At 40.7% G+C, this 105,276-nt stretch overlaps 1 protein-coding gene across 1 annotated transcript; it reads right to left on the bottom strand.

Annotated features, from left to right (window-relative positions):
- Window positions 1-367: 367 nt before the first annotated feature.
- On the bottom strand, window positions 368-63,904 carry C7H10orf90 (chromosome 7 C10orf90 homolog). Its single transcript, XM_032191793.1, has 9 exons — window positions 63,713-63,904; window positions 33,323-33,411; window positions 30,082-31,159; window positions 16,049-16,336; window positions 13,917-14,110; window positions 12,804-13,005; window positions 3,032-3,095; window positions 2,106-2,205; window positions 368-1,263 (listed from the first exon to the last, which is right to left on the bottom strand). Exons 1-9 carry the CDS (start codon window positions 63,876-63,878, stop codon window positions 1,225-1,227), a joined length of 2,220 nt encoding a protein of 739 aa, XP_032047684.1. The 5' UTR covers window positions 63,879-63,904; the 3' UTR covers window positions 368-1,224.
- Between the last annotated feature and the right edge of the window lie 41,372 nt (window positions 63,905-105,276).

The following is a 105,276-nucleotide window of genomic DNA, read 5'->3' on the forward strand; positions in this document are numbered from 1 at the left end:
AGAGAGCATGAGATACAAGCAGGCTCCTGGTGTCCAGCACAAGTCACGCAGCTGGAGGCTATCTAAGTGGCCAGTGCTCTGCTCACCAACATAACTCTTCCAAAACAGTTAACCTTACATCTCAGGATGGATTAGAAAAATAAAACATAGATATCAAAGGCTAAACTCCAGCCTCATTCAAACACATTCAATTGAGTGTTCATGCAACAGAGGTTAACGCTTGCAATGATTTTTATGGGCAATATTTTTTACCATAGTATTTGTGGCAGACAAAGGCATGACTTCTCAAGCAGTTTCAATAATTGTGTTATATTTAACAGTACCAAATAAAAACACAGCAGTTGGATAAATATTATATTCGTGTTTTATTCCATAAATAAATTCCATTGGTTTGTAAGCTGGTTGTTTTTACTTCCAAAATGTACAAATAACAATTTAAATATTTTTGGAGGAAACATTGCAGATGGTTTTAGTTCTGCAGTTTTGATGCAAACATACTTCTTGGCACTGCTTCTTAATATGCCATTTCTATAAATACTTAATGCTCACAGAAGTGGAGTAAAATACATATTACAATGAAAAACATGAAAAACAGTTAAAACCAAATTTTTAAATATCGTCTTTAAACAGGTAAACTTGCTATGCAGATTCACTACATAAACAGGAATAGAGTTCTTCAGAGAGATGAAATATTGGTCCCTTTTGGTATGTTAAGTATTAATGTGAAACTGCTGCTGCTATGATTATGTGGTAATGCTATTTCAGCTAGTTTCTAAACATAACAAATAATGATATTCATTTTTCTTTAGTTTGAGGATTTAACTCACAGGAAATCAATTAATAGAATACTTCAGAGAAATAAGTTTCCCAGGTCTTATAAACCCAGTTCTATTGCTACACAGATGTATACTTTTAAAAAGATTAAGATAAACAATACCACTGTAATTCAGTATTTGCATTAAAAATTCTTAAAATTATTTCCTCTGGGTAAACTGACCATAAGTTGATGCTCTCAAACAACTGAGCTCCCTTTTAGACCATATTTTGCTTGCTTGAAAGTTGCCTTAAAATTTCAATTGAAATACAAATGATCTTTCTTTTTATAAAGAGCCAAAGATAAGAAAAATACCTCCAGGTAATTAAGATAACAGTAACTTTTATGGCTTATCTAGCAGTCAAAGGCATTTGAGATCCAATTAGGATGATCGGCAAGAGAATCCTTTGTCACTCAGTGTTTCTTTGAAGGAGCTGGTCCAGTAATTGCTAGGAAAAAAAAAAAACAATTCAAAACAACCTTAAGATAGTGTTAAACTACATGACGTGGAAACAGCTGTAGAAACCTGAGCAATGCTGTGAGGTGGCACAAGCCTCCTTAGATCTCAAATCTTTAACAAAAAAGAAAAGGAAAAAAAAAAAAAAAAAAAAAAGCACTGAAAGCTTTTCCAGCTTGGACAGGAACAGTGTGATTAGATGGAGGAGTAGAGCATTTAAGGAAAAATTGAAAAATTGTTACATGTAGATGACACGGAGGAGGATTACCTGGCAGTTCATCAGATCTCCATGTAGATTAACTGCACTAAGGCAGATTTCTGCCAGGACAAATTACTAATTTTTAAAATATAAAGTATTGGGTGCTTATTCTGACATGAGGTTCATCTGTCAATTCCAAGGCCAAGGAAGTGCCCAATCCCAAGGACAAGATTTGAATAACATCCTTTGCTCTCAGAGTTTGCACATGATAGCAGAAGCTCCCCAGGGCGCTATGTCCATGGGCCTGTGTGAATACAGGTATCTGCCTCTCCTACCAGTACCCGCTACAGGGCTAGAGAGAAGAAAACTAGAAAACTTCTTTGCTAGAGAGAAGAAAACAAACTAATCACTGCAAAACCACAGGGCCTGGTGTCTGAGCATCCTACATCTCACTGTTCCTTCTCTGCTTCATAGGGGTGCTGAGGGCCCAGGAGGATAATAGCGAAGAGAAGTGCACAAATACTGATAATAAAGCCACAAATAGATTTAATTACAGACCAGTGGTCAAACACTCATATTTTAAAGCAGCAAGAAGGATTACAGAGCTGCGCTTTGCATTCACAATAAATCATTACCTTTTTGAAGATCTCCACACGCAATCTATTACTCTGGATGATTATCCGCTTCTGTTTTTCTTCTTGTTTCTTTTTTACTTCGGGTAAATTGTCATAAATCCTGGAATGAATTTGGAAAGTTAACTTCACGTCATCCCTGGGACTTGCAAATGACTTATTCTTCTATTGGAAATGTATGCCACCAATGCAATACTTGGCATTAATGGGCATCTCTGAGTATTTGAATTAGATCCATGGCACAAGAATTATAAATTATTAATAATAATGTTATTAAAAACATCTGAATTCTTGAAAAACAGTGCTGATTTTGAGCTAAGGAGTAAAGAAAGATGGGATCAGGTTATCTCAATGCAGCAGCATAATTCTGGGGAAGCTTCTAATGAGCTCAGTGCAAGTGGTTTTGATTTCAAAACAGAATTTGGCCTGTACACTTTTTTTTTCTTTTTTTTCTTTTTTTTTTTTTTCATTTATGTCACAAAATTAATACTGAGCAATTATTTTCAGGCATTCCTCTGAAATCTAAGAAAACCATCCATAGAAGACTGTAATCTGTTGATATTTTTTCACCGTCACTAGGAACTCTTTTACCAAAAAAAAAAAAAAAAAGACATTATTTGTCCTTTTCAAATATTACAGGAGTTGCCCTCAGAAAGGTGACTTCTGGTCTGATCTTTTCCCATCGAAAACCATGACAAAATTCCCACTGGATCAAAAAGGAAGGAGAATCTTCCTTCTTTCAGGGATGTGGCTTGCAGGGTATGGGCATTCTGTGTTGTCTGAAACTCCGAGAAAGACTCTGCTTAAAGGGCAGGCTTGGCCCAAATAGATCAAATTGATGCAAACAAAGCAAAACTTTAGCATTGTGCAAAAGCACGGCAAGAAGTGTGACAGACCAGCCCCAATGTGTGAAGGTGATGTGGAAGTACCTTTTGGATCTCATGTGCATCTCTTTCTCTGGAATGAATCTTTCCTTTGGTTTGAAGAGGTTATCTAGCAGAGGGAAAATAAAGTTAATATTAGATGAATCTGTGTTTACTGAAATTTCAAGCTTCTCTTTCCACTTAGTCATGCTATGGTATTCCTGATTAAACTTTCGATGACTTGAGGTCAGATCTGCATAAGTCAATAGAAAGGCTTTTAACAACTTCATCTGGAGCTCAGTTGGGTCCCAAAGCTGCCATCCAGCAAGGGAAAGACATTTATTTTAAATGTATCCGACTCGTCATTGCCACACGCAGCTGTGTAGGCCTCTGCTCAGCCCAGCGCCGGCTGCCAGCAGGGCTGCAGCAGGTGAGGCCCATGCTGCAGGCCATGTCCCCAGTCGCCGTGTGTCAGGATCCTGGCTTGGCACCATCCTTTCCACTTCGATTTATACCTATTTTACAGGGCTGCGAGTAATTATGCTGCATGCTAGGGGGAGGAAAATTGTATTACTCTTTGCTGATCGACTATGAGGATATCTGAGATAATTTCAGTCAACGTTTCCCTTGATACAGGGAAATAATTACTGATCTTCATAGTCAGTGGGTCCCAGGAATAGGTAATTTTAACACCTTGCTTGCTAAAATGGTCTCCGAAAAGTTTTTGCATGTCATTTGCACAGGGTGGGCAGCCAGGAGGCACGGAGGACAGGGTGCAGTGCCCTGAGTAGTCACATTAAGCTGGAAGTCAGAGGAATTTGCAAGTGCTTTTGCAGAACATATGTATAAGATAAATGTGTGCAAACTTTTAAGCACTTCCATTTGCCAAGGAAGTTTAGAAGACATAATATATATCACAGCAGGCACCGCGTCAGCCTCTTTCTGCCATCTCACTGAAGAGACAAAATAGAATAATCAAGACAAGGAAACAAATACAGTGAATAATTTGTTCCAGAACTGCCCAGTTCAGACGCTGGGCCAGAGCAAACCCAACTGCTACTACCCAAAAAAGCCCCCTTCCCAACAGGTTTGTGGGGCACGCTGTTGAAGACACCAAATGTTTCAGGGATATTTATGGGAGTTGTCGTAGCAACCTAACAGCCTCCAGCAGCATACGGGGCTACACCCAGAGGCAAAACCGTGCTCAGATTACCGCCTTGCTCGGGAAAATGCTGTTTGTCCTTGAAGCTGCTGTATCTCCATGTAAAAATAAAAGGGAGCTATGCAGCAGTTTCTATTCTAACCTGGTACTGCTTTCAAAATGCAAATTGTGAAAGGAGAGGAGGCCGTGAAGCTTCCTCTGCCCTAGGAATAACTTTTCTCCACTCAGGGCTTATCTAGGCTTAATAATTAGTATTACATCTTCAGTAGACACAAGCAACATACTCGATTTACTGGAAAAATATAATTTGACTTTTTTAATTAGTGTTTTAATGTTCATTTACATGCTCATTAATTTAAAAGGAATAAACACTTGGGTGCTATAGCTACCCAAATAATCCTAGTGCTTCATGAAGCAGATTGCCTCTGTGACCCTGCAGAAGGATTAGGGACCAACAACACCATCTTGCTGGGACCAGTGCAGCTCCCAGCACAGCCCCTTGCTGCTCACGGTTGCAAACCTCATTTGACTACTCAGGCTTGCAGGACACATCCCTTCCCCAAGGAATGTCCTCTAACCTGGACCATGGCACAGGACCACAGCCTGAAATCATATCAAGCCATCACCATGGGTTCTCTGCAGCACTGAAACAAAAATAGGAGATGCTTGGGCAGTCCCTGGTGTGACCAACATTTCCTTGGCTGTTCCTATGTCTTTGGGTGCAGCAGAAACCTGCACAGCCCACACCACATTAACGACACGTTAAATCTTCCAGATCTTTATGCAGAGCCACTGGAACCTGTGAGAATAATTCTCTCTGGATGACACAGAAATCATCTTGAACGGTATCAGGCTCATCACTGCCCATGATTCTACCTGGAATCTATATGTTTCTGTGCCAGAGGCTTTGAAGGAGGAATCAAAAAGAGATTCTTGGGAAAATCCTCCAAGAAAAATAATAAATCTGTCTTGGCTATAAATATACCCTTCGTGAAGCAGTACAAGGTCAAAAGGGTAACACTTATATAGGTAAACACTCATGTAGTATCTCTCAGCTTGCTCTCAGGTCACTATGTCTGAGAAAAAAATCATGTATAAGTATCAAACAAATAATGTTCTTGGGGAATTTTGGGATGAGAATTCTAAAATTAACTGAAATATAAATAAAAAATGTTTTAAATTAGAAAATTAACCAATGTTTAAACATGCATATGATTTTTATGTTCAGAACTGAACATAGGATTGAACAAAACATATTTCTAAGAGGAGGAGCAGCACGTACTCAGTGCTATAAAAACTTGCCAATCACACCATGAAGACCTGAATTAACATTCATCTTACCAAACTAAGACCCGGGTTGGGCATAAAATGGACAGTTCCCCAAGTTGATAGCCTCCTAAATTGCATTTTATCAAAGTTCCTTATCGGATCTCATAGTCTTGTAATGGTTTTGGTACAATCAAGAAGGATAAAAGAGAAGGGATTTCAAAACAGACATTTGGTATTTCCAGTGATGCACCACAGTAAAAAAAATAATTAAAAAAAAAAAAAAGTATAGACAGGCATGAAGAACTTCCTTGGTGCTTTATTCAAACCCTGTCAAACCAGCAAGCTTCCAGTATTTATACCAATTCTGTGTGCAGCAATGGTCTGTGAGATCTCCATGGCAGGGGAAAGAAGCTACTTCAGCAAGTTGTAAATGAAGGTAAATGGGTCATCACTGCAATGTATTTTAACTCATGCTAAACTGCACCTCAGACAGGATGAGCAACTTTCCTGCCTGGAAGTTATTAAGCGTTTAGACAAAGAACAGATAATAGGGTGTGTGGGAACTGTCCCCTGACTTCCTGTTTACCACTAACTCACTGAAACACTTAAATTGAAATAATAAAATAAAATAAAATAAAATAAAATAAAATAAAATAAAATAAAATAAAATAAAATAAAATATCAAAGGCTAAACTCTGCCCATCAGAATACATATACATTTTCCACTAGTATGAATGTGAATTCTCAAACTGTTAGGAGCTAAAATATACCTTTGAGGGTGTGTTGTCAGTTCCTGAAAGGCTAAGCACTGATAATAGTGATTCTTTAATTGCACTGCTTTTTCACTGAACTAAAAAAATAGTTCACCAAATGCCCATTCACCCAGAGAAGCTCTAAGATATATGTTTTTTTTTTTTTTTTTTTTTTTTTTTTTTTTTTTAACACCGCTTCCAAAATAAACAGTCCCCTAAAAAAATAAACCATGAATCTAAGATAAATGTCAAGGTGGCATTCAGCTTAGCATGCCCGTAGCACTTGACTGGGAATTCATCCAGAGAAACCAAAAAGTGCCTACACCCCAGGGTACTGCCCAAAGTTTTACACATTTCATGTCAATGACTTCATGAAATGCATTACATCAACTGCAGTCAACAGATGACGTTTTGGTGTTATTTATTAAAAGAATGCAGTAACCCACTAGATAAAAGTGTGAAGGCAAGACTGCCTGGAATTTCTGCTCATCTCCAAGAAATGCTGAAGGTCTACAGAGGTCCTTCTACCAAGAGGACCCAAAGGCAGGTGGTTCATGGGCTGTTCAGGTGTGGCCTACTCTGTGGCTATTGAGACTTCTGATCCTCCCTAGTATTTCAGTCTTAGCAAAGGAAAATGTCAGTAGTGTCTATAAAAACATTAAAAACTACAGGTTTATGGAAATACTTTAATGATAAATTCATTTTGGGCATGATATGGGAGACCAGTCCCCTCTATCCAAATGACATTTGAATATTCTTGGACTTCATCCAGAAAAAAAATAAATAAATACTATCTAACCTGCCCTTCCCAATTCATTCCTGTTTGACTACAGCACATAGTATTGAAAAGCCTATAATTTCCATTAAAAAAAAAAAAAAGGCATTAATAAAGAAGGTATGACAGATTTGGCAAACTGATCAAAAGGTTTGTTCCATCTTTAGTAAAACTTGCACCATCCTCTCAGTCCTGTTTTCTTTAGTTTCAGCTTATAATCATGGATGAAATCAGACCTCTTACTCCTTGATTAAAAAGTCCGTCATCGAAAATTCAGTTTTCAATTTGGCTACTTCAAGACCCTAATGAAATTATCCCCCAGCAATTTGACTGAACTTTGTGAGTCACCCTCTATAATGCGCAGTGTTTCAACACTGTAATTGTTTGCACAGAAAACTTCATATTTGAAGATTTTCCAATTTATCTCCACCTTCCTTGGTACCACCTTGGGACACGGACCCCTTGTGTTGAGGGGCCTCTCTCAGATGCTCACCCCATTGTAAAGAGCTCCAGAAACCCAGAAAGTTGGGCTTTTACATGCCCAAAAAGCTTTCTGCAATGCTGGCTGGATTTTCTCCGCTTGATATTAATTGGCAATGTACTCTAGCACACTTTCACAGGCTTTTGACTTCAGTCTTGCTTATTTATAATTGTCCTTCTTGCTCACCTCCCTGGGCTCTCCTATACATTTCCTATTTCTCTCCTGTTACTATTGCATTGCACAGATGCTGACTTTCTCCCCCCACTCATAAGGATGAGGACGTGGAAGGGACGTGCAGGTCAGCCCATTCACAACACCCACCTCCTCCCCTGCCACCACAGCAAGTCCCCACAGGACCTTGTCCCCTGGTGCCAGTGCCCTGCAAGGTGCCGCCCACGTCTAGCCGACTCACAGGCACCGCTGTAATCAAGGTGATGGATAATAATATCATAAAAATAGGTCATCCCTCTTCCTAATTCAATTACCTGACTGCAGCTTAATCTTTATTCAGAACTGTCAGCCTTAACTAAGTGGCCAGGCGCCAACAGGATCAGTAGCGCTACCGCTAGCTATGAATATTGACAGGGAAAAGAAACCTGAGCAATGGCACAACTAAAGTCATATATGAGCAGAGATGGGCAGGAGGCTTCAAACATCCCATCAGCCACCAATGGCATCTGAAGAGCACAAGGATGCACATCTACTGCTGCAGGAGCTGCTGGCTGCACTCTTAGTGCAAATTCTCTGATTGTTGTCTTCTCCTCTCCCCAATGAATCTGCAGTCCCAGTAACAACCTCCAACAGGCACCTTGAAAACACAAACAAAACCAGCAATCCCTTGCCCTCCAGGCTTTTGAAGTTACAATAAGGCTTTTTGGAATGGTTTAGAAGCATGGCTGAGGAGGTATAAACTTGTTTCCAAAATATTGCTAAAGATACGGGGTTTGGAGTATTATTGGATACAAACCCAGAGGAACAGCAGGCACATCGGTAGGAGCTGAATGGCGACTTTCCACTTCCAGTGCCATTTCCAACGAACCACCACCCTCCCAAAGGAGAGCAAAATGGAAGGTATGAAAAAACCATATGTGCCTGAGAAATGTTTTAAACCTCTGAAAGTGCTTGTGTACACTAAGATCAGAAGGCTGTTCATTATGCAGATTTAAAGGCCTATAAACAGCTGGTAGTCCTGTCACTGAAGTAATTACATTACGGTTTTCGAGATTTAAATCCAGTTATTTGAACATTGTTTCTATTCAGTTCGTCACAGTGGGATCTCTAATTTGTTCGACATAGTCAACAGCCGAGTAGTCTATCTTGGACTAATTAGCACTCTCAAAATGTAGCACTACACATTATCCAGCACAAAGGCTAGTGTGAGAGTCTCATGTTCTTTGCCTTCAAAGCACTCTCGTGACGATAAAATCTTCTACAGGATAAACATTTTTATTTTTCCAAGATTACTTTTAGCCTTTCATAAAATCCTACTCATGAATTACAATTAAAAATCATAAACAACTTGGGTTTTTTTTTGAGGATGAGAAGGTAAACGGAAGCTGCACAGATGTTGGTATTTATATGGAAATGATGTTGAGTGCCAGCTATTTCTTTCATCTTCAAGAAACTGTAAAGTTGTAACAACACTGTCAAAACATTGGAAAAATGTGTTATCTGATATTTTCATCTTATCAATAAAGATATTTTAGCCTGATAGAACAATTTTAGGCAGAGGAAAATTTCTGAAGGTCATGGTCTTTCTTCTGGGTGACACTGAAATAATGCAAGTCAGGAGAGAAGCACATGTAACAAGCTTATTTTGGAGAGATTACATGAAATAGCGACAAATTTATGGAGTGCAGAAGGGAAACATCTCGGGCTGCAGAACCCCCCTCATTTATGCCTGAGTAGGAGCTGGCTGCCATCTGATGGGGCAGTCCCACCTTGACTTCTCTCCGCATGGACACAGACGTGCACATGGGGAACTGGGCCAGGACATGTCCTCTGGAGGCGGAAAAGGAAGGGGATAGCTAGCATTACTGCCAGTGTTTGTGGTGTGTGTGCTCTGCAAGCATCCCGGGGTTCGCACAGACACGCTCCTCCTGCCCAACCACAAACGCACTTATAATCCATCCTTGGGGTCGCTGTGTCGGGGTCAGTGGAAATTACCTTCCCCAGCCAACCTGCCCTTATGAAAATCACTGGAAAATGCATGAGGGTGTGCTGGCAATGAGCCCTATGAACTTCGAAGCCATAAAGACCTCTCCACACATCCCAAAGACAAAAAAAAAAAAAAAAAAAAAAAAAAAAGAGCAAAGCGGAAGCTATCAGGCTGAAGAGAAGCAACCACAAGATCACACCCTGAGGCCTAGGGATGCCATCAATACGATGCTGTATGCCTAAGCAAGTTTCCAGGTACTCGTTTTACTTTCCTGGGTTCTTAATTTCAAATGTGGTTTCAGTGCATGTTGCTGTGAAAGAGCAGACTGCTTCTGAGACCAAGAAAGCTGCAGGAGGGCTGGGTTTGGCAGAGGTTTTTCAGACTAGCAAGGAGGAGAAGCATCAGCACCAGAGGCTGTGGAGATGTGGCAGAGCCACTGTCCTGCATGCTCAGAAGTGTTTGGTGCCCAGTGCCCTTGACTTCTAAGGACTGTTGATGTCTAATAGCTGGTTTGGCCTTCATGACTGCAATAGCACAACACTGGACAGCAGCCACCAGGCCCGTCCCCTGCTTGGCTTTGGTGTCACAGCTGCTCCTGGACCACCACTGACCTACAACTGGGTGTAGCCAGAGAGGGTGGTGGCATTTAGGACTTTGTCTTTGGACCTGAAGGCACAACTTGATGTAGGATGGTATTTTTCCTTTTCTGGGCACTTTGTGATCTACATAAATCCCAGGCACTCAGCCACTTCAAGAGCTGGCTAAGAAACAGTGCAATAGTCAGGGGTGAACCTTGCCATGTTGCCTTTGCTCAGCCAGTTTGGCTGGCAGGCAGCTTTTGGTGTTGTTGGCACAGGGATGAGGTAGACATGCAGCCTGGGAGCCTGCTTTGGGAAGGGCATGGTCTCATTAGACCCATAAAAACAAGAAGCTGGTGCCAAGGGAGGTGGTGCTGCTCCCCTCCCTCTCCATCTCCCGTCCGCCCTCCCAGTCAAAGTGCTGCTTCATGAGCTGGATCTGGCTTTTTTTTTTTTTTTTTTAAATGAGACACAAAGCCCTTCCTTACTTGAAAAGCACATTTTATGTGCAAAAATGGCTTTTCCAGAGAATATAGAATAATGATGACAATAAATGACAACTTCCCTTCCTTCCCACCTGAGGAGCAGGCAGAAGGGAAGGAGCAGGCTGTGAACATGGTGGGACAGAGGTTGTCACCAGCAGAGCCACCAGCAGGACACAGGCATCCAACACCCCGGCAAGCATGCAGGGGAAACCCTTGTCTCTTCTAAAAGAGGTGCAGCCAAAAAAAATTTAAGAACATCTGTACTAAACAAAGATCCCGTGCTCTGGGACTCATTAATGATACTAATCCTTCTGCACAATAGCATCCACGAGGAGAAGTCCTAAAATACCAATTGTCAGGACTCAGAGCAAATTAAATATGCTCAGTACACTCCTACACACAGCCTTCTGAACTGCAGCCCACACAGTTGTGCTTTATCAGAGATCTAGGATTTACAACATTAATTACAGTTATTCTTCAACAACAGACATGTGACACTTCTGTCTTTATAAAAATATTAAGATTTTACAAATAGGAAATTACATGCGGCTACATGAACGCAGATGAGTTATGGAAACTAAAGATTCTCTTTAGACAAATTTATCTTTAATGACCAACTACTAAGAGAGGGAAATAGTAATTTACTTGAATGAATAATGAATATGTTTCAATATTATGCTTTTATTGCTCATTAAACAAGCATAAAAATTAATCATCATTTAAGGAGAACGAGGTTTAACCTTTCAACTTTTTGTTTCACAGAGTGTTTGCAGAGCAGTCTGGGGGGATTTTTAAGATGACCAAACAAAGAAGGAGATATCTGCCACTTCTTCAGAGACAAATGACAAACTCCTCCAGCCTGGAGTCCTCGCTGGGGCTGGGGCAGAGCCCCCACACCACACTGCAGCTGGGCAGCGTGGCCCTGAGCCATCTGAACCCAAACAAATTACCTTGGATAACTGAAGTGGGGAATAAATTTTATTGACTCATTAACACGCACTTCATGTTTTGTGCTTTGTTTATATGTGCTTATTTAGCTTGTACTGGAAATCCCATTACGTATATAAGTTAGACGCCACCATACCAGAGCAAACAGCATAGATTTAGTGATAGCAAATAATATTCCCCAATGCTAAGCATGCCAAGAAAAATAATTTTGAGGGGGAATGCGCAGAGCTGATGTAGTTGTTTTAAAAACTACAAACTAGTACACTAATTAGAGCTTCATCACCTTCTCATTGAAAGACTTGGTGAGTGTTACTGACCTCTGTGAGTCATTAGCCTTCCATCCTAAAGTCCATGGTCTAAAAGACCATCTCTGGTCTTTTAGATCATTTGGGTGTATTTTTGCTTGCTTAGGCTTTGTCAGAAGAAGAGTTGAGGACAGACTTAATCATAACATGGCTATTTAATGTTTTTAATTGTTTTATTTTTCAGCAGAATAATGTGGCTTCTGAGACACCGTTTAAAACCAAAAAGTTAAGAGGAATGCCAACCAATCAAATAAATCTTTTTTTTTTTTTTTTCTTTCGTCAACTGAATTAAGTAAAAGCCAGATGGCAATTAAAAAAAAAATAAAAATGGGTGATTTGTTTAACATCCTGTGCCTAGATAATATTTACAGAGATGCTATTGGGAGGGAGCTGCTGGATATTGAGGCTGTTTACCACAAGGGCAATAAAACAACCTAATCATTCAAATTAGGAAATCACAGAGTTTAGATGTGCTGATTTAGCAGCCATGCACACAGCTGCTGGGCAGACAAGACAAACTCACCTGCCGAGAAGAGCAGACTGGGTCTCCTACACCCAAACCCCACCTGTCCCCCTACCTGGGACTTCTCACCCCAGATCAGTCCTTCTGTGAGCTGTGGCAGGTAAAAAATGCCAATAATTGCTAATGTCTCTATAACGAGCAGCAACCTGCATCGTGCTGAATGTGACAATGACAAAACACCCCCAAGGAAGGATGCCATGGAGCACCCCATGTCCACTTATCCTGTCTCTGTGTTTCAGAGGATTTATTCTCTGAGCACCAGGACGTATGTTGGCACACCAGCAGGGTGAAACAGGAGCAGCAGGTCTCATGTTTTTTCACAGCATTAATACAGAAATACTATACACATGGCAAGGTTTCAAAAACAAGTAGAGAACCATTACTGGTCACAATTCAACTTACCGCTGAGCGGGTGAGGGATGGTGTATTGCTTTTTTTTGCTTGAGGCAGATGTTGAGGAAAGTTTGCGAACAAGAAGCGCTCCTTGGTTGCTTACAGGAGCATCATTCTGCTGGGCTTTCCTCTGCTGGACCATATGTTCCAGCTTCTTCAGCCTTTCTTGCGAACGGGAAATGAACTGAGGCTTGTGAATTTCTAGCGCTTCCTAAATGAAACAGAGAAAACACTTAACTTTAGAAAAAGGAAGGAAAAAAACAAAATGGTATTCATCTAAGTGGGTTCAGTAAGAGATTCCCCATGAAAATCATTGCTGGTCTGAATAAAGTTCATAAACTTCCAATCTGCTTTTGCTCTCTTTCACTGTTAGAAAGCTGCCTTAGCGTGTATATTTCCACATCAGACAAAGAATATTTATAGGAAAAAAAAAAATAAGAAGACATATCCAAAATGTTTTGAATTACACATTTTATAAGTTACCCGTATTCAAGTTCTTGACATTTTGCCTATTTCTTTGTCTCACCCCATCTCCAAAGCAGCTTGTCACTGACCGTTCACAAACTTTCCTGTTTACTTTGATTATCACGCAGATCCATTCATGGATGATCCAGAAAGAAAATGCTTTCCAGTCAAAGGCTGCTTCAGCATTTAGGAATGTTTCAGGGCAGAGGACAGGAGCAGAGGTTGCTCTTACATATGCACTGGACCAGAAGGAGGAAAACACTGGATCTGCTGATGTGGCTTTGTACCAACCTGGATCACAGCCATGCCCACGGCAGCTGCTGATGGCACTGGATGTCATGCAAAATTGGGAAAGTGCCCGTTTCAGGGTATGATTTCACAAGCACCTTTGGGACCCTTGTAAGCCCCCAATTTTTACAATTTTTATCATGGTTCTCCACGGAATAGCAGCTGGGACTTGCCCAACCAGGCAACCCAGCAAGTCTCGGCAAGTAATGAAAGCAAACAAACATCACCAGAAAGGAGAAAAATCAAGGACATGCCAACTTCTGCCCCCAGCCAGTTCCCAGCAGCAACACCATCCATGAGAAAATAAATAAATAAATAAAAATTCACTCCCCACATTAAGCCCACCCATAAAAACAATGAGTATTTTACCTTCAGTGTCAGTGGGGTGGGCAGTCTTCTGTCGGGCTCGGGGCTAACATCTGGCTGGGCGAGCGCGCTGCGGCTCTGGCGAGCGGCATCCAGGCGGCAAGGTGCAGACAGAGCTTCCCAGCTGGCTCCAGCCCGCTCCTCCTCCTCCTCATGCTCCTCCGCTTTGCCACTTGAACCACAAGATTCGTAATCACCTTCAAGAGATTTAAAAGTTCATTAAGAGTGCATGGTTAATTTTTTATTGGGTTCTCCACCTCATTAGACAGTGAGGGCAATTTCTGAAATAAGAATGCCAAGGTATTATTAATAGGCCTCATTAAGCAGAATAGATCAAATCTAATCATAGGTGCTACTCACTGCCCTGTGACACCCAGAGTATCTTTCACATTAAGCCAGGCACCGCATCGAGGCGTAATTACCCTGCTCTGATGCTTAGCTCCGTTTGATGGTAGTCACTTCCCAAAATCTTCGCTAATACGGTTACATTATGGAAAGCAGAGGCTATCACACTGCAGCTCACAGTTTATTTCAATTTATTGCATGTATCGCAGGAAATAACATAATGTTATAGATCTTAATCACGTATCATTTCTCTTTGACCACACGGAGGCTTTCATAAACCCTTCTCTTGTTTATTTCTTTGCTGATAATATGGTTTGCTTTCTGTCATTTCTATGTGTTCATTAGCCAGTTGAATGACTCCATGAAAAAACTAATAAACTAGGGCTTAATATACATTGTAGCACATTATTATGAAACCTGTCAATTCACAAAGTCCTGCATTAAGGAAAAAATAGTTGATTTTCTACTCTTAGGACTATGCTTTAATGCTCTCTTACTGATATTTCCTTCAAAAGTTAGGACCAAAAGATGGGATGTACTCAAAAATCAGACAGTTGACAAGATTCTCATTTAGAGAACAAAATTAAATGTAATCCAGAATAACAAATTAACTTCAGAAAAGGTCCATATGCAGTATTTTGAAAAGTCAAATTGGAATACTTCTTCCTTGCCAAATAATTTGATTTCTAGAACTAAATATCTGGGAATAAAGCCCATTACTGTTTTATTTCAATTTTTGGTTACAATAAACTTAAAATATTTTCCTCGCTATGACATATTGTACATATTATATTGTACTTTAAAAAAAAAATGTTAAAATGATCTGTTTTGGGTACATCTGCCTTATAAAAGCCTGAACTGTATTTCCTCCCTAATACTGCTCTTGTTAATATAATATTTTTTGGAAAAAAAAAAGAAAACTGAAACCTGTGAACATGAAATTAAAATTTTTAATAAGTAAAGATTTCAGAGGTGTCAATTAACTTTATCTTTAATAAATCTCCATGGATGCTTCACTTTCTTAAAACAAAGTCACATTAGGGTAGTGAAGTGGCATGATTTAACTTCCTGCACTGAGAGCAGAACATCGGTTTCACTTGCTTAAGTTGGTGTTATATTCTCTACCTTTATAGTCAATAATGAAAATGTTTTCCCTACCTGCTTACAAGAAAGAAATCTGTAAGAAAAAGGGATATATGACCATTGCAGCATTGTTAAGGTATAGTTAGAGTAAATTTCTTACAAATATATTGATACTAAAGCCAAATTCATCTACAGTATGATTCGGTTGTCTTCTGCAAAACTCTCTTATGCATGAGTTCTGCTACTCATCTCCATTTTAGCTATTTGTACAAATGTGGGAAATAAGACATACATATAGCTGTTGAATTAGAAGAAAATATTGGTTAAGTAGTGAAAGCTTGCTGATAAAAAAAGATTGCAGAGGTAAATGGTATCTAAACAAGGTTGTAAAAATAACCTTGGTTACGGTGTTTCTTGCTCAGACTGGGAGTGTTTGACTCTGCAGTTTTAATGTTTTTTCAAGATTTTCTTGAACCTACCTACAAAGTAAACCTATCTTTCTCATTTTCATTTTGTTTTCTATTAACCATAGCAATGTATACAGTTTGATTAGTTGATGGGATCTCTCACTAGATGACTCATACTCAGCACTTAAAGCTGGACAAAAATGGACTGAATTTCCATTATTTCACTTTTTTCTTTGAGACTGATCTCATCTTATTATTGAAACCATATTCCTAACAAGCACAGCAGGATTTGTACCTTACTTTTTAGGAGCTGGTTTTGCCTGTGAACATTTTCTTCCAAGAGGACTCTTGATGAAGTTTTTGTGTTGCACATACTTTTGGAGACAGACATTCTTGGTTTCAGGATGCCCTGTGCTTGGATCTCTTTGGGTATGGAGGTGTCCTTAGAGGGATCTTTGCTTTTCAATGAGCCACCAGCAGCAGTGGTTGTCCTTCTGGATGGTGTATCCAGAAGAGAGGCAGAAGCTGTTGTGCCTCTGATCGTGGTGGCGCACTGCTTCCTCTGGCTTCCAGACGACATTTGTGTTCCTGTGAAAAACAGGGGAAAAAAAAAAATCTATAGCATGAGAACTCTATTATTGTTTTCAGCCCTCTGTTCCTCATCATTTTGATTTCCAGCAAAACTGGAAACTGCTTTTAGCCATATATTTTAAAAGTTGTAACTGATACAAATATTATCATGACTGCCATGCAGCTGTACTGCAACAAAATGTTACTGATAGAAATAATCAGAGTATACTCTTCATAAAAATAAGCTTTCATTCTAAATAATGTATGTCCAATAGACAGTGTGGAAGGAGTCAAGAAAACCCTAATGCAAATGTATGCCATGTGGTTTTCCCTCGCCTCTTATTCACTTAAGAGAAAATTTTCAGATTGGTTAAACCTGGTCAAAATTATAATTATGGATCCAGTCATGGCTGTGATGAAAGCTAAGGTCCATGTGGGTTTGGGGTCAGGGTTTTAAGGTCTCCATAGTGGGATGCCTGCCTCAGAAGCATCACTCATCTCCAACATGTTAAGGTCCATGTTCTACCTCTCTACAAAGCCATGGCAGAAACCAGCAGCAAAAAGGTCCAATTTGTACAAGATTCACTTTCCCCTAAAATTGTTTTCACGTGAAGGCTGTTGCACAGCACCTGCAACTGCAGGACCTTGCCATGTCAAAAGCAACGGAGCGCTCTGCTACACAAACCTTGAAAAACAATTCAAACAGACCATCACTACAGCCTGCAAAACCCTAGTAAATGGAAAGTGTGGGTACATGAGCACATAGAAGTGACCATCTTAGGTAAAGTTCAGAAAGAAGAGGAAGTAATTACAAAGATATCAGGAAAGGGAATTTAAAAACTTGGGAACAGCATGGAAAGGGCATCAGGATCAGCCAGGGGGAGGAAAGACAGAAAGAGCAGATGGGAACTATTTTAGGTCCCTATAAACCACTCCCAGAGGTTCCTAAAAGGCAGACACCCACACAGCCACGAACACAGCATGACTCTGCTCTTGTTTTTTAATACTGTGCAAAAATTACTAATGGCTGTCCTAGTCACAGGCTGGCTGAAGATCTGAAGATTTACGTAGGTGGAAATGACTGATAGCTGTTAAAAGTTTGGTGAACTGAGGCAACTGGGAGAACTTGGAAGTGCAAGGTAAAACAAACAAACAAACAAAAACCCAACACAGGTGGTTTCAGTCCTAACCATAAAGACAAACACACCAGGCAGTGATTGTCCCATTTTTTACGTGGACATAAGACATTTTACAGAGTACTGGCATTTCATGACACTTTAAAAAGTGGCCACATAATTCCTCTCTCCTCTGACTCATTCCCAACAGCTGCCCCTCTCTAAACATTTCTTCCCTGTGTCTCAGATGAGGACAGAAGGAAGATTGCTGCTATCTTTGCCCTCTGATCCAACTGAAAAGAAGGGATGGAGTGGCACATTATGTTAAACCCTTCTTTATAGTCATTAGGTAAAATTAAATCCTGCAGTGAGGTGTGGGGTATTTTCAAGTCACTTTCCCAATACTTAATCTACTCCTAATTAGATGGGAAAAACGCTGCCACAAAAGGATGGTTTCCTACACACCTTAATGATCTGAATAACTCATGCTTTGTACTGATCTTCCTGTATTTTGGGGAAAATCAAAAACACTAAGGTACAGTTTCTAGCCTCTTCCTTAACAAGCAGAGCAGATTTTTTTTAACATAATTTCACATTTCTTTCTGTAAACTGAACTGTCAGTACAGGGAGGAGCCAGCTCCCCAGGGGAGTCTCTGGTGAGGAATCCCAGAAGGTCAGCATGGACAGAAAAAAGAACTTTTTTTCTAATTAAATTCATTGAGATGAACCACATCCTAAGAAATATCACATCCATACAGAAAATCTGGTCAAAGCAAGGCAGTGCACACAAAGCTCACATATTCTAATCTAGCAATCCAAGCTCTCCCACTTCTCTCTGGTATAACCAATTTTTCTCCTTGCTTTTCACACATTGCAAATATTTGCCTTCTCTTTTGTCAAACCCCATCTCTCTCCTCTCAGAGGAAAACAGTTTTGATGCAAATACTGTCAACAAACCAGGCAGACACAGTTTTGTACAGCCCCTCAGCTGGAGCTCATGCACATGCAGTGCTCTGCTCCCACAGTCCCTGACCGATCCTGTACCTGCGGTTACAAACTGTGTTTCTGCAAGTGTTTCATGACATACAGAGGGAAAAGACATTGAGACCGATTAATGGTGTCATGGGCATCAAAGAGTGTTTGTGGCAAGAGGTAGAAACAGGCAGCACAGTAGGAGAAGATGAAGAAAGCAGCAGGTAGCATTAAGTAACTGCAGAGCAGCAGAGAAGGAAGTCTTTTCACAAAAGCAGCCAAGACACTAGAATTAGGGGGGGTGGGAGGAAGGAGGGCAGCTCAGCCACAGAAAGAACTTGAATGGAAAACAGATTATCTCTTTAAATCATCTTTTAAATTAAAATAGTTTATTGGCCAGCAGAAAGCAGAGAGGAGACAAAAAGAAAGTGGGAAGCAGAAGAGTTCCTGCTCCTCCAAAGCAGCATCGCAGTAGGAGATCATTTGCCTTCATATCTAGAAATGGTCTGCACAGCAAATGCGTGTGTTGTGAAGCCAAACAGCTTCTTCACCAGACTGTCTTACTGCTCAGCAACCACCGCTGTGTTCCCAGTACCGGCTATTTGCTACTGCTAGGCATCGGTATCCAAAACTATCATCAGGGGGATGAGAACAGGCTGAAAGATGGCAAAAAAAATATTTGGGACCAGAGGTGTTAGAGGAGTCATCTCCTGGCCACCACTCCTCTGTAACATCTGAAAACATGGGTCAAAAAAACATTAAACAAATAAAATGGGCAAAAGAAAGAAGTGGTACCTGGAGCACTCATCCTCCATTTACCCCTAACTACCAGACCAGCTACTTGTGAATATTGGCTGCTGAGTGTAAGTACAGTAACCTTCAGAAACAGAGAAATTAAGCCCCAGGAACTTTCTAGTATATAGCTGAAGTGGAGACAGCCTTCCCTTCCACACTGCACCCTTTCTCCGCTAAAGGAAATGCCACCAGTGGCATTCTGCCCACAAGGTCTGGGGATTCCCTGCAAAGACATATCATTAGGACAGAAACAAAATACAGGTGTGAATGGAAACAGGAATGTGATCTGAAATTACAAAAAAACTAATGGCTGTTTCTTAGTATTTTATTGTAACACAAGGTTGTCTAAGAGTAATAAAAAAATAATAATAAATAAATCTTAAGAAATTCTGCTATAAGAACACTGCACCATTTCTGCATGAATATTGTCTACCTTAGACCTTATATTAGTATTATAACTAAATCTTAGTCATTAGATCAATTATTAGATACACAATAGGGTTTTCTGTTGTTGGTGGTGGTGTTTTTTGTTTTTTTTTGTAATTAATTAAGGTAATAAGAAAAGGTGCACCTTGTTCTTGTCTGACATTGAAGGCAACCAGAATAATAACAGAACCAACTTGGTAAAATCTTTCCTCTAACTCCCTCTTGAATTAACCTTTCAATTCAAAAGATACACCCAGGTGCAGTCAATCCCCAGGAAAACACAGCAAAGCAACACAGACATGGGCTCCGAAGACCAACTCTCTCATCCTCAAAGCAGCTGTCAATTACCTTAACTAACAAATGCAGATGCAAATGATATTCAGGGGAAGAAAAAAAGAAAAAGCAAAGGTACTGAAAGGTAAGATCACAGAATTTCACTCTGTACATTCAGGATCCATTTTTAATATGCCGTGTGGGGAATTAGGGCTGTTACTCTCATTAAGACTATCTGGAATCATATATCTAAATCCCCACGCAGCAAACTGGAAATATATATACCCCTCTGAGTATAGCTAGAATTGCAACTGGATGACTAGTAATATATATGTTTTTTCTATTATCCGAGCTGAAGAAAGACTTTAAAACTAATGAACAAAGACATGCAAGTGCAATGCCGTGGGAGATACAACAGAACAAAACTCGAAGAAAGGGAAAGCAGAATGACGCTGTCAGTAAAATTCAGTGAATAGGTATCCGAGTTGTAAAAGCTCAGCTGCCTATAGGAGAAAAAGTTAAGGAACAAAATCATAATTGAATCTGGAGAGAAGTCATTTTTGCCTCTGTGCGAGAACCAAAAAGACAACAGTTCAGTTCTTAAAGAATGACTTGAAAATCATGTGATGTTGGAGGAGTTAAAAATATTCTGTAAAACCAAGACTAGATTTTCAAATTTATTTATTTATTTATTTATTTTTGTCAAAGAATCCTTGATCTCTGAGTAAAATGACCATATTGTTTTACTGTAAAGTATCTTTTTACATTTTCCTCTCCTCCCTTCAGGGGGTTTTGCTAACAGGAAGTGACCTTGTATTAGAGCAGGTTAAGCTTGCCTTTCCTTGAAACATTGTCAATTCAGGCAATCATACACTTTTCCATTGTTACTACATTTTTTTTTCCTTTTTTTCACTTTACATCAGGATAAAGCAGCTTTTCATACTTTCGTATAACTCTCTTCCTTGTATTTCACTGTGGATTTCTGACAATTCACGACAAAATGCTTCTTTGAAATGGCCAAAGCTCATCTTAGCAGATGCACAGCACCACAAATCCTCCACGACCACCAAGTAAGCCTGACAAGACATGGCTGGGGAAGGAGACACACAGTGATGATTCCCTGTGTGTCTTTAATGACATCAAGCATCACCACTATAGGTAGGCTCTACATTATACATGATACACCAACTACTTTTTTTTTCTTTTTTTTTTTTTCTATTAGTAAAACTCCCATGCCCTGGGCTGCTGAGCTCTCCCAGACCTCTGTAATGGAAGCTGACAATGCCAATACCTCAAGCAGACAGGGTCAGCGATTAATATACCTTAAATGTAAGAAACTTCTACCGTTTTGGAGATTTAGACCCAGGCCTGCATAGGCGTAGGTTGTATGAGCAGTGATGCAAAATCCAAACCAAGACTGCAGCCTACTGATGACAAAGACTGATGACTCAATTCCTATCATGCACCAAGCATTACCATTGCTAAGCCATACGGTCTTATAAGTAAACAGACTGCATCATCTCAACAGGCTGGTAACACAGAAAAATGGAAACACTGAGAGCAGTGACAATATTATTAGTTATTTCAGGGTTTGTCAAGGCATGGAAGATAGGAAGGATAATTTATCGTTCAGATCACAGCTGAGGAAAGGACATTGCTTTTAATCAGTCAACAAGCTACAGTCAGCAAGGAATGCTACAAAATTCAGACATTTTTACTAAAATTTCTGCTGATCAGCAGCGAGACCTATGCCCCAAACTGCTTTTTGATGTTTGTCAAATGGCTTGTTTGTAAGAGGCAGTGTCAGGACTGTTCAGCATTAACATCCATGGAAACTATCCATGTTGCAAAAAAAATCCTGACAAAAATGTAGCCCTGCCTGTGCTCCCTAATCAAAATGTAATACTTAACAAGGTCTACTTTCCAATAGAGAGCTGAGGCTGGATCCTGAAAAACAGGGTTTGGCCACGTCCTCAGCTCCAGTTCTGGAGCTGTCATGACCGAAAGGCAAAACAACTTTGCAAGCTTAACCAAAGAGAATCAGCCACGCTGCTACTCCCTGTGAAGATGTCATTGTACCTGTGTTAATGCTTCTTCAAACAACCCTGCCCAGCAAGGATAAGGCTTCATTATCTCAGCTATATCAGTAACACCTCAAGCTAAAAGGCTAGATTAAAAAATTATCACAAAAAAAAAAAAAAAAAAAAAAAAAAAAACTTTTTTTTTTTCCTTTCCTATTTATTTGCTTTGGATTTTAAAATGATGTTGACAGCTGTGGACACATTTCTAAGAAGGAATATGTTGTCTTTTTTGTAAAAGCTAATATTTCATTATAGAAAGTTGCAATCATTTAAAAGGGAAAGCTTATCAAGTGTACCTAAGGGCTATTAAGCTTCAAACCTATAATCAGTCCAAAGTAGGAAGAGCTTCTTGATGTCAAAAAGCAGCTTGTTTACAGAAGGCTTTTGGCAAAATTAGAGTGGAGTCCAACCCTTGGCTTCAGAGCAAACAATCTCATAATGCGCTTAATCAACGGCACCTAGCAATAAGTCTCTTTGTGGTGACTTCCAATTTATTTTCTCAAAACACTTTGCAAATAATTCACTGATCTTCTCTCTCGGTGTTAAATAAGCAGACGCCACTTTAAATATGGAGCTAATACCTAGCGATGTGGTGTTTAGGACAGGATGTGATGCACTGATTCCTACGGCGCATGGAGAGGCTTGGTGGAACAAGAGCGTAATTTGTAATGACTACAGCAGCCAAAAGGAAACGCTCCTGCCTGGCACCTGCAGGAGATCATCTTACACTCTGACTCATGAGCGTGTGCGATTGCTGCAGAATATTTCAGTGGTCAGGAAATAATCCACCCACATTATTTGATTCGACTGCCTGCACCAGTGCATTACCAATATCCAGCTAGTCAAGAATCGCATTTGTATATTTTGTTAGCATTTTTCCCCTTTGATTCCTATGTGCTGGGACAGCATAAAAGGAAAAATATTCCCTTTTCATTAAACTTTTCGTAGAATCATAGAATATCCTGAGATGGAAGGGACCCACAACAATCACTGAGTCCAGCTCCTGAAACCTTTTATAACTTGGAAGTTGGTCAAGCACCTGATAATTATTTTCTCACTGATGCAAGTTGATCTTAGATTTTAGAGTCATACCTTTAATCATCATTTTTCTTGTCATGCATTTTGGCCATGCTACACCAAAGCCGTGTCTTTAACAAGCCAAGGACTTCCTGGTCCTTAGACAGAGAGGATCTCTGTTCATATTATTAACAATCAGATGAATGGCTATTGAAAAAACTTCAAAACTCACTGCTGTACTTATGAGACATTCTCTGTAACACCTGCATAACAAAATCTCAGAGTTGGATGTCCATGCTTGCATTTTAAGGATGTCATCTTAGAAGCTATCGCGTGCTGTTCTAGTGATTCAAGAAGTAATCTGATGCAGTGTGACTTTTTAAAAAAATATCATTCTGATTTAAAACACTTAAGTGGTGATTTGCAGAGTGAGAAATGCATTGACCACTTGGTATTCTCATCATGTCTAAGACACCTAGTTGTTCAGCTCTTTCTGATAATTTACCACAGCCAGACTGAGCCAAGTATTCATTTTGCAGACTGCAGAAGAGTTGCTCCTACATTAAACCAAGAATGAAGAAGGGGAAAATTAGGCCCTTTACTCTAGTGGCATAACGCAGTCACTGAATACACATAGCCCTTCTCTTTCTTTTAATCATTATTTTATTTATTTTAGTATCTACTGCTTTCCTGAGTGTTGACAAGTGACTTGCCCCCTCCAGATCCTTTCACTTCAAATTGTTTTTGCCAACTCTGGCAGGCCAACATAGAAATGGTTTCTTCTCACCTACTCTGAACAAGATGGAGAACAACAGAAAAATGAAATCTTTAACTTTCACATACCAAAACCAGGAGGGCTTAACTTTACTTTGGGTCTTCAGCAGACAATATGATTGTCTTGGGGAAAATAATGCTAACTCAGCAGGTTTGTTTCTGGAAATTCTGTCCATGATATCATTACAGACATATAATAACCAACCCCAAAGTTCCATGGCTGCTTGTTGCCTGAAACTGCAGAGAAATCGTTAAAGAAATTGCCACATAGAAAACTATGAGTTCACTAATCACAGCCAGGGGCACTGTGACATCTAATGAACCACCACTGAAGCACCAGTCCTGTCACTGGAAGCCAGTATCCATACAACGGGACACAAGGCCACATCATTCTTATGAGTCCCTGAGTTTTTTCTCTTTAAATAAGTAGAGTAAGAAGAAATGCCCCACAACACTGTTCTCTAGTTTTTCCTGTTAGACCCAATGAGCCTCCTCACCCCTTCCTTTGTCAAACCAAAGGATGGGCAACTGGCAGTCAGTGTTTGAAACGAGGACCAAAGCTCAAAGGTTCACTCTGTAGAAGTGAAAAGGCCCTCCTGAGAATAGGAGACATCATTCTAAATAGGGATTAAAAAGCTCCAAGATAAGGAGGCACCACTGCTATTGCCCATCACACAGGTTGGGGTCTGTGTTGAAGGGTGGGAGCATCTTCTAGAGTCACTCATAACTGAGGGCTGCAATTCCTCACTGAGTTTTCAACATCTATAAGGACGAGTCTTCAGCTTCTCAGCGTCTGATACAGTACACGAAGGTCACATTGCAGCGTGACAAAGATCCAATGACACAAAACGTCTAGACTAAAGAAAATTGACAACCTCCTCAATTTTAAATTTATACCAGATGAAGTGAAACATCAAAGGAGACCCTTCTAATAGGCTTTTTGGCATGTGGTGCTTTGTTCTTAACAAGTCAGCACCAGCTGCTATGTCCATAATGCCAAGTCAGTAATGTCCCTGGCCAGATTCTCGGCTGATGTAAATCAGCGTAGCTCCTCTGAAAGCAGATATTTCTATTGGTAGACATCAGCCAAAGATCTGACTCCTCATGTTTAGCAGGTGCATGCTAAAGTAAAATCTTCTGTGACATATTTCACATTTCTCCTGTCTTCGCCATCACTACTGCTCTACACATTCTCGGGCTGGAGAGTTAATTAGCATCAGCTGTAGGTACTCAAGTTTCTGTACAATAAATTCCATACTGTAAGGAACAACTTTCCTCTAATTATATCTTGTTTATATATAATACATATTTATGTGTACATATATACAGATGGGAATGCACTAACCTTGTATTCTAGGCTATTATGTGGTGACTTCCCATAAGCAGAAAGTCAGGTGAGAACATCAGGTAGGCCACATTCATTCATTGCAACGTTTCAACTGCTATTTAATAGTTGAAAGTAAACACTACTAATACTCTTGATTTTTAAGATTTCGTACTGATTTCCATTAGTATATATTAGTTCAAAGGTGACCTCCAAATATTTGCCTGATATACAAACGTCTCAAATACCAGAAGCTTTCAATATATTTTTAAAACTAAAACATTCTGTTTTGCAGATAGCAGCATATTGAAATCCCACAGCACCTCCTGTTTTGATTTTACTCCAATATAAGTATCAATACATATATATGTAACTATGAACACTATATTAAAAAAAAAAATACACTCTTGAAACAAATTAATATTTAGTTATTTCCTCCTTAGCAAACATCCTGCTAGATTCAGCACTTGTTATGAAACTCTTCTTTAAGAGGAAACAGAAATCTATAACCATCTGGGTTGTCCAACACCCCAAAATGCCAGATCCCAGTTTTCCCTATAAGCTGTCTTCTATTGCTTTAATTAAGTAAATTATTCTTTCAAGTTACCTAATATTCTCTTTGGGAAAAGAATATAAGCAACTACACTACTAGCTCACCCTTCTGTCTCATTCACTGATTTAAATGTACTTTCCGCCTCCTGAGTGCTGCCGGCTACCACTATTTTCCATTCCTGAATTCTGCAGGAGAAGGGGTGCTGGTAGGGCAGCCCCCCCGAGACTCCCCCATGCCCAGCACATGCTGCCGCCCCCACCCACAGTCACAACCGTCCCCATTGCATCACATTCAGCTCCAAACGCTGACTCATGAGCACATCATAATCCTCATGCCCCACTTTCAGCTATCTTACGAGCAAGGTGAGCGCTGCATCCTCCATGCTCTCCAGAGCTGAGCATACGCTGTGACAGCCCGTGCAGCACCCACCACCTCAACTGGATTTAAATTTCTCTCCATCACAGCTATTTTTCCTTAATAACACTACCTGGCAGTTCTGGGCACATCAACAAAAGAAAAACACAGGTGTAGACATTATAAGAGCTGAAGTGCTAGCAGAAATAACCTATAATAAAACTTTGTTTATAACAAAGCTGAGGTTTGTGAAGGTGCTCAGGCATCAAGACATTTATGATGATCTAAGCTTAAACAGATAAATTCAGATGTTGGCTATGTAAGATTTATAAAAGTGATGATTTTGTCTAATCAAGAGGTTAAAACGAATGTAAACGTGCCCTTTTTCCTTCTCCTTGCTCCTTTTTAATAATTCAGCATAGCATCAAGTAGGTAATATATCATAAAAGATGGATGTAAAGCCAGATATTCTTGTGGAATATATTCTTCATGAAGGGTAGGTGAGAAATTAAGTTTAAAAATGCTCCCGTCTTCAACAGAAACAAGACTAATCTCTTCATTTTTAACTTACCTTGTATTTATGAGACATTAGCTACAGACAGTAAAGGAAATTGCTGCATTGACTTAAAAGCAGCGTTAGCAAGTTCTGACAGCTTGTTAGAAGTAGTGATTGAAGGCCAGCTGATCCACATCGACTGCCTGTGACAAGGTCCTCACAGAGCCTGGCCCATGCTTATGTTGGCTGTATCTCTCTGAGTTGGTTCCTGTGGTTCTCAGTGGGGACATTTCTCATTAGAGGTCAGATGTGCCCCTTATGCTCCCCACAAGATTTAGATGCTGACCACTCATTTAAAGTGAATGCAATTACCTCCTACTTCTCTATGCCCTCCCACAGCTGAAGACTGACTTCACACGCAACCTGGATTTTCCAGCACTTAAGAGTCCAATTTCTTGCTGGCTAATGGAAGTGAAGCACCAAAAGCAGTGGAGCCAGTAGATGACGCAGTCCATAGTGATGAAGTCACAAAGTTATAATCCGTCCTTGGGATGATATAACACAAGGCATGGCTTTGAATGCTAACTAAGACTGAGAGTTTGGGATTTCTAGGTATAATTACCAACCATGAGCAGAGCCCAGGATTTACATTTCATAATATGCCTAAAATATCCTTCTGATATACGGTAAGATGTGGAAATATATACCTCTGGAGATTATCTGGCCCAACCTCCTGCTGAAAGAAGGGCCTTAGGTTAGGTTATCCAGGTCCATGTAAAGCCAAGTCTTGAACATTTGGATTTCAACATGAAATAGTATGAGTAATACTATAAGGAGAGTTGTCATTACTTTAGTGAAGTCACAAGAAAAATTAGGAAAAGGCACTCCAAAGAGACCATGACAACCAGCCAGCACCATAGGAAACAGCAAAGCTAGCCCCTGTGAAACAGAAGTATGGGGGTGCTCATTCCTCTTCAGGTACTAGTAAGACAGCCTATACATCCTGGAAACTGCATTTGCAGATTTCATACAGAAAAGTCTATTTTTCTATTTTTTTGGCCATGGTGATATGATTACCGCTTGAATTTCTGCTGGCAGGAAGCTATTGCCTACAGCTGCAAACTAATATAAACTCAAACTTTCTGGGTCATCAGAAATGTGATGGACAAAGAGCTCTCTGCGGTTCCTTCATCCGTAAGATAATTACATTAAAGTATTAACATGGTGTCAAAAGTTGTTTGTTGCCTCTTCTTTGCTAGTTCTTCTTTCTTCTTAAACATTTCATTTCACAGAAACTTAATTGCATAAACATATAATCGACCTTAACATGAATGGATTTGAAATAGTAAACGTTGGAGGAAAAAGTACCTAAAAAGTACCTGGGAGTCTGTGGTGGTATAAGGGACTTTGCTGATGGGGCAGTTGTCACTTTGCTGTGCTTGTAAAGCAGCATCATGCTATACAGGTCTTGCAGTTTTGAGCTGTATACGCAGAAATGCCAAATCACAAAGCAAGAAAGTAAGTTTCCCATTACAGCTTTTATGCCTTTAGATAATTAAAACTAGTCTAGAAAAAAAAATAATATATATATATATATAAAAAAATAATAATAAAAATAAAATAAAAATAAAAATAAACAAAATCTGTAGGACCATACCAGATTTACACCAGAAAAGAATATTGGACCTAACAGATCCCTCTCTCACTTCCTTGTTTTTTCAAACTAAGGAGAACTCAGCTTTTCATTTTCTCCCAGGTTAACATTGTACCAAATGCCTTTCATTTTAATGTGCAGTGTGGATGTCTCATGAATTTAACTGAGTTTCTCATGATCTGTCACATTTAATGGCTGACAGCTATGCAAGAGCTCATTACTTTGGGAATCCTGGTGAGAAAGGCTGTTCTTTTGAAGCATTATACTGGCTGTTTATACAAATTTCACACAGGAAAGTTGTAGTAAGCTGATAAACACCTTCTTATATACTACAAAAGGTCTGATCAAGAGAAGCATATATCTTTACATTCTACATTATTGCTTACACAAATGGTGGAAGCAGTTAAGAAGGTAACACTTCCCATATTTATTTACACCTGTATTCTTGTGTACACAAATGGTGGAAGTTGTCTTTCAAAAAACCAGTATTTCTCAGCCAGTTACCTCACTTATTTCCTTTTTTTTTCCATAAAACTGGCAAACCACAAGCAATCTTCTGTTTCACTTTCTAGTTACTTCTAGTAAAAGTGATCCTTTTACAGTGACCACTGTATAACCAAGCCCATGACAAATTTCAATATTATTCTAATCCTTGTTTCTGTGATGCATCACAGGGAGACTTTGGGTGCTGCTGAACAAAGCCTTGAATACATAGTAGTGCCTATGAAAATTTCAGAAGGGCATAGTTACTTTAAATGAAGCTGCTATACAATAAAGTTTCTCCATGGAAGACCCTGAACATACTGATAATTTTCTTTAGTGTTAAAACAGGAGGCCTCTGAATAAAGCAGTGTCTTCTTGCTATTTATTTCTTGATAATTGCAAGAGCAGCAAGTGCAGAAGTAACAGCAAGGTGAAAAGGAATTGCAGGGTCCAGGTTTTATACCTCGTTCCAGCCCATCAGACAGCATGCAACTCCTTATCTTTCTTTCTCTCTCTCTCTCTCTTTTTTTTTTTTTTTTTCCATTTATAAGCTGGTAGGATGTGGGTACAAATGAAATTTAGGAGATGGCTTATGCTCACAGACTGGCCCTTAGATGAAAAAGGGATGTGTAAGTACAAGGTAATTGCAATTAATTGTAGCCCAAGGTCGCAGGATACACAGGGGGTAAGTTTCAATCTTAGTGCCTTTGGTAAAAAGCAGACTCATTGACATTCTTCCCATCCACGCTCCCTTTCTGGTGAGTCAATAAACTCAGCTGTGGTTATTCAAGTGCACTGTAAAATAGCTGCTGCAGTCCAGTGCAGCAGGAGCTATACCACTCTGGGCACAAAGCAATCCCCACGGTATCTTTCCCTTTCCTGAGAGCAACACTGCGAAGAAAATTTTATGTTTGCAAAATGCTTGGAGAGATATAGAACAAATGTGGTAAAGATTTGCAAAACATTTACCTGGAGCCATCACTTACAAACACCTAGGCTTATTACTATGGCCTTCTAAATAAATTCCAAAAGCAATATCATTTTGAGTTGTAAGGAGCACAAAACCAAGTTCAGCACAGCAACCTCATTCTTAATCTCACATCTTGAAATCCAGCCCTTCCAGAAAGACAATTATTTTGGGGGCTAAGCGCTTGCATGTTGCTGAGAGAAAAATAAATAAATTACACTTATAAATGGTTAAAATAGAGGTTTCATGCTGACAACACAGGCAGAGTTTTCTCTGTCATCTGGTGAACAGCATGCATCACTAGCATGGCAAATATATTCATAGTAGTCCTGGAACTGAAAATGTCTGGGTTGTGCTCTGACTCAGCATGCCTTTGCAGAAGCAGATTACTGTTATCTGCTCACGTAAAATCATTGTGGTGGGTCTGTTCCAGCCTGAACCTCTGCTCCACTGGACTGAGGTTTATGGAAATTACTTACCTGCCTCATCACTGGAATTAGGAAGATGGAAAGAAAATGTAGCGTGATAGCTGCCAGACTGCTTATCGTCATGTTGCTTTGTTGTTATGGTATTAGGTCCTTTGGGTATATCAAACGCTCGAAGTTCAGAGGCACAGACACTTTTCAAAGGGTATTTAGTACCCAAATGGCCCTCATTTGTTGTCTGTTTATTAATTACATTATTTTCTGTTAAACCTGCACTCCAGTTTGTTCTGAGTGGAGCCTTGTTTTCTCTTAGGAGCTTTGTCTGAAGCATCTCCTCTATTGGCTCTCCATTAGCTATGCCATCTACTCCATCTGCTGTTAATCTAGACGAACTACAGTTTATACTGAAGGACAATGTCGATCTATGCATTTTTTGGCATTTAATTCGAGGCTGGACAAGGCACACATTGAGTGACTTGTCTATGTAATAGATAGTATTTGGACACTGCTGAGAAACCTGAATGTGGACAGATGAGATGAACGAAGGCAGTACTTTCTCTCTCCCATCTCTGCTTTGAAGACCCACACCCTTCTCCTTGTTTCTGTGGTTGGAAAACCTCTCACGCAGCTCTTCACCTGATTTTGAGCAACATTCAGATGCCCTTGATGGAGTCACATTTTGGTTTGCTTGGCCAGGTGGAGGCCAGTGGTGGAGGTCAACAGGGACCTTGCTCAACGTGAGGGATGCAGCATGGGGCTCTGGCACGGCCCTGGATCTCCATGCTGGGTCACTGGAGCCCGCAGCAACACGTCTGGCTGTAATAGTTATGGAGGCAAACCCTTTCCACTGGTTCTGACGTTGTTTTTCATTTGTGGTGGGAGAGTCCAGCAAAGAGGTGGTGTCATCTAAGGATGCCTGAATTTCTAATCTGCTGGGAAGTACCATAAAGGCACTGTTAATGTTGACCAAATCATGGTTAGCCAAAGATTGCTTCAGGTGATAAGCACTGGGCTGTGGGATTGCAGACTGCATCAGCAAAGCAGACCAATTTTCTTTTGATTTATTCTCATCAATCATCTGTGAAATGACTATTGGTGAAATCAATTTTGTACTTGTTGATGACAGAGATTCCTGCAAATGAAAAGATCCAAATTATCAACATATTCTATCATAACATATCTAACTATTTCTCATCTACCATATAGTACCATTGTTCAAAATATCTTGTTAACTTTCTATTCATATTAGGTTTTCTCTCCTCTCATTATTAAAATACAAACTCAAGAAATCAGCTCTGAATTGTCTGTGAGGTTTCATTCATCCAATGTAAAATATATATATATATATATATTAGTTCATATATATATATAGTTCATATATATATATATATTAGTTCATATATATTAGTTCATATATATTAGTTCATATATATATATATATTAGTTCATATATATATAGTTCATATATATATGAACTAAAAAGGTCCATATTAGTTCATATATATTAGTTCATATATATATATATATTAGTTCATATATATATAGTTCATATATATATGAACTAAAAAGGTCCATGTGTGTCATCATGTACTGGAGAGAGCACATGGCATCAGGGTCATAGCTTCTCTACAACCTCACTGGTTAAAAGCGTGGAAAAGCTTCTCCTTGATCCCTTCACAAAAGTGATATAATTTCCTACAAGGACTACAAGTGCTATTTTAATTCATCAGTTCCTTCTTGCTTGTCATTACTTGTTGACACCTATTAACTGTAAAACCACATATGTCCAAGTTTGACTGACAGTGGCCCAAGTCCATGTGTCTGACCATGACAGTAAACATCTTGATAGACCATACATTACTTCACTTGATGTGACAAAAGGGGTGCTTGTATGTTAAAGATATCTAACAGAGAGTAAACCTGAGCTTAAAATCTCCTGTCGTTATCCACAAAGCTGGTCATATAGGTCACATGCAATAAAGCATCTCTTTGGTGCTGTAAATTGGCTGATTAGATTGCTCCCGACTCATGTTCCTAGATCTCCTGATCCTGACAGAAAACAAAACAAAACAAAACAAAACAAAACACTGAATTGTCATTCAGAAATCTGAGGATTTGCTCCATAATGAAAGCTCATTCAAGTTTGTTCAGGGTTCAGGTGCCATTTGCTGGCCTGGACTGCTCCTGCTTATTGTGCATTCATCTCAGATCATATCTGAGCATCTACATCATCTGCTAATCAATGCCAGTGCTTAACAAGTATTTCACCCTGCACTGAAGCCCAAGAGGAAAACCATTGCCGAGCTCCTGTCCCCCATGTCTGGAAATAACACAGAATAATGTCTCCTTTGTAGCTCTTGGGAAGGCTGATTTGGGAACCCAAATATGTAGAGTTAGATTAAGAGTTTATTAACGAGGTGAAATGTCAGGTAAATTTTATCAACCCTTTAAACCAGCTGCCTGTGGTTTTGACAATTCAATAATTTCACAGCCCTAGGGAAAGCATTTTCTTCCTTCTTTGTTTCTTTCATGGCTTGTAACAATATTTGCCTTATATTTTCAGCACTGCATTTACTTCTACCTACAGGTTTAAGATCTTCACATAGCTTCCAAAGCTCTTGACTTCCCTGAGATTTTTACAGGTCACGGAAAAAGAATGTTCCTTGAAATACTTCATTCTGTGGATGCAACTCTTGCTGCAGCAGTTGATTTAGCATTTTTTTTTCTTTTGTTAAGGGCTGTACAGTTGGAAACTTCTTGCAAAAGTCCAAAGGCATGTCAAAAATGTTCTCTATTAGCTTCAAATTCAAATATTAGATAACTCACTTCTTCTGCTTGAGTATACATACTATTCCCTCCTCCCAACCTTTGGCAAAGAAATGAATCTTTAAGGTTTGACCAGCTGTCCTATGCTCACTGGGAGTTTTCAAGCCTCACTGCATCTTGTGAAAAAAATATGCACTAACACCAAGTAATTGTGGTGAACTGAAAACCCCAGGCTTTATCTAGAGAACATCTGAGACAGAGTGTACTGATACTTGGGATACCACTTAATTTAGTCTCCTGAGAGGTTTTTAACAACCTTTCCCCCCCACAAAACAAGCATCTCTTTTCCTCTCCAAGAGCACACAGAACTGCAGCCTCCTAAACATCATTTTATTTGGCTTTTTGGCTGCCTAGGCTGAACCCAGTTAAACAAAACCAAGTCCAAGCACACTGCTCAGCCATCAGTGACTGTTTTTAAACCCGAATGCATTCTGCTGACTGTTAACTACCCATTACTTATTTATCATACCTCCACGGAGCTTGATTTTCTCTCCACAGCACTCTCCTGCTGGAGGCCCGTGCATGTCCTGTTACTGCCCCACTGTTTTTGTGCTGCTCCTGGGAAACAAATGCAGGGAAAGAAACATTATCATCAGCGTCCTGGAGGAGATGAGTGATAAAGTGTAGTTTCAAACCAAGCACAGGCAGGAGGGAAAGAGCTCTGGTAAGTGATCTGATTGCCTTGGGAGCTGGTTACAGGAGGGATTGCATTTCTCCTCCTTCCCAGGAGAGGAGCTTGAAACACTGCTGGGATCCTGTTGCGAAGAGGTGTTTGGGGACAGTCTCACAATCTGTTCAGGGCTGATCACAGCTTGAATCTCTCTACTACTAGTTTACCTGGCTTTAGGCATGTGTCTGGAGTAATTAGGGGAGATGCAAAACAAGGGCTTCAACAAATTTCACTTTTGCCTGGTTTGCAGAACCCAAGAGCACAAATGAGCACATTAATGAACTGGATGCTATGAGATCCATTTCATCTGGAGTAAGTCACATTTAAACAAGTATAGTAATTTTCAATCATATTCACATGCTACATGATAACGTCTCTGGTTGAGACATCATTACATCATTACATCAACCTCTAACTTTGTGATCACCTTTTGTTTCCTTTGAGGGCTATCTCTACTACAGTCCTTTACAAAGAAATAATTGTCATATAACAGAGAGTCTAGGACACTATAACGATGTATTACATTTGCTGTCAGTACTTAAGCCACAAATTGTTACTTTCTATTTGGTAAAATCTCTATTTGGATGGAAATCTCCTGACATTACTGGATATTTCTTTATATCAACAAGTCACACTATAATGCTAAATAATGCACAGTTGAATCAGTCAAAAAGGCAGTGAACCTGACCTAGCACTGAATCATGGTACCTGCTGGCAAAAATCATGGGTGAGATTCCCTTGGAGCCTGCTCCCCACTGTTGTGATGTGCAGCAAAAAGGAGGTGTTGCTCCTTCAGAGAAGGACCAGAAAGATGGGTCCTGAAGGGACAAAGTCCACACATGTCCACAAAGAGCAGAGTGGTAACTGCTGGGTGGGCTCCATGGAAAGGCATTGTCAGCATATCAGGACCCTGCTGAATTACACATGAATACTTTTGCAACGAAAACCTGCCACATATGGTGTCTTTCCTACTTTTTTTAAACAACTAAATAGGAAATAACTTGCAGAGAAGGATAAAGATGAAATTGTTGGATTGAGTTAAGGCAAGACCTCAAGAAATCCAGAGGTTTCACAAACAAAGCGGATGTAATTAAGGCAGCAACTTTGCTATCAACATTTTCCTCAAATAGTTTACAGTAAGAAAACCACAGTTGTCTCAGGTCGAGCTGAGAAGCTACAACAGGAGAACATCAACTTGTGAATGTCAAGAAGCGTGCAAAGAAATCCAAAATTCTGGCTTGAGATTAATCAGACCTAGAAAGATGTTTTGCCAGATGGTCTTTCATGAGTTTCATTCAAATGTATTTTCAGCACAAGAGAAATTACTGAATACCATGGGGTCAACCAAGAACAAGTTGTCAAAGTCCACCACGTAAATTATGTATAATCTGTAAATTATTCTTAAAAATGTAACCTCCTGGGATAGCAATAGGTAAGACCTTCCAATTTCACACAGACCTCTTGAAGCAGCTCGGTTAATTCTCAATCATTTAACTTTAAAAAGTAGCTGTTTCTGGAGCAGGAGATATAGGAAGAAGTGAGGTGGGAAGAAGAAAAGGGAATATGTATTTTCTTTGCTTAATCATCCAGAGAGGAGTTTTGCATTGTATTTTGTATCCTATCCTGTTCAATGACATTCTTATGTTACTATGGGAATCTTATTGTTGAAAAACACTCAAACTTTTGGCAAGTCATTGAATGTGGTTGCTGAAATAGATTAAATGACAGTGGTGGCAAAAGCTCAGGTAACTTCCTCATTATTATAGTCTTGGAAGCTTCAGAATTGTTAATTAATATCATCGGAACAAGCAAAAATCCTTAAATAAAAAATAAAAATAAAATAAAGAGAGAGCTTGAATCTGTGTTTGTAACGAAGACTCTACAGAGAGCACAAGGGTTTAGCTGAGATGTGTCCCATGCAGAGTTTTCATGCAGATTCTCATTGCTGACAAAACACACAGCACTGTAACTCTTGTTACACAATGAAATGCAAAGTTCAGTCTTTCCTTGGTGAAAAAGCTTGAAAGAAATGGCATTTCAAGTACTTTCTGTCTCTGTGGGGAGAACGAGAAACTTATTTCTCACTGAGTTAAATCCCGAGGATTTGCTTAACCTCCCCAGCCCTTCCCTTCCCACCACAACCCACCTCTCCAGCTAATGAACCAGAGACATGGCGAGGAACAGGAGCAGTTCCTGGCATATGAACTTTGTCCTACTGCATCTTCACTCCCCTTACCACCGCCGCCCCCCGCCCCCCATACTGTTTGTTGAACCAAATGATACGCTCCTTGGCAAGGCATCTGGACATCCGGCTACAGACCAGGGTTTTCCTAATTACAGAGTGCAGCTGGAACCGATTCTCCCAGTCTCGAGTGCCTGGATGTCTGCCTCAGGCCAACTGGCAGCCGGCTCAGATAATGATTCAGAAAAGATGTACTCAGGACTCAGCTTGCTGAAGCACAGATAAATTGCAAAGGTGAGGGTGCTGGTGAAAAATAGTGCACCGTGAGTATTTGGCATGCACAGGGACAGCCTGGTTTGTAGCCAATGAAGGTTTTGTGCAGCACTCGAGACTCGCATGCAAACAAGCTGTGGATAACGCTATTGTACCAGCGTTGCAGGTCTTTACTGGAAGCATGCAGACTGCCGTGCTGGGGTGGCCTTTGGTGACAGCCAAAGTGACACCAGGCAGAGCTGGAATGACTTTAGAGCACTCGCCCTGGCCTTCTCTCCATTTTTTGTCATGAAAGTTGCATGTTTCATTTCTTTACTATTCATATGCTGACAAATTTCAAATGCATGTCAGCGCTTCTGATCTCTTCTGTTCTGCTCAAAGCCCCATGCTGACCACATCTGACATCTCTTCTGAGCCACCAGCATCACCTCAAAATGAACTCCTGGAGCCTCCAGCACTTCCCTCAAAACACAGTAAAACAGCATCACAGAACATGCATACCAATATGAGAAGGGGAGAACTTCTCCATTTCACTAAAAAATGTCACTTTTTGTTGATCCTTAGCTCATAACCTAAAAGACCTCCAAGGAGAACTGGACTCTCTCCCAGGTCCATGGCTGCTGGGGTCACTTCAGTCTCCAAACTGGTGCCATCAGTGCCCAAAACCACACAAATTTCCCCCTCAGGGCCTGGGAGCAGAGGACATTGATGGCTTGGCTTAGGCACAGGCCCAAGAGCAATCACTCAATTAACACTATGTCTTTGGCATAACTTTAAATGTTTTTCAAACCTATTTCTCTTGTTATGCATTATTCATATTTTAAGTTATCTGCAGCTAAACTATACTGTTAAAACCAACTTGGAGGAATTTGTTTATACCTAATTCTGTTTAAAACATCATATTTGTTTAAATTTTTCTGTGACTTATTTAATTCAAATACCTGTGGAAATCTTGAGGAACACAGTGTCATTGTTAAAGATTCACTGCTTTCCCTCTCTGTAAGGGCTGGAAGAAATCATAATTCACTTTTGGAAATCTGAAGTGAGTCATCCCCAAAAAACATCCAGACATTACAGATATGCCTAAGATGAAAGCCAAGTCAGAATAAACACCAGAACCAAATCCACTTCTCCTGGTGTTCTTCATGTGTCATAAAGAAACGATACCATAAAGCTGCAGAGAGTACTGTCAACTCTAAAATAAATCTGAACAACCAAGCTAAAGTTCGCAGGCACAGCACTAAAAGTAGAGAAAGTGCTGAAAATCCCTCACTGTGCTTAAGTTCCTGCTGATATTAAATTTATTTATAGGGAATCTGCTGGAGAATGTTGGGTTTGCTTGTTAGTGGAGACAGTGATGCATTTCCAGAAGGCCCTGGCGCAGCCGCAGTCCTGCCCTCCTTCAGGGATCCTAAGCCTTCAGAAGTGGAAGGGATCCTAAGCCTTCAGGGATCCAAAGACTTCAGAAGTGATCTCCAGTCCAAGAAGGATGTGCTGTGTCACACCGATGATGGTCTGATGGCAGCATCCCAGTGAAGGTGGGGCACAGGCATGGGCAGGCAGGAAGGTGACCCCACAGCCACACACGGATTTTACTTTCCTTATGCTCTTATAAAAATACATCTGATTTTCATCTCCACGGGGTCTGACATTCAGCTACCTTCATGTAAGAGCAGACAGCAATTTTTTCTAAGTTAAGATACTTAAGGAGCACACGTTGTCATCCTGATAGCTCAAACGCAGCTAGAAACCACACTGTACTTACCCATCAAGAGAGGATGGCAGAGGGAGAGTACATCAGTCCTGTTACAGCATTTTTGCTGCACCTCTTGTTACAAGTACTAGGCACCTACTTACAATGGGGGTCAAATGCAGTATAGATTTAAAGGGAGAGAAAGCAGCTGCCAGCTCTTTTCTTGAAATCTTTCTTGCAGTGAAAAAAAGCCAAACCCAATATAAACAAGTACCTTGCCACAAAAGAAAGTGCTTGAACACAGTTGTACAAAGATAACAGTATTTTAAGGCAGCTTTGCTGGGAAGATTTTCAAATCAGGCTAAGCAACGCAGCCTGAAATCACTTCAGTGTGAACAGGATTCATTATGTAAACAAAATAGAAAAATATTTTTTTAAGATGTCAGGATGGATTTTCTTCTATTACAAGCAGCATCGTGAGATTTGTTAACTGAATTATCTCTCCCTGCTTGCACACCTTGAAGCTGTAGCTGACTGCCTGCAGAGATGATTACAGGATCCGCCACGGAACGGACAAATGAGTTCTGGTCTGCTATCAGAAAGCCAGAAGTCGTAAATCTCTCATTATCCATGCCATTAGAAGCAAGGTGCTCATCAGGGGGCTAGAAAGAGCACAGGAATTATATCTTGAAACCTATGCATAAGAGAAAAATACTGTGTTTTCATTACACACTTCTATTACTCTTTATCTTCACTTAATAAAGTGGGGAATTTTCCCCAGCATATTTGTCACACAAAACCACACACACACAGAGTTAACTAAGAATATTCTTAATTTTTCCTTTTCACCTTTCTCCTCCACAAGTTTTGTTTTGTTTTCTATTTATTTCTTGGGGTTTGGGGTTTGGTTTTGCTCATTTGTTTGTTTAAATTTTCAGCAGTATGGGGAGAAACACATTCCTAGGTTTCTCGAGGCAGCATAAGCTCATGCTAACAAATCTCAGTTCCTGGACGCAGCAACTAACTCAGCAAACCTGCTGAAGCCCAGCTGTGTGGACATAACTCAGGCCAGAGATTCAAATGGAAGCACACAGGAAGATTTAAGCTGACATAGGTTTGATTTCTTTAGTCTAAATAACATGGCACTGGAGCTCCTTTCTGGAGCACTTCCAAAATTTTTATAAAATATGGTAGGAATAGAATGGGGAGGCTCAAAGATGGGGTATTAGAGGGTATGATATCTAAGGCATGGAGAACTGGGTTGAATCATGAGGGATACTCTCATGTAATAGTAAAACCATTTATTTCATAATTTTTCTTCAGTCGTTTTGTTGTAGAAATGGAAGAGATGCCATAAGTGTCACAGCTTTCTATTCTTATGGGAGACGAAGGAAGAAGCTGGGACAAGGAGTGAGTTGCTGAGCTCCCCAGTGCTGATGAGCCAAGCAAGGGAGGTCTTGAAGCTCCGTGGCTTCCCTGCTCTGATGACTGGTGGACTGGTCTCTCTCTGCACTGCTAAAAGAAAAGCAGTATTGTCCGTATATTTCACTGGGATTCTGGGTGATGGGTACTCTGTAGCTTGGACACATTTTCCTAAAAGGATTTTGCAAAAACAGTGCGAGATAGGGTATAAGTAGCAATAAATAAATAAATAAAGCCACTTATCTCTGTAATTTAAAGGCATTCTGAATACCATTCCTAGTTCAGAACCTTGCACTGAGATTCATTAGTATCTATTGTACCGTTATTTGGCTTATGTCAAAACAAAGATGCAAGTAATAGAAACATTTCATACGTAAAGAGCTATTGGAAGTGGTGCTCTACCCCTCCTGAAGTCTCCTTCACAGCATTTTATTAATGCATCTGCATTTTAGTGACCACGTTCATTTCTGAAAGCACAAGAATGTTTAAGACAGACAAAAAAAAATCTTCAGTGACTGTAAACATGACAAATGTTGTGCATAAGCAAACAAAGGAAAAGCAGTGCTGCAGCCAAAAAGTGTATTTATGAAGAGTTATTTTAGCGTTGCTACGTGTGTTCATGTAAAGGCCATAACATACACAAAATTTGATGGTACAAATGAGTTTTGTAAATAAAAATTCTACCAGTGTTACTCAGAACTGGTAGCAATTACAAAATGTGTGCATTTGTCTAACGCTACTCATGTACAATAGGAGCTAGAGGTAATTCAATATTTCTTACTTTTCATCTGCTTTTGTGAGAGCCTAACTTTAGGACAAGAAACAGTAAAGAGGATAAGAGAAAACCTGTGCACTGTCTGCTATGCATGCGTTTTGTGACTCAATATATATCCTGCTGCGGGGATTTTGTTTTATTGATTTTTTTTTCCTGTTAATACTCTTAATACAGTGGTAGCTTCAGGAACTGGTAGATGCTGTGGGTACAGATGCTTTTGTCAAGACATCAAGAGTAGAGATTCCACAACACATTTATGTTAGTCCAATTGTGTTTCCAAAGCAAAAAAAAAAAAAAAAAAAAAAAAAAGGATGTTCACATGAGCCAAATTTGACACTAAACAATTTGTACAACAGAACTAAACTCAGTGCAGCACCACTCATGCCAGATTTAAAGTAGATCTTTCATGTTACTTTCATATAATGGAAGCATTCAGTTTTCTATAACACTTGGGATAGTATTTATTTCTGAAAAGTTGTTCACATTAACTGCTGTGATTACAGACATCAGAAACTGCTTGATAACAGTGGATGCAGAAAGCTAGAAGCAAAAGAAAAATTCAGAGTTCACAGGGTAAGAACACAATAGGCAGGATTATATAAGTACAAAGCCTAAAAAGTTAGAGTTCCAAGTCTCCAGATCTATGACGAAGCATAAAGAAGCCTTTTATTTTACAAGAAGACTACGCAGCTCCCACTGATTTCAGTCACCGCTGACTTGCCGTAACTCTAAATCTAACCACCCTTCATGCAGGTGAACTTGGTAATTATTCTACCACGTAAAACTTTCCAGTTGGTGAGATAATACACACGCTTGCCTTTGAAGGGAAGATAAAACAAATCTCTGTTTATGGTGTGTTTTTAACACACAGGCGTGCTTTGTCTGATGTTGAAAATCAGCCTTTTCGAGTTGCGCTGCAACACGTTTGGAAACACAGATCCTTCTAGAGATTGAAACAGAAACACAGCAGTAGGAACACAAAACAGGGCAGAGGAGATTTTCTTTTTATCACTAGGTTCAGCGGTTCAACATAACTGATAACTGGTAATTGCCTTTTTTTTTTTTTTTTTTTTTTTTTTAAATCACTCAGACTTACAATTCAGAAATGAAGGGTGCGGAAAAGCTCAGAATTGATGATTAAATGTAAAAACCCTCAGAACCTTAACTTTTGGCAAGGAATGACATTAAGAGTTTGCAGGCTCTCTTTTGGTGGCAGATATCACCCAAATGACAGCAAGTGGGGCTGGGATTCGCCAGCACCCACTGCCCCCTGCCCGAGCAGCCTGGGCAGACCCAGCAGCCACAGCTGCTTTTGCAGAGAAGCAAGAACCTGCTGCCTAGCAACAACCCCAAACTCCTGATTTTTCGTATCTGCCATTCCTTGAGCACAGCTAAAAGCTCCAGTGCCAAATTATTGTATCAGAGCTGCAACAGGTGGGTAAGAAAATGCTTTTTCCTTTATTCACCTCAAGACTTCCCTGCTCTATGGTGTTGCATTCATAACACACACGCTCATTCCTCCATATCTTGTGATACAAGGCCAATCTGGAAAACATTTCAAAATATGAATGGTTATATTCACAGTGGTTGTCCCGCAGGAGGTACTCCTGTGAGTAAAGTCTTTCCCATACCTATAGGCACACAAATACCTGGATAGCAGGGCACAGCTATGCTTGCAGGAAAGTTGTCCCCGTGTTTTAGAAGTCCTGATATTTTTCTTATTAATTTACTGCAGGTGAATCAATTAAAAAGGAAAATAAAACAAAGCAAAACCAACCAACCAACAAACAAAACCCTTTTGGATTGTGCTGTCTACTCGGATCAAGGAACTTGATTTGTGTTCAATCTTTCTGTCTGTCTGACCTGGGGCTTTGGAGCTCCTGGACAGTTTTAACCAATGCAATAGAAAGGTCAATAGCTGATCTCCAGCATGCTTACTGCAAATAAATAAATAAATAAATAAATAAAATGGTTTTGTAGAAAAGACAGGCCACCACAGAGACATCATCACTGGGTCTTCTCTGCATGACCCAGAGCTGCCTGGCAAACAAACCAGCCAGCCAGGACATCCACAGTGCCACAGGGGCCACAGCTCTTTGTCAGGAGCAGCAAGGAGGCACTGGGGACGGATAAAATGGGATGGGCGAGGAGATGCAGAGTTGAGAGAGCAGCACCAGGGTGAGACTCGGGGTACTGACTCATGGGCTTCATCAGCTTTGCTGCTCACATACCCACCTCTTTCTTGATAGCCTCTATTTCATCTCTTTGTTTTCATTCTCTAAAAAAAAATATAGAAAGCTCATGCTAAGATTATGGAAACTGAGAGGCTTTTCAAAACCATAAAGGAAAGTTAAGTGCTGAAGGCTGACCTAATGATGCCATAACTGCTTGACCTCGGTACTGCTGTGCCTTAGACATAATCACATACAGCTGTCCTGTTTAAAGTCACATAGCAAATCATAACTGGAGTAGTCACCTTCCTAATTTGCCTGCTATGATAGTCATGGCATTGGAAATCCAAATTTTACTACAGAGAATACCTGGAATAATGTGGTGTGCAGTAATAACTGAACAGCTTACGTTGGTATAACTGCTGAAGCAACTATCTATCGAAGGCAAAATTAAGTCGTTACGGATGATTACCACCACCACTTTGTTTGTCCTACAGTTTTTCTGTTCAGCAACGATCTCTGATCCAGAGCCAGGGCATAAGCCATTAAATAATTTAGCAGCACTCTGCATCCAGCACAGCTCCCCAGCCACATTCTGGCCCCTCTCAATTCCAGTATTCCTGCTGGGCACTCTGGGATGAGAGTTGATCCTAAGGGTCTCCTCAAATCCACTACTTAGAGGAGACAGACTTTGCTGCGTGTGCTTTCAAAAGCCTCTTGCTCATCAGCAATATTCTCTCCAACATTAACTACCATTAAATTCTCCCGCTAGAAGCTGCAGAATGACCTACAGGACATAAATTGCATTTTGGGGCTTAGCAAGGAACACACTAAGCGCTCACTACCCCGTGCAGGATGCATCTGCTGCTCAGTGCAAGGCTCAGGTGGGATGGCTCCTGCATACCAGGTGGTGATCTGCCTAAAGCCAAGAGCAACGACCTTTGTGCACAGGGGGAGATTCATCCTCACACGGAGAGCCAATGCAATCCTGTATGCCTTGGCAAAGGAAAGATTGGGGTAGAATCTTTTCTTGGGAAAGTTTCAGCTGGAAATTTGGGTTAGACATAAGACTGCAGCCTATCTGCATTGCTATGGTCCTCATGTAAACTGTATTTTAGGGTGTCCATGCTCTGTTTTGGGCTGGCTCCCAGCTGAACTCTCTCACAATGCAGCATGACTCTCCCCCTCCTTGCCCTCTCTAACCCTAGAAAAAGTGCCAGAGAAAAAATCCTGTGAAACAGCCTGTATTTTTATGGATTAGGTTGCAATGATGTACATGACCTTCTTGTAATGGACTTGCACATGCATTGTGCCAGTGGGTTACTCACTGCCAGTCACATTAGCTGACTCAGTTAATACGTGCATCTGCAAACCCCAATGCCAAGTTCCACCTGGTTTCTGAATCCTTGTGAAAATGCCCTTCCCATCCCTCCATGCACTGTGCCCAGACACTACAAAACCACTGCAGGTAGCTGAGAGAGTCCAGTGAAATATTGCTGTTTTAACCAGAACATGTTATCCCTCCTCCCAGAAATCAAGATTTCACTTCTCCAAGCAGCATGTAATGGCTTTTCCCCTTTCTCACAGCACAACTACATCATCTTAATTTTTTTGAGGCCAATAAGCTCAGGTAGATGTCTTTATTGGATTACTGGATGCAACTTCCATTACCTTTAAATGATTTTCTAGGGCAGGGGGTAGCTTCAGCTATTATTCAGCTGTTCAGATCTGACATTTTTCCATTTCTACTCAAAAAAAAAAAAAAAGAAAAGTTATCTTGGTGAGTTGTTAGCCAAGAGAAAAAATGAAGAACAGCTTGGCTCTTGCTGGGGCACACAAAAAAGTGTTCTGAGAGCACCCTGAAAGCTGTCCCACCATGAGAATGAGAACAGGGTCACAAGACAGTAACATTTTGTTTTAAAGCATGGACATCTATTCTCCTGCTGGAAGCATAGAAATCTTGTGTTTTGTTCCCCATGATACATTCATGAAATCTACTTTGTGGGGGTGATAAACAGATGTGTACACACAGGTATCGATTATATTGAGTATTGCATTGAGTATTACAGCTGAAGTATTTACTGGAAATTAAAATCCTACCAGTTGAAGCCAGCTGTAGAGGATCAATGCAAAATTCATGTGCTGCTGTAACCACTCAAAACAGTAAGGTCAAATAATGGCAAGAAAGAAAAAGCAAATTCAGGGCTATTGTTTTATACACTGCTTTATATATCCTGTTAATTGCAATCCTACAGCATGTGCTGATGTTACACATGGACACACTGCAGAGATACCTGGAGTAGCAGATGACATGATGGAGCTTATGCTCAATTGGGTTAAAGATCTTGTCCTCTGAAACAAATCAAATCACAGACTTTCAGGATATTGCCCTTCTTTTAAAGAATGAATATATATATATATATATATATATAAAGACACCAATAAATGAATAAATACGCTATTTGAATAATTAATGGGGTAAAAGTGATCTACCATGTAAACAAACACTTCAGCTGGTGATTTATGTTATTTTAAATAAAAGGGCAAAGATGTAGCTCATACTCTAGACTGAAAGCATTATTCTGGAAGGTCAGTCTAGTCTATGTCACTTTGATTTAGTACTGTCTTATTACTCTAAATGTGGTACTGCATTAGTTACAGTAATATTGGGATTAACACCCTGGCCAGAATGTTAATGCTGACAGGTATATAAATGCAGATTTATCTACTTCATTCAACATTTAAGGAAAGTTTATTAATCCACAATTGGGTGGCGGTGTTTTGCCTTTCTATCTTCTTTTATTAAAGCAAGCACCAAAACTGAGCACCTGATGTCCCCATACCTTGGGTATCAGTTAATGTTTTCAGGTGCAGCAGCTATAGTGATAGGATAATGCTGGGATTTGAGAGATTTCCCCCTTCTGACACCACTGCCTGTTTAGTTCCCTGTTGTTTTAAAGAAGTAAAGCTAAATCAGTAAGATGCTATTGACTTCCCTGAAACCAACCGAGACACAGATCTGAAATTTCCAACATTTAATTGACTGTTCCAAAGCCCCTGCTTTTCTACCACAGCTTCTAATTAGTGGATGAAGATCTTGAATACACTAAACCCAAATTATTGTAACTTTGTGCTCCAAATTATTGTAACTTCAGGCTCCAAGGAGCCAACCCCAAAGGTATCTCCAGGATCTGGGTCAAAAGTAACTGAGAGAGAAGGAGGGAAGGAAGCCCCTGTGCAACGTGAGGCTGTAGCAGAGCAGGTTGCCTTGACAGAGGAGTTTCCAATACCTTTGCCTTCAGCAAGTTCTGATAACAGACACTGCTTTCTGTGAAGAAATAAACAGCTTTATGTCACTGACCTCTATCACATATAGCCATGAAATCTGAGTGCAACTGTAGTTATTTGGTGCTTTTCAGATATTCATTTCTCTTCCCTGGTGCTTAAGAGGGCTGACTGAAGGCAGTTTATACTAGATTAGGCTTCCGACACCTTCATGCATTATAGACTTCAAAATACAGCTTTTCCCTTTCAGAAGGTGAAAATGTTGAGTCATTTCTTTTAAAGACTGGATGGAGGTTATGGCTCATAAAAAGAAAAACCCGGCAGTTCAAAGCTGGCCCGAGCGAGCCGCAGCAAGCCGGCTGCACCGCGGAGCAGAACCAGGGCCCGGGGACTTGGGCTCCCTCGCGTCGCTCTGCTTGCCCTTCCCGTCTTAAATCAGCCAGGCACTAGCAGCTTATCCGAGATAATAACACGGATTAACAAGGGCTCATCGGACGGCACCGTGTGCCAGAAATAATTATGGCTTAAAATGCAAGAGCTTGGCAGGAAAGGATTGTCATTTGTGAAGTCAGTCCATTTTATGGAGAAATAACCCACATATTACAGTGAAGGATAATTTGGCAGTTAACAGTTTCAGTGGCTCAGAGACATAAAAGACAGACCCATCAATGTGTAAGATTAGAAACAGTTAGGCCCTATAAGGTAAAGTCATCAGTTAGAAACTAGACTTGTCCTGGGGACATTTTGTAAATGATTCCTCAGGGACGAGTAAGACGGCACCTTTGACTTACATGATTTGGAAGGGACTGAGACCTAACTTAATTTCCTGGGATGCAGTAACTTCAGTAAAAAGGTATTTTTAAATATGAAACATATTCCCTTTCTCTAAACAAACTAGGTATATTATGCTCTGGAATAGTAAGAGAATTAATCAAAAGACAGCAAGTAAATGGCTGCTATGTGGCTGCCAAGTAGAAGATGATATAAAACTATACAGAACTGAAAAACCTTTGATAAGAACATAAAAAGATCTGTTACATATTCTTCAAAGGATAAAGTTTTATTTAATTGTGGTGAACACCAAGAAGTTTGAGATACTATGTTGCTTATTTTTTTTAAATTTGTTTCTCCAAATGCAGAAGTAATAATAAACACTGATTGCCTTAGATAAAGCTAATTCTTTTCCAGAAAGGATGAGTAACCTGCTTTTTCTTTAAAACCACTCATTACAGAAAAACAGACTTGCAGCTTTTCACAAAGGGATACTCAGAGCTATTTTAGATATTTTTGCTACTGAATTCCCAAAAGTGCTTATGATCTTCCATTTTCAAGAAAAGACTTGGCAGTTTGTACTGGAGAAACCAAAAATCTGAAGTTAACTTTTCAGCAATGATTGCCTTATTTACATGATCTATATTCTCCCAAGAAAAAATATCACCATATGATACTAACATTTTTCTACCATAACTCAATACTCTGCATTTTTGTCAATGCAGAGATGGATCATTAAAGCCTGGAAGCTAAATGGAAAAGTATTTTAAGGACAAACTAAAAGTGGAGCAGGAGAGACATACTGATTTCAAAGAGAAAAGAGTACCAAGATGACACATGAAAATTTACACACCCCATCATGCTGCTTAAAGGAGACTAATTAAAACTGCATCAAACTTACGCATAGGCACATCAATGCTAAAATATGAAAAATACTGAAGTTTTTAGCTATATGATAACTTCTTTCTTTTCTTTCTTTTTTTTTTTTTTTTTTTTTTTTTTTTTTAAACATTTGTAAGTAGTCTTAGAAGCAATTTGATCTTCTCTAATATGATGGGGGAGACAGCTCTATTTTTATTTATTTTATAAAGGAATTGTCTTCAAGCTTTTGTAAGTCAATTTGGAGTTATAATCTACCACAAAATGTCTGTGAAATTATACAGTATTTGGGATTGCCTGTAGAACTGTGAACTCAATAAACCATATTTCAGACAGACTTGGTGAAAAGATATTAAACCAAGAGTTGAGCTATAAATTAATTATCACATACAACATATCCACAGTTATTGTACAACAACTAAAAATATGTAACTGGTATGATAAGCAAGACCATTCACTTGAGCCCCACATAGATCAACTACCAACAAAAAAGAAGTCACCATATGGTAACACCGGGGTTGTACAGAGCTGTTGTACCTTAAACACTGCCATGCCCATATTTTGTGAAAATGAACCACTAATCGTAAACATTTAGAAATGGATTAGTGTTTTCTTTTAACAACAGTGCAAACATACAAAGTGATTTCTCCCTTGCACCACAATTTCTGAGCCAGTTAGTCTGCCCCATGTGCCATTTCCCTGGATACCCATCTGTGCACACTGCAGTTGCACCAGCAGCTGTATTAGAGAAGTTCAGTGGGCTTTACAAGAAAGGAAAATACAATCACTTATTCTGTTTCTGGTAGAAGAGCTTGATGGTTAGTCAATCACCATTAGAAAAATCAACAACAATCTAAATGTTCAAGCATTTCGAGCCTTCAAGTGACCTTTCAAGAGGATTTCAGTTCAAAAACATGTTATGAGGAGAAGCTATGGATTTTGGAATTCATCTTATATCCAAAGCCTTTGCTAAATGTCTCGGAGATTGCTAGAAATGTAAAATAAACATCCGTGGGGATCAAAGCAAGGAAAAAGTGAATTATGGAAAAGGCAGGCTGGTGTCCAACCACTGATCTGGGTCAAGCAACATATATAGATAGCTATTTGTCTTTGATTACGTGTGTTGGAAATACAACTTGCAGCGTTCAGAAGGAAAACAATCTCTCCTCAGAAAGTCAGTTAGAGAAACTGAGGAAGACAGAGGGATACAGAGCAGGAAAAAAAATAAAAATAAAAAAAAATCCCATCCTAATAGAGCAGACCATGCACAGGAAAATGCAACAGAGGAAAAGAAAGATGAAAGCTTTATTGGGAAAACTTAGAGACCAAGGAGGCCTGCAAGAAAAGCCTGGCTCCGGCTACCCCAGAACAGAACAGCACAAGTAATGCTTTGAAAGGTGAGAGAGTGTTCTGTTCCCCGCCCCACCTTCCCTCCTCCTCCAATAAAAACTGCAGAAAAGTTGATGGATATAAAAGTCTCCTTGGACACAGAGGATAAGGAGAGTTTCAGGTCAACAAAAATAAAATTTGCAAAGAATAGTCAACACAAGTAAGATTGCATTTATACATGGAGCATTAAAATAGCAACCAAAGCAATACTCTGCAAGTTCTAATAAGCATAGAAGTGCTGAGTAACCCAGAATGTCTGTTTGTTTTAAAAAAGGCAGATATTGATATCACAGGCATCTCAGAAATATGATGGGGTTAAGATAAATCAGTGGACACCACGCAAGACAACAACAAAACAGTATGAATTATATAGAAATAGCAGAAGATCAGGCTGACAAATGAGCAGAGCCAAGAAACAAGGAAAATATACAGGAAAATGGATAAATAAGCAAAATGTACACAGCTGTACCTCAACTTCTACTAAAACTCAATTTCCTTGCTTAAATAGAAGTATACGAAGAACAGTATTGTCCCAGAATGGCCCTGAGAGGGGACCTATGCTGCAAAATCAGAGGAGAATAAATAAGTTGGGATTTGTCAGCCAAAGTCAAGAGGAATGATATGATAGAGGCCTAATAATAATAATAATAATAATAATAATAGTAGTAATAGTAATAGTAATAATAAATCACAGTTTTCAAAAGGTGCTTGGGAAGAGGAATGGGGGGCTAAAACTACTGGCTAGACTATTTAACATGCAGACTACAAGATATTTTTTCTGCACAACACAATTAAATTGTGAACCTAAATGCCACAAACCTACATAGAGAACAAATTCAGAAAGCAATTAGGCAAGCTTATGGAAGGTAAGTACAACCTTGGCATTAATCAAGATCATGGAGAGGCTGCTCCGAGCTCAGGAAGGTCCCTGGTCCTTGGCCGAGGACATCAAGAAGGAGTGCCAGGAACAACGCCGTATCCTCTGCCCTCAGTTTTTTGGCCAGAATTGGGATCACGATGTAACTGGATCTTTACTCTGACCTAGCATTGTTGGTATGTTCCCATCACTATGCCTCTTAAAAGACACTGTGGGCACCATTTAGAAATATTCAGAGGGCTGGCAAATAAGTTTATATGTTCTAGCATAGGAGGAAGAGAAGACCTAAAGAGAAAATGCTGAAGTGTTTTTTTTCGTTTGTTTGTTTGTTTCTTCGTTTTTTTCTTGTATGTTTGTTTTCAGGCTAGATTTTTTTCCTTGATAATATTCAAGGTCATAATGACTTTAAACTCCCATGCACAGCCAAATGGTAAACTGCAAGTATTTGTGAATGCCAGCAAATGCAGTGTGTTACTGGAAGAGGCTGCAACTAAGAGCCTAACCCACCTTTCACATAAAACCAATCTGCAAAAAGATTCTAGCATCCCCAAGGAGCAAATTGTACCAATAACTCCATAATTCAATTATCTTATTCTGTATAAAATGCAAAAGACACAAAGGCAGTTCATAGCCGCTATTCTCTTTGAGATATATTTACAGAGATATTCAATAAATTAAGCAGAAACCATTTTAGAGGTCCCACTTCAAATTTATCTGTGCCAAAACAGCATAGGCTGAGCTGAAGAATAAACCTCTGTTCTAAAACAAAAGCGAAGCTGCTTGATGAAGAACAAAGCAGCACATTCAAGGTTTTTGCCCACCCGTGTTATGGGAGGATACTCTGGAGAACAAGGTGCATTGTCTGCGGGGCTGTTTGGAGGCAGTGAGGGATTTATTGTAAAATTTGTCAGCAACAGCAGTGAGGTCACCGTGCCCTGATTCACAGCAAACGTTCATCTACCTATAACCCTATTACACTTTGCAAGCCAACTATTTTCTTACCTAACCCTTTGGCTTGAGAAAACATGTATTTACCTGATAAAGCTGTAATTCTGCATCAACATTCAGCTAATTGGAGGTTTACTGTTATTAATTTAGATAATATACATTCATCTTACAAAAATAGCTTCTAGCAGCTTCTTTAATTTAACCTTTCTTTTAGCCTTCTTTTTTTACTGTCACACAACTAGCAATTCAGTGCTCACAAATGACCTCCCGTGCCCCAGTCATGCCATAACAATCAATGGTGGAAAATTCATAAAACAGATTAAATTCTGCAGTGTTTGCTTTGATGAATTAGTAGAATTTGTTTGCTCTAGCTGCTCAGAGTTAATCTTTGATTTTTAGCTGAGTGCACTGCATTGGAAAAAATAAACCAGGGACACATATTTTTGTTATTTAAACAGCTATAGTGGAAATAGGGCCCCACCATTCATTGCAATTAAGCTGATGTTTTAAGATTTTTGCTATTTGTCTCTGCTTTCTCACTACTTACAATAATATATGAGGAGAAACAGCCTGTGATGAAGTGTTTCTATACAAAATTGGACATAACTACATTATACCATAATGATTATACTTTCCTACTGGGTGTCACACCACGCCAGAATGAGACAGCTCAGGATCATTTTCCCAGAGAGCTTTAAGGGTGGCAAAACATCCCAAAGTAAAAAATTAGCTCCATCACTGCAAATCACATAACAAGTTTTGTTCAACATTAAATTATTATTCACCGTTTAAATTAAGAATTGTGAGGAAAATTCATCCTGAGCTTTTTCCATTTCCCTCATACACACAATTTGGCTAATGAACCAAGAAACCAATTAGTGAAACAGCTCAATTTATAGCAGGTTGAGGTAATCTTTAGCCAGGGCACAGTTAAAACTCCTGCACTGTGAAAAGAAGACTCTTCATCTTCACAAATGGTACTAAGGAGTTAATGAGCCCTCCTAACACAAAGCATCAGCGATGGCACTGTTTGTCCAGATATTTCACCTCTCCCCAGCAGCACCTACTGCAAAAAGGCAGAATCTGGCAAAAATCTCTATGTAAATACATAGTTTTCTTTCTGTCTGACTTTGGGTGGATATTGGTACATAGATGCACAGCCCACAACATGGCAGAGGTTGGATGTCTACGTAGAGCTGTGTTTTTTGGAGAAGTTTAATTTCCATGAAGCAGTTGTCCTCTTGCAGGTGCTGCTCCCTCTCAGCACCATACCTCAGCTCTGCATCCGAGGTGCTGTGCTCACCCCTCTCCCCTTGTTTGTAGCCAGGCTGAGCTGTGAGCTCCTTGGCCCAGCTCTGCCTCTGAGCACAGAATGCACTCTGAGGTGCCCTGGTCCCCTGTGCAAAAAGTCTCACATTCTGGAGACAAAAATAAATAGATAAAGAAACAGAGGGTTGATGAAGCGTCTCCCACAGCAGCTGATGAGCTCATGGGAAGGACATGTCTCAGCTCCTGCCTTCTTCCCAGTTGCTGAGATCCACAGCCCAAACCCCCTCCATGCCAGGTGTCTCAGCTAGTTTCTCTAGTATAAAGTAAATGGCTCATTAAAAGGTTTAAAGTAACAGGAGATGGACTCTTGACCTGAGCTTCAAAAGTGTATCTTCCCAGTTCCCAGAACAACCCTCTCAGCCAGGCTGGAGGGTGAGCCAGGCAAAGCAACACAGGGTTCATAGGATAAAAGAAGTCACATAAAGGAGTAGGGGAGGCAATCTGCTGCTAAAAGGAAGGCTTTGCTCCAGGGACTGCTCAGGCATTTTGCACTACAAAAAGTACTTTAACAAAGTAGATTTAAAAAAATAAGAATCAAGAAGTGCATCCCAGACTTTTCGTTCTGCTGCTGTAAAACCCACAAAGGTGGTACCAAGTTTTACAACACTACATATATCCTTGTTTGCAAACCACATCTATTCTGTGGGGTTTCCATCCCATCACCACCTGTTTACAGACATCGTATTATCACCCCTGGTTAACTTATTAAAGGAAGATAAAGCTTCATGCCACAGAGGCACGCACATGTGCAAATAAGGCATCTGTCACCTTCTCCTCTATTCACCCATAGCAAAACCTTCCAATCCTACCTAGGACCTCAAAATATTTCTCACTTCTCCTGCACCTCAATCTCTGATACATCCTTGGCAGTGTTAAATCCAGCCCCATCTCTTTGTGCATCAGCCCCACTGCTCTGCAGCTGACCGGGGTAAGCACCTAACACAGGGAAGTTCATCTGAGCTGAAAGAGGCAAGTAAAATCACAGGGGTAAGGTAAGGACCTCAACAACACATGGACATATGGGAACAACTCATGCAATGTTCTAGTAGCACTGTGGCATGCACTTCATGGTTTGGGAATCCCAAGCTTAGAGGGCTTCCATTCCTACAGGAGAGCAATCCCAGGGATGATCTGCTGCTGGTCTTTCTTGCAGTCAGCTTGTGCAACCCCAGCTGGAAAAGGAGACAAGCAAGAGAAAGCAAAGCAAGCACTTATACTGGAAGTGGAGCCTGCCTGACACATGCACGTTTAGCGAGTCCCAGAATTGGACACAGTTCAGAAGTTGTATATAGACAGGCTCAGATCACTACAAACATGAAGTGCAAGAACTAATTTAAGCTACTCAAACGTTATTGAGCTGCAATCAACTAATCACTTAGGAAAAGGACCAAGAGTCACGAACAGCTTAATGTAAACATCTTTTCAGCATGTAATAACACGCAAAAAGGAAAACAAGTATTAGGCAGAAAAAGGAAAAAGTGCATTATGGAAAGCAAAGTAACACTTTATATAATCTGATGGTGTGTTAAAGTACTGTGTCTACTATGGATTCTCATCTGTAAAATAATTTAGAGTATCTAAACACATGGTATTTTTTGCCTTTTTGTACTAGATGAACTTTTAGTGAGAATTTTGGAACAGATAGTAAATATGGTAGATTTTGCTTTTTAAACTCTATGCATCAATAACCACAAATTTATTGAGAAGATATTTAATTCAAATGCAACCAAGAGTTCATCTGCAGCTTAGGTTCAATTTGATGCTAGCTGCCAGAAGCCAGCCACTTCCTTCTTCCTTAGAATGGTAAAGAAAGCAGAGAATGATTTGACTTTATTTACAGCAATGGTAATATTATGAGAAGCATGAGACTTGGTAATTGAGTCAGGAGTAGAAGTGGAAGTCTCCTGTGACAACCTGTAATTGCCAGAGCTCCAAGTAAATGCAGCAGACACAGGCTCAAGCGATATTTTGAGTGCCTGGGTAGTACCAGTACCAAACCTGGCCTCCAAGCCTCTAGAGATTTGCTTCTCACTGCATTTTGGTCCTTCCATTTTCATACAAAAAATATTCATAAGAATACTCTATGGGTACTTCTCCACTTCACACTAAAAATATTTCATGTTTAAGTGCATAAAAAATTCCATCTCCTAGCAACTGAGAGATTCCTGCTGGAAACAGTGCCGGGAAGGATGGGTCTCCAGGAATGTGGAGTCAAGCAAGGATTCTGTGGGTGTGAAACTGTTGGCAATTAAGTCTGATCACCGGCTGCACATGTTTGTGTCGAATGCATTCAGATTTACTGTAGAAATTGGCCTGAAGTATTACAGAGTTCCGGGAGTTCTGATTAAAATGAACTGTGTTGAAGATGCACGTACTGCAGAGAGGCTCTCGAGTCCGGGGAGAGCTCTGCACGAGCGGGAAGCGTTGGGCACCGGAACAACAACAAATTAAAGAAATGAATTGTCTCAGGAAATATTACTGCTGGATTCCGAAAACAAGCAAAAACACTGTTGCTACCTGAGGAGCACAAAGGGGAAGAGAAGCAACATTAAAATTAATAAAGCAGAATTGAGATGTGAGGGAGAGGCAGAGCTGCACGCTGGAGACCCAGACAGTAAATGAGCACATGTGATTAAAACCAAATCGTTATGCACTACCTTGCCTTGACCATCTATCAGCTGGGAGGGCTGGAAGGGCCCAACCTCCCCAGCTGGAAATTCCTTCTGCTCACTCCTTCCTGTCCTTGGCTTCTCTCAGACCTGGAGCAGGGCTTCATGCTCTGCTCTGTGTGCTGGACAAGCACCCAGTGGGAGCCACCGAAACAGCTCTGCCCTCTGCCCCAGTCTACCAGCCCCACGTTTGGGGTTCCCAACCTGGGGCACTCCCCACATACATACCCTGTGCAGTGCCAGTTGCCCTAAGCAAGAGAAAGCTCCCTGTTTTTATGGAAGATGGCTCAGAGACCCATTTAGAAGTCCTTTCATCTTCCCACCTGTGAGAGGAGAGGGACCTGAAGCGGTGTTGGGCTCATCTGCCACATCCTCCTCCCACACCCAGTAACCGAGCCAGCCCACGTGTCCCACCGGAGAGATGTACGTGAGGACGACTGCAAGAGCTCAGCTGCCAGGGAAGGGCTCTGCATGCTATGCTGCCGAGGCAGATTTTGGCTTTGGGCAGTGTGGTGGCATAGAAATTGCTGCACCCACATGAAGATGAGTTGAGAGACCAGCATGGGTTGCTGGCCAACAAACCTGGTGTCCTGCCTCCACAGAGAGAAAACCAAACCTTCTTTAACAATCTCACATTGACGCTGTGAGGGTGGGCATCAAGGGGATGCTAGAGGTAGAGATGTACCACTGATAGCTCCATGGGCTGTGTCTGAATGTGTGCTAAAGGCAAGTTCCCAGCCCTTTGGGTGAGGAACCTTTTTCCCAAAAGTAACACTAAGAGAGGCTTTGTGGTATCTTACTCTTAACTTCTAGATTAATTTGAATTTGCTGTTCTAGAATGTGATTACATTCAGGTTTCCTTTTAGAGATTCATTTTACAGCTAAATTGGTGGTTTGTGTTCTGAAATTTCAGCTACAAAGTACCACAGGGGGGTCTTGGGCATTAATGCACTAAATTTCTGTCTCTCTTTTTTTTTTTTTCTTTCTTTTTTCTTTTTTCCCCTGCTATAAGGCATATCTCCAAGAAAGTGATTTCCCTTCCTGCTCACCATCTCCTTGGCAGGAAATGCATTTTAGTTAGCTAATTAAATATAGCTGCATTATACATCAAATATCACTAATAATATATGGCAGTAATGTTATGTCTACTGTGAGAATAAGTTGCATTATACATCATATCTATAATACATCACTCTGGTAACAATTCAAAGTGCCTTCTCTTAAATTTTTGCTTGGCAGTGGCTAGCTAACATCAGGGTCTGGCAGGTAGATTTTGGGTATGGGGATGCTGTGATGATGAAAGTAAGGCCCCTCTCCATGTGCCTTCTCAAAGACCATGCTCAGCCCAGACATGTCCATGCTCTGCCTGTCCCTGGGCTCCTCTGAGTCACAGTTCAGGACTTGTTTGAGATTTCTTCTCCTCCTCTGCCTCTCCAGGGTATCGCTATATCTTCTTTTCTGCCTTCTACATCCACTGCCATAATGTAAAGGATCCTCTTCTCACACATGACTGCTATGTGCATGTTCTGGGTAAGGCATGCTTGTGTGTACATCAGAAAGTGCTGGTTTGTTCCATCTTGCAGTTTCCTTAAGATGAACAATTACACTTCTGTGCTGACTGAATACTAGGGGATCCCAGCATTCAAGATATAATCTAACCTAAAACAGCTTACATTTTTATATGTGTATTTTTTTTTTTTCCTCCCGGAGGATTCCTACATCTGTCACAAGTTGCAATCACAGAATGATTAAAATTAAGCCCTCTCTGGAGCAGTCTGTAGAAGGCATATTGATAACTTGCCATCACCACCCGTTTCAGTAGAGGAGAGGGAATTCTTAGCTAAGCACAACAGCTAAATGTCAGCTGATAGAGGAAATCTGTGGGATGCTTAGAATGCACTCAGTGTAGCCAGTGTTTATTCTAAACTACAGAGAAGTAAATAAAGGCTAAGGTCCTTTAAGTAAGCAAAGTTTAAATTGTTCCAAAAAGTTCTCTTTTGGAGTATGCTAAATCTAATACCTCATTCATCGAGTTATGATCTCCACCAGATGCACAATACCTACATTTCAGAACTGACCCACTCTCTTTGTACCACCAATGTCCATAAGTCATCAAAAATGGTTTGAAAGGGATGCAAAAAAATATTAAGTATCTATAAGCTTGTTCCCTACCTATAGGATGACCTCCCAGAAATTATCAGTACCTGTGGCCCTGTTCACTTGGGCACTGAAGGATGCAAGCCCAAGGCTCACATTCATCCCCATTAATATTTTTAGTTCAAAATTAAAGAACAGTAAAACAAGCTAAGTTGTAAAAGAAAATACATATTAGCATTTAGATTAACAGTTGTTATCTCCATTTCTCAATCACCAAACAGTGAAATACATAGTGATGATTTAAACATTTTTCAGAAAGGTTAAGGACTCCTTGAATTCAAAGGGTTGAGAAACACTGGCCTACAAGATAAATGGCACTGGCCCCAACACGTGCTCCATATCCTCAATACATCTGGACTCTGGCTGGAATTAAAATTCATATTGCAGTAGCAATTAAAAGACAGAACTAGGTCATGAGCTGTTGTTCTAGGCACTATGCAGGCAAAGAAGAAAAAAAAAAAAAAAGAAGGAAGCAGCGTTTGCCCTAAAAAAATTCAGCATTAAGAAATTCAGAAATCTGAAATAAGAAAACGAGGAGAACATGGCAGGGAAAGAAGTTTGGGTGCTTTAGCGATGTCCTGCTGTGCATTGAACTTTTCACCAAGCCAAGGCTGTTACCACCGGGCAGTTTTCAATCTGTGTTGGAACAATTTAATCCCAAGGGGAGGAGAGGAAGGGAGGGAGCCTGAGGATGCCCAGCTCCCAGCAGTGTGCCGGACGCTGCCTCGACATGGCACGCGCGGGCGGGCGCTGCACATGTGATGGATGCACCTCTGTACACCTACGTGCAGCATTGTTTGCAGGACTCAGTGCCGTGGCTGGCAGATTTTTATAAAAGAAACCATAGCAACCCTCTTAAATCTGAAGCAGCAGTTAACAATTTGCTGTGTCCATTCCGGTAGGCAGCTTTTTCTTCCCTCCCATTAAGTTCGTTATCTTCCCCCAACTATTGAAAGGAGCGTACAGGAGAGATATCCACAGAGCCCTCAATGCTGCATCATACCCAGCGTGAGTACCCTGTATCCAATTCAACATGTACATCCAGTTCTTGATATAGGAAACAAACATGAAATCTCCTTGCTTTAAGTCCTTTCTTCTTTAAATTGTGCTTAGCAATGTTGTGCTGTTTTTGCAGCTAGCACTGGACCTCGCTGCAGACTGACTTTCAGGTGGTTTCGCAGTACTGCGCAGTGTTATTAATGAAGGTGACTGCCCGCCTTCATTTTAATGGGTCTCTCATTTTCATTCACTCAGTCACATGAGAAGGACAGCTGAACCACATTTTAGCAAAGCACGAGCCAGCCACATAGTTGTTGATTAAACCTTGCCTTCAGAACAATTCAGCCTGAAAAGTGATCCGTTAACAAAACCTGACAACACAGGGGAAAAAAAAGTGCTCTCCTTCTGAGAACTTTGCCTGTTAAAGCCTGATATTAATGGGGAAAAAAATCCCAAATGGCATTTTAAACTCATTGCCAAACCAGCCCCAGCTACACAAAAGAGCTATGGGCAGGATTTACATGCACGACTGTCTGACAGCTGTGAATGCATTTGTTCCACCTACCTGGCTGAAGCGCTGCATGGAAGGAGCTCTGCATCAGTGCTGTGCGGGCTCAGGACACCCCTCCTTATCTCCAAGCCTAGGTCTGATAAAGCCTGACACCACTCCAGTATTACACATCCTCGGGTGTTTTCTATCAGTCTCAGCCAGGTAGGACTCACTGGGTTCCCTTCCCTTCAAAAAGAGTCAATCACAGCCACGCAAATCAGGAAATGTTTTCACATGTTTATCCAGGCTTACGCTACAAGGGAAAATCTACGTATATTCTCTTGATTCTGTTCTTCATCTTCCAACAGGCTACCAAAATAATTGTCAATAGTTAATTTTGTCACTGTTTATTATATGTGTGTTCCTCCTCTGTCTCTTACAAAGCATACAGTGACAATCTGATCATTAGGAAAGGGCTAAATACTGGCAACAAAGACATATTTTTAATTGTCTGTGACACATCCCTATGAAGGACTGTAATTATTAATGATAAAGCACCATAACAAGCAGGATACAACACTTAGTGGGAGGCTTTGCATCCTTTGCAGGGAGCAAAAGAAAGTTCGTGCATGTTCAGAAGTGGTAGTGGCTAACAGCATTTGTGCAGGACTTTTCCAGCTGCTCCTGGTGGACTCTCAGGTGCCAGACATGCCAGAAGTGCAGATCATAACCATAATTTCACAACAAGAACAAAGCTTGCAGAAATGTGTTGCCAAGAGATGTGAAAACACCGAAAAATGGTTGCTACAAAAAAGGTGGTTGCTACAGAAAAACAGCACAGTATTACTCAGAGTAATTCACACAGATCGCTTGACTTTGACAGCAACCAGAAAGATGTTGTAAGATTCACCAACAACTGAAGTGAAAATCTTGCCAGTGATAGATTAACTCTTTTATCAACTCAGGAAACAATTAAAGACTTGGTTGAAAGATAACACATTTCTTACTGGGGCCACTGGGGCCTCAAACCATGGAAATATCAGACACTTCCCAGCAGTTGCTCATTACTGTAATGGTTAGAGGGAGACTCCTGTGCCTAATAATAATCCTAATATAGCTTTTCTGAACATAAGCAAGTTATAGTAAAAATCCAATAGTTTAACCTTTATAAGCACACCGTCCCATCATTTACTGCTCATAATGCCAGAGATTGTTTTGAAGACACCACTGTCAACTAATGAATGAAAATGAACGCACTCTTCCAGCTGGGCACACTCACAGCACTGTACAGCAACATGTACTATAGGTATAGTTAGTACACCTTCTGGAGGCTGTGAAATAGTTTTAGATCATTGTATTTTACTCATTTACTATAGTGAATCCAGACCTGGGGGAGATGCTTTGTTTGTCAGCTGTGGCTACGTGACAAGGCCGTGGTGTGGCCCTCAATGCACTTTACAGCTTAGTTTTTCTCCAAATGCTGTTGTGTCCTGCCTGATAGCAATTACTTTCAACCATTAGGTGACCTTTCTGTAGTTGTCATTTAAATCCATAAAGGCTGACATCCAGGGTCAGAGCATCCCTTCCTGTAGCTCTGAATGATTTCATCATCTGCAGTAAGCCAGGAAAGACGTGAGGGCTGTCTTCCCTTGCATCCTGCCTGCTCTTCTGCTTAAGAAATCAAATCTTCCTTGGACATCACTAGGTGTCACGATTGGGTGCACACACGACAGCAACTGTTCAGGAGCCTGGCTAGTTTCTTATCTGATTATCCCATTGGGAGGAAGAAGCAAACTTTCCCCAAGAACTATGCAATTCAAAACTTGAGGATGAATCTTTCACCTCATTAATTTTACAGGACACGGGAAGTGAGACTGACATGTTACACCATCACACACGACCATGATGAATGCACGTTACACATCACTGACTGCAATCTGAGACAGGTTTGGGCTGGGGACCACACACACGGGCTTGGTTGTGATTGTCCTCTGCCCACCTCTCCCTCTCTGGAGAGACAGAGACAGAAATGTCATATGAAGCAAGAGCAATGTTGTATGAAAGAAGAACAGCCTTGAAACATGCCCTGGAGGATATCAGCCTGGGGTTGGGCTGGATCACTTACCAGAGTGAGTGCTGCTGCTCCTCCAGTTCTGCTTCAGTCGCAGAGCTGGGTTGCAGCAAAGGAACACACGGAGGACAAGCAAATGCCTTTATTTTCAGAGTGTATGCACTGCAGTTTTACCTGTGCTGTTGCCCTGTTTAGTATGTACAGTCATACCAGCTCAGCTCCTCCACTTAGAAGTTGCTTAGAAGCTACTAGTCAGCTATAAACATATAATTAGGGCAGTTGTGTTGGTTTGGTCTCTTGATAAGGATAAAGACCAAACTGAATCATCCGCAGTGGTTCACAGCTCCCTTCCACTGGAGACACTTGGTGGCACAGGTGGCACTGCTGTCCCCACCATTTTAAAGCAACAAACCTGGAAGTCCCACCATGAGGACATGCTGAACCACGGGGCACATCTCCAGCTCCACAGGCAGTGACCACATCACGCCACATCAGCTGAAGTTTGTTCCAGGGCTCTGACCTGAGGGACTGGTGAAATAAGTGGTTCCACCAAAATAAGAGATTCCACCAGTGCTCATCTTTCCCAGGGCCACACTCCCAGGGTTGCTCAATCTGCATGTTGTGTGGGCTGCACGCTGGCTTTTCCAGTCTTTCTGCTTCCTCTGCCAGCTGCAAAACAACAACTAGAAGATTTCCTCTACCTGTACACATGCCTTGGGCTTGGAACTGGAGGAATCACAGCAGTGCCTGCAGCTGGGGTGAATGGCCACAGTGTGCTGCCTCTGTGCCCCAACCCCAAAGAGCAGTGATGTGTGTCTGACACAAAGGAGGAAATGCTGCCAAACCATGGAGAACCTGTTTGTGCCATTACCTGCAGCGTGCAGACCCACAGCTCGGCTCTACAGAGCTTCTAACCTGGGGAAATAGCAGAGGTTACCCATCCTCCTGCCCTCTGTCCTGGGTGGGAAGCAAGGAGACGCGGGTACCCTCTGCCGAAAAAAGGCATGAGAACGATGTGTCAGTGACTATGGAAAATGCCTCTTCCTATACACGGCTTGTATGCACAGAGGAAGAAAGCAGGCTGTCCCAAATCACCACACACATGATTACTTGTACCAAATGAGCTGAGCCATCTAGAGCACTTTTTTTTTGTTTTGTTTCTTTTTTTTTTTAACCAGATCTAGAAAAAAATATTCTCAGAACTGTGGTTATGAAGTCCAAGTTAACGTGCAACCAATGCTTGCAGGGTGCTCCAAGGGTTACAAATTACATTGCTCCTGCCATGGAACGTGGAGAGGGGCCAGAAAGGGACTTACCTGGAGAGACTTAGTGCTCCTGCTGGGACCTGAATGGAGTAAGGAAAAGAAAAAAACGCAGCTAAGGGTCACTCCAGGCCTTCCCTGGCAGCAGCAGCCAGCCAGCCTGCCCTTCCAGCCTCTTGGCACTGGTCATTTTATCGCCTCCAGCCCTCCACTGCCTGTAAAGCCATGGAGCCTAAGCATTCAATGGCTTCTCTCTGACATCTCTGTGCAAAGAGGTGTCTGATATCTCAGTGCAATCAACAAAAAGCCAAATACCAACTTCACTTCAGTGCAAGTTCTGCATGTCATCCGGAACCATCATCCATTATGCTTTTATTTCATTTGTACTTTGATCCATTTGGGGTGCATACAAGAGAATATTTGCATAGAATAAGCATCTTCACACAGCAACAGCCACAATGTTTGGAGGGTGATTTTCATATCCACGGTTGGCATCCAGCACAAACACAGGCTGATGGCTCGCGGAGTCATAGCTCATGACTATTTACACTTCTCAACCCCATTGCACTGAAAGCTTCTAAGTAATTAGTTTTCCCTCATTAATAGATGCACTGCCTGGGGAAGGGCACACAGGTGCTCCCCAGCCCTATCCTGGACTACAGGGCAGCACTACACAGCCTAAGGGTGGAAAGCACAGAAGTGCCGTGCTGGGCTGAGCACGGGGTAACACCACCACAAGGTTTATGCAAATGCATTTTTCTCAAGGTGTTATTTTGGCAAGGTCAGAGAATGTATCAGCAAAAAAAATAACAGTATTCACAGGACATTACCACAAAATCCACGCTCTTTTATAGCGGAAATGTGAACGATGTTCATCAACATCACTTTTATGGAGACCCATATGCACTTTATGAGATATCAGGTGTCACAGAGACTTTATGCTGAAGTTGTGTTCCAACCTAAAGGAAGCAAAGTTTATGTACCTCATGTACCACAAAATAATCTACAAATACAGTTACCAAGGTGAGTAGTGCTATTCCACTGCAAGCACCTCTCTAATAAAGTACGTTGGGTTCGTACCATCTTACTGACACATCTAATGCATTATTCCATTTTTCTCTTTTACACTTTTAGAAGCAAAAGAGACATTTGGCAAAGTATAATTTAGTATTATCACTTTAATGCATTCAAACACCACTAAAAACGGTGTTGCTAAAACTGCATTACAGAACATCCAGGTAAGACAGGCGTCGTTATCTCCTGGAAAAATATGGGCCTCATGCTTCTGCACCTACTGATGTGAGTCTGTTGAAACCAATAGGATTACCTGCGTGAATAAGGATTACTCCCATGATTAAGGAGTGCAGGATTACATCCATTGTTTGCACTTCTCCTGTTACTTACATATCCCTATTTTCACCTCTTTTTTCTTCTTTCCTTTTTTGTTTAAAACACAGGGCATTTAATTACTGTCAGCACTAGATATCACTGTGCTGTACTTTTATCCCTTCAAAATGTGGCTGTCTTTTGGATGTCAAATAAAATGCTTTTATGATCAAAACAAAGAAAATAAAGTAGAAGCAGCAGAATCTGGACTATCTAATTAAAAGCAAACAAATAAAAATAGGAAGAGCTTATTATCCACAATCAAAACTTATTTATGATTCATTTCATATTCATGCTCCTGTTCACAGCCTCTCCTCTTGGGAGCTGATTATTTATATCAATTTTTTAACTGTGCCAAGTAGTGAGTTACCTGAGAGCTCACAGGAAATGCTGACGGTATCACTACCAGAAAACAACAAAAATCTGGCAAACAATTGAGACAAATAGGTAGGTAGGCTGATAATGAATAGTAGAGCAAAAAGTGCTGGTGTTATAATGAAGGATTAAGTCTACACTTACTTCATCAATGCCATATGATTTATATGCAAAATATAACTCCTTTATATCCTTAGAAAAAGGGGGGAAGTTACTAATGTTTTTCAACTATTTTATGATACAACAGAATAGTTAATGCATTGTAAGAATGGCAGGAAAGCCCCAGTTTCTGTTCCCAAACCAATCAGAAATGTCTTTAGCTGAAAAAAAAAAAAAAAAAAAAAAAAAAAAGAGCAGCCATACAAGTTACACTTACAGAAAGGAACCAAAATTCCTTACGAAGAGTAACAAACATGCTTTCAGATTTTCCAGTTTGACAGTGAGTTACATTAGTCTCAGTTTTGGTTGCAAGAAATCAAATTTGGATCATAAATATATTTTGTTTTGGTAGTGTGCTACAGGGATTTGAAAATTTAAATAGTACAAGTAAATTTAAGAAGGCTTGACTGTAACTCCAGTGTCAGTTCTGTAGATACTTGTTTACATATTTCCTGGAGTTAAAACTGAAGATTCTGCATGCCTTCTTAGGCTCCTTTAAATCATTTAAGGCAAAAAGAATGCATGCGGGTTTTAGGCAGCCTGGCAAAACACAACACATTAAAGTTACCATAACCTGGAAAGAGTTTGCAACAGCTTGAGAAAACGTCAAAAGTTTCACAAACTCACCGAGGCACCCGGCTCTCTTCCACGAACAGTAGTTTATGGTCAAGTACAGCTGAGTTACAAAGGACTGCGCTTCCTGGGTCCATTTTCCACGAGGCTGAACCTTGAAATCCAGCCGGCCGTGACGGGCACAGGGCAGGCAGAGGGTTTTGCTCCCTCCAGAAGGCATTTGGGTGCCGGGATGGCGATGGGACGGCCGCCACTTGTTGCGGTGGTGACAGGGACAGCCAGGGGCTGCCTGCTCAGGCTGCGAGCCATGAATTATTCATGCATCCACCTCCCCACATTAGCATGCCGCTCAGGCAGCGCAAATGAAGCAATTCATTTTGTCCTTTGTCTTCGGGAAAAGCTTGCTGGATTAATGAGGGTTATCTGTGATGATAAAACCTGGGCCCGCTGATTTATTTAGTCTGATTGGTGGGAATTTGTGTCCCTAAACGCAGGTTTTACAGCCCGAATATAAATCCTGTTCTGCATTCCAAACCTGAGGCAGGCAGGCACGGGTCGGTTCAGCTACAGCAACAATATCTCGCTGCAGCACATGAATGTTTCATTTCCTTGACTTAAATATTGAAGCCGGGCTCTTTGTTTCTGAGTGCTTCTCAAGCAAAGTTAAGAGGAGATCTCTGAGTATGCCGCTCGCACGTGGTTTTGCACATATTTTGGTAATGACCTCTAGGACTGCTAAATAGCTAACACCTGGCTTGCAAAATGTTCTTGTTCTAAAAACAGGATACAGGAAAAAAATGCAATGAAAAATCCACTAAAAAAAAAAAAAAAATCACTCATACCTGGCAGTATCATTTTTAAAGGGGAGTTAGAAGGTGATATTTTTCAATGTGACATTTGAGTTATTATTCACAGTTTTGTAAATAATCAGCTGCAGGGCCATTATATTCCTCAGTGTCAACCATCTAGAAATCTATAATAAATGAAAATAATAACACATAATAATAATTCTGATCATTTGATGACAAAACTAGTAATTGAAGACAATGAAGGATTTTTTTAAATCAATTACCTATGAAGGTATATAATGCATTACTGGAATAAATAAAAGCATATTTTAGCTTTTCATCAAGAACATTATATTATTTTTTTAATCCATATTCTAAATAGGACGCTGGCAAGTAAGAGAACTTAAAAAATAGCCACAGAAATTATTTGGAGTTACTAAGGAAAAAGGATTTAAAAATATGTGATTCAAGCTGGTTTGCTGTTGAAAAGAATATTGAGAGTTAACTCGAGTATAGCATACAAGGGTTTTACAAGCAGCAAATACTTGTAGTAGAAGTACTTCTGAGGTACATACTTCTGATGGAGAAGGAGATTACTCACTAGAAAAACCCACTGAGTGCATTAGTGACCTCTACATTTCCTAGATACCTTTCCAGAAGATATGCTTTCGTCAAACAAGTAATACAAAGTTATTAGACTTAAAGCAGGCGTAGATTTGAAATGTAGAGAAGATAAGAACAAATTCCTTAAAATCCTTTTAGCTCTGTATTGTGTTCAAGTAGTTTATTGAAGTCTACAGTGCCTGTCTTCCTGTCAGCTGAGTACAGTGATTTCGGTAATCTTTAAATGAAAGAGTTTTGCACTTGATTTCAAGATTCATCCAGAGAACCATTACATTGTAATGGTAATTAGACTGATAAACATTTCATGGCAGACTTCATAATGTTTGCTGCTGGGCCCTTCTAGAATAACCCAGGTGCACACATTTTCCTCTCACCATTTTCTCACCATGCTGGTTAAGACAGGAAAGAAAAACAACTTAGCGTACAAGACTACGAAATCATTTTCTTTCGCCTGAGATCTTATAAGTGGAGCATATTTCTGCTGCTGACATTCTTATTCTAGACTGTTCAGGTTGAGAAATGCACAACTTTGTTCAGTCTCTGATGCAGATGGGATTGAATGACAAAGGGTCAACAGTTTAAAACTGCAGCAAGGACAGAAGAGTTTATGGTAATCTGATAGATTTTGACACAAACCAGAATTTGTTGTTTCTTCCAGCTTGCAAGTACGGGAGGGTTTCAAGGTAGTGGATGCAGTGATCGCTGCTGAGGTCACATCTTCCCAAAATGGGATTTTTAACAATGGCCAAAAAATATGTTTTCCCCTGAAATAACACTACTTCTTCACCTGCATTGTGCCTAAAACATCCTTTAGGATATGTGCAACAGGAAATGCAAGGCTGGGCAGAAAAGGAGAAGATAGATAGCCAGGCAGATACTGGCCAGCTCGGTCCTTTGAAACATTTCCCTGCTGGATGTACCAACACTGAATTTGATCTTCATTCTGTATATATAATGATATCTCTGGCTGCAGCTGTGAAGGGGGATTATGCAGGTCGATATCAGCAGAACAGCTTCAGCAGTGAAGTTGGCATGTCCAGCACCTTCTCTAGAGGTCTCCAGGTAGATGGTGAGCAGGAACGAGTGCAATCAAGAGCTACAGAGGAGGAAAAGGAAACGGCTGTCTACAGATGCTATGTGCATTTTGCCTGAAAAAATTGATTGACACAGTTGTAGCTCAGACTACCTATTCAGCCAATGTCACGTATGCAAGTCAGTGACAAATTGTGGTTGACTGTGCTTGAAAGCTACAGAAATGTTGAGTAGCATGAGCAGGAAGATGGGGTTCCTATCCATTGCCATCAAAATATCATCTTTTAGTGCTGTTGACAGTTTAATAGCTACTTCTGTACATTGGAGAGCATTGTGAAGTACTGCTACTATATTATTAACCTAGGCTGGAACTTTCCTGCAAATGCAGAGCAAAAAAAACACCACACATATGGAGCTTCTGAAATATTTTAAGATTAAAGGTGTGCTATTCACAACATGAATATTCTCCCTCTAATTGCATTTGATGAGGACCCAATAACACTTTAACCCCAATTATACTTTTTCAATTTTTTCAGATCGAGTTGATTCCACTCCATTTTAAACATCCAGATGATGGCATTCAGTTCAAGTTCAAACCAAGCATTTTCAATTCCATTTGCTTCCTCTAGGCATTTGAGATGAGATGTGGCTATGAGGGAGCTACACAACCTCTCCCTGACCAGCGAGGTACAGCACACAGAGCTCCAGTGAGGGCTAGCAGAGCCACATCCCTGCAGTAAATATTCACTGCTCATAAAAAAATGTCTTTGGGCAAAGTTGCATCCATGTATGTAATTACTTGAAGTGACGCCTAGAATATTCTAAGTTGGGTCATACCTCTGAAACAGTCTGCATGGCCCCAATCTGTCACAGCTCAAAGCAGACGTGTGTAATATCGCACAGATTAAGCATATTGGGTAGCTGAGGAGGGACGGGGTGGTTGTGTGACTAAGGAAAAGATTTGGGATTCAGGAGATTGGAGTGTGACTGCCTATTGATACCTTTAAATTAGCTATCACCGTAGTATCTGGTTTCTGTCAAGGTACTGCAGAAAATCAGTGAGACGCATCTAGGAGGTTAGCGAATCGATCCTCCGCTCTGCCCGTGGGCAGACCCCTCCTTGTTGGCTGCCTCTCAGCATGTCACCGCAGTTATTTGGCTTTTTTTTGTTGTTCTTAGGCACCACCACAAGACCGTGGGTTCCCTGCCGAGAGGCCTGTCCACCGCTGCCACCTAACCATGGTGGCACCTCTCCAAGGTGGCCACGCAGGCTTTGGGATGGGACAGTGAGCAATGGCTCTTCTGGCAGCTGGTGCCAGGAGGGGGAAACGCTCCGGGACAGCTGAGGACAACAACATTAACCAGCCCCAGAGAGCCGTGGTAATGGGGTGGCAGGCTTGCCAAAGCGAGGGTTATGCATTCTGCTGTGACATTATTCCCCATCTGTTTTTTTTTGAAGTACCAGAAAAACAAAGCATTACAAAAATGTCAAGCTGTGAAAAGAAAAGTCGAAAGCCAGAAAATTCAAAGTTAATGCTGATCCTTTAACTCAAGTCATTAACTCACAGACATGCCTGAAGTCTGGGGCAGGAGCCTCAGCTGAACCTTCGCTGGTTTGTGTAACCGGCGAGGCGTCCACACATTGGAGGGGGCACAGACACACATGGCATATGGACATAGGGAATGGGGAAAAAGAGGGGCAATCAAGAGACAGATTTCCTGTTAAATGGGGTAGGGAAAAGCAGAGGAGAGAAGAGATAAGCTCATCCCAGAGAGTGGCAGAAAAGGCAAGATTAAGGACACTGAAAAATGAAAAACCCAAGAGAGAAGACGTGAGTAAAAAGGCAACCAGGGAAAGAAAGAGGTTCAGACAGGAGAGACGGGGAATAATTGTGTGTGCGTGTGTCGGGGGGGTGAGGAACAAAGAGTGAGAGGACTGACATTTGGATAGGGCTCTGGTATCAATTTGGTGCAAATATGGGGACAGGAGTGAAAATGGAGGGAGGACAATGATCTCTCTGAGGGGAGAAAACGTAATTAGGAGAGTGAGAGACTGAAAAGGAAAAATTAAGAGCAAAAGAGCTTGGATTTGGTGGCAGTGCACAGAATAGTCTTTTTTCCTCTCTGACAGACTGCGTGGATCAGGATTCAGGTCTTCATCCCCCTCTTTGCCCAGGATGTTTGCATATTGCTCCCCATAGCTGAGTCTTATCCTTAATGTCCACCCACATCAGCTATCAGCTCAGGTGGAAGAGTTTTGTAAGGTGGATCTAAGGACTCACATGGCAAATATGATCCTCTGTGTTGTGATTCTGAATTGCTGCTTATTATTTCAGGAATTCAAATTGCATACACGAAATAGAGACTAAAAGAATCATTACAGCTGTAACTGAGACACCCTAAAATAAGGAAATTCTAAAAAAAATACAAAAAACCCACACGCAACCTGAGGAGAGAATGTTTTTTAAACCCTGTGATACTTGCACACACATATATATATATTGTTCTTCCGTTCAAGATCTTAGAGCAATTTGGCTCTTTGAAAAGACGCACAGTTGGATGCTTACATTTAATTAAATAGTTTTTAAGATAATGACTACAGTACTTCAACATAATTCACAATTAAAAGCAATCAAATCCAAAATTCAAAATTGCTCTTATTCAAATGTCTTTTTTTTCTAGCATTAGCAATAGCCTATATAGTCTTCAATGAAATTGGAGTCATAAAGCTGTATTCCAGAGTTTACAGTTGTAATAAGCGTGGATTTATGGGCAATAAGCAAGTATCTATGTGTACCTCCTTGTGCCTCTCATTTAGTAGGCTAAAGCTGAGACATCCCAAAAAATGTCTTTAATTAGTCTAAGCACTTAATTTAATAAAACAAGCATTTTAAACAAATACAAACTATTATTCTCCAGCTACCGTGTACATGAAACAACCATTATTTTTGCAAGATTAATAAAGTCACAGGTGAGTTTATAACAACCTAATTAAAGCATAATTTAAACCTAAAAGCAAGGCTATTTTTGTGTCAGCACTGAATCAAGGGAAAAAAATATTATCTGTTAATAAATATCATAGTACTCTCTTTGTATAATTCTTTTATGTTTGCAATACATATGAAGACACTTTAGAAATCACATCCTCTTAAGCAAGTTCCTTTGCTTATAAACACACGCAATAAAATTACTTGTGTAATTTTTCCCTTGAATAAACAAGAACATATTTTCTGCTCCATCATGTAATCCATGCATTAGGGAAGACCAACGCAATGATGAGAAAATAATTGAAGTTAGAAAGTCAGAGAAAAATACTGATAAGTGGACTGAAGGGATAGTTTGCTGGCTCAAAATTCAGATGTATTACATCAAGTGACTAAATATTTGCATGGAGTGTTATTAACTTTTTTTTTTTCTATAGTAAAACACATCATTGCAAGATACTGAGCACATTCAACTACACTAAAATCAGTGGGAAACAAGGAGATCCAGCTTTTTGTTCAGTCCAGGTCACAGCCCTCTCAGCTGCGGTCCAGCCTTGGATCTCTCACAAGGCCACTTCATCAGGGGCAGGCTCAGAGTGGTTTCGAGAGGTGACCGGGGGTTCAGCACACACATTAGTGAACCCATTTGTGGGATTCCCATGGCCTTTTGTAGCCATCCGAAGAGATGGAGAAATTCCTTAATTTATCTAGAGGCAATCTAAAATTGGATTGATGGTAAAGGGAGAGGGAGATGGGGGTGCAATTTTGCTAAATTGACAAGAAAATATGGGGAAGAAACACCCCCTGACAAGCTCTCACAGAGCAATAATGAGCTGAACTGCGCTATTGGACTTCAGCAATTCTGTAGCAATTGTTCCCAATTTTTTTCCGCATCATTATTCATCAAGCTATGTTTCTAAATTTCATTTGGATACCTTTCAATGAATGCCGTCTTCCTTTTGTTTTAAGAACATAAATAGTAACAGGCAACTTGCATTTCACACAGACTCTAAGATTTTGAAAATTGGCCGAGTACTTCACTGCAGTTAAGAGTTACTCTCCCAAATGTCTGCTATGACGTAGGTGAAATTTTGGCTCTTTTAGAGGCAATGGTAGATTTGTCCATGCCTTTATAGGTGACCATATAATACCCGATTATATAACCTTACTTACCTCATCATTGAATTGCCCTCAACTCATTACTTACTCATTACTGTGAACTGTGCTGAGGACAACCTCATGTTCACAGACGCAAGAGAAAGAAGAGGCTTTGTTTGGAGTGAAAAATCCCTTCCTTTCTGCTATTAAAAAAATAATGTAACCTAAGTTCTTCATTATACTTCTCCTTTATTGTAGCAGAGACAATTATGAAGAACTGCCTTTATTGCGCAGCCTGGAACATAGCAATCAGCAGCACAGAGCAACTCTTCTGCGCGGCAGACACAGCCTACCGCTTAATGATTCACTTCATGGGCAATTTGTAAAAAGAAGAAGCATTTACTATTTTGACTCGTTTTAGTTTCTTGTAATAAATAGAAAAATAAATTGACATGCCAAATATCTCAACTGACAAAGCACACGTAATAGCCTCTATTTGCTTAAAAATTTATCTCTCAAATATTATTTTTTTTTTACATTTAAACATAAGCTATTTGATTCCTAATGAACAATCTGGTATTAATTGGGCTCATGGTAGTAAAATATAAATATATTCAGTAACAGGCTGTGCTGTTCATGGGTCCTGATTAGCAGTACAGTTATATCTTCGTCACTGCATCACCAACAGAAGACTGTTACAATTTTAAGAGTCCTAAAGAATTAAATGATAATAAACAGAGTGAGATGATGTTATGATCTCCTGGATAGATACAAACATTTAATATTGTCTTTGCTTCCCCGAAGCAATATTAACCAAGTTTATGAAGAGACAGGTCCTATTGTTAGTTCTAATAATTCAATATAAGCTCTGCTGGAGTTAGTCAGCCCCTGTGCTTTTTCTTGCACGTTTGTGAGGTCTTCCTTAGACAACAGATCTAAGAGTTTTGCCTTTTTAACTGCACTTTGCAAAATGCTTGTATTGGTCTTGATTAACCTCTGTCTTGGACTATTAGAAGCATCTCTCTGACCCTGACAGATCCCCAGCCACCTCGCTTACAGCCATCCTTCTTCACAGATAATTTTTCTGGCTCATTGCTTCAGCCAAATGACTCTTCTGTTCGCAGCCCTCCACTGGCTGCTCTTCCCTATTGCTTCGAACACAAACTATTACAGAGATGTTGATCCCTGCCTCTGCTCCAATACTAATACCAGCTTGGCTGCTGCTGTGTCATACTTCTCAGTTTTGAATTGCATTCCGTGCCACTCTTAATGGACTGAAAGCATTTTCCTCTCAAATCTGAGAGGAGACCTGATGTTCCTCCTTCAAAGCCTCCCTTAAAGGTCACTTCTGCTGCGGCTCCTACAGAGACACAAACCCACAAAGGGATAATGGTTAAGGAACTAATGGCTCAGGACAGCCCTTATGAGCCTCAGCATAACCTTGCATTTCCCTCAGTTTCTGAGAGCCACCCATGTTTTCCCAGTGAATTCTCTGGCACCATTACTGCCACTTCAGCTTTCATTAAATGCCCATCCCAATGAGCTGAGACGCCTGGCCGGGACTGCAGCACAGATGGGGCCGTGATTTTCCGTTTGGCAGCCACACCAAAATAAATAGATCATTTCGAACCATATCGACTTAATGTTTTCCTTTCATACTTCCATGGCTCCATTCAGGTCAGGTAGAGCTGATGTCAGCAGAAAAGGAAAAAAAAAAAAAAAAAAAAAAAAAGTATATGAGAAGCAGGAGCAAACCTTTAAAATATCAATAAAATTTCTCAGCTGATGGTTAGCAAATTGTCTTCTCCACACAGCTCAGGCAGGGCCAGCCCCAGCTGCTCAGGGCTATACCCCGATGAGTTTTGAAACCATCAAGGACAGCACAGCCTCTGCAGGGAGCCTATCCCTCAGCTCCACTGCCCTTGTTCATGGTCAGCTAGCAGATCCAGCTCGTGTGCTCCACACACACACATCCTCAGCCCGAGAGTCTGCACTGACTTTCAACAGAAGTCTAGGGGGCAGAACAGACAGAAAAAGAAAATCCTGTTTGCCCATTACTGCTTTGGAATTGCTTGGGTAATGGTTGCATTAGAGCAACCTCTTAGTATTACCTGTGCTGCTCGGTTCCCTCATTTTATTTTAAAACCAGAAATGATTGCTTTTTTTTTCCCAAGTAAGATAATGAAAACCACATGCTACAATGAAGCATCAGTGCAAGCCCAGTACCATATTCTGCACTCTCACTTGCTAATTGTCATCTCTTCTTGCTGTACTTCTTCTTTGGGTCTACTTTAGTCAAAAGCTCTTCAAAGCTATTCTGGATGAAATCTCGGCTTCTCTAGGGCTGATGGAAAAGCCTCCTGCTGGCTGCTAGGAGGCACAAAGCCCACATCTTCTTTGTTTTGCCATGTAAATTGCCAAGGCTCCCCAAGGTGTGTAGTTTTTTATTGCTTTGTCATCTGCAGCAACTGTGCCTCGTAGTAAAAAAAATTTACAGGCACAGTAACCTGCTTGACCTGAAACAATGAGCAACAAAAAGTAATTTCATTGTGTAGTGTATGGGGTTTCACATTTTCCCTTTGGCCACAGCATCATTTCCCAATTCATGTAAGTAAATTGATTCCCATATATAAACTTACAAAGGGCTTTCTTTACTCGTCGGTGCTTTGTTTTCTGATTTTCTAAGAAATTCATGACCTTTTTAAATGATTCAAGAAGGAAGAGCAACCAGGAGATGACAACAGTTTCTGACTGCCACTATTGCTAGGACTGGCGCAGTTTCTGGAGACGTCGCATCAATGGCAGGCCTCCGGTAAATTAAGACTTAAACGGGTCAATTAGGTTGGCTGCTACAATTAGGCACTGAGATTCAGGAAAACACAGGACTAATTGAAAGGATAATACAAATACCATTCCCATGTTTAAGTTCAAGGTGGCTGCATTTAACTTTTTTCTCTTATAATCAAAATAGAGCATGGGAAATACCTTCTGCAATAGTTAAGGGCAGAGGGACCTGTTGAGATATAACAACATAGTTTTCTAAGATTTTACTGCTCTTTAAAAATAATTAAATAGGAGGCATGGAAGAAAACCACATTTCACAGAAGATCCACAGACTGTGTCCTCTCAAACCAATATTGTAAAGAAATTTCTGGTCTAGAGGTCACCCTCATAGGTGTCTGCATTTATAATGTACTTTTTCTTTGGGACAGAGAGTTTGTGTCAGCTTGGCATATGTAAGGCTGATGGGCCACATTAATGAAATAATATTTTTTGGTGTGTGATTAAATTATCTGGGAAAGACTAGTGCCCCAGCCTTGGGAAGAGGCAGCTGCACACTGGCTGCAGGAGGAGAGCCTGCTGCATGCTGAGCTCAAAAGCTGACGCGTGATCAGGTCTGTGACATGGAGGAGGATGTTTTACATCTCCCACTGAATCCTGAATGTAACTAAAAACATATAAATGTTTAAAAGTAATCCTTATCATTCTTTAAAGCTTCGTATCAATTTCGTTATAGGAACCGTACATTGTCTGCTCTCGTAACTGTTATTTAATTAAGTGGTTCTCCTCACTGCACTGTTCCAGTTGCTGTTGGTACTGAGCAGATCCTTTGAAAAGGAGCAATCATAAACTCCTAGATGGGTTTACTCAGCTGTGGCACTTCTAAGCTGATTTAAGCAGTCTGTCAAAATTGACTGAAATTAATTAATTCACTGGAGAGCTGTGCCTTCTCCGAACTTAAGTAAAAAGTGATGCAAACTAGCAGTGATCAGATACGCCTTTCTTTTTTTTCCCCCCAGACAAAGCAATCAAGATTATTTGAATAATGCTGAAACTCGTGTGCTAATACAGAGGGGCAGATCACTGAAGGCAACGCAGGACAGCCTTATTCCTGTCACACAGGAGCAAATTTCCTCCCATCCTCAGTGGCAGCTCCCACGTTTCAGTGCTTGGCTGCCACGGGGCTCCCTTTGAGAGCCAAAGCTGTGCAGTCACCAACTTGGTCCAGGACCACCAGCAGCACAGTGATAGAGGACAATCCTAGCTGGATTACGTCCACATCCAAATGTCTGAGATGCTGAAGCGGACAATTGCCTTCTGGTTCTTACCAAAGCTTTTTGGGGGGTTTTAAGTGCTTCACTGATAGCTTGGTATACAATTATAGGTGGATTAGAGAAAGCGTTAATAGGGTATTTCTGCTCTAATCTTCTCTCAATTGTTAATATTAATTAAAGGACTCTTTCCTCTTCCTTGTGCAATAAACATGAACCACTCTTAAAAACGATCATTTTCGTTTACTAGCTACTTAGTGCTGCTTTTTTCAGGATTCCCTCTTCTCTCCCCTCCACCCTGCCATGAGAAGAGGAGCGGAAAGCAGGGCAGGAGCACAGCACACACTACAAAGAGGTGAGAATGACCCCATCACCGACCTCATCACATTCAGAGCTGGCCACAACACCTACCTCCTTGAGCTGGCTTCCCCTTAAGGCATTTGTCAAAACACAAAAAGGCAGCACAAAATCTACAAAGGAATCCAGCCGTTTCAGCCAGAAACTGGGAAGAAGTGAGACACAGGATTATTGTTCCATCTAAATACCAGAAAATGTTTTAGTCCCCCTGATTAAGCACAGATTCCCACAAGGAGTGCTCCTCCAGTCTTGTCAGAGTGGATTTGGCTGTGAGACAACAGAAGTTGCCTGTTCTCTTCCTAACCTTGGGAGTCTCATCACTACTGCCAAGCTTCAGCTTTTTCTGTTGCTTTAAACATGCCCTTGAGATGAATTATGAGGGGGCTGCTTTGGTAGTTTGCTACCTCCTTCCACAATGCAAACACGGTGTTTACATTTATTATGTGCTCAGCCACAATGAACAAGAAGGATTCGCCACTTTTCTCAGGGAAGAACCCACAACAGGAGCTAGCTTTCAGAAGACATTTCTTCTCAGCTATTCTGATTTACGGCACAGAAACTAGAAATAAATAAATAAAGGAAATAAGTAATAAAGAAAAACCTACCATTATTAAGAGCGTGCCTGTAGCAAGTTTTCATGACAGCCTGTCCAGGTCAGGTAGAAAATCACAGATTATTCCCACAAACTGGATTAGCTCTGGTTTAATTCACGAGCTGAAAGAACAACCCTACCTTTTGGAAGCTACCAGCACACAAGTGCTCGCGGTAAGGCAGGTAGCTGGGTTAATGCATGAACAAAGCACCTTCCGTGCAAACCACTGCTACGTGCCAAGTACACACAGGTGCACAGATTTCTCTGAGGTTACCTTGGGAAGTGTTTTGTATTGTGGAAGAAAGGAAAAACAGTGGAGAAACAGCAAGAAAAGGCAGACGGGAAGCATTGCCCAGAGCTGCCCAGAGACAAAGCAAAGAAAACACTGTGGGTTCTGAACGCTGACTTGAGAAGGAGCAGGGCATGCTGCCTTGTACTTCTCAAATCCTGCTGCATTCAGGAAAATGGGAGTGCAAATGAGTATAAGAAACAAGCAGGGTCTCATCAGAGAGCCACTCGACTCTACCACCGCTTTCTCTTCGTAATGGACCCAAGCGGTAGGACGACAAACACTGGCTTGGTGCCCTGAACAGAAGGGATGGTGGCGTGATTAGGGGGAGCCCTACCTTTAATCCATGGAGTGCATTTGCTGTGATTGCCTGGGTAGGGGGGAGAGAAATTAATGTTAATACAGATTAGAAAATAGCTGGGGTCACCTTATACATGAAAAAAAAAAAAAAAAAAAAAAAAGACAAGAAAAAGGGAAAAAATAAGATAAAAGCACATGAGAGTAGCAAAAGTTAAAAGGGGACAGCAGGGGTAGCAAAGTGTGCTTTACAATAATGTAATTATTTATATAGTTTTATAACTACACAGGCGTGCTGCTGGGAGTCAGGGGCAGCCCCCGGGACTCCAGCTTAGGCCCAAGGCCTCTAGGCCTGGCCCTGGGTGCTGCTGAAAGGAATCTGGGTCCATTTCTACCAATACATATACAGATATATAAATTATGTGAACCAAGGAAAAAGATCTGTGGCACACAGTTTGGATTTTGCTTCCCAGACTGGGGGAGAGGGGAGGAGGGAGGAAGCACAAGTGCTTCATAGCACAGCAGAACAAAACCACTTCTTTTCTCTCCAGTTCCAGTTTATCCATCCAAACTTCTGGTTTTCAGAGAAAAAAAAAAAAAAATCCAAAAAGTTGCCTTGCTTTAGATTTAAAACACAAAGTTGTTTGCTGTGTATCAAACTGTGTTGACTTCCCCACGTTGGATCACACCCAGCACAAGGCAGCAATAGATCAAAATCTGAACTTTCTCAGCATCGCCTTACAGAGGGGGGGATGCTATTACACAAGTTATGTCAGAGCTGTGATTTGCTTTTATCTAGTGCTGTATTTCAAGCTCCTTCTCCTGATAACAGTATCTCAAGGATTCGGACTATTAAAGTTATCTAAAAGTCATAATAGTTTTCTCTGCAGGGAACGCATGATACGCTTCCTTTCTTCTCTCTCCTACCTTTTCCCTCTTTGTTGATACCTCTCCATCCATCTCTGCAGTTTTATGCCAGCTCCACCTCCAATAACCTCATTCTGTACATCTTAATTTTTAAAGGCACCTATCTTTGTCCACTAGATTGCCTCTGTCTGCAGGATGACCTCATTTCACTGTAGGACTGCCATAAAATCATCTACTATTGCCTGTTTACTGTCCAAACACCTGCTGTGCGTTCCCATCTCAGGGAATCTGCATTTTGCTTTCCTTCTTTTTTTCCATTCCTCCCCTGCTTTGTACGCTGATACTTCTTTCCTAATTATTTTATTTACACGTGTACCTTTTCCACTCAGTGCTCCCATCTTTTCAGTAGCTCGGTCACAGATTCTTCACTCCAAATTTCACTTTAAATGTAGGCACAAAGACTTTGAATTTTTGCCCATTTCTGGATGTAAGTGAAGTGGCAGGATGTGTTACCCAATTTGTGTACACAGAGGCCTTTTTAATATCACTGATACGAAAGAGCCAACTGCTGTGATTTCAGTTAAATGCAAAATTGAATGAGGACATTTTGCCAGTTTTGAAGGACATTGTGAGAAATCAAAGTATCCAGAGCTACCTGTGCTTATGTTTTGCCGTGTGAGGGTCAGATGAGAAGTCTTGAGGTCCACTACTGAACACATACACCACAGCTTTGCTTTTGGTTGACATCTTCTGGCACTCCCACAGTGCAGCATGACATTGTGCTCTACTGGCCACAATGCAAAGGCTCCTGTGAAGGTCTTTTATCAAGATAACTAGATTTCTCACCAATACACAGTGAATTAATCCTGCAGCGGGTCCCAAACCTTCTGTTTCCAGGTGTGCAACCTGACAGCTCAGCAGCGACCAGGAAGACACGCTCATGCTGTAAGGTTGTGCTGCGGATCCCCACGTAAAAGCTGCTGAGTAACTATGTGCCTGGAATGTAATTTCAGTGCTCAGGCAGGCTGTGTGTTTTCAGCCTTGATTTATCTTCAGGCCACTCCAAATTAATTAGGCCGGGGAGCCCTTTCCTCACCTTTCCATCAGCTGCAGGACAGAGATGCCCAGCGTTACGACCGCTCGCAGTGCTCCTGTGTGGTGAGGGGCAGGACCTGCTCCCCTGCCTGCAGCAGCTGCCCTCCTCACTCCGTCAGGACCTCAGGGGCGAGTTCTGCATCCCTCCTGTGAAATCCTTTAATTGAAGCCCTTGCATGAATGTGGCTGGTCTCTAGATCACAATCACCAGCCAGCCCCCAGCTATGTCCCATCTCTCCCTTGCAACCCAAAGACAGCGAGGGACATCACAGTTTCTTCTGTCCTTCTGGCACCTCTTGAGTGGCAGCTGAGCAGTTCAACATTTCTGAAGCAGTTTCCCAGACAAAACTCCTCTCTTGACTCTCCAGGCCCACTTCAAAGTTTCCCCTTGCTTTTCTGTAGAAGGAGGCTGTCTGGGTCAGCATTGATGTTTTCTCCAGGTGGAAGAAAGCCTACAGCAGAAGATCTTCTGGATTTCTCAGCTTTAAATTCCTTGGAATTGTTCTTAGGATTAAAAGATGGAGAGGAACCAAAATGAGGAGGGAGAAGATCAAGGGATTACCTTGCACCCAAACAAAATGTCTTGATGGTGTGGCCAGCACAGAGCCTCTGAAGAAAGCTCCTTTCTCTCCCTACCTCACTCAGCAGTTCCCATACTGGCCCCATCCATAGGAGAGCAACCAGTAAAGCCTAAGAAGCTATAGAGCAATCTTCCACATGGAGCACAAATGCCTTAATATCCAGCACAACTAAAGATGAAGAAAACACACCTCCAAGCAAAAGAGCAAAACGATGAATCCCGCTATAGGCAGCGCTCCTGCATTTTGACAAGGTGCTATCACAACTCTCTGCTGCCTCTAATTACACCTCTCCATTAATCACAACAACTGACAGCTGGGCTCTGAAGACCTTTATTTTTAAAGAAATTATTTCTCATGGGTTAAACACTGGTGGATGGAAGGAAAGAAAATTTAAAAGGAAAAAAAAAAAAAAAAAGACGCAGCTAAAGTTCAAATGAGATCAGCCCTCACATGTCTGGTAACATGTCTGCACTCTGGGTTATTCTCGAATGTCAAAATAAAGACTGTGAGCCTGAGCTTAATAATTTCCCTGGAGCGCCATTGTCCTGCAGAGATGGTTTGTCTTTCAGTTCTCAGCTGCTGCCAAGGGAGAGGTGAGGGAAGTGAACCACTTTATTTATTGAGTTGGTTGTTGTAACAATTTAAACTGAGCTCAGCATCACTGGCTGCTGCTTTCAGGTCAGTTTGTGGAATTAGGAAGTTTTCCTCTCGATCTGCATACCAGAGCCTGTCTGCTTTTATAGCACAATTTTGTCCTGGCTTCAAATGCATCTTCTGACCTAAGAAAGGATTACTCCATCTTTGATATCACAATTAAAATGGCTCAGGAGGGGGAAAGTAATGATTGATCCTTCCACCATTGTGCTGATCTGCTGAAAGTGCTGACTTATGCCCATGAGCAAAAACATTGAATCACAGGGATCAATAAACACAGAGCTGTAGTGGTGCAACTGCTGCAGGCTGCACTGTTAGACTTGTGCTGGCAATTACAGAAACTGGGTTGGCTTTACAACTGCTTCGACAAATGCCCCATAACCTTGATTTTTCCTATGCAAAAATGTAACTGCCCTTTGAATTACCCAAATGGTATACTCATATGCTTCTTTCTGCCTTCCTTGAGAGAAAAAAAAATGCTAAAAAATTGTTTGCTAAATGCTTATAGGTTTGTGTAATGCTCATTTGGATTTTAAGCTAGCAGGTATTAAGGTAGCTGTTCTTAAATCTAGCAGGCTGGATGTGCTGTGTAGAGAGTGTTTATAAGTGAATAAATGATTCAACTTTTTCCTTTCTGATGCTGCGGGCAGGCAATTAAATGTGATTTAACTTCATAGTTCAGTAGTTTCAAAGCTTTCAATGTAGATGATGGCAACTACAAAAGGTCTGATGAATTATAAAAGAAACCAGGGGATAGAGTATTATAGATCACTATAGATTTTATGCCTCCAATTGCACTTGAAAGAAATGCTTACAAGAGAGGATATTGTGGTCATCTTAGCTGTGACCTAGTAGCAAGGTTTTTTTTAACCTAAAGTGTAAAGTCAAGTAGAGGAGGCTTTGTGTTACATTTTGGGTATGTCACACTTGGGAGAGTGAACACATCCTCAGGTTTCTTTATTCTACATTTTTCCAACTGCAAAATCAGACAACAAAACAATGCTGCTAATAATTGTAAGATGCCTTGATTATAAGGCAAGGCAGAGAGTATCTTCTTCATGCTGAGAACAGATTATCAAGTCATTATTTACATCATTTTGTGCGAGTCAATGCCAAATATTTGGGATTTGTATTCCATTGGCAACTATCAATGCCAAATATTTGGTTAAAACACCCCAGCATCCCAAACATTTGGTAAAACCCAGCTCCACTGACTGCAACTCAGGGTATAATTAGTTAACATTTAAAAAACTCGTTTTTAATTTTTATTCTGACATGGAAAAACAAACAAACAAACAAGCCTATTACTGCTTCATTTTTGATTGAAACTGGTTTCTTAATTTACTGCATATTTGCAAACCATCCTAGCCTTTACAAAGTTGATTTTTTTTTCTTTTTTCCATTTGCTGTTCACCCCATAAACTTTATCAGCTCTTCCTCTCTTTAGGAATTTTGTCTGATGGGTTTAGAATATAAAGAGAACTTGAATCAGAGTCCATCAAATCAGAAAGGAAAACCCATTCATCTGATAACCCTCTCCTCCTCTCCTATCTTATCATCTTCCTCATAACTTTCATTTATTTACCCAAAATAAGCCATTTGGGAAAAATTTTAAACCTACAGTCTTCATAACATAAGCAAGGCAAGAGGCTTTTTATTTACAAAGAACCATTCATTCTCCCTGAACATCACTTCAAAAGTGGCTGCTAAAGTTACGTGACATTTTTCACAAACAGATCTTATTTCTTACTTGTATTTTTCTTGTAGCAATGGCTACCTGAAATTTCTAATTTCTGCATGTGCAAATCTCACTTACACACAGAGAACTCCAGTGTTTCAAAAACATTGCCATGGAAGATTTCACCCCCCAAATTTAAGGCTTCTGTTGGATATTTTCACCTATGTAGAGCTCGTGGAGATGGTTCCCATTGATTGTTCCCATGACAGAAGATTATGTGGTATTAATAGAGTATTAGTGATATGGCTACATTAAATTCTATTTAAAACCTCTTTCACATTGCTATTGACTGTGTTGAAATGGGACTATGTAGATATTCTTGTGACAGAAAATATGTATGAATATTGTATTTTCATCAGTGGGAGAATTATCAAACTGATACAGAAACCCCAGGAAATCATTATCATATTTTTCTAAGTGGATTTGCCTTTCTATACAAAGAAGGTAAAAATAGAATAGTTGCTGTATTAACACAAAAAAATGGATTCTAAGTAATTATCAGCTATCACCACGTGTTGGAATACCATTTAGTTCCATAGTTGTTTCAATCAATACACTATTTATTTTCAAACAACCATGCACTAAGGATCATTTGGACATATATCCCATAAATACACATTACCTCATTATCGACTCTTTCTATCCACTGCTGCATTATTAACATTTCACCAAAACAAGCAATCAAGAAGCAAACAGTAGGAGTTTATAGCAGTAAGCAATTGTAATGACTTATAAAGAAATTCCTCTCAAAAATTATTTTTTGCGGGGATGACCAGTAATTTTCAGGATTTCACCATCAGGAGTTATTTTTTTTCTGTGACATTCTTTACAGATAGGTAAATTTAACCACTAAGCCAGTGAAGTGGAAAGAAATACAACATTTGTACTAAGTGGTATCAGGGAGTGTACACAACAGTTAAATTGTATTGTTTATCGAAAGATCTCAATCACTTGCACATACGTGAGAATACTGAATTTCAGTTCCCAAAAAAAAGTATTGTTTTAATCCTTTAAGTCCAATTTCTACAGTTGCTCAGTAGCCTAGAAAAGAAACCAACCAGCTAACCAGATCCGAAAAGCAAAATTGTTTCCTTCCTTTGCTCTTGGTAGTGCAGCGCTACAGGCTGTGCTCTGTCAAATATGCAGTGCCATCTTTATGCAACTCATGCAAGGAAATTATCCTCCTACAGTGTTGTGGGATGACTGATGGGTTTCTCATAAAAGATGATCTACTCAGGGGCAATATCGAAGGCTGCAGTGGCAAATTGCCAAGAGCTTGAGGGTTGCACCTAATTTGCATGTAAATTTACATCAGTTTTAAAGCCATAAAGAAGTGCAGCGGTACTTGAGCATTTTTTGATAGGTTTAAAAGCATACTGTGTGATCACCGGCAATGAACACCCGAACGTGACCGGCTTTCTTGCCCTTTGCGCTGAGTTCATGGCTGTGCCTCGCACCCCCTGATCTTGCAGGACCCTCTGGGAACAGCCTGAGCGAGGGAAACCCTACTCCGTCCATTGCACTCCCCTCTTTGTCTCTGCTCTATTTAGCATTATTTCACTTTCCTATCATTAAAGCCAGGGGCCAGTATCATCTCCTGTAGACCTGTTGACATCTATGCCTGGAGAGGTGGAGGGCAGCTGCCGTGCACCCTTACCCTTGTGTTTTGGGCTCTCCTCTTCCTCTCCCTCCAGGCATGCTATGCTCTCACCAAGCTGACACACTCGTAATAAAATTATGTGGGTGGAGAGACCATACAAGACTGCTGAATTTGCAAACTACACTCCCACGCGTATAATTTATAGTAGCTAAGAGTATCATGAACATAAACACACAGCCCTTCATCACATGCATGGGCTCACTGTGGCTCTGTGAGAATTAAGCCCGTTTCGCATAAAACCAGTATGAATTGCAACAAGAGAGACCTAGATATAGTGGAGGAGTCCAAAGGAGGGCCACCTCTTAACAACTTGGAGTCCAACAGGATGCTACCAAGATAGTTTATGGCCTGGAGCAGCTCTTCTCTGAGGAGAGGCCGACAGAGCTGGCACTGCTCAGCCTGGAGAAGAGGAGGCTGAGGAGGGATCTTATTAATGTCCATAACTACCAAAGGGAGGGTGTTAAGAGAACAGACCCAGGCTCCTTTCAGCAGCACCCAGGGCCAGGCTCAGAGGTCTCAGCCCCAAGCTGGAGCCCCGGGGGGTGCCCCTGGCCCCCAGCAGCACGTCTGTGCTGGGTGGGTGCTGCAGCCCTGGCACAGGCTGCCCAGAGAGGGGCTGGGGGCTCCTGCTGGAGAGCTTCAAACCCACTGGGACCTTTTGGAGGGGAATCAGCTGTAGGTGTCTCTGCTGAAGCACCAGGTGACCTCCAGACGTCCCTGCCAGCCTCAGGCAGTCTGTGGTTCTGTGAGCGAGCTGGGCGAGCAGGTGGAGGGAGGTGCTGCATGGAAAAATTACTGAGGGAGGAAAAGGAAGATTGAGAGGGCAGAGGCAGGCTGGTGTGCCAGCTGCTCTGCAGGGGGAATAGATAGGAAGGACAAGTCCAAAGCTTTGGATTTTGGATTTGTATGGGGGAAAAGGGACAACGCAGAAGCTTCCTGTCAGCCCCTGGTTGCCCGAGGCCGGAGCAGACATTTGCCCACAGGAGCTGTGGTCAAGGTGATCTGGGTCACTCCTGTATTTGCTGTATTTCCATGTCTCACATCCATTCTCCTTCTGTCAATAACCCCTTGCTTAAATACGTATGCTGAAGCCTTCTTTCTCATTAAGCCTGAGGATTCAACCCTCTGCTTCAAGCTCTGCCCTCCTACACTACTTTATACCTTAAAGAAATATTGCTAACCTGACCCAATTAATCCATGGATTAGCTAATACAATTAATTCTAACACAGAGAAGAAGGTGGGAGATAGTGGGAATGATCACTGGTGCTGCTGCCTGCTCTGGAGCTGAGTGGGACCCAAAAAATGGCCAAGTTACTTCACCTCCCCAGGGGCATAAACTGTGAGAGCTGATGGATGAGACATCTTAGAAATGCACGCGATACAGCTATACAACATCATCCTGTATCAAGAGTGGTTTTTGTTAAATTTAAATGACACAAATGAGGAAGGGTGTTGCTCTGTTGGCTAACTCAGCAATGAGATAATGGTAACATCCCTGTGTACTTAATTGAAAAGAGCACAAGGAACAAGTTAAAAATGGATATATTTACAAATCTTAACTCATTCTGTTTACATTAAGAAAACTTCAGAGTTTCTTGAGATGAATTGTGAAATACCTTGAAGTGAGAAGATAAATCCCAATGCTGTCATTCTTTTTCTCCAAGGAGTTATTAAATGAAAGATTCAAAATAAAAAGTCAAGCTGTTGTGCTACTAGGATTTTACTTCTCCATCAGATGTAAACTTTGTGACTTCTGAATTTCAAAACAATGTTCTAAACTTGTCAGCCATTAGCAATGATACCTAACCGAGACTCTCGGATAACACCTTCACAGAATATGTAGCGATTAAGTTAATTTAAATGATTCATCTTCACTACAGCCTGTTAGACTTCTACATAACAGTCATTTGCATAGCATTAAAAACCTCTGTGCATCTGCAGAGGGCAGTTTTATAAAGATATTCCCTGCCTCGGTGATGTCTGTTCTGATTTGTTTCCTTGGGACTTTCTGTTGAATGCTACTTTTTGCCAGGTGCTTATCCTGATAAAATAAATAGCAGATCTTACAGAAGAGTATCCACTTCTGCAATGCAACAAATGAGTCACTCATCAACTGCATTACAATCCTGGCTGTGAAGAGCTCTTCCAGCTGAGGCTTCGGGGTGAATTTTACTTATGTGGCATTACTGCGGTTGGTGTATGGCCAAGGTATTAACATTAGCACTCCACTTTCACACATGCATGCACACATACACACACGGAAGAACCACAGAAACTCTAATGAGCCTGGTTCCAACGACCGTGTCAGCCTGCATTAACCCAGGATTTAAGCTCCAATCTTGCGTCCGTTGAAGTAAATTGCTAAACTTGCTCCAACTTTAAAAGGTGCAAGATCAGATCCTTCCATCTGAAATAAATCGAAGAGAAAAGCTCTGCCAAGTGAATCATTGGCAAGCCTGTACTTTCTGGAGGATCATATTCCCTGCCGCACAGAGCCGTCGGGCCAAGGCGCCCGCAGCAGGAGGCGATACCGCAGGGTTGTGTAACCTGCAAGCTACCCCCAGCCCCAGCAATTAATGACTAATTGAAATTACTTCTCCTGAACTGACCTAGAGCCATATGGATTAAAACAGATTTCTGAATGCTAATTATGCTACATCATCTTCCCAATTATTTTTAAAATTGGATTATGTACCGGGAGATGGGGTGTTTGAAGCAGCCGCTAATGAGCAAATCATGCATAAAAACTTGTTTGTTATGTTGGTGATTGAACAAAATAAGGTTGCAGGCCTGATGTCATGTCCAAATAAACAAGAGAAACCAAAGAGATTCTGAGAGGAGCATCAAGCGAAAGCTATAATTTAGGTAGCTTCAATAGCCATGTTAAAGCCAGGAGAAGGTTTTTGAGTATTTTAACAGATCTCTCTCTTGCTGAAATGGCTCCAGCAGGCCAGCCACCAGCTCCACCCATCAGGCAGGAAGCTGAAGGACACAGAAAAAGGTAAGCTTGAAATTAAAGCAAAGGATGGAGACAGGACTAGAACAGGGAAGCAGGAGGAATGCCCACGTGCTGCCAAGCACAGATGTGTGGCTACTAAACTGTGTGAGGGAGAGGAGCAGTGGCAATTCATGAAGCATAGTTTCAGCAAGAAACACAGGTGCAGAAAAGTCATGCTGCATCACCAACTCCATCCTGCGCAGCTCCAGGCTGCCCAGGACAACCAGGACACATCACTGTAGCACACACTAAATGTGTTGCTGTGGATGAATGGCTCAAAGTTGTTGTTTTTTTCTCCCCTTTCTCTCATTTTCCGGAAATGGTTAATGTTACTGCTGGGTTATTGGGGGTTTCAGGGTATTTTCCTAACAAAAGACTAGGTTACCTGAGTGACCAAGGAGCTTATAATCTGTTTAAAAAAGTTGCTGAGCATTTTAATAATATAATTTACTCTGATTGAGTATCAGAGGGACTCCAGTATTGCATTTTTCTAAATGCTAACCCCAGCTCTCTGATCTAATCTAGAATAACACAGAAATTTAATTGCTACAAACAGTCTGTGTATCTAAGGAGCTAAAAGTCTTTAGATTCTCTGCACAAAGATTATAAAATCTAGTTATAGTCACTTTGAACATTTCTGAACAGTTTTGCTGTGATTCGACTGCAGAACAGGACATATTTCAAGCTGATTTCCAGTTCCTATACAGGTCAATAGATCTAGCTGCCTCTCTGCCTACCTACCAACACAGCTACCTACCTATCTTCAAGTGGCCAGCATATGGCACGGAAAAAAATTATAGCTAACTTGTCCTGCAGGTTCTTGTAACACAATTTCAAAGCTAATTTCAGCGTTGTATATTTTTCTTTTTTTTCTTATTGGATTAAAGCATTTTCTGGTCAGAAAAAAAAAAAAAAAAAAAAAAAAAAAAAAAAAAAAAAAGGCCAACCAAATGAAAAAAACAATAAGCCATATGTGCAACACATAAAGAATGAGGTTTCTGGAGTACTTGCTACAAAACTCTGGACTTGACGACTAGAAAATTATACAAATAGAAAATAATACTCATTTCTCAACAGTGTAAGTCATGACATGCTTAACTTTAAACCAAACTTTTGTATCATTCCTATCAGTGAAAGTTTCAGTTCTTTGTATCATTTGATATAAGCTTTTATAAGCTTTTATTCCTTTTAAAGCACATGAACAATAAACAAAAACAAACAAAAAAACTTTCAAGAATATGGATATTTTTACTTTTTGGATTGATGAAGCCTGTAAGTTTTACTCAGTTCTCCTTGTCATTTTCATTATTGTCCACAACTGAAATATATATATATATATATATATATCTTCTAATTACTGAGATAATCCTTTCCTGATGTAACAATTCTGTTAGAACTTTGAAACTTTACTTCAATTTCTACTCTGGTACCCAAAAAAAAAAAAAAAAAAGTGTATTGCTAGAGGAGACTAAAATTATAATGCACTTTATGTAGAAATAATCAATGTCTTTCAGTCAATCTCCCATTTACATTTTTAAACTCTTTTCTCTGGTGAGCCTTAAGACAAGACTTCCATAGCAACAGAAACAAGAAGTAGCTCTACCTTGCAATGAAAGCTAAAAAAATCACAATTGGAGAAAAGAATAACAGTGGTAGATTTATTTCTAAGTTGTTTGAATGAGGCACAATTAACCCCAATGAAAAAAAAAAAAACACAATGCTTTTCTTCAGTCTGGCCATAAATCAAACCTTAAATAGAATATTCTGCTAATTGCTCTGTACAAAGCAGGCTCACTATTTTCAGTGGAGTGCAATGGTAAAGAACAATTCTTCTGCTTTGATGTTTTTTTTTTATTTATTTTTTTAAGTGAGATACAAAATTCATTTTCCTTCTTTCCACCCACTGAAACAGCAGGAGTAAAGTCAAAGAGCTTTTTGCCATTAACTTCAGCTACCAAGCCTTGATCCACGAGCTGCATTTGATTGATCTCCTTTCCTGCTGTGCTCTGAGTTGTCTCCCAGAGAGCCAGGCGAGCGTGGAGGAATGCACCCAGGCAGCAGCATCACCTCACCAATCTCATCCGTGATGTACCGAGGGAAATTCTTCACATGGCACTGATGCCAGAAAGGACTGAAGTGACCCACAAAGAAAACTTGTGGGCACACCCACAGCCCTTTGCTGTTAGTATCATGGAATGATAGAATCATTTAGGCTGGAAAAGACTCTTAAGATCACCAAATCCAACCGTCTCCTAACCCTACCAAGTCACAACCCACTAAACCTGGTCCCTAAGCACCACATCCACATGTCTCTTAGACACCCCCAGGGATGGCAACTCCACCACCTCCCTGGGCAGCCCCATCCAATGTGGGTTGCCTTTGACAGTGAGTTTTGGAAAAGAGCACAGCAGTACCAAGAATTAAACATTTTTTTTTTCTAGTAAAAAAGCAAATTTTAGTTTTAAAAAATAATTCTATGTTGATATTGCCCCCATTTTGCACTGATAACTGATAGTTTCAAACTAGGTTACTAGCAGTTCTCCAAGAGTCTTAAACACAACTGAACCAGGAGGAAGAAATGTGCCTGAACTATGCCAGCCCCTTACCCAAGTTGACATTCATATGTTTGACTGAGAAGCAAGTCATTGCTTTCTGCTTGAGAATATGAGCGTTGCTTTCATTTTGGGGTCTGGGTGTTTTTTTTTTCTTTGCTGCCTTCTGAGTTACAAGTCCAATCTTGTTGAAGTACCCTTTGAATTGCTTGTACAGGCACTTTTTCCTGCTCCTCATTCACACGAACTGTGGGTGACTGTAAGCAAAATGCTAACCCTGAAGAAAGCACGAGTCTTTTCCTCCTTGTACCTGCCTAAATGCATTGACATGGCGTTAAGTTTGAGTTTTATTGAAGGGATAATGCCTGGAGGTTTGAGCATCAGATTGTCCCTCCAGCCTCCTCAATGCTCCAAGTGCCAATGCTCTCTGGGAGAGAAGCAACAGGGGTTGCTGGCAGAGCCCCCACCACCTGTACCTTTTCTCACAGAATTTAGTTCCACCTGTTCTGGTGCTTTTCATGGAGCTCATTCCTGAGGGATGCTTTGAGAAATGTGAGCTGAGGAGAGTGGGATAGCATTAGTTGCAGTGAAATCAGTTTGCATCCACTTAGAGAGGGCCATTTCCACTTCTGTTTCTTTTTCCCTTTCCTTCACTCCTGTACCCCCTCTTTGTTTCTTGTTTACTGTCTTTGAATTGCATGCTAAATAATTTTATATGAAAACTCTATAAATGCATTTTTTCATACACTTTGTAGCTAACATAACATTTGTTGCCCTTCTGATATGATCTAAAGAATTCCACTGTTTGACGCATTCATGGCTCCTGAAGCTCTTAAAAAGGAAAACACACAGAAAAACCATTGCTACCTGCAGTTCCTTCCCTGCAAGCAACCTCTCTGCCCCTAATCTGCTCGCTTTCATGCCTATTGAATCAGAAGCTGGCAAGACCAGACCAAGCAGAGCTGCAGGCGTGGGAGCACTTACCCTGCAAAATCACAATCTTGCTGGTCAGCAGCTGAGTAGAGGCTTTTGTTGTACGTTGAAAAATTCTCATTTTTTTCATGTGTATTTGTCCATGCTCCTTGGAGGCTCAGGTGGGGCATGGCAAGGGAGAAGTCAGGCAGGGAGCAGGGCAGGTTTATTTCAGAGGATAACAAGGATTGTTACAACCTTTCCGTCCCATCAGGGAGGTCACGTTCTGTCATTAGGACTTCTGGAAAAGCTCTTAGGTCTTTGAGCCAACAGCCCATCTGTTTGAGATGGCTAGCTTAGTGCAAAGAGTACAAGACCTGGGTATAACTGTGTTAGCCACCACCTGCCTTCCTGCATTGCTAACTCCTCCAGCTCTGCACACAGACCACCATAGGTAGTAATTGGCCATCAAATTAGCCATTACTAACTGGAATTATTCTTTTTTATTTTTTTTTAACCAAAGGAAAAACGTCCCCCTGAGTGAGGCCAACAACCTGGCGCTCAGAAGATGCAGAAGCAGAGATAGGAGAGAGATTTTTTTTCAATAAATCCAACGGCTCTGTGCAGCAGAACTTGGTCCTTTTTATTCCTGTTGCACTCCCTGAACTGAAACTTTCCATTAACCTAATAGCAAAGTGTGAACACACGTTAGACAGCTTGGCTCACACAGACGGCACTGATCTCATTAAAGGCATGAAGTTTGATTTGCAAACAGTTTACGCTGACATACCGAATGGATAGTATTGGCCTTACAGATCTCTCTTGTGTCACTGTATTTCAGTGATGCTGGCGTGCTGCTACAATTATTTTTTTAAGTGGTTTGTAAAAAAAAAATAAAAATATTGTCATCCTCATTTTATTTTTTTTTCATGATAATTTAATGGTGTGTTATGGTGATTTTAATCTAATTGTTCAGGGATCTTCCAATAATCCCAAAAGTCAGCAATGGTACCCCAGGTGACCAAAATTGTTATTGTGTTTTGCTTGTAACTGCTTTATCGTTTAGAAATGTGTTTACAAATCCAGATTTACCTTACACGTTGTCATTGCCATTACATTATGCTCTCTAATGTGTAAGCAGAGTGTACTTCAAAGAGCATATATCATTATTAATAGCTATAAGAGAATGGAAATAAAAAGTCTACAGCATAGTCTTGCACCTAGGATGCAATTCACCGTGCTCTATGGGAAAGGCATTCTCTCCTGTTACTTATCTGTCTGAGATGAGATGACTCTTGCAGGGACACAAAAACAACCCCCTATTTTTCAACTTACTGGATATGTAATCTTCAAATAATGAGTATCAGGATAAAAACAAGTAAAAGAAGCGTCCTGGAGCATTTTCACACTCTCTCGCTAAGGACAGCAGTTTTGCTTGATTAAGGGTTACAGGATCCAGCTCCAAATAAGCAGTTAGCTGTGGAATTGAATGCATGAGACGTTCCTTCTTCTCTCCCCTGAGCAAGCTCTGCCACAAAATGAAGCTGGGATATTGATGACTTCAAAGGAACTGTAAAAACTAAATAACAAGCCATGATCAGCCAACATACTTAAATACTCTGTGAGAGAGAAGAACTGTTAGAGGGGAAAGAATTATTTTGAGTCTGTATTATTTTTCTCCAAGGTGTAATGAAGCTGGTAGGGTTGTGTACACACAGTACCCAATGCAGCAGCACAGGAGAGGTGAAATACTATTTATTCACATTTTTGTTAATACAGTTATTAGCCCAGCAGGAGACGTGGCGTTTAACTTACAATCCAGTTCTCTGTGGGTGGCTCCCCGCAAGATGATCGGGGTGAACTTCTGAGCGAATCAGCCCCAGGAGACTCAGGACCTCCACAGTCATCCTGAGCTACAGCAGCGCCGTGGGGGCCCTGCTGGGAACAGGGCCCCTGCTGCAGGGCGATAGGCAAACGCTTGTATAAATTACATTTTTTGAGGCTGAATTCTCCAGTGCACTGTGTGCACACGCTCATTGCTATTCAGTGAATACACCAAATGAGGAAGCTGTCTGTTATCTGGTTGGGACTCGAGCAGAAGTCCTTGATCAAAGGACAAATACCTTTATATTTAGTGATTCCCTAATCATTCTCTTGAAAAGGTTTAACACCAGCAGGTGTCTTCAGCGATGGGGTATTTGTTTAGCTGTCTATGTTGCTCTCTTCACGTTAATGATATGCTATTTTTCTTTCTACTTAATAAAGACTATCTTCAAAGCGACCCTTTTATAAACAAATTAGGGTTATCAGGCTCAGAATTTAAAACAGAGTGCTGTTTGATCAATACAATTGATTGAAGAGATCTAAAACCACCTCTGTGATACTTCCTGCCTCAGAAACATTTGAGCGCCTTGCTTAAGCAGAGGTTGAAGTGTGCAACAGCCTCCTAAACCACCATGCAGGCACTTTTAAAACAGGGGCAAAAGACACTAAAAAAAACTTCGAATGGAGTCATTTCCTTTAAATAAAATTGTGTAAAGGAGAGGTGGTGAAACTGTCATGCTTTTAGAAAAAATAGGGATCATGGAGAAGATGATGCCAATGACAGGATGCCCTCTCATGTATTTTTAGCTTTTTTTTTTTTTTTTGTAATTTATCAGATAGGAAAAAGAAAACACAGAACCATCCACCTACCCATTCAGCTGTTCACCCATCTGTCCACCCATCCATCTGCCTATTCACCCATCCGTCTACTCAGCTACCCATCCATCCATCCATCCATCCATCCATCCATCCATCCATCCATCCATCCATCCACCCATCCCTCCTTCCCTGAATTCCAAGTTGTCAGTAATTGAACTAGAAATAGCTTAAATCTGTTCCCTTGTAATGATCACAGGAAATCCAAATCTTGCATGTTAACTTGTGAAGATCTGCAGGCATTCAGATGCAATGGGTCTGATGCACTACTTATTTATATTTCTTGTACAGAAAGCAGTCTTGGAGTTGTGAATCTCATTTGGGATGCTCTGAGATAAGACTTCATACTTTTGTGAAGTATACTTCCACTAAGAATACTTTAATGCTCATTACAAATAATGTAAAGGCTGCAGTAAAATAATGAATTTAGAGTAATTCCCCGTATGTCTTGCAGGACAGCTTTTCACCCTGTGTATCTGAATGTTTTATCTGTGTGTGTGAACTTCCAAACCGAGAAATCTGCATTTCTACATGCTTTCCTTGTGGGCGTTTCATAGTTTAGAAAACATTGCTCTGCACAAACATCTAATATAAAACAAATTAATTACTCTGCAGACCTAAACAGATAAAGTTGCTCTAAAGAAGTAGGAGGAAAAAATAGTGGAAAGTACCTGTAGAGTTACCAGATATAAGGAAATTGCATTTTTGTCTCACTAATTCAGTACTTGTGTAAAATTTTGGACAGTAACTAACAATTTCCTGATAGCTGTCTACCAGGTCAACAGTAAATTCTTTTATTCTGTAAAAAAAATAAAAATAAAAATAAATTAGTCACACCTGCTCCTAAGTAGACTTAGAAAAACTTCTCATGTCTGTACATCAATAGTCCTTTGCTTTTCATTTATTTTAGTAGAATATGAACATTTTGCAAAGGCAAAATTAGTTTGTGGATATTCTTTGTGCTTTTCCAACATCTCTGCATAATCAAGTGTTCAGTTTGCACTGGGATTCATTTCTATCCTATGACAATAATCATTTCAATATGACATTGATAATATACCTTTTTGGATGGTTAATTTAGTTCAAATTTTTCTGTGCCAACACACCATGCTGATAATTGATCTCCATCTTTGTTCTGCAGCATTAATTAAGTTTTAGAAAAGCTTACAGATCAATTTATTTTAGCTAATGCAAATCTGCACCTATAACAGCCCAAGTCAGATATTTATCACTCTGGTGTGATTCCCTTGTCATGCTTCATCAATTCATGTTTACATCTGGTTTAAGTTTTTCTAATCTACAATAAATCAGCTTGAAAAAAAACATTTGATTTCTCATTTAGATTCTCAATTGCCTTTTATTACAAAGATAATATCCCTTGTCTCATTTTAAATGGTGGAATTGTTAGGTTAATAATAATGAATAAACATGTTGTCACTTCAGAGTTGTTGCAGCTAACTTCTTTTTGCCCCTTAAAATGTAAAAGCAAATTGGGGTTCTTTTTTTATGAACAAGATAATATAAAATTATTTCAATATGCATAGCACCTAGATGTAATTTCTCGTTTCTGTAGTCACTTACAAGTGTATGCCGTACTGTTGTTCCTTTTTTAATGTATTATTTTATTTTAAGCTATGAGTATTTTATGAGCTGCTGCTGCTGCACTGAGATGAATTGGTTTGCACATGCTGGGTTTCCCAATGGCTGTATCCAGACACGCTAGTTATTCACCTCAATTTGACAGAGCATATGCATTTCACATGGGGAAGAGCCTTTACAGCAATAAACTGACAGCTGCCTGACATCTCACAGGGGGAAATCTCCCCTCCTGTAAGCACCGCGTGCCTGCACCATGTGCCTGGGCTTTACTGGCCCAGAGCCTTCTGCCAAAGCTCCGTCCCAGGCCCTATTTCAGCCAGTATGGACACAGCCACGATTCATTTCTTTGGTTAAACACCTTCAGAAGTGTTTAGGAGATGATGTGCCCAGCAAAAAATCTCTTTTCTGTGTTGCCCCGAGTCTTACCCAACTTCTCACATTGTGCAAGTGCTCATTTAAATGCTTTGCAATATTTCTATGATAACAGGTAATATGGTTAAGAAAATACTTCCCATTCTCATACTTCTTGCTGTAGGCAACTTAGATTATCCTCAACCTGTATCTATTATAATTTTCTATCTAGCAGTATATAAAAGGGAGGGAAAAAAAGAAAAAGTCTGTTTGTAAAAACATGAGCTCTCTCTATTTTTCATTAGAGAATTTTCTGTACTCTCTGTTATGCCAATGAGGTACAATTTGTCACGTACTTAATGGGGCAGAATACTACTAATTAACCAGATGAGATACAAGCCAGTAGATCCACCTTTATCAGGAGCAGAGCAAATGGCTGTAAAAAATTTCCCGAATTATTAGATCGTGGGTTTTGCATGAAGTGATATACCTTTGCCAAGCATTTACTGTGAATCTGTAGTCATAGCCAGTACTACAGTCACCAAAGCAGCACAAAGAGTTAAAGGATACTTTCTGTAGAAATTGGTGAGTTTTTGCCATGTGGGTCTTGCTTCTTTATTTTTTTACTTGACCTTTTCTAAACATTTCAGTGGTTTTTTTTTTACAGCCCACTCATCCAAAACCCCATGTAGATTCTGCGCTGTATTGATTTTGTTCGTTGTAGAAAAAGCTGACTGAGGAACCAGAATAAAACTACTCCCCTTACCTTTGAAAACTTCCAGTGGTTCATGAAGGTCAGAGGAAAATGCCATGCCCCACCCTCCGATTAAGTGGTTGCTTGGGAACTGGAGGATAATTTTCAGATTGTTATATACATCACGAGCTGCCGCACAAACAGCTGCATGGTGCTAAAGGCAGGCTCCAAGACCAGCAAATTCAGGGCTTGGCCATCGATTTTCTCCCTGCTCCTTGTGATAATTTTAGGCTGGATGTCAGTAGCACATCTTTAGTGTGCTGCTTGGCTTCTACCGTCTGCTTATCTGCGAAGATCAATTATCAACAGGAAGTCTTAATTCAAGAACGCACCACTGCCTGCAAAAAGCCATGATTAATGAGCACTTTTTTACATCAAACTTGTGGAGTGGGTGAGGAAATAGGGACAGTATACAGCACTTGGCTTAATCGTCGTGAGTGGAGCAGCAATTTTCATAAAAGATCAGGTTTGCATATGTGTATTTTTTCCCTCTAAATTAGCCTCAGCGATATGACAGATTCCCAGAGTTGTATTTGATATACTTCAGCATGGAGTTTTAAAATCGGGTGAGAGACAGCTAAAAGCCAAAATTTCCCTCTAGCTTCCTCTGGTTACAACATCTGAAGCAGAGGACACCTGTGAAGCAAGAAGCATTTCTGCACGGAAACCCACCCAGCGGGCAGCCAGCCATCCACTCCTCCTCTGCCCTCAAATCTGTGTGGGACTGTACCAAAAGGGCAGTAGACACAAAAAAAAAAAAAAAAAAAAAAAAAAAAAAAAAAAAAATCGGCAGAGAAACAATTGTTGCTGTTTCCTCTTCCTAGATTACATTTTTGTCTCTTAATTTATAGTTCAAAATATTATTGGGTGCTTTTTGCATAGAAGATTATCTAATGTAGTCTATTCTTCAGCTCTGATTGATGATTTTATCTGTCTGCAACAAAGGATTAATTTATTTTTTCCTATCAATAGGCACATTTTTACAGTGCTTGTGCAACTGTGGAAAATGGGCACCACAGCATTATTTTTCAGTCTGCTTACTCAATTATTGCTGTACAAAATATGCTATTTTAGAAGTATCTTTCAAAGTAGGTCAGGACAGAGCTCCATAAGCAAGTAGACTGTGAATATCCTTCCAAAATATGCAATATACCCTGATTGGAGGGGGGTTCTGGGTTTCTGAAGACCTCTTGGCTATACCATTTCATATAGAGGAAGGTTAATTAAGAGTGTAAAGTTAATTATGGGAGTTCACCTGTCTGTTCTGGAGCTGTAGGGTCTGCAGTGGGGCAGCAGCAGCTGTGACGGTACAGGTGATGAAAGTTTATGTGATTTAGATGATTTTGTTCTCTGCTTCTGATTTGGCTCTGTTGGAGCTGGTTTGGATTATCTGATCAGGTACTCCAACAGATGTGCAAGGTTTGATGTCTCCTTCCTTGGCCAGAAGGACAGGCTGTTGATGAAGTTACCTAGGGCGATGCTGGAACATTTCAATAGGATATTGAACGAGTTTGTTTTTCCTTTTTTTAAACAAAACAAACAAAAAAGAAAAAACAGAGCTTTTGAGTTCTTTGTCAGTGTCACAGGGCATTTTAGCATCTCCACGCATCTGAGCTTTGGTTTCTCTCTGCCTCAGCTCCCTGCCTGTAAAATAGATTAACCGCATTTACTCATCTCACAGGAGCATTGTGAAAACGCATCCATAAAAGATTGTCAGATCTTCATATATCATTTAACAGGGAAATATTGGTACCTAAAATAAACATCTGAAAGCCTTCCTGTCCAGGGCAGAGAAATACAAAGACCATTTTTCCATGCTAGCAGCCAGCAAGTAATTCTGAGGGTGAGTAATTCTTCCCTTCAGAGACAAGCACCAGACACATCCACCGAGCTGCAGATCTCACTTAAAATGTGCAGTTATCAAATGCCCTACCAAGTCTGGGGGCTCGTCGGCTGGTCTTGCTCATTAATCCACAATGTGCCAAACAAGGGATAAGAAAATAGCATGTTTGTTTAATTGTTTTTTTCATTGGAGTCCCTTTGAAGTCTGTCTTTCCCCATTCACAGCAGTCTTTAAAGCATTTGCACCCCGGCAGGCACTGGGAGTGAATCCCCTGATAACGCAGTCCTGCCAAGTCTCACCAGTTCGGATGTGCTCCTAACGCCGCCGCTCCGAAAGGCAAGCGATTGTGCTCTGCTTTCCTGTTCTTGTTTTTTCCTTTCTGTTTAACCAGTGGAGCAGCTTCCAAGCCCCTACAGCTGTGCACACATTTGCAGGGCTTCCAAGTAAGCGCGTCCTACACACCCAAAACCAGAAAACAATTAACACCGCTTTATTTATTATACATCTATAAACATCTAATCCCATGGTTTTTGAGCCAGTGACTATTTTTGTTGGCCTGATCATGATTTTAATTGAATTACTGCTCTGACCCTGCATACTGGCCGCAGCTTTGCCACGAGGGGAGGAAAGAAGAGGCACCGCAGAGCCAAGTGCACCAGCCAAAGTCTCTAAATCTCCTTCGGCGAACTTACGAGGAGATTTTCATGTGGTCATCAATTTCTCAAGCTTTCTGGCAAAGCGCGTTAGAAGTTTTTCAGTGTTAGAGCAATGCAAAGGACTTCAAGGTCCTGACAGTCTGAATGAGAGTTAATTAAGCTGAAAAGTTCATTGCTGAAGTAACTAACTTCTGATATGTATGCGTGAGGAGTATGCCAAGGAAACTCTGATGATACTGTGGCTTTTAAGATGCTCCTTTCCTATGTAGTGCAGTTACCTAACTTTGCTTGAACTTTTGCCAAGTTCTAGCTTATTTGGAACACTTCTGTTTCATTATCAACAATAACTTGACTTTTCAATACTCTGAAGATCTATGGAAAAAATCATTTCCTCTTTTCCTAACTCCCCAGCTCCTCAATTCCTTTCTAATTTCCCTGAATGAAGCCATGAACCCTGGCTCCAAGAGAAGATGTCTAGGCCTGGGGATGTTGGGTAGCAATAACCATCCACATCTTATTGAGTGAAATAATAGTTGCATGGTCAAGCAAAAGGCAGCTTCTGTTTGAGTCCTCCAGCTGTTTTATTTAGCAAGACATGTAATTCAGCGGACTGCTGCTCTCCTTGCATCCAGCAGCCCACGCGTGCTGAGCTTATCCCATAGGATAGGTTAAAATGAGAGGAAATTACTCAGAAGGGTCTGCTGGCCAATTTTAGTGCATTGTCCTGCTCATGTTGCCACAGCAGCACTTCCTCTGTGACTCCGGTGTCACAGAGGACACACAAAGAGACCAGCCAAGCACAGCGCTGATCCCAGCCGCAGGTGGAAGCAGGTTGCAGCATCCCTCCGGGTGGCTCGTCCTGCCAAGGGCGTTTGGAAAGTGCTCTGACCCCAACAATTAACTCAGGAAAACAGCAGTATGTGTTATGAAATGGTGGTTTTGTGTGTTTGTTTGTTTGTTTTTTCCTTTGCCAAAATATCTTTTTTTCTAGCCTTGACCTTAAATGAGAACATAAATGTAACCCTTCAGATTTCCTTAGGATGTGCTTCTTTCCAAATAAAAACCTAAAAATCTTCACCTTTAGAGAGCAATATTCTTTTTTATTTGTTTATTCATTTATGTGCATACTTATTTATTTATTTATTTATTTATTTTGCTGGCAAATAAGGAAAAGGAACATTTTTGTGCAAAGAGAGCGCAAGCATAATTTCAATCCCATTTATCAGCAAATGTTCTGTAGCTGGACATGCCTACATTGCATTGGGGCCCTACCAGACAACATTAGCAAAAACTGCTGGTACACAGGTACTTGTGAAGAGCCTCCAGCAGTTACCCTAGCAAGCATTTTGCAGGTGGAGATTGTCACTTCACATACAGGGTGCCAAATTGAGACACTTAAAGAAAATTCCTTTTTTTTCCCCTTTCTGAAAAATAGCTGCTCTGGGTGTCTGAAACTGAGGTAAGTATCCCAAATCATTTATCTTCAAAGATTTTAGCCATTCAACAGGAGTGAATTTCTATTATCCAGCACCAGAAAAATAGCTTTTCAGTAATTCCTGGGGCTAGTGAATTAGACCCGACTTCCTTCCAAACAGTGTTGGGATTGTGCGCTAACTTCAGGTCTTCCAGACTGTCCACTTGATACCACTATTAAAATTAGTTGAAACCTTTAATTCTTTGACATTGAGAAGAAAATTCATGTCAAGACTGAGGGCTAGAGAACGTTCATGTGTACATTTCGGAGCAGGCCCCTCCCCAGCGAGGGGGCTTGCTTGCTTTCAGAGAGACACGCGGAGGTCTCCCGATGCCTGTCACCTTGCAGAATAACAGCATCAATATGCACGAAGGTTAATGTCTCACAAAGGACCAGGAATCTGCATATTACATTTATCAAAAGATGTGTAAATGAGCTATATAGGAGTCTATTACAATGCCCTGCATAATTTATTCCATGTACAATAAAGAGCTGATCAGATTTCATGCATGTTTACTTTTTGGAAGATAACCGCCTGAGTGTTTGAACGAGCTGCGGAATACAAACACGGTTCAAAGTAATGTGTTTATCTCCCTGACATTTTAATCTTGAAAACTTTCTTATTCTCATTGTTTTGACAAAGCGATTCTCTTTTGTGAGAATAATCTCTCCCAAACATGAGAGGACTCGCATTGTTTAAGACACACAATGTATCTGAAAGTTCATTAGGTATGCATAAGTGAAACAAAAGGCCCGCACTGAAAGCATCTGTATTTCTGATATTGTTTATTTTCTTCCTAGAACTTTGAAGGATAGGAAAAGCAATTATATCCGAGGTACTCCTGAAGTGACAAGCTGAAGTTTTGGAGGTGGAGAAATCCTTGTTTCACCAACAAGTGACAGCAGGCAGGGCCTCGTGCTGCAGTCCTGGCTCCCAGAGCAAGGTCTTCACCCGTCAGAGGCTGCAAGGATGGGTCCTTGCACACCCATGTGGTTCTTCTTGGTGGCAAATAGCTACCAGTGGAAACTACCCCAGCACATTCATCAAGTCTGTGTTAGTTAAGCATTAGTCAGTGAAATTTAATATTTTTATAACTCAGAGTTTTACTATTTCTGTGGTATCAGTTATAGTGTCCAAAGCTTCTATTAGGATCTAAACATTTCTGATTTCAACAGATGAATATTTTTCCCTGCAACTACAAATATATCTTTATCTTTACTTTCTACTTGCTAGTTGTTATGTCTTTGTTCTCCAGTGTCTATCAGGTGCAGGCAAAGCATTTTAAAGTTTTCCTTTTTCAGTTACTTTCCACAAAGTTGATTCTCACCATATGGCTGTCTTCAGATTCCAGACAAGAGACTCGCACCCAGTGCTTCTTGAGCACACGTTCAGCATCGCTTGAAGATCTTTCCCCTAGCAGTTGCAGGCAGAGTTTCCCAAGCGCTTTGTGCTCGAGAGAAGCCGCCGGAGGAACAGACCCATCTTTGTTTTCTGTTCAGGTGCTGAAAGCTGCTTGGAGCTGCTGTTAACTCGCTCCTTTCACCTCCCCGCTCAATTACTGTCAAACCGTGAGATAAAGTTTTCAAGCCTGCTGTATCTAAAGCTCCAAAGAGAGATTTTGGCATGCAGAAGCCATGTCCCCAGCATTGCACTGCCCCACCAAGTCAGTGACAGCATCAGCTGGTCCGTGTACCACCCACTGGTATAGTGTCACTCCATCCTCCCATGGCTATCAGGTATCTCTCATGCTCTGGTTTCAAAGAAACAACCTTATTTCACACTGTGGAAAGCCCTCTGAAAAAAAAAAAAAAAAAAAAAAAAAAAAAGGTATCTTATTGCATTGCATCTAATCTAAGTCGCTGTATTTTTCAGCCTTAAAACTCTGCTTTTAAAAAATGCTTAAATGTCTTCTAGAAAGTCTCCAGAGCCCTGGAGTTTTGCAGAACTTTTTGCTGAAAAAAGCAATATCTTCTTCCTTAACACAACTGGTAAGTGAGTGAGCATCTAATAGCTGCAGTGTCCTTATAGCTAGAAAAGATAAGATATACACTTGAGTAAAGAATAACTTCCTACACAGAGTACATTTTGTAAAATTATTCTTTAACAGAAGAGCCTCATGTGTAACAAAGCTGCAAGAACTAATTCTGTATAATTCTGTTTGCTTTAAAGCCAGTTGTGTTCTTACAGATCCAGAGCTGTATTCATAGATATTTCCCATACATTATTTTGATTTACAACATTGAACCCTCTTTTCTTAATTTACATTATCTATGGTCCCAAATCCGGCCAGACACACACAGGTGAAACGAAAATGAACAGACACCATTTAATGTACTGGCAAACATAACTTAACAAATGATCCAGACCTTGCTTTGTAGTGACTGGCAAAAGCCAGGGCTGACCTCTCTCAGTCCTTGTGAGGTGGGACTGGCTTCTGTGGGGCCAGCACCTCCTCTGCAGGGCCCATCCCATGTCACACTGCACGGTGTGCTCCGGTCCTGTGCAGAAGATGTGGTCCTGAGCACACAAATGGCCTTTCTTCATCACCCTGCAAATCGTCACACTTCAAAACTGTCTGGTTAACACAGCCCCATGGCTTGGAAAGTGTCGGTCTGCAAGTCAAATACATTTATACTGAAATATGAACGTGTCAGTATTACTTCATATTATAAAAATTAGATTTTTTTCCACAGAGGCAGCCTTCACGAGGAGGAGTAGAATGACCCTAACTAGCAACCATAGAAACTGTACAGAGATAACACTGTCTCAGGAGACAAGTTTATATCTCATCCAAATTTAGATGGCCTATTAAGGTTTGTGGCTGCCTCCTCCAGACTGCTTCAGTGGGAGACCGTCCTCGCCTGCTTATATATAAACGTAGGTCTTCCGGATAACGCGTTCCAGATCACACTGAACATGTATTACATAAATTAAAAAACAGAATCCTGTTGAAGCAGAATTGCTGAAACACTCGTCTTTTATGTGAAGAGAAAAAAAAAAGCTACAAGAGCGTTTTATTCTGGGAGGCCAATTGCCTCTGCGTGAGTCATCAGAGCAGTTGAAGTCAGCGAAAACATTTGGGATAATACAATGAAGCAGCAGAACAAGTTTTTCCACAATGAATGTATTCAGAACGGGCCTGTGTGCCTGCACACAGCACAGCCCGGGTACATGCCCCGTGTGCTGCAGGACATGGCGCAGGTGCACACCTTGCCTTGGGAGGGATGTCGGGCTGCTCCGGGCTAGCTTCCGTGCTAAAATCGACAACAACCTAGGAAAACCAAAGGAACTGATGAAAAACAGAATATTCTTGAATACAAGAAATAATTTGAACAGAGAAATAAACTAATGCTGTTGTACAAAATCATTATGTTGGTAGTGTTAAAACCCCAGGATTTCCATGCTGGATCCATTCATGGGGCAGAGCGAGCAGCACCAGAGAAGGTTACCGTGTGCGATCAGTTTGGGGGATCAGAGCTTTGCAATACCTAAGGAAACTTGCTCTCTCTGACAAAAGTTGTCATTTGTAGATGTACTTAGTGTAATGGCATCATTCTCATGTCTGCTAGGAACTGTGTAGCCTGATCCTGAGCCCGGCAGTGGGCACTGCGGTATGCCAGAGGTCTGCATGGAGCACAGCAGGCACACACCACAGCAAAGCCTCCACTCTTACAACATCATCTATACCAGAACTTGCTCAGTGCAGCAGGCTGCTGCCCTGGCACTGATTTATTTTAAAAGGGGGTCTGTGTACACCGGATGAATGCATCAGAGAGCCTTCCCCTTGAGAGCCAAGCGTACTCCCATCCCTGTGCTTGCAGACACTGAGCTCCCAGCACGGGCACTGTGTCTGCAGCTTTCCCCGCTGTTCACGGAAAGGCTTTCCCTGCTAGCCATGAAATGCAGCGTTTTGTTCTGCTCTAATTATGTCCTGGATCCTGGGCGGTGTTTCCGGGCTCTGTCCATATGTTCCCACTGTCCAAGGAAGCCAGCCAAGTGCTAATATTGGACAAGGGCAAGGTAAATCAATCAAATCCCTGATTTGTTTTACTTCGTAACAAATAGAGGCATTGCCCTGGTAAAGCGCAGCCACGTGTGAGTGGCAATGCTATTGCAGCAGCAGCTTCAGGGGAAAGCAGAGTTTTGCTTTCATCAATTATCCTGTATTTCTCACCATGTTAATTAAGCCCCAAAGAGTATTTGTGGGGGACAGGATCACCTCTGCATTTCTCCCTGGAGAAACCTGCGTCAGCCCTGTGCTGCATCGCGTGGGTGGCCAAGGATGGCCCAGGGCACTGCTTTCTTTCCCAGCCCTCCTGCACCTTCACATGACCAAAAAATTTTTGTAGGCTTCCAAGCCATTCCCTAGGACTCTCTGAGAAAGATAAACATTTAAGTAGATTTATCTCTTAGTGTATAATCAACGTATATAAGCTCCAGTGACTGGGAATTAACCTATTCCTTTTCTCTTTGAATGCAACAGATCCTGCAATAACTAATATGCATTTAAGTATTTAAAGAATAAATTATTAAAAAAGGTAAAATGACTACAGGTGTTCTATGCCAGATATTTATGCCTGTGAATTCTTAATCTATTTTATAACGAGATTAACGTTTACTGCTATGAAAGATGTTCCACTGCAGGTGATGCAGCATTTCTGGGCTTATCTGCAGGGGGCTGCATGGATCCAATAAAGCATTACACGGCAGTAAAACAGATTACTCTGAATTCATGAAGTGATAACTTAGATTCTTTTGAAATGCTGATGACATGCAGTTTTTTACTTCTTCATGGGCAAGTCAGGTACAGCTTCATATAGCTTGTCACCTTCTCAGAAACAGTCCCTGAGGCAGAAAATGCAACTACTAGTGCTTTTTATGATGCCAAGGTCTCCTTCAACTGTAGTTATTTAATTGCTACATCAGCCAAAAGCCTCTTCAAGCCTCCCAAAACCTACTGGGAAACAATGGCTTCTTAGTTTTTGCAAGAACTGCAGTGTGAATGGGCATCTGCTGGCACCATCGTGCTACAGGAGACCAAGAGACAAGGAGGTGGGATAGGAAATAACTCCAGAGAGGAGGCATGAACAAGCTCCTCCTCAGCTCATTGGATTCTCTTTAGAATGAAAGTCCTGATGTGCCATCCACGGAAACATAATGGCTTCTCTCAGATAAATAAATTGTGAACAACTCCCATGTATGTGACTATCATAATCTCAGAGTCACTTCCACATTTACCTGATTGTGTTTGCCTTTTAAGAACAGAAATCTTCTAAAACTTCTAATGCTTTTAGCATTTGAATACAATGCATGGTGATTTTCTCCTCTGGAGTGGATCAGGCGTAAACACCAAAACTACCGAGCATCCTAAAACAAAGCGATAAGAAGAGCTTCGCTCCTGCTGCTCTCACATAAGGCTTCAAGTGAATTCAATGACAGTCATTATCATATGGAGGATATTTTTCTGTCATACCTCTTTGCCTGAAAATACTTTCATTTTGTCTTTCTGATAAGCGTTTTCCTTGAAAGACTGCAAAACCGTTTATCCTGCTTCCAATCTCTGAAGAAGTTTACTCTTTTTCAAACAATTCACAGCCTATTACAAACCCCACTATGAAAAAAATGAGTCCGTGTTTTTCACTCTGCAAAGAAAGGCAGCTCTGTGCAGCACAAGGGGCGGGCAGTGCAGATGGGATTAGCAGAGGACCACTGCGGGGTTACAGACAGCAGGGCTGATATCATGGCCCACGTCCTTCTGCCTCTGGGCAAAAAGGGCTGCAGAATTCAGATACAGCTGTGTTTGCTCTGAATAAACGTTAGGTTGTAGTGGCTTCAGATGGGGATTTGGGTGGTTAAAGGCAGCAGTGGGAAAGAAAGTGGGCTTTGGAGATACCCTGCCACAACACAGACCCGGTCAGTGGCCTACCTCTGCCTTGCAGTGCCTTGGTTGAGCCTACAACTGTCTGAGACCCTTTGCCTGCTCGCTGCGAGGGAGTTTGCTCTCAAACCAAAATTGGTTCTAAATTTAAGCCTCCGAATGATTTAGTTGTTGGTAGCTAATCAAAAGCACTCTGCAAAAGCACTACGTTTTCTCTCCTTTTAATCAAAATAAGACTTGACACGGTGAGCTGCACTACAGGAGGGGAGAAAACAAGTGCAACAAGTGAGGGCAGAAGATGGAGTCCCACCACCCCGAACCTTCACGTACTCATTACATATGGGTTTGTTGTTTGCTGTAAAGAAACCAAAACCAAAACAAACCACTGCCTTTCACTGCCAGGTTCTGAAGATATGGGATAACCACATACACACAGCCCACTGCAAAAGCAAAAAATAGTTATTAAAATTGTTAACTGTTTGTAATCCCACAGCTGAAGGTAGAAAAATGAGAGACCTGACAGTGAAGAAAACTCATAAGGAATGAGGCCAAAGATGTAAAGTAAGAATTGCAGCTGTAATCCATTAATTCAATTAAAATGCATGCACTTCTAATCCATCTAATTTTATATAAAAAAATATATATATGAATATATCCATCTGAAAATTTCCATTCCCAGTAAACTGAAGCTGAGCTAGCTCAAGCTTTCTGCCTGGGCCCTGCCTCTTCCCCTTGTGTTGCACTGTGTCTGCTATCAGAGATTGCAGTGACCTGTCAGGCTGTATGATGTTTTAGAAAGGGCTGCTGGCTCTCCTTGTCGACACTTAACTTACTGGATCTTGCAAGAGTAATTTAATTTAAAATTAATTTGGTACTGTGTATGACAGCATTAGTCACAGTGGCTTTATTTGTTACAAAACAGGATAGGATGATTAAATTCATTTTAATTTTATTGTAGTTTAAAAATGAAATTAAGCACCAACATTTAGAATTTTTATTTATGGCATTGGATGTTGTACAGTTATATGTGACCTTTCTGGGTAAGGAGAGGAGAAATCCTAATATATATGGCTAATCAAAAATGTATCTTGCCATTTTCATGCCATTCCCTTGTCATCTTCAGTATATTTTATCCATCACAAGGTTTTATTGAGGGTATGTTTTAGTCATTAGCATCACAAAAGTTCATGC

Source organism: Aythya fuligula, chromosome 7 (assembly GCF_009819795.1).
Source record: "Aythya fuligula isolate bAytFul2 chromosome 7, bAytFul2.pri, whole genome shotgun sequence".
Classification (NCBI taxonomy): domain Eukaryota; kingdom Metazoa; phylum Chordata; class Aves; order Anseriformes; family Anatidae; genus Aythya; species Aythya fuligula.

Coding starts and splice junctions, on each gene's coding strand:
- C7H10orf90 (XM_032191793.1), bottom strand. CDS start 63,878: ATGCCTTCTGGAGGGAGCAAAACCCTCTGCCTGCCCTGTGCCCGTCAC. Junction 2,206..3,031: donor ATGCACATGAGATCCAAAAG/GTACTTCCACAT, acceptor AATTCATTCCAG/GATTTATGACAATTTACCCG. Junction 1,264..2,105: donor GTGTGGAGATCTTCAAAAAG/GTAATGATTTAT, acceptor TTTTTTTCCTAG/CAATTACTGGACCAGCTCCT.